Source organism: Syzygium oleosum, unplaced genomic scaffold, assembly GCF_021117445.2.
Source record: "Syzygium oleosum isolate NSW1041296 unplaced genomic scaffold, Sole_v2.1 Sole_v2.19, whole genome shotgun sequence".
Classification (NCBI taxonomy): domain Eukaryota; kingdom Viridiplantae; phylum Streptophyta; class Magnoliopsida; order Myrtales; family Myrtaceae; genus Syzygium; species Syzygium oleosum.
This window is the reverse complement of record NW_026607503.1, coordinates 1,105,484-1,216,289: the sequence shown is the minus strand read 5'-3', so window position 1 is coordinate 1,216,289 and position 110,806 is coordinate 1,105,484. Positions and strand designations below refer to the sequence as shown.

The following is a 110,806-nucleotide window of genomic DNA, read 5'->3' as shown; positions in this document are numbered from 1 at the left end:
CATTAATCACTTTTTTTTCATATCCAACAATCACCTCTTTTCATACTAACAAACTATTTTGACAAAAAATATAATTAGCCAAGGTCATTAAGGCCAATATGAGATCCTAACAATGTCCTAGAATACTCAATTTTCTCTTAACCTATTTATGTTAGGCTCTTTAACTGTTGTTGTAGCTCACCGCATGTATTCCATACCCTCTTATCCATATCTAAATACTGACTACGGTACACAATTGTCATTATTCACACTTAGCATGTGGATTGGCGGATTTCTCATAATTGGGTTTAATTTCCCCAAAAAACCCCTAACTGTAAGTCAAATCCCAATTTTGCTCCGAACTTTTTTTGTCTAAAAAAACTCAAACTTTCACTCTAATCCCAAGTGGGTATGCAGCTATTTTATGGTAAATGATTATGATCCAATTACTCGATACACGGATCTATTAGATCGTACTCTTAGGCATCACGATACAATCATATCACATTTCAAGTGGGTATGTATGTATGAGATCCGAACAAATATATGTTAAGGAGACACTGAATAAATATATGTTAGTGTCTCCTTGATCCCGAGTCGCTTTTTTTTTCTCTCTTTTCCTTTTGATCCCTTAGTGTGTCTATATAAACACACACATACATATTAGAAGTGCATTTTGAGTATATTTGTTATAGTGTTTATGACATTTCTTACGTCAGCTTAACTATCATATCATGCTACAAGGTTCAAAGAGAGGTGTAAGAAAGTTCAAAGAGCACCTCCAAAAAGTGTGGATTAGTGTATGACCAAAAAGAAGTGTGGATTGGTGCATAGTCCCTAGCTAAAAGCTCTCTTAAAATAGCTTATTTTTGGTGATGTAGCATCGCCAAACCGAAATGTGTGCCGCGTTTTGTTTCTGTTTAAGCATTTTTCACTCCATTCTTTATGAAAAAAAAGAAGAAAAAAAGTATTTCCCATGCCATTGACCCTTGACAAAGCTGAGGAGGCAAAGTCTGGAAAGATAGTGGCTTGTTGGAAATGATAGAGGTTCTCCACTGGCACCGTGACACATGGACATAGTAAATTACTTAATATAGTGTGCAATTAATTATACTTAAATTGGATTTGGCATCAATCTCAACTTGTTTCCATTTAAGGTAAGATTCCCACGAATTATTGTTGTTATATTCTATGCGTCCACTCCCAAATCCCTTCGTCTCTTTTTGTCTTTTGTAGGCCCTGAAGAATCATTGGTGGTTTAAGGAAAATAAATTGCAAAACTGGGGAGGGAAAAAAAGAAAGAAAGACAAAAGCAAGCTGGAGACATCATGTTTGGTGAGAATCAAACTTAGGATAATTTTCTTAAGGAAAAAAAAAATACAAAGCAAGCATGATTTCCCTAGATATTATGATATCACGAAAAAAATGAGCGGGATCGACTGAATGGAGAAATCATGAGATTTCCATATCATGAGTCGAAATTGTATTAAGTGGAGTCGAGTGAACCCGTGAAGTTCGACATCAAATGTGGAACAGGGGCAAGCATAATCCATAATCTTCTGGAAAGGGTTAGTAGAAGAAACTCAGCTCAAATCTCAATCAAATTTGGCAACTCTTTACTACCCTTTTCTTTTGGCTATGCACGAAAATAGTCCTTATGCTTTCGACACTCGACATTGAGAATACACCAATGAGAACTATCGCTCGATTGGGTATGATAAAGGGAACAGAATACGTCACTTGTTGCGAATAGCACGGAATGTATGGATTTAATTGGTTCGGTGGATCGGATTGCAACACGTTTTGATCTTTTGAATCACTTTTTGTTATGAAACTACGTAGACGTAAATTATTTTGGCTACAACTAGTCAAATTAGTAATAGAACTCCCGTTCAAAGTTATTTTCCTATATTTCACGAGCCTAAATTAGATTAGAAGTGTAAGTTTTGTATATGAAGTTTCAAGTTGATATCTTCAAGTTGCATATACCTAGAAGGTTTTGTTGATATCTTCAAGTTGATATCTTCAAGTTGATATCTTCAAATTAGTACGAAGGTTTTGGGCGAAAGTTATCTTCCTTTTTTGCTAGATGACCAAGACACCACAATTCGGCGCATTTGCCGAGGACCGAACCCAAACACCGACCCGACCCACCAGACCGAATGTCCGGCGACTCCGTGAACACTCACGATACCTTGATTTTGTTGACATTGAGAAAGTGGGCTCAGGCCCAAAAGAACCAAGAGCGACCACGTTTCTTCGAGGCCCAATTGGCCCAAATCAAATGCTAAAAACATTTGTTGGAAGACCAAACTCTCAGTAACATGCGACCCAAGTTTCTCTAGTCATCCCTTTTAATTTCCCAAGATAGAGTGCCACGACTACTCCTACTACATGATCGAATCTATGATATCAGTCCCTAATTTAGAGAGGTCCAAAAGGATGTATTGGCAAATATCGAAGAACATTCGAATCGCTCCTTATTAATACTTTCGGTAATCCCGACTATCAAGCGAACTACTTGAGCTATAAAGGGATCCAATGTATTGGACAAATTATAATTTGGTTGCCAATGTTTTTTTCACTGACCTATATATCAATCCAATTACAATGTGTCTAATTTGGTTCTGTCTTTCTTCTTTTCTTGTTTTTTGGGGATGTGACTTTTGGCTGTAGTATTCATTCACTCCTAGCTCGTTTCTTGTACTCAAAATCCCTTGTTGTCCCCACATCAGACCGTTTCAACACTTGGGGAGATCGCTCGGCGGCGGTAGGACGGACTGGTCGGGGCCTTCCCCATCGTCGACGACGAATGCCATCTTGAGTCCCCACGTCGTGTGCACTTCTAGGTGACAATGCATGAACCAAACCCCTGCAAAGAAGAAGAAGAAGAAGGTCATAGCATTAGGTAGATAAAAATGCATGACTGAGCCAAACGAAATCGAACCCTATTCTCTATATGAGTCATGAGTGTATATGATCTTGACGGACATGGATGTTCTACCCTTTGGATCTATCTTGATTAGTATCGCATGTCTCAACCACGATGCACTTGCGCTCCTAATGTTAATTTTTAATCGATCAATTTGTCATTTTACGTACGTCGTAAGAATGAATTAAGAACACTAACACTAATATGTTACCCGATGTATTAAGTAAGCCGGTAATATTCGATATTTTATGACAGCTTCTAAGATCACTTTTCTTTTTTGGTCGAAGCTTATAACATCACTTGATGTACCGATTTAATGGGTCGTTGAACATCTATATACGTATCAAGATTGCGAGATTACCTGGATTATCGGCCCTGAACCTTATGGCGGCCCACCCGCCGGACGGCACTCCGATGGTGTTCCGCTCCACCGGGTCGACGAGGTTGAACTTCCTCGGGTCCTCGAACCGGTCGAAGTTCCCCAGCCCTCTTCCCACCACGAAGAAATTGAACCCGTGGAGGTGGATCGGGTGGTTCTCCGGCGCGATCATCCCCGTGTCCTGCAGGACCAGCTGGACCGTCGAGTTGTACGGGAGCCTGTAAAGCCTCGTCCCGTTCATGGTGTTCACATTCGTCGGCTGCGTCCCCGTGTAGTTGAACTCTATTAACGGCTTCGCGGGGAAGTCGTCCGTGAAGACGCCGGTCGTGTTGTAGTAGTGCGCTGACAGAAGCGCAGTATGGGGCATGACGAAGCTGATGTTGTTGAAGTCGGCCGCGACCCGGAAGCCGCTCGTGCAGGTCGCGCAGGGATTGACCCCGAGACCGATGGTGAAGAACAGGGAGTGGTCGATCTCGAGCGGGACTCGGGCCGGGTAGGTGTTGGTGTTTAGGCTCCTCAGAGAGCCGACGAAGCTCTCGGCCACCCACGTGGCGTTCGGCGGCGGCGTGGCTGTGGGGACCGCTGGGGAAGCCTCCGGCGTGCCAACATAGTGCAGCGTCGCGGTGGCGGTGACGTTGTCAATTCTGATGGGGGAGTCCATGAAGGTGGAGGTGGTGATCAGGTACATGCCGGTGGTGTGGTTGGCCGTGAGGAGGGCGGTGGTGGTTTGGCCCGGGCCGACGACGATGGCGTTGGTGCGTAAAGGCTTGACGTAGGCCGCGTCAACCTCGACCACCGTGAGTTGGTGGCGGGCGATCTTGAAGAAGAGCTCTTCATTGAGCGCAGCGTTAATGATCCGCAGCATGTAAGTCTTGCCTGGTCGAACTGCTAATTTGTATCCACCTGCGCATGATCGAAGCCGGTCAGTTTTCCGCCGTCGGCGGCGACGGACTTTTAATTTTCGTGACCACAACGTTGTCCTTCTTTCTTAGTACCCTGGGGACAATTGGCGACGGGTCCTGGACGGCTGTTGATGGTGTGAGCATCGGAGACATTGGGCGCTCCTCCGGATTTCATGGCCTCGTCGATCACCGCTTCGACGTCTGACTTCCACCATTCAGCTGCCAAATGCAGTAAATCAAGTTCAAATCGTGCGCGTCTTTCGACTCGAATCTTCATCGATCTTCCGAAGTGCTTGGAAAATCTTTATCTTTGTCGCTAAAGACGGATCGAACCGGAAAATCTTTGGGACTCACCTAATACGATCACCTTTTCTTTGTGGGGTGTGGGAAATGGATAGGGAACTCCTAGCCTGGGCAAGATGATCAGGGCGCCGTGCACGGTGGCTCTCAGCCACAGGATGTGGGCGTGCCAGAGGAGCGTGCCCCGTTGGCCGGTGAGGGTGAAGTTGTACGTATAAACTTGTCCCGGCTGAATCGGGCACTGTGTTATGTACGCCGGTCCGTCCGCCCAGCCCGTCCTCAGTTGTCGGACCCCATGCCTATTGCATCAAAATGGATACACAGATTCGTAAAATAGCTTGTTTTAGATCTCTGCAGATTGTCCACCGGAAAACATGAAGTATTTTTCCCCATCTAATTCATATCGATCAAGATATCATTCACTTTCTATAATCACATAGCCTACATCTATTTTCTCGCCCTAACTCGAGAACCCACCTCCGGCGAATTCGGAATCAAATCACCCATCGGGTATTCGATACATAGCTTCGACCAAGCACTGATTTTCCTACCCGAGGTCGATTCCATTAGAAGATCGAGATACTCGAGCTCGACTCGGCTAATCACAATCAATCTATCAGTAAAACTTGAGCCTACCAGTGAATGCTAACGTTGTAGCTGACGTGGTTGACCACCTTCACCAGCACCGTGTCGTCTTCTCGGGCGTAGACAGTTGGACCCGGGAACCGCCCATTGACAGTCACGATGGGCTTCGTGCTGCACAGTCTGTTGGTCCTTTTCGCAACCACCTAAAATTTACCAAAACAGCCAACCGCACGTTATCGAAGTCCTTGGCCAATTTTTGGGATATAAACATTGACATCGGGTACAACAGCGTCGCACGAAAAAACACTCGAGAGAAATCTTCAACCTAATACGACGTGGACTTGTCACTGAAGTGCACTTTTTTTGCCATACGAAGATGTTAATTTTTCTCCTCAAGTAACGTAGCATTTCGTGGCGTGGAATTAACGAACGATTTTTCTTCCTAATTTGCTTTTGAAAAGTCGGATATAAAGCTGACTTGAACCTTTCGATCTCCACATAGGGTTCGAGAATCTGATATAGACATTTGATTTTTTATGCATGTAATTGAGAATCTGACTTGAAGTATTTGGAGAAAGTACGTTTGAATTTCCAATTTATAAGTTTCTAGATAGTAAATATGAGAGAGAGAGAGAGAGAGAGAGAGAGAGAGAGAGAGAGAGAGAGAGAGAGAGAGAGAGAGAGAGAGAGAGAGAGAGAGAGAGAGAGAGAGAGAGAAGCCACATCTTCGTGAGAGCTCCAAAATCATGGGTAAGACTTCATTGCACAAATAGATGAAAACTAACAAAAGTTCCACCAATTATGTTGGACCTATTGCTCAAAATATAATATATAATTCGTATCAGACTCTAACATCCCGACTTTTAGGTCAAACTTTCTAGTATGAAGTCGGAGCTAGATTGCATCTATTCATCAACAAGAGACAATTACTATGATTTTCTTCACGAGTCAATAGATTAATACCACATGTTGAGATCCGTTCTTATAACTGATCACGCACCCAATAGACGTCCGAGTTGTTAATTCTTCGATATGTTTAACAAAGAGGGTGGAAATATAATATAGTTGGCACCAGATCAGTACACGAAAACATGGGTGTGTGTGTGTGTGGCTAATCTGCACGATTCTCACACTTAGCTGTATTTAGCAACTTTTATATCTAATCATTGTTCACTGTCTCAAGCAACGAAACACATATGCAACTTTTAACGTTTATACGTCAACTTGCAACAAAATAATATATAGCACCGCACTTGGAAATTTTCTTTGCTTATCCTTCGCAATCAAAACTAATCAAAGCCATCATGCCATGCAAACCCTAGACAATCATATCCTTGAAAGCGAAATACCAACGCGCTTACTTGTTTTCGTCACGCTTGTACATAAATATTAGCTGTCTGATTTACATTGGATGCCTCAGCAGATTAGTATATAGTATTATTCAGAAGATGATCAGCATGTTGGCCGTTAATCCATCAGTTTCAGCCGGACCACATGCAAGGTTTTCGTGCAAAACTTGTTAGGAGGAAAGACCAAGGGCACAGAGTGAAGAGAGAATGCGATTCTCTACTAAATGAATTGCTCAAAGACAAAAGAAAAAGGTTTGGACATCCCGTGATATTCTAAGAAGAAATAAATAGAAATAAGCTCGCTCATTGATATGATCGAATACACCGGAGAAAATAGTTGCCCGCATGAAAGTTTACAGGCTTCCAGGCCCAACAATCTGGTTATAATGCGTGCATGTGTGCACGTGAGCCAAATTCATGTAAGTATCGTCGAATCCAAAGAGTCGCCTATCGGGCGACCTTATCGCAAGAGACTAGCTAGCTAGCTAGCTATATATGCAGGAAAATGGTTGCTGTCTGAAATAGTGGAGTCTCCTCATGTTTCAGCTCACTTTCAACAGCACCAAAATCCATGAGTACCCCTTTGTGCATTTATTTGGTTCCCTTGTAATTTACAAGTGACAGGGCTTAGAACAGGTTTTTCTGCATTAATGTCTATATTCGTAGTTGAAGAAGAGGAGGAGGAGGAGGAGGACGAAAGATGCATGAAAAAAAATGAAACGCACGGTACTATTCGTGGGTCATGCAGATATAATGATGAAAACAATGAGAAAATTTGCTCACATTGAACTTGTAGTGACGGACCATCCCCTCCACATGCGTCGCTAATAACCAAGCTGCGAGCAACACTCTCATCCATGGCATCATCATCATCTTCATCTCTCTCTCTCTCTCTCTCTATATGTGTGTGTGTGTTAGAGAGAGACACCCTCTTCCTCTTCTTCTTCTTCTTAGAGAGCAGGTTGTGACCGTCAAGCCAAGACTTTATAACCAAGCCCTCGTCCTCTCCTCTGTTGCCATGTCGTTTTTACTCACAATTTGAACCAAAAACAAATATATTATATGCTTGAATATTCGTGATATTCCTTTCCTTCGCATTAGAAGCCAGAACCTTCTTTGGTTCCTTTGACACGTACGACACGAATGAGTTTAGTTGTCCATCAAAACGAGGGCGACCTTTAGGGGGGCAAAAAACACACGAAAGAAGGGAACAAGAAAACAAAAAAGTTAACTGGTCTCCCTCTTTTCCAATTACACTGGTAACTAAGGGTGCGTTTGGCAATGTACCAAACAGTAAAAAATTTTATTCTTTTGTTTCCAGAAACAGTTTGGGAACAGAAATACATTTGGTAAATTTTTTATTTCCGGACACATTTTTGCAAAAATTTGTGCCCAGAAACAGTTTTGGAAGAGAAACAAGAAGCAAAAAAAAGTTGCTTCTTATTTCTCGGCACAATTTTGAGAATCAGTTTTTTTTCTTCTTTTTCTTCTTTTTGTGTTGCTCTTCTTGGGTTGTGGCCGGTCGCCAGCAGCCGGCAACCGGCCACAGCCCAGGGCCGGCGAGGGCGTCACGGCCCTCGCCGGCTGCCGACGGAGGCGAGGGTCCTCCTTGCCGGCGAGGGCGAGGGCTGGACCCTCGCTGCCTGGGCGAGGCGGCTCGCCGTCGGTCATGGCGAGGTCGGCCTCGCCCAGATCGAGCGAGGCCGAGCCTCGCCGTCGCAACCCACGGCGAGGTTGGCTTCACCGTGGGTCGCGACAGCGAGGCTCGGCCTTGCCAGATCTGGGTGAGGCCGAGCCTTGCCGTCCCGACCCACGGCGAGGCTCGGCCTCGCCCGATCTGGGCTAGGCCGACCTCGCCGTGGGTCGCGACGGCGAGGCAGGCGGTCAAGGCGGCGGCCAGGGCTGCGACGCCCTAGCTTGTGGCCGATCGCCGGCGACCGGCCATGGCCAAGGAAGAGAAGGGGTAGAAAGAAAAAAAAAAGAAGAAATATTAAACAATTCAAAATATTATTAAAATATTATTAATAAAAAGAAATTTTGTGTAGTTACCAAACGCATTTCTGTTCTTTTCTATTTCAGGAATAGAAATTTTGGACAGTTACCAAACGCCTTCAAATGCTCAGAAATTATTTCTGGACACAGAATGGTTGTCATGCGCACCCTAAAGCTATTTATGTTGAGCTACATTGACTTGGCAGTGAGGAAACCCTACTTGGGTTGGTCTACCCTTATTGGCTGAAGTACACCCGAACCCCATCTAACTTTTAACCACTCTTCAAACAGTTCTCTTCTTCCCTTTTCCCTACCAGCTCCATGGAACCAGCGTCACTTAGATTTTGCTAGATTTTGTTTCTATTGTTGCACAGTAGAACATGCGATTAGCCAATGGTGTTGTCACTAATTAGGTTGAGATTGAACTCAATCATGACGCCCTTGATTGATATCGCACAAGGACCAAACCGCGACGAGTATCAGAGGGGTTGGATTAAGTATTCGGATGATTGGCAAAGATTTCTTTAGGTGTGAATCGAATCTGAAGCTTACAGTGTCATATTATATGTGTCAATGGAAGATATTAGGGATATATACACTAGAAGTCCTAAAACTTATCACGAAAGTGCACTTGAGTCCTAAAATTTTCAAAAAGTGCAAATAAGTCCTAAAACTTGTCATGAAAGTCCTAAAACTTGTCACAAAAGTGCAAACAAGTCCTAAAACTTTCAAAAAGTACAATCAATGAAAAGACTTGATTGAACCAATTTGACAAGTTTTAGGACTTGTTTGCACTTCGTGACAAGTTTTAGGACTTGTTTACACTTTTTTAAAGTTTTAGGACTCAAGTGCACTTTCGTGATAAGTTTTAGGACTTGTTTGCACTTTTTGAAAGTTTTAGGACTCAATTGCACTTTCGTGATAAGTTTTAGGACTTTGAATGCACTTATCCCAAGATATTAAATTAATTAGTGACTAGCTGGCCGTTTATATGTTTGATATGTGACTCATGACCAAGTGCGAGACCTTAAGTGTTGTCATACTTATAAAATAGTCGACCAATCAGAATCGAAAGTTTAAGTAATAAAGGGAGACCTTTAAGAACCATGAAATCTAAAATTCGTAGAGAAACAACCTTTTTTTTTAGTTAGATGATCGTTTAGTTGGAAAGTTTGTAGAGGGGTGATGATATTAGATATGATTGTCGCTTTTCTTGATGACGAAAAGTCTACTTATAATTCAGAGAATCGCAAAGTCATGAGACATTTTTAAAACCTCACGAATTGGATTCAATATTAGAAGATCAAGATGAGCAATCCAAGTATGACGGCATTCGAATCCATCTCTAATCACCGAGTCGATGCGAGTGATTAAGGTAATGATCATAATTACGGCTTTTTCATGTTTACAAAATCACATACTTGTCACTTTACCCCACGGTAACTGTGCAAGTTAGCTATGTCGACCCTTGTACGATGAACCGAGCTTGGTTAAGTAAAATAGCAGATAGGAAAGAGAGATTAGATATTAGATGTTGACCCAACTCATGTGTAGTTGAGAAGTGCTTGTCATAGATCGTCTGATTTGATTTTTTCTTTTTTTCGATTTACATAGATTGTCTGATTGCACAAGTTGAGTTTGGGGTCAATTTTCATATACAGTAAAAGTATGAGATGAGAATGCGGGGAACAGCTTAGCTCATGCAATTCAGCCTCTAGCATTGGACAACTCCCAACTCCTCCTCTTGGGATTGGTCACAGACTGGCAGCAATTTAAAATAAGGTCCGATTTCTCCATCAGCAACGTAGTGATTTCGAATATTTATCTGGACAAAGAAGGGAGGGACAAGAAAGCCATGACGTGCGGTTTTCCCCTTTTTTCTTCTATGGATATATACGATGAGGGGATGAAAAAGAACCCTCCTGATGCGCCGGGCCCTCCTAGACAAAGGAGGGAGTTGAGGCTAGAGCTTAGGTGAGACGTTATGCTTTTTGCGACTCTAGATTAGACACGTCAAAATGAGTTATAAATCCACATCTTAACCCATATTGATTAGCAATGTTTATCAAATAGGTTTAGAATGATAAAACTCAAAGGTGTTTGTTTAGACCAAAAAATAGTCAAGTCATTGACATGAACAAGCACGTGCTTGATACGTGAGCATGGACATTACTACGCACCTGGTATTGCGTCGACGACCATAGGAGCTGATACACATCGATGATGCATATTTAGTTGTTGACATGTGTCGATGAGCAGTCAGTAGGCATGGGTATGGAGATGGGCGTGAGTACTGATAGGAGAAAGGTAGCATACCATCAAAGAGCTTTAAAAATACGAGAGGCATAAGGATGGTTACTAGCTCGAGACAAAGCGATGGACTAACTGTTGAGTATTCATTCACTCAAGGAACGTCGAAGGACGCATATGAAGTTCAAAATTAAAAAGCAACTGAAACCAAGGAGAAATGAGCGTGCATTTTGGAGGGGACTGTTACTTGAGTAAGAACACAATACAACTGTTCGCTCGTTTCACGACGACGAATACCTTTCACCGAAACTTTGATTTTCGGTTTTTATTAAGATAGGTTCCGTGGCTTGATTTCTAGGAGAGTTGTGGCGAAAAACAGAGTGTAGCACAGGATTATATGGAACGGATAGAAATCGAATGGATTGAAAATGGATCTGAGATCAATAAAGTTCCAAGCTACGTTACAATACTCCTACGAAAGTTGTAAAGGACTTGAAAGTTAACTAAAGTTTCAGGAAGTTGTAAATGCAGTAAGTAAAGGTACAAAGGAAACTAAAGTGCAGATAAGCTTGAGTGTTTTTGCATTGTTGTTCTTAAACCTCCTTCCTCCTTCTTTCTTCTGAGTACTTCTATCTCCCTATATCCTGTAACTGCTTGTCGGTTACTTCTTTGTTTTCAAACTTTGAATCTTGGCGCTTCCAATAACTGCCTTATCTAACCACGTTTTCCAATTTCATTGTCCGCCAAAACTTTATCTCAACCGCTGGGACGACTTCAAATTTGGACAAGTAACTCCCCACGATCTACTCGTGCTCACTATCTCCACTTTTTGCTCATAACTTCCTGCTATCATGATTCACGTGGCTGGACCGTGATTCATCTTTACCGATTTTCTGTAATTTCGGTATATTCCCGAAGTATAGACTTCCCGAATTTCGGGAAAAAGTCAACGTCCCGAGGCATAATGGCTCCATCACTCCTTTTTTTTACAAACTCCCGAACTATGACTTTCCATGTTTCGGTAAATATCCCGATCTTCACCAATTATCGAATTCGGGATATGATGCCATTCACGCTTGCTTCCCAGCATGTTTCCGAATTTTATCCAAACGTATTTCGGAAGATGGCTGATTTCCATTATACACCAGATTCGGCATTAAAGCCGACTCAGAGTCTATGCCGATTCTTATTTTGGTGTCAACAACAACAACCGTGCAAAGGCAGGATCATGGGACGGTTAACACCCCATTTGGAAAAATCAACTTCTTGGGAGCATAATCATAGCATCATGGACACGAAGTTTGCATAAATAGAGGAAATCGACGGAAATGCTCAAAAAAATGCTTCAGAATACAGTTACTACCAAACAATTATAAATACCACCAGCCGTCTACTAGAGGCCCTCCTCATAAATCAAACAAATTTACTATCTTTTCAGCATCTTTATTTTCCTGTACTGCACTTTATTTTCGTAGCTATAGTTTGTCGATTTGCTTCGTCGATTAAATTCTGACGTGTAATTTTTATCCCGGGTGCTGTGTCATTGATTAAATTCTGGCATAGTATCTTTATGTTCTCAAATTGTGTCATCAATTGAATTCCGGCATAGTTTGTTTACATCTAGTTACTTCATCGAGTCTATATCTTCTAGGCCTTGTTGTCAATTAAATTTTGGCACGGTTTACGTTTGTACAGTCATGTTCTAATTAAGGTTGTTGTTTCCTTTTGCCTCTGATACTTCCTATCCAGAGTTGGCGCAGAACCCTAGTTCCCTTTAATAAAAGCCAAAGACGACTTTCAGTGAAAAATATTTCGTCGCGAAAGCAATTCCGACGAAACAGTGTTAAATGGATGCACAATCTATCCAAACCCAACACACCTTTATGACTCTCTTTTCACCTTCTATGAGAAAATATGGACTTCTCATACTATTCCAAATTTAGATGAGTCATGGTGGGCTCGACTTCACCCTTATTAAAAATATCAAGATGGCTTCTTTTTTTCCTAATTATTTTTTTATTTCCATTAATCTTGTAAGTTTTGCCTGTTAGTTATTAGAGTATATTTTTCCTTGGTTGCATTTGACATTGTTAATTTTATGTAATATTCTAATCTTAGTTCTTGTCATTGCAATCCATGGGCAACATAAATCACCTTCTTCAATATCTTACATTTCATTTAAAATTTCAATTCCTCCACATTATTTGTTGCTCTTATTTTATAAATTCACTACCAAGTACTAACTTTCTCTTAGTCTTCATTGTGAATCAATACAAAAATTGAAAATTCTATGCAATGTTGAAAACCAATTCTTTAGCATCTTATAGTCGAAATAGCAATTTTATCCAAATAAAATATACACATGAATAGCTTAAAGTGGGTTAACTAGATGGATACGGATTTTCATTGGTTGGATTAAATGTGGAAGTATTTTAGTAAATGGGTTAGGTTGATGCAGGTACGAGTCACTGAATTTGTATTGAATATTAATGGGTCAAAACGGGTTAAATGAGTCAATTTAGATCGGACCATTTTCGACCCAAACCAAACCTAACCCAACCTATCCATTCGACAGCCCTACTCTTGATTGCGAGAAGCAGTCCTTTGTCATTGTTGCAAGGAATGGTCCTTTATCGCGATATTCATAATTTGTAATCTACTAATAAGAAAAAATTTCCTTGATCTTGTTTTTGATTAGTTGTTTACAAATTATGAACATCACTCACGGATTTAGGAGCCCTGTTTCCACACTCTATATCCATCAATTGTAACCACTTTTTTGAGTTATTGGAGATCCATGCCACGTGCCATCGAACACAAAATCACGAATCAAACCGTAATCTCTCTCTCTCTACACTCATGGTGCAGCACTCCGCCGCCGTCGCATGCTGCATTGCCATTGCAAATGGCCAACACTAACACTTCTGTTGCATGCTGCCACCCCCAAGTCTCTCTCTCTCTCTCTCTCTCTCTCTCTCTCTCTCTCTCTCTCTCTCTCGATCCTATCAATACCTATATTCAGAATAATAATCACAATTACAATTTTAGACCGATCCAATGTACAAACATTTTGCCAATTTTATATATGAGCTAATAGCCTAATACCACTAAAAACTTTAAACCGGTACATCCATGTCACATGAACCCAAAACTAATTTATGTGTTAAAAAAACTTCCAAACTAGCAGACCCGTGCCACATTTACACCAAACTAATTTTTGTGTTACAAAAAATCCTAAACCGGTACACTAGTACCACATTTTGTCCAAATTGTGGTGAATATGAGATTTATTTGGGGGTAAATGTGTTATGTGTACACAAGTTTGAGATTTTTTTGTGATTTGAAAATTAGTTTTTAGGTTCACCAGTTTGGGGTAAATCCGGTACGAGTATACCGGTTTGGAAGTTTTTGCAACATATAAATTAAAATATGGGATGGGTGTATGAATTTGGGTTTTTTGTGATATTAACTCTTTATATAATGTACTCTTAATTTTCGAATCAATTAAATATTATGAAAAATCAGTTTATGCATCTTATAGCTAGAATGAAAGCATAATTATCCATTCAATAATATAATGCTTATTTTAATTTGTGCGGGTGGAAAGGACGTTGGAGAATATCTTATCCGCAAGATTTACCCTACATCACCAAACAAAGTTGCATGTTTTGAAATCGATAAACATGCTATTCATATGCATCAAGATAAAAAATCACTATCGAAAAGTAATTGCCAAATTTTGCCATGTCAGCAATAAACAGGTAGCCGCCATATGAAATACCTTCTTGAGCTTTGCAATTTTTTCCACCAACTCCAGATGAATGAAGTAAGGACGAAGCGAGACGACGAATCATGCTCAATAAACAAAATTATCGACATACTAAGCAACTCGAAATTCGTCATTATAACGTTAAAAAAATTAGAAATAAGTTTCTCAAGCTTGATTAAACAACAAGAAAGTATTATGCGTACGCAGTCTTTCTAGACCCACGCTATCTTCTTCCCGCAGTCACTTCGTCCCTCTCTCCTTCATTGCATCATCGCTTGCATTGTAGGAAACTCTCAAGCAACTTCGACATGCACACTTTTGGCTCTTTGCGATTTCAATTTGCTCCTTCGTTCTGTTCATAGGAGTTGAACGTGCGGAATGATTTTTCTATGCAACAAAACCAATGTGTAAACCCAATAGAAACTACTAATTTATGACACTAAGAGCAAGGCCAACGAAAAGACACGTGTACCCTTGATTTTAATTAAATTAAATAACCTTGTTTTGGGAGACTTTTGATTCTCTGATAAGCAATATGGCACATCATTTATTTTCAAAAGGAGTTAAATAATTAATGGGTGTTTTTGAAACGCAAGCTAGGAGTTAAATAATTAATGGGTGTTTTTGAAACGCAAGCAAGCTTGCGATTGTGCATGAGTTGAATTGACAATCTCCATCTTGAACACTTGTGCATTTTATCAAGCAACGCAACTCGGAGTATAAATGTTTGAATTCGTAATGATTGGATAAAGTTTGACATTATTATAAATGAATGAATAAATTTAGGGAAAATTACAAAAAAAAGTCATAAACCTATTGTAATTGTGTCATTTCAGTCATAAATCTTTTTTTTTTGCCAATTCAGTCCATCCTGCCACTTTTGGCCGGCCAACGCTGATGTGGACGTCGGCCGGCCAACGAACGATGACATGGCGATTTTTAAAATATTTTTTTTTTATTTTTATTTTTTATTTTTTATTTATTTTTTCCTTCATCTTCTTCAACCTCTAGCTGGTCGCTGGATCGGCGACCGGCCAGAGGCTGGGGCCGGCGGGGATGGCCCCGCTGACCTCGCCGGCGGGGATGGCCCCGCCGACCTCGCCGGTTGCTTCGAGCGAGGCCGACCTCGCCAGTTGCCAGCGAGGTCGAGCCCTCAATAGCGACGGCGAGGACGGCCTCACCCGACCTTGCCAGTTGCGGGCGAGGACGAGCCTCGCCAGATCTGGTGAGGTCTCGTCCCCACCAACGACGATGAGGACGGCCTCGCCCGACCTTGCCAGTTGCGGGCAAGGACGAGCCTTGCCAGATCTGGTGAGGCTCGTCCTTGCTCGCAACTGGCGAGGCCGTCCTCGTCAGCAACTGGCGAGGACGAGGGCGAGGCCGACCTCGGCAGCGGCCGGCGGGGCAGACCCTGCCGGCCCTAGCCTCTGGCCGGTCGCCAGTCCGGCAACAGGCTAGAGGTTGAAGAAGATGAAGGAAAAAAAAAGAAAAAAAATTAATAAAAAAATTCGACAAAATAAAAAAAATATATATTTTTTAAAAATTACCACATCAACGTTCGCCGGTCAGCCGATGTCCACGTCAGCACCGGCCGGCCAAAAGTGGCCGAAAGAACTGAATTGGCACAATTACAAAAGGTTTAGGATTGAATTGACAAAAAAAAAAGTTTAAGACTGAAATGACATAATTGCAATAGGTTTAGGATTTTTTTGGTAATTTTTCCAATAGATTTATATATTATTATCTACTGAAAGTGAACTTTAGGGAACACGTCGTGCATCATAATTTACGAAAGCGAAAGGGACTGCAATTTTTAAGCCCGACCTACTCTGTGATTAGAATTTTATTCATTTCATAATAATTGAACAGATGATTGTTGAATGGATGAGTCAAAAATCAATGTGTTTTGTTTGTTTGGCATTTGAAAAATCCATCTCCGGCGGCTCATAATGGACGTCCCATCTTCATGGATTACGAAGTTCGAACGTTTGGTTGGGCCACACACAGTAGATGGGAAGCGTAATCTATAGAGATAGAAAAAAAATAGTCGCTAAAACCAGTATTCGGTCGTCAGTTGATTATTCACGTCTTATCTGGTCCGTACAATTACAAGATTGATCTCGCTTTCAACTCATCCGGTCGGTTTCAAGTCTTGTCTTGCATGGCCAATATAATTCATGTGATTATGGACTACTTGGTGAGGTGGGGGTTTGTTTATCTATTTAGGGGGTGAGCAAGATGGACCGCTCAAATCGAGACGGAACCGGATTGGACTGTACTGAATCAACCAGTTGGGTCCGGTTCTCAGGAATATCGGTTCGGTTCCCGGTTCTTAAAAATAAAATCAGTTTCCAGGCGGTCCTGTTCTAGGGTGGGAGCCGGACCGACCGGATCGAACCGATAAATATATATTTTTCTAATTTTTTCATATATATAATATTTAATATATATATAATATTTAATATTGATCCCATTGGAACCGATTGTTTAATTTTTTCATATATTATATATATTTTCAATTTTTTCCATGGCCTTATGGGATCAAATCAGAACTACAAAGGAAAGAACGGAACAATTGATTCCGATTCACAAATAATATTTAATATTGATCTCATTGGAATCGGACCGGACCACGGTCCCAAAACTAGCCGGTCCGGTCTCCGGTCCTCCCGGTCCGGTTTCCGGTTCTTGGGTTGGATCGGACCGGACCGGAAACCGCTCACCCCTAATTTAGGGTTCCACGTCATAACAAAGGAAAAGAGAGAATAATGAAAAAGACTCATAAATATAGATTTTTATTAGGTCCGCTTCCATTGCGAGAAATAATCTACATATTCACCATTCGATTTTCGCCGTAAGAAAGAACGCAGTTTATCTTTTCCTATGTCATTGGTTTTGTTTATGTAAATCTCTTAAAAAAAACCTGTTTATCTAGTTCTCTTTGGGGGTGACCAAAGTGAATTATCTTCGTTGGCAATCAGCCTATGATCAAACTTTCTAAGCTGCACTTTGATGTGTAGTTGTCCTGTAAAAGTATTTCATACAACGCTAACACGACTGATGTGATGGGATCGACTAATCACATTGCCAAGTGATATACTCGTGTTATCCTACGTGGCGCTCAGAATCTTAGAATCGCTCACTTTTGATTGACTTGTTACGTCACGTGTCGCTGTTACATAAATGTAACCGTCACATAAAATACCAAATTTTATATCGTGCGCAATAACATAAATTAAGACGCGTGTTGTATAAAGACAATCCCTCCCAGAATTTATCTATTTTCCTAAACAATTTTATTTGCTTTTTCTTTGTTGGGAAACATTAGTGGGAATCCGGATGAAATTTGTCTAATGCAATTGTGGGCCAGCCAATTTAGCAATGGGAAGAATCCAATTGAGGGAAGGTAGGGGTTTGTTTTTGGCAGCAAAATAGAATCCAGGTCCAGCCCAATCTCTCTACCAGATGAGGAGCAGCTCCGACCCGCAGTCCCACTTTCAAGTTCTCCTCGGCCAAACATTTAATAATGCATAAATCATAACCAACAACGTTCGGCTGTAGTAATGGCATTGGCTATTAAGGTATTTGCTTGCGGTAATAACTATTACACCGTAATTTTATTGCAGTCAAAACCGTAGTATCTGTTGTAGGAACCCTTGTAATAGTTATTACAGTCTGGCTGTAATAGCTATTCCAAAATATCCCACTCTTTTTTCTTTTTTTTTTCCCGCTCACTCTGCCGATGTCAGATTATTAATTATATAATGTGGATAATGTAGATAATGTTCATAACTTATAGGGTTAATACCACTAACAACCATAAACTGATACACTTATGATAAATTTATCCAAAACTAATTTTTTGACCACCAAAAACCCCAAATCGGTACACTTGTGACAAATTTAATCTCCGTTAGTTTCCGTTAAATTTTACCGTCAAATTTGCTGAGTTGAATGACACGTGACAGTTGACGGGTGTACCAGTTTAGGGTTTACAGGTTTATCAATTTATGATTTTTCATGGTATTAATCCAATTTAATGGATAGTAAATTTATCACAAATGTACCGGTTTTGGATTTTTGGTGGTCAAAAAATTAGTTCGGAATAAATTTATCACAGGTGTACCAGTTTGGGATTTTTCGTGGTATTAACCCTAACATATAACTCACTAAAGATTGGTTGGGAGGAAGTTTCCTCCGATCATAACTCTGATTGAAGGATTGAAAACGTGGATATTAGTCACAGATAAGTTTGTATATGGGTAATATTTTTATAACTTGTAGCCCATCAATTAAATACATGGGTGGAGGAAATTTCTTTCAATTAAGAACGGACGAAAATACAACCGTTTAAAAAGATACCCTTTCTCTCTCTTCCTATCTCTCCTTTTTCCAACAGAGAATTTAAATGGTGTGAACATTTATTTTGTCATGATTTTTCTCGCATATTATTTTTCTTGAGAAAAATCAATACCCCAACATTCAGAATAACATAACAAATATGATTTTAGACTCGTGCAATGTACAAATATCTTGCTAGTTATATATAATGTACTATTTGGGCATATATATATATATATACCTCAATTTTCGAATGGTTTAACATTTAAAAATATAGTTTACTCATTGTTGACACCTATTTTTAATGGCCCAATTAAATTGCACAAAATTTAGGAGTTAATTTTATAGGTTGAACGCAATGCAACTTCGAGCAACTTCAAGCAACTTTGGTTCTCTTTCATATTTATATCCTCTTCGTTTTTATCAAAGGAGATGAGCGTGGAAAATGATTTTTCTATGTAATAAATCCAACACGAGAGCCAAGAGAAACTACTGATTTAGAACACTAAGAACAAGGGTCACGAAAAGACAAGTGTACTTTGAATTTTAATTAAGCAAATATGGCACATCATCAACAGAGCACGCCATAAAATGCTTTTCGAAAAATTAAACAATTAATCGGTGTCTTTGAAATGCAATCAAGCTTTTAGAGAATTAAAAAAAGTCGGGGTATAAATGTTTGAATTCGTAATGATTGGATACATTTTATATATATATATACTGAAAGTGAACTTTAGGGAAGACGTCATGCATCATAATTTGCAAAAGCGAAAAGGACGGCAATTTTAAGCGTAATCTACTTTGTGATTATATTTTTTTTCATTTGATAATATCCAAATAGATGATTATCGAATGGATGGGTCCAAAACACAATGGCATTTGGAAAACGGACGTCCCGTCTTCAGGGTTAGGACGCTCGAATGTCGAGTTGGGCTGCAAACAGTAGCCTCAACCCGAGTCGATCTCTACTTCCGTCTTATCCAATTCATATAAATTCACGTGATTCATGGATTATCTTTAGGAAAATGGACGTCCCATCTTCAGGGTTAGGAAGCTCGAAAGTCGAGTTGGGTTGCAAACAGTAGCCTAAACTCAAGTCGATCTCTACTCCCGTCTTATCCCATTCATATAAATTCAAGTGATTCATGGATCATCTTTAGGAAAACGAACGTCCCATCTTCAGGGTTAGGAAGCTCGAACATCGGTCTATGTGATGTTCTCGCGTCGGCCTACACGATGCTCAAAACTAATGATAATTAAATTCCGTTTGATTGGCGAAAAATGGATAATTTAGAAAACATTTTCCTAAAGATGATCACTTCTATCGCTTACAAATATAGATGAATGAAAAATATTTTCATCGTCTATGAAGATATTTAGACATAAATTATTGTTGATAATGAAAATATTTTGTATTAATTAATTATTTCAAGCGATATAAGCGATTATTTTTTAAAAAATATTTTTCGAATCATTCATTTTCCGCGAAACAAACGGAATATTAATATGATTAAATTTGAACAATATGTATATTAGTATGATTAAATTTAAATCATAATCATAAATAAATGATAATTACATATTAAATATATATTACACTCAACATTGGTAATAAAAGTAATAAACATAATATTTATTTTAATATAATCACATGTTACGTGCTTACTTTTCATCGTAATCATATATAAATTCCGATAATATAAATAGATTCTCCGTACGATAGATTGCAATTGCATATCTAATAATCTATACGAATATCATTCCCATTAATCATGATTCATTATTAAAGCGGTAATTATTATATCCCCTCAAATTTTAATTTTAGGGATGTTTTGGAAATTTTTGTCGAATATCTAAATTCGATCCTATCAACGATGCAAGAAAGTAATGGAAATTCGCACAACACAAAAATTTACGTGGTTCAGCAGGGGAGATGTTCCGCCTACCTATTTCCACGGGGAGAAGAGATCTGTTTCACTAATAACATAGAAAAGTGTACAGCCACTCTTTCTCACCCCCTGTCTCTATTCTAGAGACTTATTTCGCCCTAAATATATATAGCGAAACCCTACATGGCACAAATTACAAAGTTGTCCACATAGCCTAAAATATTTAGCTTTTCCATATAAATCCTTCTATGACTGAACATAAAACGCCTCTGGCGGCCCGGGGGCTGCCCGGCGACCCCCGCCGGGGCGGCCCCCCCGGACCCTCACCCGCTCACCGGGGAGCGAGACCCCCGTGCTGTCCAATCGTCAGGGGGCCTTTCGGAACCGCCTCATAATCTCTTGGATAACAGAATACAAGACATCAACCTCAACAATTTTGATGTCATCATGTTCTTATGATACTTGTCGTTGATGAAGTCAAACAGTTGTACTCAAGCCAGACAACTTTATAGCTATTACCTTACAACCTTGTTCGATTATTGCAACCAAACGGACCGTGGAATCGAGAGGTGAAGTCATAGTCAAAGCTAAGCAATAGCCAAACCTAACCCCACAGGTAGAACGAGCTGGTCTCTGTCCGAGCCCTCGAAAAGTAATAGGCCTGCTGATGGCTGGAGTTTGAATAGAGCGAGGCACGATGCAGGTCTTAAATAGTCTTAAAAATGATTACATCCTTTTCTAATCCCTCTTTAACTCATGAGATAGTCCAAAACCACACACAAAAGCAAAACGCGCGCACCACATCAACGTCGTGGCCGCGACCTCAAATTCTGCCGATTTCCTTGGCCCTTTTGCTCAGTCGAGAGTACTCATCAAGAAAACTACGATCGGATCGGTCCAATCACGGATCTAGACATCGACCTAACGTGTGTACGAATAGATGCATTCAGTGTGGATAGCCGTTTAAACTGCGCCTAAAGGTGTTGAACTGGAAGATGATTGAGAGAGTTTCCGGCATCGTTTTCAAAGTTGTGGAGATATTCATTCGAGAGAGAGAGAGAGAGACCAGATGAGAGGTGGACAAGCCCCATGGAGACATCGTTTGCCGTTTTCCTCTGGTCTGAACGCGTCATTCTCGATCCTCCGACGGTCCAAGAGGAACGCCTCCGCTCCCTGCCCCACCCTCTTCGTCGTCTGGTCTGCCCTCGTCGTTTTCATGGACAATTCGAAGTTCCACCGAGGTTGGTTTGGTCCATGCTCGTTTTCAATGTCCTCTTTCGATACTTACCCAATCAACGAAAGGAGCTAAAGATCAAACAGACAAGGCCCAGCTCAATCCAACCATGCCATACAAACGCTTCTCCTCTTGCAAAGCTGGTAACTGCACTGATTTCACAATGACGTTCCTGGACTGCTCAACCGAGAAGGAAGAAACGTATGTAACAAAACCACCGTTCAACACGTTGTCTCTTGTCATGTACCGAACGAACGCGAATCATACATTCGCAGCAGCGCGACTTGATGCATAGATCTGAACAAAACGCGAACCGCACATCCGTGAGGAACGTGAATCAGTGTCGTACCGGTGTTCGAGCACAAAAACGTTCTCAAACCATCAGCTAGGTCAGCTAATGGGTGATTTCTTCTTTCTATTTTTCCATTTTTTTCCCCTCCGAAACATTAATTAATCCAAGGAATCGAACTGGGTACCATTTTTCTATGGGGGCTTGTTTAATGGCAAGAAAGTGACCTGGGTGATGGAATTGGAATCCGAAATGATGACAGTGACAAGAGCAAGCAGAATACATTGGTATCTTTGGCAGTCCCAAGTCTCGCGGCAAATCATTGTCATCATTATTGTCATTTTCTCATAACTTCTTGGGTTCACACGATGCAATATAACAATAGAAATAATAATGAACTTCTAAAATCAGTATCGGTCCAAAAGATTCATCCCTAAACAGCTGTTTTACAGGTCCATCCTAAGCTTCCCCGAAGTGCTGAGAAAATGGTCAGCGTCAAGGAACGCCACGGAGACGCAATGCGCGAGCGATTGGCTATATTGAACTTCTATTATAAAAATTTTATAACCCGCAAAAAAGAAATAATAAAAAAAAACGAGATGAAAAATGAGGAGATAAATGCTTGGCAAGCAAAGCTGACTGTCTGCGAGCACAAGTGAAACGGTGTGAGCTTATAAAAGCTCCCCTCGTTCCCTTCGATGGTGGCGATTCAAAATGACCACCGTCGTCCTCACTGTCTTCCTTGCAGGAGAATCTCCGATCGCTGATGTCACACCCCGAAACCTACCAGGATGGGGGATGACACGGCTGTCCTTCCAACCTAAGGACGCAGCCTCAAACCACCTAAAATTCCCCACGACATCGCTCTCGCTCTATATGCTACTAACCAAAGAACCTGAAAAGATTGGGGAAAGAGAGGGGTGAGCAACCACAGCTCAGTAAGCAGTACGTATCTCTTCTAAGCAGATCGAGCAACCACTATGCATGAATACATAAAGTCATACCAGAATTTCAAGAGCCAAACTCAAGATATAAAATACATATCGAGTCACAGAAGAGTTGTTTCATTTTAACAAGTTTTATACAATTCAGAAAATACTCATTTAAATCATCATAAACATCAATGGTCAAGTCCATTGATCAATCTTTATTAAAAAACCACGTTAATGGTCCATTCCATTGACTAATCTCAAATCACACATCAATGGTTTATTCCATTGATGAATCTCATATCACATCAAACGTCGATAGTCCATTCCATCGATCAATCTATTGCTCAATATCTAACCATGTTCACGACACAAAGTCTTGTGACAAGGCTACCATGATTCCCCCCTTGGCAAGGTCTTCACCTACAAAGCCGGTGGCTCGGCCCAGAAGGATATCTTAAACTCGGTATGCATATCCCCAAACCCCTCAATGGGTTCACGGTCATATTGAGCATCAAATAACCATCATCAAATATCAGAAATCAAATCCACAATACATTTCACAAACCAAACAAATAACTTTCTCGCAACACGGCTCAACCTCCAGAAATGCATTTCGGCATTTCTTGAATCATTTTCGAAGTCATTTCATAAACTAGTTCATAACGCAATATACATATGTATCCTTGCGCAATACATTTACAAAAACGATTCCCAAATCATTCTCAAATACTAAAAAGTAGTAAATGCTCGATCCCAATTTATGCAACAAAATGCTCTTTTAAGCTCAACATATATATTTATATCGAATCATAATTCCTTCAAGATATGATTTTTATAAAACCAAAGGAGAGATAGCACCACTCACCTGGAATCCCCAAAAATCAAACAACGACGCTCACTCGAACCGACGATCTCGTAATCCTAACAATTAAATGAGAATCGACGTCAAAACCAAGTAAAATACTACGATAACTACGAAATGGCTAAACGACGCTTAAACGCTAACAAGACAATTCAAAGGCGCCCACAAATCGCTTGTCCGAAGCGATTATCCAAAACCTTCCACAACGCGGAGCTTGAGCGCGAAGCTTGATCGCATTATAAATTCCTCCACCGAATCCCGTTTCAAGCGAGCTTATAGTCAATAGAAAGCCCATTTAGAGCACTACAAGAACCCCAACTTGGCTGTCCCAAAATCAAGCCGAAAACCGACGAAAATTGGCCTAAAAGCCGCTGGTCGCGCACTGTTCACCTTATGCGGCCAACTTCAAAAATTCACATCCGGCAAATCGTAAGTCCAAATCGAGTTCCATAAAATCCCACGGCCCCGCAACACCCTAAACTATCAATTCTATATATATTCATAGCTCAACGACTCAAAAATCGGACTTTGCCGTTCAAATATCACATAACTCCGAAATATGAGCACTAACCCGAAAAATACTCCTATTGAATGAACGAGAGATGCGAGCACTTATTGGGCGTTACGTTACGAAGTCGAATCGGCTTGGTGAGACCCTGTGACACCAAATCCTCTCTCTTCTTTTTTCTTCTTCTTCTTCTTTCTCTTTTCCTCTCTTTCTTTCTTTTCCTTTCTTTCTGTCTCAGCCGAGCAAGCTCTCGGCTCAGCCGAGCAAGCTCTCGGCTTAAATTAGAAAAACAGAGCATCACTGTAGCAACTTTTGACTTTCTGACTTTTTGATTTTTTTTTTTTGAACTGGGTCAAAACCCATATATTACAGCTGATGAGCATTCGTCCCTCTCGGAGCACCGAGCATCACAACGAAGCCGACGCCGCGGGTAAGCTTGAGGTCTCCATGGCCTGCTCTATCTTTGTTTCCCATTGACCTTGAGACGATGACCACCTCGCAGAGCGTTTCAGTTTTTTTTCTGTTTTGCTGTTCTCTTTTCGGCGAGCTGTTCAGGCGAGAGTTGCAGGTCCTGTAAGCAATGAGCTGCGCTGTTTGACGTCAGTCACGGTCAGTCAAAACTCGTGGGTTGAGTTCCCGGTTGTTGAGCTTTCAAGTTCTGTGAACACTCGTGTGTCGTTTCCAGCCACATCTTGAGCTGATCACTGTACTGTAATTGTGTTGAACCAGCGGGATGAGTTGTGTGGGCGCACTCTTGATTAGCCAACTTTCCCGATCATATGGAAGTTCCTTCACGCTGCAACTCTGAGAGAATATAGTAAAAGATCTTCATTAGTCCAATCCACTAATGTTTAGAAAGTCAAATTAGTGCGTATGATCTTCATCGTCCCTTTATGTGGCCATAAATGCTAGTCACAAGCATCGGGAGTAAGGGTGCTAATATCAAGCAATTCGAGCTCGCTTGCTCGCTGGCCAAAGTGTGATATTGGTAATGAAGATTCTCGCAGTATTATCTACTTTTACTCAGTCATTTATGCAGGCTCAACTCGTGACTATGTTGGCTTAGTTAGTTATTTACACTAGTCATGCTGGATTGTATTGGAATAACTATTGCATTTTTCCTGATCTGCTTCTGAAGTTGTTGAACTTTGCCGTTTGTTTCATGAGAGATGGTGCCGTTCGTGGGTCCGTTTGCAAGATTAGAATCGAGATTAAGAGATATATGAGCTGAATTTTCATTCACTTAGTGAAATTTGAATTGGCGAACCTGACCATATTTCTTGATTTGTGGCTCTTTCACAAATGGAACCTTAGTGATTTCGCCTTTGTAGAGAAATGAAGGCAGAAACGTTTTATGTGAATCGTGCTTCTCTGTTGCAGCCTGAAGACATTATAGCTTCCGCAACCATCTGTCGAGATTCCAAATTGACACAAATCAAAGCAGAGACGAGAATCGCCAAAACCCATGGGGGAAGAAGATGTTTACACGAAAGATGGAACGGTGGACTACAAAGGCAACCCTGCCAACAAAAAGAAAACTGGAACATGGAAGGCCTGCCCCTTTATTCTAGGTACTTCACACAACCACTTCCTTAAAAGAGCTTGATTGAACCTTATTCACAGAACGAAGATGCTTATGGTATCTATGTCTTATCATTAGGCAATGAATGTTGTGAGAGGCTGGCATACTATGGCATGAGCTCCAATCTGGTGCTTTACTTCAAGATCCGCTTACATCAACACAGTACAACCGCTTCTAACAATGTTACGAACTGGGGAGGAACGTGCTACATCACTCCTTTGATTGGAGCTTTTTTCGCCGATGCCTATCTAGGGAGATATTGGACTATAGCATGCTTCTCGATTATCTATGTTCTTGTAAGTCGCATTTACATTTTTTTCCTCATCTGAGTACTTGATAGTCAACCTGCGCAGTTTGTGCTGCACAAATGAGGGGTTCCGCATTCTTTGTTGAACATTCACAAATTCAGCTTACCGACCAGTACTGATAGCATACTCTAGCAATCGATCAAGATTCGGCAAGCCTTACTTATTATATCATTATACACAGGGGATGACACTGCTGACGCTCTCGGCATCAGTCACGGGACTAAAGCCAACCTGTACAGGGAAAGATAATTGCCACGCTACGAATATCCAAAGCACAGTGTGCTTTATAGCGCTCTATCTCATAGCCCTGGGGACTGGAGGGATCAAGCCTTGTGTCTCATCCTACGGAGCCGATCAATTTGATGATGCTGATGAGGCTGAAAAGAAACGCAAGGGTTCTTTCTTCAACTGGTTTTATTTCTCAATCAATATAGGCGCACTCATTGCGGGCTCTGTTTTGGTCTATATACAAGACAATGTGGGTTGGGGATTGGGTTTCGCCATTCCAGCAGCTGCTATGGCAATTGCAGTATGTACTTTCTTTTCGGGCACTCGCCTTTATCGTAACCAAAAGCCTGGAGGGAGCCCCCTCACGCGTCTCTGTCAAGTGGTGGTGGCATCCTTCAGAAAATATCGAGTGGAAGTACCGGCTGACAAGTCTCTCCTGTATGAGACTGCGGACGCTGAGTCTGTAATCAAAGGAAGCCGCAAGCTTGATCATACCCAAGATTTGAGGTTAGTGCTTCAAATTGCATCTGTGTGATTGCTCTGTTCAACCTTTCTTTGATCAGGATTCCTCAATTCATTCAGGTTAAATTAGTCAGTCACTTGAGTCGGTTGAAAGTGAGCAATCCCAATATATCTCTTAATCGTGCAGCACATATTGGATCAATTGCACGATTGTTAGTTCCAAGGTTATACTGCTGTTTATGTGAGACAGTTAGGATACAAATCCTAAGATCAACTCTGATCCTCAAGAGACTTGCTATCTTCATCAAATTTATAGTGGTGAAATTTTATTTCTGCATTTGCTCTACTTTATGAGTTGAACCATTTCATAATAATGTTAGGATGCTTTACATTTCAAGATATCCTTGAGCATACTCGCTTGTCCTAACATTAGTTTCTTTGCATTCTCTAAATCTGCAGTTTCTTTGACAAAGCTGCTGTGGAAACACAAACAAATCACATTAAGGAACCCGTGAATCCATGGAGGCTGTGCACCGTCACCCAAGTGGAGGAGCTAAAGGCGATCATACGGCTGCTTCCTGTATGGGCCACGGTAATCGTCTTTTCCACTGTGTCCAACCAGATGGGTACCTTGTTTGTTTTACAAGGCTATACTATGGACCCTCACGTTGGAAAATCTAGCTTCAAAATTCCAGCAGCCTCTCTCTCTATCTTCGATGTCCTCAGCGTCCTATTCTGGGTCCCTGTATACGACCGCATCATTGTTCCAGTGGCAAGGAGATTCACGGGTCACAAAAGCGGTTTGACCCAACTGCAGAGAATGGTGATCGGCCTCCTCATATCCATCTTCGCCATGATATCGGCTGCAATACTAGAGGTCGTTAGACTTAAGATGGTAAGGAGGCATGACTACTACAATTACAAGTACGTACCGATGTCGATATTCTGGCAGGTCCCCCAGTACTTCCTCATCGGTTGTGCAGAAGTGTTCACGTTCATTGGGCAATTGGAGTTTTTCTACGAGCAAGCGCCCGATGCCATGAGGAGCATGTGCTCCGCTCTCCAGCTCACGACAAATGCGCTCGGAAGCTACTTGAGCTCGCTCCTTGTGACTATCGTCACAGGTATTAGTACAAGACACGGGAAGCTGGGATGGATACCGGACAATTTGAACTACGGTCACCTCCATTACTTCTTTTGGCTCTTGGCGGTCCTCAGCGTGCTCAACTTGGGAGCTTTTCTCTTGGTAGCAAGGTGGTACACGTATAAGAGGGCGGTGGGGACGCTCCGCTGAAAGCGCTGAAAGTGCAGGTCTCTTCCAGCCTAAGAACTTGTTTCCACAATGATCTCGGTTTGTTTGCGACTTTAACAGATGTCTTGGCCGGCACCTGTTTCGCTAGTTCAAGCTAGAGAATAGCCTGCTTGAAGTACATAGTTTCAACTTCGACCAAAAAAAAAAAAAAAGTACATAGTTTCAACAGTCAATAGAATGGCAACATCAGATGGACACTGTGGCATGGTAATAGTATCCCACACCATCCTCCACATGCAAGCTTAATAATGTAGATGATGTTCATAATTTATAATTCACTAATTAGAGATTAGTGAAGGAAATTTCTTCCAATCATAGCTCTGATTGATGGATTAGAAATATGGATATCAGTCCTAAATTGTAACCCACCAATCCAACACATGTATGGAGAAAATTTCTTTCAATTAAGGATAGAGGGAAATACAGCCGTTTAAAAAGATACCCTTTCTCTCTCTTCCTCTCCTTTTTCCTAACGGAGAACTTAATTGGTGTGAAGATTTATTTTGATATGATTGTTCGCATATTATATTTCTTGGAAAAAATCGATAACCCAACATTCAAAATAGCGTAACAAAGGGAAAATAATCCAAAAATTCATAAACCTATTGTACATTTGCTAATTCATGGGAAAATTATCTAAAAAGTCCTAAACCCATTACACTTTGCCAATTCAGTCCTAAATCTTTTCACTTCTTACCAATTGAGGCTATCCGGCCAATTTTGATCGGCCAACGCTGACATGGCATTTTTTAAATATTTTTTTCGAATTTTTTAATCTTTTTTTCTTTTTTTTTTCTGTCTTTCTTCCCTCTGGCCGGCGAGGTCGTCCTCGCTGGCCTCTAGCAAAGCTCACCCCCGCCGACCACTGGCGAGGGCGAGGCTAGCCCGTAGTTGCCAGGCCGACCTCGCCGTCACCTTGCCCAGCGACGGCGAGGTCGGCCAACGCCGTCGCTGATCAACCTTGCCTAGCCATGGCGAGGCTAACCTCACCGTCGCTGGATTTCATCTCACCCAGCAACGGCGAGGTCAGCCTAATAGCGGTGGGCGAGGCTCGCCCTTGCCAGCTGCCAGCGGGGGAGAGCTTCGCTAGAGGCCGGCAAGGTCCTTGTCGACTCGCGTCTTTGGCCGGTCCCCAGTCCCCGGTTGCCAAACCGGCTAGAGTGAAGAAGGCAAAAAAAAATATTAACAAATTCGAAAAAAATATTTTAAAAATGCCATGTCAGCGTTGGCCGGACAGTCGACGGCCATGTCAGCGTTGGTCGGACTGCCGGCGGCCATGTCAGTGCCGGCCGGACAAAATTGGCCGGATGGACTTAATTGGCAAGAAGTGAAAAGGGTTAAGACTGAATTGGCAAACTTAAAAGGTTTAGGACTGAATTGGCAAAAGTGCAATAGGTTTAGGACTTTTTAGATAATTTTCCAGCTAATTCAGTCCTCAAATTTTTAATTATGCTAATTGAGTCATAAATATTTTCATGTTTTGCCAATTGAGTTTATCCAACCAATTTTAACCGAAAATTACTGACGTGGACACCAGTTGTTTTACGTGGAACGGACACCAGTTGTTCTACGTGGAACAGCCGGTGATGGTTTGGATGAGGCCAACCTCGCCGGCCGCGAGCGAGGCCACCTTGCCCAAATCTGGGCGAGGGCGTTGCAACCCTCACTAGCAGTGGCAAGGGCCCGACAACCCTCGTCGGCCACGATAAAAAAAAAAAACAAGAAAAGAAAGAAAAGAGAAGGAAAAAAAAAGGAAAAAGAAGATAAATAAATAATTCCAAAAAAATATTAAAATATTAAAAAATATATTGTTCATGTGAATGTCGGCTATACCACGTAGGATGGCCAATGTCTACATTAGTAATTTCTAGCCAAAATTAGCCGGATGAATTTTATTAGAAAAGCGTGAAAATATTTAGGGCTCAATTGATATAATTAAAATGGTCAAGAATATATATATAACTTTTTAAATTATTTTTCCGTGTAACAAATATAAGTTTATAACCGTGCAATGTACAAACATCTTGCTAGTTATATATACTGTACTCTCAATTTTCGAATGGTTTAACATCTAAATAAGAACAGTTTGCTCATCTTATAGCTACAACGCAATGTAAGTTTGAGCAACTTCGACATGCAACTTTGGCTCTGTCACTTTTATATGCTCTTCGTTTTTTTTCCAAAGGATATGATTATGAACGGGTAAAATGATTTTTCTGAGTGATAAAAACGACTTGTAAACCAATAGAAACACTAAGAACACGGGTCACGAAAAGACAAGTGTACTCCGAGTTTTAATTAAGCAAATATGGTACATCATCAACAAAGCACGTAATAAAATGAGTTTCGAAAAATGGAACAATCAATTGGTGTTATGGAGGGTTAATTCCAAAACAAAGCACCAATTTTAGGTCGAGGGACAATTCTGTCCTGAACTTTTTTTTGTCCCATAAAAAAACTACTAACTTTAGGTCGAGAGACAATAACTTTTTTTTGTTCCGTAAAAAGGCACAAACTTTAAGTCGAGTAACAATTCTGACCTCAACTTTTTTTTGGTCTCCTAAAAAAGCACAAACTTTCACCATGATCCCAAATTTGGCCTCCCGTTAATTTAAAACCATCGATTATCCAACTTGATTATTCCACCTTAGCAATAAATCCACGTGACTTGCTGATTGGATTTAAAGCACTATTCATTATCTTATTCTCTGAGCCACAGCTTGAAGAATAACGTTGAAACTGTTCGTCTTCTTCACTTCACTGACAAGTCAAAAATATCTCCATATTGAATCTCTCTGACCAGATTTCATCGTTTTGTCATAATCTGAAGCTGTAGATCACCGCCCATCGACAGACGCCATAAACAAGATTCTTCAAGCTCACCACCATAACCTTTTTGCTCAAACAAAGGTGAATTCAAACAGAAAGTCAATGGGGGGCCAAATTTGGGATCATAGTAAAAGTTAGTGATTTTTTACGAGACAAAAAAAAGTTCGGGCTAGAATTGTCACTCGACCTAAAGTTGATGCTTTTTTACAGGACAAAAAAAAGTTCGGATCAGAATTGTCCCTCGATGTAAAATTGATGCTCTTTTTTTTACATAACCCCTTTGAATTGTCAGCAAAAGCTTCGATTTAAGTTATAACGCACGGTCCCGCAGGAGAGAGTTGCTTGCAATTGTGTATAAAGCGAATTGACAACCACCCTCTTAAGGCTTGTACATTTCGTCAAGCAAGGCTAGTCGGGGGTATAAATGTTTGAATTCGCAATAATTGGATTAGTTTGACATTATATATATATACTGAAAGTGAACTTCAGGGAATACATCGTGCATTAATACGATTTACAAATGCGAAAAGGACGGCAATTTTAAGCATAATCTACTTTGTAATTAGATTTATTTTCATTGGTAATATCCGAATAGATGATTATGGACGGGTCTAAACACAACGTGTTTTCTCGCATTTGAAAATGGATGTAAAGGTACAATAGTCCAACATCCACATCATGTCAAGTTGAGATGAGACCACAACACCCCTTTAACATCATAACATCACAAACCACAAGTCTACCGTCGAAAAAATACAGGGAAGCCTAACCAAAGAGAATTATCCCCGTCAGCAGTTAGCATATGTCAAGGTGCACTAGCCTACATAGCACTTAAATCTTAGCTTCCGTTCGTTTGGCGGAAAATATTCTCCCGGAAAATATTTTCCGGATTTTCCGGTGTTCGGGGGGCGGAAAACGTTTTCCGTGGGAAAATATTTTCCTTCCCCCCCTCACAAAATAGCTTAAGTCTACGGAAAATGACTTCCGCTTCTTCAAAAGCGGAAATCATTTTCCGGAGCTTCTTCTTCTTCTTCTTCACTAAGGTCGCCGGCGCTGCCGCCGGCCGCCGGGTCGCGGCCTTTGCCGCCGCCGCGGCCGCCGCTGCCGATCACCGGCCGCCGCCGCTGGTCGCCCGCCGCCGCCGCTGCCGCCGCCGGTCGCCGGCGAAAAATATTGTCCGAAACTTTTTCATATTGGTCGCCGAACACCGGAAAATTATGTTCCGGGAAAACATTTTCCAGGAAAATGACTTCCAGGAAAATATTTTCCAAAAGGAGAATATTTTCCGCCAAATGAACGGAGCCTTAGAATCACTTACTTTCTATTGGCTTGTTACACCACGTAACACTGTTACATGATGTAACCATTACATGAAATACATTCTCCATAATTTGTAAGAAGTTAAGGTGCATCTTGTAAAAAAAAATATCCCTTTTGGAAGTATCAACTTTCATAAACAATCTCCGATCAAATCAACCTCGTCCCATTCCTTTTAAGGAGCATAATAATTCGAATCATTGCATATCAGGCCGACTACTCTATGAATATGCAAGCTAGAAAGATGTTCTTGCTTATGGGATAATTGTTCAAAAAATCCTAAACCTATTGTACCGTGGCCAATTCCGTCCTAAACCTTTCAATTGTGCCATTTTAATCCTAAGCCTTTTGACGATTTGCCAATTTAATCATAAACCTTTTAATTGTCCTACACCTTTTGAAGATTTGTCAATTTAGTCATAAACCTATTATTTGGATATTTGACGGGAATAATTACATTGAAAAATTATCAAAATATTTAAGACTAAGTTAGCACAATTAAAAGATTTATGACTGAATTGCCTCCGTACAATAGGTTCATGATTTTTTGGACAATTTTCCCTCCCGTTTACCCACAACAACTGAGCGCTTTTGACAACAAAATAGAATCTAGGCCCAGCCCAATCTCAACCACATGGGAGCAGCTTGAACTCGCAGTCCCACTTTCAAGTTATACTTGGCTAAACATTCAATAATGTATAAATCATCATCAAACAGAACGTTTGATTGCAGTAATGGTTATGATAGGTCTATGGCTCAATACCTGTTGTAATAGCTATTAGAGTAGTTTCTTGCAGTAATGTCTATTATTGGACATCCGAAAATTTCGTAATAATATGTATGTGACATTGAAAATTTTCCGTGTTCGATAATGATACTTAGATTATAAAGTTAAGTATTATTTAGCTTAGTTTTCGTGTGGACACGTAGAAATCATTGTTGGACCTTAAATTTGTGAGGCGCGGAGGATAATTTTCGAAAATGTAATCGTTCCGAGTTCGACGTATTTAAAATTTCTAAACGTTGATGTGTACGTTAATATTATGACGGTGTTAATTAATTTACCGTTGTCTTAGTAATTAATGGGTAATATTATTAATTTAAACTCTTGTTAATTAGTATTAATAATTAATTATTGTTATATGGTGTTAAAGGGAGAAAAAATTCTGATTTCTACATAATTTTTCACAAAAACCTCTCTTAAGACACCAAAGGCTCACGTGGCATATGGAGGATTTATGCATGGCCACATGCCATATTTAGAGATTCAAGCATGCCACATGTCACTCTTAAGCTAAGCTTCTTACACTAATAAGACACATAGCCATAAATTATCATTACCTTGGCTATTACTCATCCCTAATATGTCTTGACTTCTCACACTTAGTCGTAGATTAAGTGAAGATTTGCCACTTGTGACTTCATGCATTCTTCAACCTAAAATCTACTCCTGCGTTTTACTTTCATTTTGGTAACATCGAAGAGAATTTTTCATCTTGACCGTAATTCCCTTCTTCACCTTCAACTCTCAAAGATAATCTACTTTCACCACTACCCGATCCAAGATTTACAAGGTGGTTTTAACTTTGGATGTTCAGATTTTGTGCAAGTTAAGTGAAGACTCTAGAGTTAAGTTAGATCAATCTACTTGACACTTTTAACTTGGATGGTTGTGATATGCCATTTTGATGTGCTATAATATGGTAGAATTTGTGGTTGTTGGATTTGTTTTGCTGGCCTTGTACAAGTTCAAAATGTGTGTGAATTGTTTTCTTAAAGTGTAGTATTGTTGGCAAGTGCAATTGTTAAATCTGAACTTGGAAATATTATCCTTGAGGCAATTATTGAATTTTTCTTGCTGGTCTTATGCATGTTTAAAAGGTATTTAATCGTTTTACTTAAAGTGGAGTGTATTTGGTGAGTGAAAAATGATGAATCTGAATTTGGAAAGGTCATATTTGTAAGTTTATATTCAACCATTGTTCGAAAAATTTGTTGATTAGATTTTACTTTCAAAATCTGGATTTATTTATGAACTCGAGTAGACTCTACTCTTTAAATCTGGATATAAGTATTTCTGACCTCAAGTAGACTTTACTCTTTAAATCTGGGTATATATATATTTCTAAACTCGAGTAGACTTTACTCATTAAATTTGGATATATGTATTTTTTTAACCGAGTAAATTTTACTCTCAAAATCTAGATGTGTATTTTCTGAACCGAGTAGATTTTACTCTCAAAATCTGTATATATCTATTTTTCAACCCGAATAGATTTTACTCTTAAAATCTGTATATATCTATTTCTGAACCTAAGTAAATTTTACTCTCAAAATCTATATGTACCTATTTTTGAATCAAAGTAGATTTTACTCTCTAAATTTGGATATATCTATTTCTAAATCTGAATCTGGACATACTTATTTCTGAATCTGAACAGATTTTACTTTTAAACCAAAATATGTTTACTTCCTAAATTTGAGTATATTTACTTTCTAAATTTGAATAGATTTACCTTATGAATCGAGTAGATTTACTTTATGAACTTGAGTAAATTTTTAACCTTTTGAGTCTGATCACATATTATTTCGTACTTATTGCTTGAATAATGCATTTCATTGCTTTAAGGAATATATGATGTAAAAAAGATGGTGAGTATATGCATGCAAATACTTATTTATCATGGCTTGCATGAGAATAATATATTTTCCGTTATCCACAAATCAACAATGACGATGCCCCATGTGTCGGGATGCCCTATAGGTTGGATGCCTCGGAGGGTGTACCGAGATACCTCGGGAGTTGAGATGTCCCGTTGGTCGGGATGCCTTGGGAATGTTCGGGAAATTGTGTTTGTGCCTGAGTTTGAAGTACTATATACCACATGTAGTTCTACTATGTGGATCGACGTGGGTCTTATGGAGCAGGTTCCCTATCGATTCGTTGCATGGTACTACAAACTTGACGGCAAGTTAGTTGGTCCGTTGAGGGGCTTCGACATTGATGACGATGGTCACGCAACGGAGAATGAAGTTATTGATCCATGACATCATTAGTCCTTTGTACAGGCAGGCTTTTGAATAGTATGGAGATAGGCTACCTCGACCTACCTAGACTTTTGTTTTTGTGATGAAATGGAGTTGTAAATCAGATAAGTAATGTAAATAAAGAAGCACAAGTACTTTAACTATATTTGTGTGATTTTCATGGTTAAGAAATGATCATTTAACTTCCGCTTACCTCATTATTAATAAAGCTTAATAACCATAAGAGACACGTGTCGCGCATGACGTTCTGGAGTGTCACACATTACATCGTAATCCTTATTACAACTTATTTTCTACATGAACCTCCCTAAAGGAATAGCTATTCCTGCCAGACTGTAATAATTATTCCCATAATATCTTTGTCTTTTCTTTTCACTCACTTTAACAATGCAAGATTATTATTTATCATTGAAATTTTTATTGATAATATGATGACAACATCAATTATAGGTTTTTGACTTAATCAAATATCATACAGGTAATAAAAAAACATAATAGCTAAGTTATTGATGTAATAAACAATAATGTTCTCTAGATAGTTCCTAATTGTTATTATTTTATTAAACTATATTCATAAGATAATAATTAGCATAATATTAATTGCTCCCTATTAGGTACGATTATCTAAATTTTTAGTCATTCATAGTATAATGATTATGTTGATTATTAATTATACTAATAAATGCTCATATTGTTATATAATTATTATTCCAGACATACTATTAATTATATAATATTAAACAATATGTACTTTGATTTAATCGCATACCATATGTTTAGATTTAAATCTTATTCATAACTTAATTATCATATAATATATGATATACACATATTAAAGTTATGTATTATCCTCAAGATTGGTTATAAAGGTGATAATTACTGTAATATAATATTTACTTTAATGTAATCACATGATATGTGCTTACTTTTCATTATAATTACATACAAATTGCTATAATATAAATAGACATTTGGTATGATAAATCATATATCTACTAATTTATATGGGTATTAAACTCATGAATCATACACTCCCTCTGATTCTGATTTCAGAGACATTTTGGAAATTCTGATGCTATCCTCTCCTTATTATGTATGTTATTCAAGAAGCCAAATGATGTAATATGTATCACATTACTCAAACCAAACAATGTAAATTACAGCTTTCGACTTTATTACATTACGGCATAACAGCCATTACCTTACAACCTTATTCTATCATTGTAACCAAACGGGGTGTATAATCAAAAGATGAAGTTGCAGTGAAAGCCCAAGCCATAGCCAAACCTAATCAACAGGCAGATGTCAATGGCCAGCCGATTCATGGTTACGGAATAGCCGGTGCCTAGTGAGTCGAGAACACCAGACCAACCTTCCTTCTATAGTTGTTCCTAAAAATAGTATAGTGAATAACATTTTTGTATCGGATCGTACCATATCCAATTTAGCTCGGGCATCCAGTTTCTCGAGCTAGATACACGGAACAATTCGACACAACAACTTTTTTCGGCCTACCATAATCTCATTAGGAGAGCGGCATCAGTTCCCGATCAGTTTGTGCACGAGAAGCCAACCCCACCTCAAAGCTCCTCGGAGTTATAATCGTTTTGTCCTAAAACTCCTAACAAAAACGCATTGATGCTACTCCTATAAATTAGTTGTATCATCCCTTCCGCATTACTTACTCTTCACTCCAATGCCACGCAACTCCACTCACAAGGATATGTGAGTACGGGAGAATCCGGTCCGTGACACGGAGCTGAGCTAGGCTTTGTGTGAGCCTTCGAAAAGTAAGAGGCCTCAATGGTTCGAGCGAAGCCCCCACTAATTAAATCGCATTAATATTTAATTACATCTTTTTCTAACCACTCTTACCTTGCAAGATAGTCTAACCCACACGAGAAAAACACACCCCCACATCAACATCACGGCCGCGAGCTCCAATTCCGCCGACTCCCTTGGCCTTTTGCTCGGTTGAATATTCAAGAAAAATACGATTGGACTAGTCTAATCACACAAAATATCTACATTGATCGAATTTACGAATGAATCGATGTATTGCGACTAAGGTGTTAAGCCGAAAGATGATTCGGAGAATTTCCGACATCATTTTCCAAGTTACGAACATATTACTAAATTTGACAGAGACCAGATGAGAGAGGTGAACAAGCCCGTCGAGACATCGTTTTCGCCTGTCTGAACGCCATCATCCTCAATCCCCGGAGACAGTCCGAACGGAACGCCCCCCCACGCTCGCTGACCGCTCCTTCGTCGTCTGGTCTGCCCTCGTCGCTTTCATGGACGATTCGAAGCTCCACCGAGATTGGTTTGGTCCATGCCCGTTTTCACGCTCTACCCCCCGGATCAAGGCCTCGCTGCTGATATCGGCAGCTTTCAGTGTTCTCTGTCGATGATTACCCCAATCGACGAAAGGAGCCAAAAGAGAAAAAACCGGTAAGGCAAAGGGCACGACTCAGTCCAACCATGTCGTCGAAAAGCTCCTCCTCGCAAGCTGTGGTAATTATACTGATTTCACAATGATTTCCCTTGACTACTCAACCAAGGGAAAAAAAAAAAAAACCAACATATAACAGAGCAGCCATTTAAGTTATCGCCTCTCTCGTCGTACGCCGAACACACGAATTGTGCATGCATTCGTAGTGCGGCTCATATATAGATCTGAATGGAATGTGAACCTCACGTCCGTGATGAACATGAATTGTATCCTATCGTATCGTACTGGCGTTTGAGCACGAGTCGTTCTCAAACCATCGGCTAGATCAGCTGTTTTACTGGTCCATCCATAACATTAATAAATGATTCGAGGGAGTGGAACCGGGTTCCGTTTTTCTCGGGGCTTGTTTTTTGGCAAGAAAGCGAATTGGAATTGGAATTGGAATCGGAATCCGAAATGATGACAGTGACAAGGACGAGCATGATATTTTGGTACCTTTAGCCGTCCAAGTCTCGCGGCAAATCATCGTTCTCAGTTATCATCATTTGCTCATAACTTCTTGGGTTCACACGATGCAATATAATAATAATAATAATAATAATAAATTTATAAAATCAGTATCAGTCCAAAAGATTCATCCCTAAACAGCTGTTTTACAGGTCCATCCTAAGCTTCCCAAAGTCCTGAGAAGACGGTCGCCGTCAACGGTACCGAACCGTCACGGAGACGCGAGCGATTGGCTTAGATTGACCTTATATTACAAATTTTATAAACCCGCAGAAAAAGAAATGATAATAAAAAGAAGAGAAGATATGGAAAAATGGAAAGACAATTGCGAAAAGTGCCATTTGCTTGGGAAGCATAGCTGACTGCCTGAGTAACACGGTGCGAGCTTTATAAAGCTCCCCTCGTTCCGGATGCCGGTGGCGATTCGAGACGACCGCCGTCTTGTTCACTTCCTCCGTCGCAGGAGAGTCTCCGGTCGCCGCCGATGCGCATTCCTCCTCCCTCTCGGAGCACCCAGCATCGCGACGGAGCCGACGACCGCAGGTAAAGCTTGAGGTCTCCATGGGCCTGCTCCATTATCTATGTTTCGCTTTGAGCTGGAGACGATGACCACCTCGCCAGCAAAGCGTTTCAGGTTTTTTTTTCTGTTTCGCCGTTCTCTCTTTCCGGTGAGCTGTTCAGTCGAGAGTTGCTGGTCCCGTAAGCAATGAGCTGCGCTGTTTTGCGTCACTCGCGGTCGGTCAAAACTCGTGGGTTGACTTCCCGGTTTCTTGAGCTCTTGAGTTCTGTGGACGCTCGTGTGTCGTTTCCGACCACATCTTGAGCTGATCACTGTAATTGCGTTGAACCAGCGGGATGAACTGTGTGGGCGCACTCTTGATTAGCCGACTTTCGTGATCATACGGAAGTTCCTTCGCTCTGCAACTCTGAAAGAAAAGTAAAAGATCCACAATGCTTGTGCTGACCGGACTGTGCTTCATTAGTCCAATCCACCAATGTTTAGAAAGTCAAATTAGAGGGTATGACCTTCATCGTCCCTTTATGTGGCCATAGATGCTAGTCACAAGCATCGGGAGTTCGGCTGCTAATATCGAGCAATTCGAGCTCGCTCGCTCGCTCGCCGAAGTGTGATATTGATATTGAAGATTCTCGTGGTATTATTTACTTTTACTCTGATTTATGCAGGCCCAACTCATGACTATGTTTGGCTTAGTTAGTTATTTTGTTATGCTGAATTGGATTGGAATAACTATTGCATTCTTCCGGATCTGCCTCTGAAGTTGTAGAACTTTGCTGTTTGTTTCATGAGAGATGGTGCCGTTCGCGGGTCCATTTCCAAGATTAGAATCGAGATTAAGTGATATATGAGCTGGTGTGATAGACTGGAAAAGAAAAAAATTTGACTTCGCAAATCCACCTTAAAAAGAGCATGAATTTCCATTCACTTAGTGAAATTTGAAATGGCGAACCTGACCACAGTTCTCGATTTGTCGCTCTTTCACAAATGGAACCTTGGAGATTTCGCCTTTGTAGAGAAATGAAGGCAGAAACGATTTATGTGAATCGCGCTTCTCTATTGCAGCCTGAAGACATTATAGCTTCTGCAACCATTGTCGAGAATCCAAATTGAGACAAATCAAAGCAGAGACGAGAATTGCCAAAACCCATGGGGGAAGAAGATGTTTACACGAAAGATGGAACGGTGGACTACAAAGGCAACCCTGCCAACAAAAAGAAAACTGGAACATGGAAGGCCTGCCCCTTTATTCTAGGTACTTCACACAACCACTTCCTTAAAAGAGCTTTATTGAACCTTATTCACAGAAAGAAGATGCTTATGGTATCTATATCTTATCCGTAGGCAATGAATGTTGTGAAAGGCTGGCATACTATGGCATGAGCACCAATCTGGTGCTTTACTTCAAGAACCGCTTACATCAACACAGTACAACCGCTTCTAACAATGTTACGAACTGGGGAGGAACGTGCTACATCACTCCTTTGATTGGAGCTTTTTTCGCCGATGCCTATCTAGGGAGATATTGGACTATAGCATGCTTCTCGATTATCTATGTTCTTGTAAGTCGCATTTACATATTTTTCCTCATCTGAGTACTTGATAATCAACCTGCGCAGTTTGTGCTGCACAAATGAGGGGTTCCGCATTCTTTGTTGAACATTCACAAATTCAGCTTACCGACCAGTACTGATAGCATACTCTAACAATCGATCAAGATTCGGCAAGCCTTACTTATTATATCATTATACACAGGGGATGACACTGCTGACGCTCTCGGCATCAGTCACGGGACTAAAGCCAACCTGTACAGGGAAAGATAATTGCCACGCTACGAATATCCAAAGCGCAGTGTGCTTTATAGCACTCTATCTCATAGCCCTGGGGACTGGAGGGATCAAGCCTTGTGTCTCATCCTACGGAGCTGATCAATTTGATGATGCTGATGAGGCTGAAAAGAAACGCAAGGGTTCTTTCTTCAACTGGTTTTATTTCTCAATCAATATAGGCGCACTCATTGCGTCCTCTGTTTTGGTCTATATACAAGACAATGTGGGTTGGGGATTGGGTTTCGGCATTCCAGCAGCTGCTATGGCAATTGCAGTATGTACTTTCTTTTCGGGCACTCGCCTTTATCGTAACCAAAAGCCTGGAGGGAGCCCCCTCACGCGTCTCTGTCAAGTGGTGGTGGCATCCTTCAGAAAATATCGAGTGGAAGTACCAGCTGACAAGTCTCTCCTGTATGAGACTGCGGACGCCGAGTCTGTAATCAAAGGAAGCCGCAAGCTTGATCATACCCAAGATTTGAGGTTAGTGCTTCAAATTGCATCTGCGTGATTACTCTGTTCAACCTTTCTTAGATCAGGATTCCTCAATTCATTCAGGTTAAATTAGTCAGTCACTTGAGTTGGTTGAAAGTGAGCAATCCCAATATATCTCTTAATCGTGCAGCACATATTGGATCAATTGCATGATTGTTAGTTCCAAGGTTATACTGCTGTTTATGTGAGACAGTTAGGATACAAATCCTAAGATCAACTCTGATCCTCAAGAGATTTGCTATCTTCATCAAATTTATAGTGGTGAAATTTTTATTTCTGCATTTGCTCTACTTTATGAGTTGAACCATTTCATTTTAATAATGCTAGGATGCTTTACATTTCAAGATATCCCTGAGCACACTCGCTTGTCCTAACATTAGTTTCTTTTCATTCTCTAAATCTGCAGTTTCTTTGACAAAGCTGCTGTGGAAACACAAACCGATCACATTAAGGAACCCGTGAATCCATGGAGGCTGTGCACCATCACCCAAGTGGAGGAGCTAAAGGCGATCATACGGCTGCTTCCTGTATGGGCCACCGGAATCGTCTTTGCCACTGTGTACAACCAGATGGGTACCTTGTTTGTTTTACAAGGCTCTACTATGGACCCTTACGTTGGAAATTCTAGCTTCAAAATTCCAGCAGCCTCTCTCTCTATCTTTGACACCCTCAGCGTCCTATTCTGGGTCCCTGTATACGACCGCATCATTGTTCCAGTGGCAAGGAGATTCACGGGTCACAAAAGCGGTCTGACCCAACTGCAGAGAATGGGGATTGGCCTCTTCATATCCATCTTCGCCATGATATCGGCAGCAATACTAGAGGTCGTTAGACTCAAGATGGTAAGGAGGCATGGCTACTATGATTCCACGTACGTACCGATGTCAATATTCTGGCAGGTCCCCCAGTACTTCCTCATCGGTTGTGCAGAAGTGTTCACATTCATTGGGCAATTGGAGTTTTTCTACGAGCAAGCGCCCGATGCCATGAGGAGCATGTGCTCTGCTCTCCAGCTCACCACGAATGCACTCGGAAACTACTTGAGCTCGCTCCTTGTGACTATTGTCACAACTATTAGTACAAGACACGGGAAACTGGGATGGATTCCAGACAATCTGAACCGCGGTCACCTCCATTACTTCTTTTGGCTTTTGGCGGTCCTCAGCGTGATCAACTTGGGAGCTTTTCTCTTGGTAGCGAGGTGGTACACGTATAAGAGGGCGGTGGGGACGCTCCGCTGAAAGTGCAGGTCTCTTCCAGCCCAAAAACTTGTTTCCACAGCGACCTCAGTTTGGAGCGTGACTTAAACAGATGTCTTGATCGGCATCTGCTTCGCCGGTTCAAGCTAAAGAATGGCCTGCTTGAAGTGAAGTACATGTTTCTACTTTCTGTTGTGTGTATGAAAAAACAACTGGTTACCAATTGCTTCGTTGTGTCATTGTGTAATCTAAGAATCAAAATGGAAGTGAAAGTAAAAGTATAGCGCAATCTATTTTCTCGCGTTTGCTTTTCACGTCAGATTGCGCTGAAGTCCCGTGCAAAAATTGTTTTTCCTTCGGTCCTTGTTGCTCAGCTTTTTCTATGCTCAATGTAAGTTGGGTTCATTCAGTAACAATTATTCATTCAGTGGTGGGCAGTGTCACGTCGGATCAAATGTTTGAGGCAGGAGTCCTGGGGAGACCCGACAAACGGCGACACGAAACAAACGATCGCAATGTCTTTTATGTTGTTGCACGAGTAGACATTGTGCATGTTCAAGCCTTGAATCAGTTTAGAGGATATTTCCTCCTATCAGAAGCATCGTCTACTTCTCCCCAACGTGGGCCATTTTTGTCAGAAATGAACAACAGCTACTCGTTGGCTCTTGCTTTGAGGATGCAAGGCCCCCAATTCTAAAAACTGGCAAACCAAAAATACGTTCCACCCAAACAAAGAGCAGAAATAAACACTAGTGATAACAACAATAAGCGAATACTGGTGAACCGAATTTATTTCGACTGGGCTTGGGTGGGGTGCGCCAGGCATGGGCTGCAGTGCAATGCCCGAGCAACGCTTGAGAAGCCTAGTAGCAAGCTACCGTGGTGGCCTCTCCCCCGAGAGAAATTAATTTAATATCATGTGGACTGATGGCCCACGTATCAGATATTAAACTGATAAGAACAGATACTACACTTGATCTTAGCCAAAAGGCCGAGAAAGGTATGCTTGGAACGTTGCCTAGCCTCCTCCTTTGTGTCCTGCTCTGGTCCGTCATGCTTTTCGCATTCCCTGTGTGGGACAGTCTCACCGTTTCACGAAAACCTCCAGTGGAGTTTGAGATCGAGAGAGGATTGAAACAGAACAATCTCATGGGGTTGTATATGGCAGCGTACTGATTTTGGTTCAGAGTTCTAATCCAATCCTTACAAGAAAGATTTTTTTTTATTTTTTATTTTTTTTTGATAACCGAGGTGTCCGCGCAGCCGGCGAGCTAGGGCTCAAACCAGCGGTGATGCCCGACTAGTCCTCGAGGGGGGCTAGCGCAGCATCCCACCGCCACGACCCCCACTTAAATCACCGATGAGCGAGTTTGAACCCAGGACCTCTCGCGAAAGGAACTGAGCGCAAACCAACGCGGCCACCGATGGGTGGGACTTACAAGAAAGATTATGCAGTCACTTGGCTTAGAAAAGCAATCGATCTGTGTGTTGTCTGTTGGCGGCAATGGAACACCAATCCATTTACTTACGATGAGGCAGAGAACAGAGGGAAAACTCGAAAACTAGAAACGCAAGGCTTGGTGTGAAGCAAGAATCTATGGTCCTATTACTCCTGCTCTTTCGTTGTTACCCATGCGAGAGAGCCCAAGAGATGCTAAAATACTACTCTGTACATATGGCTATGCCGGCCGACTAAACTGAACTGGAGTTGGTTCATTTTTTCTTTAATTAGGACAGCAGATGCAAGAAACATTTGCTCCATATGTTCTGCATTTTGAAGCCTGAACTGGTCCATTGATAACGTTGGTTGGAAGCTAACAGTCCAGTTTTCGAATTTGAGAGTTACAAGGATTGCGAGCGCACGGTCACGATTCTTTAATGAACATATGGAGATAGTCACATACTTCTCTTCCTCTGAGCCCCGACATTGCCACAGGTGTTGGCTACTCTTCAGCAAGGGAAAACTCCATAAACAGGCTCTCTGTTCTAAGCTCCTACAACTCGAAGTGGTCACATATAGCCTGTTAGTCAAGAGGGTATGATTTGGCGATCAGCAGTGCAGTGTTCGGGTTCTGACGTCGGTCAAATGAGTATCGCTTGAAAAATGATTAGACTTGAGACTAATTCAATAGCGGGGCGGTGCTCTCAAGGAACTGATTCCATAAAACAGTAAAACTTGGAATGAATTGTGAGCATTATTGTTATCTCAGGGTGGAATCTTTTGCATAGCTAAGTTCAGCTAGTTTCTTTTGTATAGCTAAGTTCAGCTAGTTCAATATCTGAAGCTAATTGATTGTCGTTAGGAGACAGTTGCTAAGCGAGACATGTTTTAAGGGGCTAAGAAAAAATCAGTTGAGGAAGCCCCTTCAAAAACGGGCGTATGCCACTAGTTGTGACGAGCACACGGTATTCTTTAGTAAAGAGCGAAAGAATAGTTTGCTCTGTGCTCATCACATGGCTGCGTGATTTGCCCAATTTTACAACCTCGTCTTTTGTGACTGGCCTTGCTGCCCATGTTCTTGCCTTTCATCCAATGTGGTACGTTTCATAAGAAGAACTAGGGTGGGCTTTTTGACAAGGAGCCATGAATTTGTGGAACATTCACCATCATAAAAAGACTCCAATGCTCAGTGTATAATAGAACGGGACCACTTAGCACAGATAAACCCGAGAAACACTGACAGATCACCATTGTCTTTTGGATTCTTCGCTTCAGGAATGATGTTTGCTTGGCTTCCAACAGCTACAACCCAATAGTTTTTCAGCAACACAGAGAGGCAGAGAGTCGGAGACCGCACCCGAGAGCTTTGCGGACTAGTTAAGCAACACAAAAGCATCGTCTTCGCGTACCAAGTAGAAAACCAAAAAATATGTGTCAATTAAACAAAGTACAAAAATAAACGAAAGTGATTATGACACGCTAACACAATACTGGAGAAGCAAATTTACTTCGACTGGGCTTGGGTGGGGTGCGCCAGGCAAGGGCTGAAGTGCAACTCCCGAGCGACGCGCGAGAGGCCCAGTAGCAAGCCACTGTGGCGGCCTCTCCCCCTAGACAAATTAATTTAATATCATGTGGACCGATGGCCCACGTATCAGATATTAAACTGATAAGAACAGATACTACACTTGATCTTAGCCAAAAGGCCGAGAAAGGTATGCTTTGGAACGTTGCCTAGCCTCCTCCTTTGTGTCCTGTTCTGGTATGTGATTCTTTTCGAATTCCCCATGTGGGACTCCTTTTCATGGTTTCCCTTCGCAAAATGAAGAAGAACCATAGCTGACTTGGACGACTCATGAAAACCACCAGTGCCTGGCATTCTCCATATTGGACAAGTGACGAGAACTCGAAATGGGCAAAAAGATTTGGGTGAGGCAGTCCACGGTCTGGCGTGGACTGGTATGGCATTAAACGACGAAGAAGTAAGGATGCTCGAAGCATGAACTGGGTGCCAGGATAAGTTCGATTTAAAGCTAACCAGTCCCTAGTGCGCGCCCATAAGAGAGAGAGAGAGAGAGAGATGTGGAAGCCGGAAGGCATTACCGAAGTAGTTGAGGAGAACATACGTGTTGTTATCTCCACTTGTAAGAGCTTGAAGATTGGATGGAGGACGGTGATGGATGTCACATTTAACCAATTTTAGAGAAACTGATATTTGACAAGATGCTGGAGTTTGCATTACGTTGCATTCAAACTGCTTTTTGAGAACTAAATGTGAAGCATCTTTGTGATGAAGGAAGCTATCTGAAATTTTGCTCCAGCATTTGTGTTTTTTGCTTCTGTCTCTAGGAGAGTTCCCTAAGGTTAAGAGAGTCCCTCCAAAATAATCGAGGACGCCACTAACTTACAGTGAACACACGGAAACGGTACTCTCTCATCAAAGGCAAAAGAAAAGAACAGGTCACTCCGTGCTCACCACACGGCCGCCCGATTCTGGCAGATGACCTGATTGGGATTTTTTCGAGCAGATCCCTGTCAAACGTGTCTCTTCTCCTTTCAACTTAGGACTTCCTATTTCCTAGGATTCTGATTATTGGCATCAGGTGTTTGGCTACTTTTAGACGAAGGTACAAGTCCAAACAAAGTCTCTTATGTGGTTTATGCTCTTGCAACTCTCAGAGTCATCTGTGGGCTGATCCTTTTGTGCTCGGCGGTGCATTACCGGCATTTGCCACAGAGAAAGTTAAGATGATATCAGCCTTTCCATGGTCGAAGCTCAACAGAAATAGGTAACTTGAATATGTCAAAGCTTGCAGAATTAAGTGTTGAAATTGCTTTCACCGCTTGCAAAGTAAGGGTTCCATAAACTGTCAAACACAGTGCAGGTTTCAATGACTACAAAGAACAGTCATATTTTGAACTCTATTTTAGGAGCTCCCTCAGTTGAAGGAACCCCTCCAAAAATAGGTGTATGCCACTGATTGTGGCGAGCACACGGTATTCTTTAGTAAAAGGCGAGAGAATAGTTCGCTCTGTGCTCACCACATGGCTGCGTGACTCTTCCTTGTGGGCGACCTCCTATTTTTCTGACTGGTCTTGCTGCCGTGTTCTTGCCTCTTTTACTGTGTGGGACGTTAGAACTGTCCGTGCTGCTACCGCTGGTTGGAATATTGGAGTGGAGCATTTCATCCGTTTAACTTAATATCAGCACCTAATGGGTCCTTTTTGGTTTCTCAAATGAGAGCTAAGATCAGAAACCATGGTGGTGAATCGAAATGGTAGTCCCCATTTGCCATCTCGAGTGAGGTTTGCGCATGCAGAAAACACGACGTCTTACAGACCCAAGATGAGTCCTCAACCTTCAGAGAAGAGATGAGTGGCGTATGAAACTGTCAAATCTAATGGTGGGCCTTCAGGCGAGTATGCGCAGTCTTTAGATCAGCATAAGAAGACTCAGTTTCCAGTTGAACGGTTGAGATTTGTGAGAACCTTAAATAACTAGGAAATAGACTGAATCGTTGGGAAAAGTAAGAGGAGGACGACTTGTTGCTCTTATCCAGAACCTCCTCCAATAAATCCCAGACAAGAGTTTTGGGGAAGGCCTCCGAGAGTGGGTATGTAGTCAGATAGAATCAAATTCGCATGACGCCTGGTTAAAGAGCTGAACTTTTGTACGTCAGTGAGACACTTTCGCCGTCATACATCATCTGTACACGCCTTAGCTACTCCAATATGGGCACAAACCTGATGTTTATATGCTGAAGTTGGGATTGCTCACCCATTGCAGGCTTGCAGTGTAGTCTCCAAATTTTAATGTTTGGCAAATAAAAACTAAATACTCCTCTACATCCTCCCATGGACTTCACTGCTTGATATTCAGGGGCCATAAATAAGTTTGCTAAATTCCTGTTGAAGGTTTGTGCTCCGTCAACAAAAGAGTAGTCCAAAGACACTGCAGAACGTGGAGATGTCTGAAACTGGAAGCAAACTTGACGGCTCCAGTCCATTCACAAGTTTTTGTGATTTGTCCATATCCATGGTGTGTAGAGATAACCTAGCTAGCACATATCCAAACAAGATTTGCATCATTTGGAAGGTGAAACAACATCTGCAGTATCACAAACCACCGCAAGGAAAGCATGTGCGCTGCACTAGCGACGCGGCATTAAGGGCCTTATGGGACATTTGAATATTTACAGACATACAACTGATTTTACGTTGCTCACTGGCCTAGTTGTCCTCTAATCATCTTAGAATCTCCCTCAAGCAGTTTCCATTTCTATGAAATCATGAATATGAAGGTGTAGAGATCGTTCCCTGCCTTCTGTTGCAGTTTTTCCTTGTTGCACATTGACAGATTAAACATGTGGCTGAAATCTTCTGTTCCCCTTGATTAGGTTTCAACTCACACTTGATTCTCTGCCAAATACGTCGGACTTTGTTGGAAATTTTGACAATAGAGCATTTCAGCAGTTCTCTAGGCCCAGAACTCGACGATCTTACAAAATGCCAGCTCTAGCCAACACCGGAATTGAAGAGTCTGTATTAGACTTGTGTTATCTAAAGGATGATAGTGCAAGTGATACGAGTGACTACTCAAAATATGGCTCTGACTCTGAAAAGGAGCGTGAGGACATTGCTCCTGACCAAAGTATTGTTTCTAGTTGCTATGCTTCCAATGCTTTCGAGACGCAAGATGTCGGAGAAGTCCAGGTACTTCAGGCTCAATTCTGACAATGTTGATGACTATGTGGAGTCTTTGAAACATTTTCTTTCTCAGCATGATGAGAAGCTCATGCGTCAATTCCTTCGACTTATGCAAGTTCTGATTGGGCCGAGGAAATGTCTACTTATTGCAAGAAGCTTTTTTCCATTCTTGCCCTAGATTTCTCATACTTGCTGTCCTCAGAGAACCCGGAAGAGATATGTTTTCCGGTAGATAAGCTCACAAGTGATCCCATCGTGACTGTTGATAAACTGCTCAAGTAAATGTTGGTCGAAGAAATCCTGGATTGGTGAGCAGGCTCACATATTTTTTGGAGATCTTCAGGCCAAGAAGGACAAGTATTTGTCTGTTAAGAAAGAGTTGAGTGAGCTGAAGAGGAGAGGAGGGGATTTGCTGTCTCAGATAGATTCCAATTCGTCGGTTGTGCAACAAATTGATGAACAAATTCTCAGCTCCAATCTTGGTGAGCCAAAGTTGTTAGCAGACTTGAGTTGAAGAAGGTGGCAATTGATGGGATAATCGCTGAGCCAAAAATCATGGCAGACTCAATATTAACTGTGTCACGAGAGATTCAAATTGCCAGTGCTGAAATCCTGGGATTGGAACTGAAGAAGAAAACATAAGCCAAGCCAGTGGGCTGAAATCCTCGATTAGTGTGCACCCGTAAAAGGCTTTTCCTTTGAAAAATCTGTCTAAAGTTCAAATTTACGACGTGGACATGCATTCCAGTTTCTTCTGCACGGTTTCTACTGCCAGTTTCTACTATAACAATCAATCAAAGCTTCAGAAAGCTCTACTTGTATAATGTAAGAATCAAAATGGAAGTGAGTAAAAGCATAATGCAATCTATTCTCTCTCAATGCTTTTCACGTTGGATTGCTTTCCCAGCAGTCCTAGTTGCGCAGCCTTTTCTATGCTTTAATGTAAGTTGAGTTCATGTAGTAACAACTGTCAAGTGGCGGGCAGTGTCATGGTTGATCAAATGTTTGAGGCAGGAGTCCGACCCAACAAACGACTAGAATGTTTTTGTGTTCTTGCACGTCAAGAGGAGACTTCCAACTTCGACCCACTGGATCTTTCTCTTTCAAGCCTTCATCAGAGTATCAGAAGTGCAGAATAAACAGAAGTTATAGTACTAGGTGATAACTTGTTAAGCAAACATATTTATACTGGGCTTGGGTGGGGTGCGCCAGGCAAGGGCTGCAGTGCAACGCCCGAGCGACGCTTGAGAAGCCCAATAGCAAGCTACCGTGGTGGCCTCTCCCCCTAGAAAAATGAATTTAATATCATGTGGACCGATGGCCCACGTATCAGATATTAAACTGATAAGAACAGATACTACACTTGATCTTAGCCAAAAGGCCGAGAAAGGTATGCTTTCCACCATGGCATCGCCTCCTCCTTTGTGTCCTGCTCTGGTCCGTGATTCTTGTCCAACTCCCTGTGTGGGACTCCTTTCCATGGTTTCTCTTCGCCAAAAAGAAGAACCATAGCGGACTTGGAAGACTCATGAAAACCTCCAGTGGAGTTGAGATAAGAGAGCATCGAAACAGAACATGTCGGCGGTTCGGAGATGGCAGCATACTGATTTTGATACGGCACTGATATTTAATAGATAGTGGTGGCAAAAGAACGCCTTGCCTGCTTACTGCCTAGAACCTGGTATTCTCCATATTGGACAAGTGGCGAGAACTTGAAATGGGCAAAGGATTTGGGTGAGGCAGTCCACGGTCTGGCGCGGACCGGTATGGCTACGATGAAGAAGTAAGGATGCTCGAAGCCTGAATTGGGTGCCAGGATAAGTTCGATTTGAAGCTAACCAGGCCCTAGTGCACGCCCAAAATAGAGAGAGATGTGGAAGCCGGAAGGTATTACCGAAGTAGTTGACGAGAACATGCGTATGTTATCTCCACTTTAAGAGCTTGAAAATTGGATGGAGGACGGTGATGGATGTCACCTTTAACCAACTTTAGAGAAACTGATATTTGACAAGATGCTGGAGTTTGCATTACGTTGCATTCAAACTGCTTTTTGAGTACTAAATGTGAAGCATCTTTGTGATGAAGGAAGCTATCAGAAATTTTGCTCGGGCATTCGAGTTTTTCGCTTTTGTCTCTAGGAGAGTTCTCTAAGGTTAAGAGAGTCCCTCCAAAATATTGGAGGATGCTGCTCGCTTACGGTGAACACACGGAAGCGGTACTCTCTCATAAAGGGCAAAAGAAAAGAATAGTTCGCTCCATGCTCACCACACGGCTACCCGATTCTAGCAGATGACCCGATTGGGATTTTTTTTGAGTGGATCCCTGTTAAACGTGTCTCCTTTTTTCAACTTAGGACTTCCTATTTCCTAGGATTCTGGTTATTGGCATCAGGTGCTTTGCCACTTTTAGACGAAGGTATAAAAGTCCAAACAAAGTCTCCTGTGGTTTATACTCTTGCAACTCCAGAGTCATCTGTGGGCCGATCGTTTGGTGCTCGGCAGTGCACTATCGGCGTTTGCCACAGAGAAAGATAGATTATGTCAGCTCTAAGGTAAAATTATCCACGAGGTTACTTGAAATATGTCAAAGTTTGCAAGTGTAGGAAATTGCTATAGGGTTCCATAATCTGTCAAACATAGTGAAGTTTTAATGACAATCAAGAACAGCCAGTCATAATTTGAACTCTATTTTAGGAGCTCCCTCAGCTGAAGAAGCCCCTCCAAAAATAGGCGTATGCCACTGATTGTGGCGAGCACACGGTATTCTTTAGTAAAAGGCGAAAGAATAGTTCGCTCTGTGCTCACCACATGGCTGCGTAACTTTTCTTTCCGGTCGACCTCATGCTTTTGTGAGTAGCCCTGTTTCCATGTTCTTGCCTCTTTCCCTATGTGGGACTTAGAACTGTTCGTGCTGCTACCGCCGGTGGAATCATCTTCGAATGTTGGAGTGGAGCATTTCATCCATTTAACTTGTATCTGCACCTATCGGGTCCTTTTGGTTTCTCAAATGGGAGCTAAGATCAAAAACCATAATGGTGAATGGAAATTGTAGTCCCCATTCGCTGTTTCAAGTGAGGTTTGCACGTGCAGAAAACACGCCGTCTTACAGACCCAAGATGAGTCCTCAACCTTCGGAGAAGAGATGAGTGTAGTATGAAGCTGTCAAATCTAACGGTGGGCCTCCAGGTGAGTTTGCGCAGTCTTTAGATCGGCAGAAGGAAACTCAGTTTTTGGTTGAACGGTTGAGATCTGTGAGAAACTTAAAGAACTAGGAAATCAACTCAATTGTTGCAAAAGAAAGAGAAGGACGATTTGTTACTTTTATCCAGAACCTCCTCCAATAAATTCCAGACGAGAGCATTGGGGAAGCCCTTCCAAGAGTAGGTATGTAGTCAGATATCGCATGAAGCCTCGTTAAAGAGCTGAACTTTTGTATGTCAGTGAGACATTTTCGCCATCTTACATCATCCATGCACGCCTTAGCTACTCTCCAATATGGGGACAAACCAGATGTTTATACACTGAAGTTGGGCTCGCTCACTCGTAGCAGCGTACGGCTGAATACTCCATTACATCCTCTCATGGGCTTCACAAGGTTGCTGAATTTCTGTTGAAAGTTTGTGCTGCATAAAATAGTGGATATTGTGAAAGAACAAAAATTAGTCCAAAGGCAATGCGCGATGCGGAGATATCTGAAACTGAAAGCACGCTTGACGCCTCCAATCCATTCACAAGGTTTTGTGAAGTGTCCATATCTATGGTGAAAATATATAACAGAGCTAGCATCTATTCATACAAGATTTGCACCATTTGGAAGGTGAAATATCTGCTCAATTCTTCCTCCACAATGAGCAATTTTTCCCCGTAATATAATTATGTTAGGATGCTTTACATTTCAAGAAATCCTTCTGCTCACTTGTCCTAAAATTAGTTTCTTTGCATTTTCTAAATCTTCAGTTTCTTTGACAAAGCTGCTGTGGAAACACAAACCAATCACATTAAGGAACCCGTGAATCCCTGGAGGCTGTGCACCGTCACCCAAGTGGAGGAGCTAAAGGCGATCATACGGCTGCTTCCTGTATGGGCCACCGGAATCGTCTTTGCCACTGTGTACAACCAGATGGGTACCTTTTTTGTTTTACTAGGCAATACTATGGACCCTAAAGTTGGACACTCTAGCTTCATAATTCCAGCAGCCTCTCTCTCCATCTTTGGCACCCTCAGCGTTATATTCTGGGCCCCTACATACGACTACTCCATTGTTCCGGTGGCAAGGAGATTCACGGGTCACAAAAACGGCTGACCCAACTACAGAGAATAGGGATCGGCCTCTTCATATTAGTCTTCACCATGATATAAGCAGCAACACTAGAGGTCCTTAAACTGAAGATGGTAAGGAGGCATGACTACTATGCTTACGAGCACATACCGATGTCAATATTCTGGCAGGTCCCCCAGTACTTCCTAATCGGTTGTGCAGAAGTGTTCACGTTCTTTGGCCAATTGGAGTTTTTCTACGAGCAAGCGCCCGTTGCCATGAGGAGCACGTGCTCTGTTCTCCAGCTCACCACGAATGCACTAGGAAACTACTTGAGCTCTGTCCTGGTGACTATTGTCACGAGTATGAGTACAAGACACGGGAAGCCAGGATGAATACCGGACAATCTGAACTACGGTCACCTCCATTACTTCTTGTGGCTCTTGGCAGTCCTCAGCGCGATCAACTTGGGAGCTTTTCTCTTGTTAGCGAGGTGGTACACATATATAAGAGGGCAGTGGGGACGCTCCGCTGAAAGTGCAGGTCTCTTCCAGCCCAAAAACTTGTTTCCACAGTGATCTCAGTCTGTTTGCGATTTTGTCGGATGTCTTTGATTGCCATTTGCTTCGCTGGTTCAAGCTAAAGAATGGCCTGCTTGAAGTACATAGTTTCTACTTTCTGTTGCGTGCAAGAATAAACAATTCTGTGCAGGTAACAATCCCTTCTCGTCGCGTCATTGTATAATGTATGAATCAAAATGGAAGTGAGTAAAAGCATAATACAATCTGTTTTCTATTGTTTGCTTTTCACGTCGGATTGCTTTTCCAGCAGTCCTAGTTGCTCAGCATTTTCTATGCTCAACGTAAGTTGAGTTCATGTAGCAAGTAGTGACAACTGTCAAGTGGTGGGCAGTGTCATGGTAGATCAAATGTTTGGGGCAGGAGTCCAGGGGAGACCCGACAAACGACTAGAATGTTTTTGTGTTCTTGCACGACTAAAAAATCCAATGCATCTTCAAGCTTGAAATTAGTCAAGAGGAGATTTCCTCAATGAGCAACAGCTACTTGTTGCCTCTTGCATTGAGGATCCATGGCACCAATTCTATTTCTAACCTCCACGTTTGCTGATTGAGCTACCAACGAGAGCCATTTCCAACTTCTACCCAGAAGTGCAAAATAAACACTAGTAAAAGGCAAACTCTAGAGAAGCAAATTTATTTCAACTGGGCTTGGGTGGGGTGCGCCAGGCAAGGGCTGCAGTGCAACGCCCGAGCGACGCTTGAGAGGCCCAGTAGCAAGCTACTGTGGCGGCCTCTCCCCCTACAAAAATGAATTTAATATCGTGTGGACCGATGGCCCACGTATCAGATATTAAACTGATAAGAACAGATACTACACTTGATCTTAGCCAAAAGGCCGAGAAAGGTATGCTTTCCACCATGGCATCGCCTCCTCCTTTGTGTCCTGCTCTGGTCCGTGATTCTTGTCCAACTCCCTGTGTGGGACTCCTTTCCATGGTTTCTCTTCGCCAAAAAGAAGAACCATAGCGGACTTGGAAGACTCATGAAAACCTCCAGTGGAGTTGAGATAAGAGAGCATCGAAACAGAACATGTCGGCGGTTCGGAGATGGCAGCATACTGATTTTGATACGGCACTGATATTTAATAGATAGTGGTGGCAAAAGAACGCCTTGCCTGCTTACTGCCTAGAACCTGGTATTCTCCATATTGGACAAGTGGCGAGAACTTGAAATGGGCAAAGGATTTGGGTGAGGCAGTCCACGGTCTGGCGCGGACCGGTATGGCTACGATGAAGAAGTAAGGATGCTCGAAGCCTGAATTGGGTGCCAGGATAAGTTCGATTTGAAGCTAACCAGGCCCTAGTGCACGCCCAAAATAGAGAGAGATGTGGAAGCCGGAAGGTATTACCGAAGTAGTTGACGAGAACATGCGTATGTTATCTCCACTTTAAGAGCTTGAAAATTGGATGGAGGACAGTGATGGATGTCACCTTTAACCAACTTTAGAGAAACTGATATTTGACAAGATGCTGGAGTTTGCATTACGTTGCATTCAAACTGCTTTTTGAGTACTAAATGTGAAGCATCTTTGTGATGAAGGAAGCTATCTGAAATTTTGCTCGGGCATTTGAGTTTTTCGCTTTTGTCTCTAGGAGAGTTCTCTAAGGTTAAGAGAGTCCCTCCAAAATATTGGAGGATGCTGCTCGCTTACGGTGAACACACGGAAGCAGTACTCTCTCATAAAGGGCAAAAGAAAAGAATAGTTCGCTCCATGCTCACCACACGGCTACCCGATTCTAGCAGATGACCCGATTGGGATTTTTTTCGAGTGGATCCCTGTTAAACGTGTCCCCTCTTTTCAACTTAGGACTTCCTACTTCCTAGGATTCTGATTATTGGCATCAGGTGCTTTGCCACTTTTAGACGAAGGTATAAAAGTCCAAACAAAGTCTCTTCTGTGGTTTATACTCTTGCAACTCCAGAGTCATCTGTGGGCCGATCGTTTGGTGATCGGCAGTGCACTATCGGCGTTTGCCACAGAGAAAGATAGATTATGTCAGCTCTAAGGTAAAATTATCCACGAGGTTACTTGAAATATGTCAAAGTTTGCAAGTGTAGGAAATTGCTATAGGGTTCCATAATCTGTCAAACATAGCGAAGTTTCAATGACAATCAAGAACAGCCAGTCATAATTTGAACTCTATTTTAGGAGATCCTTCAGCTGAAGAAGCCCCTCCAAAAATAGGCGTATGCCACTGATTGTGGCGAGCACACGGTATTCTTTAGTAAAAGGCGAAAGAATAGTTCGCTCTGTGCTCACCACATGGCTGCGTAACTTTTCTTTCCGGTCGACCTCATGTTTTTGTGAGTGGCCCTGTTTCCATGTTCTTGCCTCTTTCCCAATGTGGGACTTAGAACTGTTCGTGCTGCTACCGCTGGTGGAATCATCTCCGAATGTTGGAGTGGAGCATTTCATCCATTTAACTTGTATCTGCACCTATCAGGTCCTTTTTGGTTTCTCAAATGGGAGCTAAGATCAAAAACCATAATGGCGAATGGAAATGGTAGTCCCCATTCGCTGTTTCAAGTGAGGTTTGCACGTGCAGAAAACACGCCGTCTTACAGACCCAAGATGAGTCCTCAACCTTCGGAGAAGAGATGAGTGTAGTATGAAGCTGTCAAATCTAACGGTGGGCCTCCAGGTGAGTTTGCGCAGTCTTTAGATCGGCAGAAGGAAACTCAGTTTTTGGTTGAACGGTTGAGATCTGTGAGAAACTTAAAGAACTAGGAAATCAACTCAATTGTTGCAAAAGAAAGAGGAGGACGACTTGTCACTTTTATCCAGAACCTCCTCCAATAAATTCCAGACGAGAGCATTGGGGAAGCCCTTCCAAGAGTAGGTATGGAGTCAGATATCGCATGAAGACTCGTTAAAGAGCTGAACTTTTGAATTTCAGTGAGACATTTTCGCCATCTTACATCATCCATGCACGCCTTAGCTACTCTCCAATATGGGGACAAACCAGATGTTTATACACTGAAGTTGGGCTCGCTCACTCGTAGCAGCGTACGGCTGAATACTCCATTACATCCTCTCATGGGCTTCACAAGGTTGCTGAATTTCTGTTGAAAGTTTGTGCTGCATAAAATAGTGGATATTGTGAAAGAACAAAAATTAGTCCAAAGGCAATGCGCGATGCGGAGATATCTGAAACTGAAAGCACGCTTGACGCCTCCAATCCATTCACAAGGTTTTGTGAAGTGTCCATATCTATGGTGAAAATATATAACAGAGCTAGCATCTATTCATACAAGATTTGCACCATTTGGAAGGTGAAATATCTGCTCAATTCTTCCTCCACAATGAGCAATTTTTCCCCGTAATATAATTATGTTAGGATGCTTTACATTTCAAGAAATCCTTCTGCACGCTCACTTGTCCTAAAATTAGTTTCTTTGCATTTTCTAAATCTTCAGTTTCTTTGACAAAGCTGCTGTGGAAACACAAACCAATCACATTAAGGAATCCGTGAATCCCTGGAGGCTGTGCACTGTCACCCAAGTGGAGGAGCTAAAGGCAATCATACGGCTGCTTCCTGTATGGGCCACCGGAATCGTCTTTGCCACTGTGTACAACCAGATGGGTACCTTGTTTATTTTACTAGGCAATACTATGGACCCTAAAGTTGGACACTCTAGCTTCATAATTCCAGCAGCCTCTCTCTCCATCTTTGGCACCGTCAGCGTTATATTCTGGGTCCCTACATACGACTACTCCATTGTTCCGGTGGCAAGGAGATTCACGGGTCACAAAAACGGCTGACCCAACTACAGAGAATAGGGATCGGCCTCTTCATATTAGTCTTCACCATGATATCAGCAGCAACACTAGAGGTCCTTAATCTGAAGATGGTAAGGAGGCATGACTGCTATGATTACGAGCACATACCGATGTCAATATTCTGGCAGGTCCCCCAGTACTTCCTAATCGGTTGTGCAGAAGTGTTCACGTTCTTTGGCCAATTGGAGTTTTTCTACGAGCAAGCGCCCGTTGCCATGAGGAGCACGTGCTCTGCTCTCCAGCTCACCACGAATCCACTCGGAAACTACTTGAGCTCTGTCCTGGTGACTATTGTCACGAGTATGAGTACAAGACACGGGAAGCCAGGATGAATACCGGACAATCTGAACTACGGTCACCTCCATTACTTCTTTTGGCTCTTGGCAGTCCTCAGCGCGATCAAATTGGGAGCTTTTCTCTTGTTAGCGAGGTGGTACACATATATAAGAGGGCAGTGGGGACGCTCCGCTGAAAGTGCAGGTCTCTTCCAGCCCAAAAACTTGTTTCCACAGTGATCTCGGTCTGTTTGCGATTTTGTCGGATGTCTTTGATTGCCATTTGCTTCGCTGGTTCAAGCTAAAGAATGGCCTGCTTGAAGTACATAGTTTCTACTTTCTGTTGCGTGCAAGAATAAACAATTCTGTGCAGGTAACAATCCCTTCTCGTCGCGTCATTGTATAATGTATGAATCAAAATGGAAGTGAGTAAAAGCATAATACAATCTGTTTTCTATTGTTTGCTTTTCACGTCGGATTGCTTTTCCAGCAGTCCTAGTTGCTCAGCATTTTCTATGCTCAACGTAAGTTGAGTTCATGTAGCAAGTAGTGACAACTGTCAAGTGGTGGGCAGTGTCATGGTAGATCAAATGTTTGGGGCAGGAGTCCAAGGGAGACCCGACAAACGACTAGAATGTTTTTGTGTTCTTGCACGACTAAAAAATCCAATGCATCTTCAAGCTTGAAATTAGTCAAGAGGAGATTTCCTCAATGAACAACAGCTACTTGTTGCCTCTTGCATTGAGGATCCATGGCACCAATTCTATTTCTAACCTCCACGTTTGCTGATTGAGCTACCAACGAGAGCCATTTCCAGCTTCTACCCAGAAGTGCAAAATAAACACAAGTAAAAGGCAAACTCTAGAGAAGCAAATTTATTTCAACTGGGCTTGGGTGGGGTGCGCCAGGCAAGGGCTGCAGTGCAACGCCCGAGCGACGCTTGAGAGGCCCAGTAGCAAGCTACTGTGGCGGCCTCTCCCCCTAGAAAAATTCATTTAATATCGTGTGGACCGATGGCCCACGTATCAGATATTAAACTGATAAGAACAGATACTACACTTGATCTTAGCCAAAAGGCCGAGAAAGGTATGCTTTCCACCATGGCATCGCCTCCTCCTTTGTGTCCTGCTCTGGTCCGTGATGCGTTTCGCATGCCCAATGTGGGACTCAGTTTCACTGTTTCACGTCCCAGAAAAGAAGAAGAACGCGTCGGCGGCTCGGACATGGCGGCTGATGATTTTGGTTCAGAGTTCGAATCCAGTCCTTACAAAGAAAAGTTTGTGCAGTCACTTGACTTGGCTTAGAGAAAGCAATCGATCCGTGTGTCGTTTTGTTTGTCGGTGGCGATTGAACGCCAATCCATTTACTCATGATGAGGCAGAGAACAAGTGAATGCTCAAAAACTAGAAACGCAAGGCTAGGTGTGAAGCAAAGAATCCACAGTCCTGTTACTCCCGCTCTTTCGTTGTTACCCATGCGAAAGAGCCCAAGAGATGATAAAGTACCGCTCTATTTATGAATAAGCAAAGCCGATTAAACTGAATCGGAGTTCATTCGTGTTTTTTTTTATTAACGAGGACAGCAGTTGCAAGAAACAATTGCTCCATAGGTTCAGCATTTTGAAGCACGAACCGATCCAGTAACAACGTTGATTTTGAAGCTAACAGTCCGGTTTTTGAGCCTGAAAGTTCCGAGGATTGCCAGCGCACGGGACACGGCGTTATTTATCGAAAGCCTCAATCATGCTCCTGTTCATCTTCCTCCGGATCCAACATTGCCACAGGTGTTGGACTACTTCTCAGCAAGGAAAGCCTCCATATGTGGTTTTAAAGCCCTTACAACTTGAAGGTAGTCACATACCCAGTTAAGTCAAGAGGGTATCATTTGTCGCACGACGGCGCCGTGCCGGGTTCTGACGTGATCGAACAAGGTCGCTTGAACAATGGCTAAGACTTGAGACTAATTCAACCTCAGGGCATTGCACCTCAAGGAACTGAATCCATAAACACTAAAACTTGAAAGGGTTAATACCGCAAAAAATCCCGAACTGGTACACCTGTAACAAATTTACCCCAAACTAATGTTTTTGACTACTAAAAACCCCAAACTAATACACCTGTGACAAATTTACTCTCCTTTAGTTTCCGTTAAATTTTATTGTCAAATTGCTTGTTAAATGACACACGGTAACTGACGGATGTACCGGTTTTGGATTTTATCATCTATTTATCACAGGTGTACCAGTTTGTAAATTTTTATGGAATTAATCTAATATAACGAAAACTAACAGAGAGTAAATTTGTTACAAATGTACCAGTTTGGAGTTTTTTGTGGTCAAAACATTAGTTTGGGGTAAATTTGTCACAGACATATCAGTTTGGGCTTTTAGTAATCAAAAAATTAGGTTTTGATAAATTTATCACAGGTGTATCGGTTCGGGATTTTTCGTGGTATTAACCAAACTTGAAATGACTTGTGAGTTGGGAGCATTGCTGGTATCTCAAAGTAGAGACAGATTGACATCATGAATCTTAAATTAAGTGGGTAATAAACTATAATACGTTAATAGGATATAGTGATGACATTTTATTGTACTGCTAGTAATTAATATATTTTTTATAAATGTTATGCTAAAGGGGCATATTAGCGGCGCCGGAACAATTTTTCATGGGCAAAAGAAATTGCCCCATTTGGAATGGGGCTTCGCAGGACGGAATTGAGTTCCGTGTCCGTCCCTAAAGTCTATGATCAGATCTTAGTATCAAGGATTCTATGTCATTGAAACATTTTTGCCATCTTATATAATTTCTACGTGCCTTTGGAGAGTAATTTCTACGTGCCTTTGCTACTCTCCACGAAGGTTGGTTTGTACCCACAAGGGAAGAAGCATGCCCTTGTGTTTTTAAGAACTGTCAAACGCGTCACTTCTCCGAACTCCAAACAAAAATGCCACATAAATCAAAATTTTAGTGTTGAGAGAAATTTGCAGAATGTGCCAGTGTTGAAACTGCTTCCGACGCTTTCCAAGAACAACATAGCTTTGTTATGCTATACATAAACAATTATTCAAACTCTATTTTAGGAGCTCCCTCGAATGAAGAAACCCCTTCAAAAATTGGCGTATGCCACTGAATATGGCGAGCACACGGTATTCTTTAGTAAAAGGCGAAAGAATAGTTCGCTTTGTGCTCACCACATGGCTGCGTGACTTTTTAACGAGGACGACCTCATGTATTTATCCCTGGCTTTGCTGCCATGTTCTTGCCTTCTATCCTATGTGGGACATTAAAGCTAGTTCGGCTGTGATGTTCTTGCCTTCTATGACGTTAAAGCTCTTCGTTTTAAAGTGGGATAATAACATAAACAGTCCCTGAACTTTAACCTAATATGCAATTTGGTCCCTAAACTTTTAATCTGTTCAATGTAACCCTTGAACTTTAGGCTAATGTTCAATGTGATCTCTGAACTTTTATTTTGTTCAATATCATCCAGGAACTTTTGATACATGTTCAATTCAGTCCCTGAACTATATGAAAATGTTCAATGTAGTAGTCCCTCAACTTGAATTAATGGAAAGGACTGCATTGAACATTTTCATATAGTTCACGGATTGAATTGAACATATACAAAATGTTCAGGGATGACATTGAACAAATTAATCCCTGAACTTTTAATTTGTTCAATACAGTCACTGTTTGTGTCATTTCCCTCTTAAAATTGTTCGTTTGGCTACTGCCAGTGGTATCATCTTGGAATATTGGAGAGGATCATTTCATCTATTTGAACTTATTATCAGCACCTATCGGATCCTTTTTAGTTTCTCAAATGGGAGTTAAGATCAGGAACGTGGCGGTGAATCGACAAGATCATATTGACAATGAGTATAGGAAACGAAATGGTAGTCCCACGGGTCGATTGCTTCGTGTCACGATTAGCATAACCGTGCTCACTCACAAGAATTTTAGAGAGAGAAACTCTAGAGAGAAGCTCTAGATTGTATTTCACTTGAAAATGAGATTACAAATGAGAAGAAGAGACCCCTTTATATATAAATACACAACTGATCGTATCCGTAGATCTCTCCTTAATCTAACGGTGGAGATTGCACCTCCCTATCTCCACTCAAAGGCCACCTCTCTATCGGCCAATAGAATTACAAGAATAAGGTACAATTACAAAAATGTCTGCCCCCAAGAGTATTCTAAAACACATTAAGAAAATCTTAGTACTTAAAATACTCGAGGTTCGCCTTCTCGAATCGGTCACGGTCCATCATTCAGAAAACTCGAGAATGATCCAATTCTCTAGGCAGTGACACTTGGAGTGAGGTTTGCACGTTCAGAAACGAGTCTTCAGACCCAAGATGAGTCCTCTACTTTCAGAGAAGACATTGAGTGTAGTATAAAGGTGTACAATCTAACGGCAGGCCTCCATGCGAGTTTGCGCAGTCTTTAGATCGGCAGAAGGAAACTCAGTTTCTTGTTGAACAGTCAAGATTCGCGAGAAACTTAAAGAACTAGGAAATCAACTGAATTGTTGCGAAAGAAAGAGGACGACTTGTCTGCTCTTATCCAGAACCTCCTCCTTCGATAAATTCCGGACAAGAGTTTTGCAGAAGCCCTTCCAAGAGTGGCATGGAGTCAGATACAATAAAAATCGCATGAAGCTTGGTTAAAGAGCTAAACTTTTGTAGGTCGGAGACGTTTTTGCCATCCTACATCATCTCTGCATGCCTTATCTACTCCAAAATGGGGACAAACCTGATGTTTACACACTGAAGTTGGGCTCACTCATCATCGCAGCGCAGTCTTCAAATTTTAATATTCGATGAATCATAACTAAATACTCCACATCCTCCCGTGGACTTTACTGCTTGAAATTCAGGGGCCATAGTTAAAGGTTTGCTAAATTTATGTTGAAGGTTTGTGCTGCATCAAATAGTAGAGTTTGTTGGAGAAAACAAAAAAGTAGTCCAGAGGCAATGCACAACGCGGAGATATCTAAACTGCAATCAAACTTGATGCCTCTAGTCCATTCACAAGTTTCTGCGTAGTGTCCGTATCCATGGTGAGAAGAGATAACAGAGCTAGCTCATATTCGAACAAGATTTGCATCATTTGGAAGGTGAAATAACATCTGCAGTTTCACGAACCACCGCAAGGAAAGCACGTGCGCCGCACCAACGGCACGGCATTATTGGCCTTATGGGACATTTGAATATCTGCAGACATACAACTGATTTTACCTTGCTCACTGGCCTAGTTGTCCTCTAATCATCTTAGAATCTCCCTCAAGCAGTTTCCATTTCCATGAGATCATAAATATCAATTTGGAAAGATCCTTCCCAGCCTTCTGTTGCAATTTTGCCTTGTTGCACATTGCCAGATCAAACATGTGGCTGAAATCTCCTGTTCCCCCTGATGAGATTTCGGTTCACACTTGACTCTCTGCTGAATACGTCGGACTTTGTTGGACATTTTGGCATTAGAACGTTTAGGCAGTGCCCTAGGCAAAGAACTTGAAAATCTTACAAAATGCCAGCTCGAGTCAACACCAGAAATGAAGAGTCAGTAATTGACTTGTCTAAAGGATGATAGTACAAGTGATACGACTGAATACTCCAAATATGGCTCTGACACTGAAAATGATCGAGGACATCTTTACTCACCAAAGTATCGTTTCTTGCTGCTATGCATCCGATTCTTTCAACGCACAAGATGAGGGAAAAGTCCAGGAACTTCAAGGCTCAATTCTGTGAAGATGTTGATGACTATTTGAAGTCTTTGAAACATCTTTCTCGGCACCATGATGAAGCTCACGCGCCAACTCCTTCGACTTATGTAAGTTCCAATTTGGCAGTGGAAATGCCTACTTATAGCAAGAAGCTTTCTTCCATTCTTGCCCTGGATTTCTCAGGCTTGCTGTCCTCAGAGAACCTGGAAGAGATGCATTTTTTGGTAGAGAAGCTCGCAATCAGTCCCATCTTAACTGTTGATCAACTGCTTAAGTTGAAATTGGTCGAAGAAATCCCAGATTGCTGAGCAGGCAAACAAAATTTTCAGAGATTTTCGGGCCAAGAAGGACTAGTATTTGTCTATTAAGGAAGAGTTGAGTGAGCTGAAGAAGAGAGGAGGGAATTTGCAGTCTTAGATAGATTCCAAGTCGTCGGTTGTGTGAGAAATCGACGAACAAATTCTCAGCTCCAATCTAGGTGAGCTGAAGTTGTTAGCCGCCTCAAGAAGGCAGCTATAGTTCGGATATTTACTGAGCAAATTGTAGCGGACACGATATCCACTGTGTCGCAAGAGATTTGAACTGTCAGTGTTGAACTCCTGGGATTGGAGCTGAGGAGGAAAACTTCCGACAAGCAAGTGGGCTGAAATCCTCAATAAGTATGCGCCGCTCAAAGGCTTTTCCTTTGAGAATCTGTCAAAAGTTCAAATTTTCGACGTTGACATGTATTCCAGTTTCTACTTCATGGTTTCAGCATGTCTGAATCTCTCACAAAAGCGTCGAAACCCAGCCAAATGTCTCATGCGCGTTGCTCATTAGATTCGCGGTATTGGGCAAAATACATAGCAGCATAGCAAAAACGCAGTTGACTGATGACAGTAGGAATGTTTCCTAGCAACAAAAAGAAAACTATGAACGACACGAACGGTATATCTAACTTTTTTTACTAACAGAACTCATGAGTGTAGTAGTAGTGACCATCATCCGAGCCTCTAGGTAAGTTGGGAACCAGTTACGAAGGAAAATGTTTCCTTCTACCTCTCCATAAGTTTTCTGGGTCATCACAGAGAAAATTCTTATCCGGCCATTTACTTCTGATAAATGCATCGAAGAAAGAGGGAGAGTGAGCCGGCAAATTCCACGGTAAGAAAATTCACAACGCAATCACACAGTCCATGGAGTCAACTTTATGCACATCAGATGTCAACAAAAACTTTGCTTCACCAGAAAGAACTTTTCTTGCTTCCTTCCACATGTTGATGGCCCTAAGTAAATCCGCCAGAATGATATCAAAATCATAGAAAGGAAAGGTCGCCAAAGAGTTGGCAATTGCATCTTTGCTATTTGAAGAAGGGAACTGATGACATACACCGTTCTTATAACTAACCAGGAAGAAGAAAGAAATACACAGATTTTGCATGTCTTTACAGTTTACAGCACAGAATTCTTTTTCGATGACAGATACAGCACATTACACAACGCCCTTTGCTAAAGTGTGTGCTTTCCGCAGCCTACTCTTGACAGATTTACTTCCATAGCTCCTTGATGGAGTCAAGTAAAATCTTAGCAGGCCGTTGTCAACATTGTTCGGAGAGTATTTCACGCTGCGATTCCTCGTCAACGGAGACTCCTCCCTAATCCTCAAACCGATCCCTCTGCTCTCAGCGACTCCTGCACCATTCAAAGATCCAGGCCCGTCAATCTTAGGGGAGTTCCGACCATAACTGCAGTTGATCCTCTGGCTCAGAGCACCATTTGCTTCTCCATTGGAGACTCGCGGCAGCTGCTCTTCCAAATTTTCAGTAGCATGACTTTCCTCAACAATGCATTTGCGCTCGCTCCTTTTCTGAATCAAACCCCAGACATTCCATGCTTTTCGCCAAGCAGGCAACTTCTTGAACTGTTTCTCATCAACCCCACCAGCAATAGAACCATCATCCTTTGATGCAGACTCGGTACTCTCCGTCCTATCATCGTTGCTGGACTTTGAGCTCGAACCCCTCAATTCTTCCTCCGCAATGAGCAATTTTGCCCCGTAAAATAATTCTGTGGAGGCAGGAGAGATCTTCATATTCGATACCAACTTCACATCATCAACATCCACTAAACTTCCCTTCCTAGTGGAATTCAACCGCTCGAAACTCCTCCTCCGCCTCTGTGAACAAAATGGCTCCTTGTAATAATCCCTCGTCTGAACAGACCCACCGGGGCTCCTCCCACCCTCCTCATTCACCACCTTCAACTTGTCTTCAACCAAAACCCTGTTCTTGAAACCAATATCGATCACCTTCACGTCCTCGAGAAACGACACCATCGGATTGAGCCGCGGGTACTGATAACTCCTCCCGACCAAATACCCATCCCAAGATGCCCTCGGCTCGTCGAAGGAGCACCTCACTTCATCGACCGAGACCCTACCAGCATCAACCGACAGTCTCGGATCCGTATCGCACGATCTTCTTCCCAATCTATACTCTCCGACCTCAGATTGTGCTTCCCTCAACTTCCTCAGACTGATCTTTCCTGTCGCATCCGCTGCAACCCCCAGATCGTCACCATTACCACCACATTGCTTCTTCATCTTCTCCTTCCGATGCCATTTCCCCAATCTCCGCCGAAACACAGATGCTGCCTCCAACAAGCCCCTGATGTTCTTCCTCGTCTGCTTCTTGCTCTGCCACTCGAGATCTATAAACTCCTTCATGGTCTTGAACTCCGCCTCATCATCAAAACCCTCGTCGACACTCCCATTATTGACAACATTCTCATTCGCTTGGACGCTTCTCACGCAAACCCTAATTTCCTCGTGCTCCTCCTCCTCCTCCTCCGGCTCCCGCTCATTCTCATCCTCTTCCCTCAACCCGAACAAGGCCTCGCCTCTCTCGCATTTCTCTCCGTCGTCGAGGGTGAAAAGATCGGAAAGCGTGCTCCGGGCCCGGACGTCGCAGGATTTGCGGCGGGGCTCGGCGGAGGCGCCGGAGAGCCCGTCGCGCCTGGCGGAGGAGGAGTAGGACTTGCAGCGGCGGAGGGGGTGGCTCGGGTGGCGGCCGGCGATCTCCTGGTGGGTGGAGGGGTCGATGCCGGCGAGGCGCTCCCGGAGGCAGGAGGCGCAGAAGCCGGTGACAGGGGTGGCGGTGGGGTGGCGGGGGCAGGTGGTGAGGCGGTGGCTCTGGGCTCGGCCTTGGTGGGTCATCGGCGGATCGACGGAGGGAGCGGCCGGCGCATATCAGGGAAAGGGAGGGGCGAGTGAGTGAGTGAACTCGGCGAGTGGAGATCGGTGCAGTTTCGGTTGGGAGTTTTTCAGGTTAGGTGAACATGCGAGTGAAGCGAAAACCTCGTATAAACCCTTTCTCCGAGTATTTATGTTTCCGTTTTGGAAGGTATTGATGTAACCGTATCCGTATGTAATTTTTGTGGTCGGTTGCTCTATACGATGGAGAAATACGTCTGGGGAAGATTGATCTTTTCTGTATTCACGCCCCAATTTGATCCTTTTTCCTATTCTTTTTTGCCCTCGAGATGATCTGAAATTGCAAATCGAAATGAATGTTTGACTTTCTTTTTTACTTTACTATGATGAGGATCGAACAATTTCTAGAGTAGTTTGATTAATCAACGGCATTTGAAGGACAGGCTTATAAATTTGTGGTCCTCGGAATTCATTGCTCGAACTTTTTTTATAGCAACTTTTATGAAATGTGATCTCCAATTCTTGATCCATTTAACATTGGTTTTGATGTTGAAGATTTGATTATGTCTTGTGATGTCTTGAGGCTAGGTTTTGATACTGTAAAGAATCGATAGTCTATTACCTTCAGAAGAATATCCAAAGGAAAATGAGCAATAAGATATAATCCATTTCGGTTCGATTTGAATTTAAAATGCATCGCCTTATTCAATTTGGTTTTCATCACGATATCAAATTCTTTTTTCAATTCAATTTGGTCATTAACTTTCCCATACAATAATTATTCAACTCAATTTGATAAGGCTTCCATACCAAATCAAACTGAATCGAAGAGTCCTCACCTTACGCCCTTGTTCCTAATTTATTGTTTTGGCACAAAAATTAAGTAAGTACCGAGTCAGTTTTTGAATTTCGGGTGATGACTTTGTGTTAGAAATCCTTATCTCTTTTTTATAAATGAAAAATGGTGAGAATGGATAACTAGCGCTAGTGATCATTAGCATTATAATAAAGGTCTCATGCCCGCCACCAAATGTTTGATCTGAGTTATAATTATTTCAGACTACTTACGACCCAAAGATTCGAGGTTGGCAAGCCTGTCGCAATAAGCCCACGAAGATTCTAGCATTTGGGAAATATCTTCACACGAAATATATATATATATATATATATATATATATATATATATATATATATATATTGTATATTCTACTTTAACTCTCCTCTCTCTCAAATTTTTATTATGTCTCTTTGCAAAGTATATGAGTCAAACCCACTTGAAACTAAATATTCTTACCCCCACCCAATTCCCTTGCCACTTGGCCGCATGCCCCGTGGGTCACGAAATGTGTCTTTAACTTGTCATTTTCTTGTTATCTTACCTTTATGCATTCTCTGTTTAGATATGTTTTGAAACCCGAGATTAGGGGTAACGACAAGTCTCCTTCTCTTGAGGTGCTATGTGCAGCACCTAAAATTTTGAAACGAGATGCCTTTTGCATTAATTTTAAATTTAATTCTTGTTTACTAACTTCCTTTTTAAACATCTGATGGTAAACTAGGAAATCTATATTATATCCGTAATATCAAAATATTATTTCGAGTAATTCACCATAAATGGACTTTCAATTGTATAGTTAATATAGACAAGTGTCTTATGTGTGCTAAATAAAGGAAAACGGTATTATTCAGAGGACTCCCGAGATACTCTCTGGCCATACTTACGAAGAAAATGTTTATTAAGAAAAATGTTCTCATTTTCGATATATTTATCGTACACAATACGAGAGAGGGGGAGGCCGTGGGGATCGAACACTTGCTATTAAAATCTTTGCTATAATTTTTTCTAGGGAAAATATCACAAAAAACCCAAAACTATGCCACTTGGGACAAATTTACCAAGAACTTTTTTTTGTGACACGAAAAACCCTAAACTATGCCACTTGTGATAAATTTACTCTAAACTTTTTTTGTGATACGAAAAATCCTAAGCTATGCCACTTGTGACACATTTACCCCACGATACTTTGGCTCATGGGCATTTTCGTCTTTTTCCTTCTTTTTTTTCTTTTCTTCTCTCTTCCCTCTGCCGATCATGGCGGAGGGAAGCCGGCAAGGGCTGCCTTCGCCGGATCCGGCAAGGGCAGCCCTCGCCAGATCCGGCGAGGGCAGCCCTCGCCTGAGTCAGGTGAAGTCGCCCTCGCCGGATCTGATGTCGGGCTCGCCCGCCCAGGCGAGAGCGATCCTCGCCCGACGCCTGCAAGGGTCGCACGACACCGAATCCGATGAAGGCAGCCCTCGCTGGCTTCCCTCCGCCATGGCCGGCGAAGGGAAAAGGGAAGAAAAGAAAAAGGAAAAAGACTAAAATGCCCATTGGCCAAAGTATTGTAGGGTAAATGTATCACAAGTGGCATAGTTTGGGGTTTTTCGCGTTACAAAAAAAATTTCAAGGTAAATTTGTCGCGAGTGACAATTTTTGATTTTTCGTGTCACAAAAAAAAGTTCAAGGTAAATTACTCACAAGTGACATAATTTGAGATTTTTTTATGGTATTTTCCCTTTTTTCTATAACAAGTTAAAAAAGATTAACTTTTTTCTTTTACCCCCTCGCTAACGTTTGATTGTACACGATAAAAAAAAACAACAAGGAAAAGAGAAATTTTTTGCAGCTCGTGCGTGGGGCCATCATCGATATCCGGTATTTTTTTCGCGGGTTACGATGGCACGAGACAAGAGCCCGCGGGGACAGCCCGATTCGCGAAATTAATTCTTTAATTTTGCCGCGTCCCAATATTGTTTTTTTTTTTCTTCTTTTTGAAGTCAACTCCACTAAAGACTTCGACCAAAAGAAGAAAAAAAAAAACCGCCGCTAAAGACCAAAACCATCTCTGGCCTCGAAACCGATGACGCACTTGATGCAACATCGTTGTTGGAATCTTTCTTAAATGCTGTTTTAGCAGAGGCACCGGTGAGCTATCTATCTCCTTTACTTCCCCCTCTTATTATTGCTCTTTCTTTTTTTCTTTTTTTTCCAAATCTCATTGGTTCGACCGGATGACTGCTATGTTCGACTGAATGGGCCAATCGAGATCGACTCGCCTAACTTTGAGTCGAGCTCAAATTCGAGCATCTCGTCAAGTTGGGCTTGGGCTTGTCAACACTCAGCTCGATAAGCTCCAACCGTAATGGAGCCTAATCAATCTTTCATTAGTACATGGAATAATTGTAAAGATAAACACTAAATACTTGAAATTATATAAAGTTTGAGCTCATAAAGCTTGAGCGCGAGCTCCAATTTTATTCATGAGTTAATTATGACGGAGTCGAGTCAAGCCTTTTGTAATCGAGTTGACCTCGAGTGGAAATTTTATACTGAGCTTGAGTCAAGTTTCGAGCATTGAGCGTGCGAGTCGAACTCGACCTTGATAGTATATTTGCTTTACCCGACTTGATTACACTCCTGCTTCGCTAACTTGATTTGTGGTACACGTTTTCTTAGTTATGATTAGACTCGATCATGGTCTTAGCGACCTACAGGCCGTTGGACTTGGCTCGAGCCACAAGAGTCCAAAAAATTTTTGTGCTGCTCTGGGTGAAGGCATTTAGTGAGAAAGTTCGATCCATCTCGATACAAAAAAATTGTACAAAAAAGGTAAGGAAATTACACAAAAACTCCCGTGAATCATTTTTCACTCTCGTGCCCCGGAACTTTTAATTATCACAGGATAATTCTTGAAATTTTATTTCATCACGACAGTTAACCCTTCGTTATTTTTTCTTTTAGCATCATAATGCGCGTGAATTTTAAGAGGCAAAAGTACACTTTCACCTTATTTTTACGAAGGAAATATCTTTTCTACCCTTAATTGCTGTAAATATTGGAAAAAATATATAGAAAATAAGATAAAACTAAATTAACTAAAATATCTTTGTTCTAACGCAAGGCAATAATAGAGTTTTCAGAAATTAAGGTAACAAGTCCTTTGTCTCGTGGCCCAATTTCGAATCCCGTTAGCGTTCCTCGGGGCCCACTGAGCCTCGTGCTTGCACGCAGTCGCATCAAAGCTCGAAACTCTAGCGTCTTCCACCGCCCGAGCCCCCGCCGTCGATGGAGAAGGCGAAGCAATACCTCGCCGTCAGCGACGAGGCGTCGGAGGCGGTGTCGCGCCTCGCCGTCCCTCCCCGTCGCGCCGGCGACAACCCCAGCTTCTACGAGAGCTTCTCCCTGAGGGGCCTCCGGGTCGACCGGGTCGAGCCGGGGCTCGTCGTCTGCTCCTTCAAGGTCCCCCCTCGCCTCGCCGTGAGTCCCTTGAGCCCTCGTTTTGCTTTTTCCCCCCGAGTCGCGCGCGCTAGTCGGCGGCAATCATCAGTTGCCGGCGATGTATGCTCGAGAGAACGAGCTCGATTGTGCTGGAAAGTGTGGATGAACTTGACATGTGCTGCTGCTGCTGCTGCTGCTGCTGCTGCTGCTGGCAGACAGTGGTTACGAGAACGATGCTTTGGAATCTGGCTATGTCTTTGCAATAGTAGTTGCGATCGCGCGATCGCCCTGCAGATTTGACTTTAGTTTTGTGATTCGTGCTTTGAAATGAATTGGTGACAGGATAGGAATGGGAACTTGGCTCAAGGCGCGATCGCGACCATGGTCGACGAAATCGGGTATGCGGTGGTGCACGTCGAGGGTATTCCCATCAGTGTGTCGGTTCACATGTCGATCTCGTACCTCTGCGCAGCCAAGGTCGATGTAAGCAAAGCCTTTGACTCAACCCTCTGAGGCTTAGTAGATGCTCTGAATATGTATATAATGCACCTCCTTATTCTCTGGAACGTGAAAGTAATACGCGGTCGGTAGTATCTTCTTTGCGTATCTGATGGGTTCTTTCAGGCCGGACGTATCTGATGGAATTAACTGAGGCTATTTAGCCACTGAACTGCTGCATCACAAAAGTGCCTACCCGCCGCATATTTACTGTTGATTTGTTGATTGATTTATGGGGCTTTTTCAAGCGCTCGACTTAGCTAATCATTTATGCACGGTCCGTTTCCACTCTGAGCTGATGTTGTTCGGGCTATTCCGTTTTAGGCTGGCTTTGATCTCCTCAAGCGGTTGTTTAGGCCTTTTCCCAAAGTTTCATCTTTGATAGATGGCCTGATAGTTAAAGATCACAGTTGTTGGCAGGAAGATGATTTTGTGCAATAAGATGTGGTTTCATGTTTATGACGTTGTCATTCATCTTTTCTTTTCTTGTACTTTCTTTTTTCTTTTGGCTATCGGATAGTCCTGCATTGTCTAAATGTGGTTTGGTAGCTGTAGCTCGCCTGTTAATGAGTTTTGGAATGATCAACCAGCATGCACCGCCTATTCAAAGGGAACATCTTGCTCCATCCACGCTACTAGGGCTCTTATTTGGCATATAGATGAAGTAATAAACCGAAATCTCGAGTAAGTATAGCCTAATACAGCTGCATTACTAGGTGAACTGGTTCTGCAACTTTTAGACACTGGGTTCGTATTGGTTGTAACACCAGGACTGCCCTTTGAATTCGATTTCATGCATGTTGGACAGTGATGGATTTCCAACTTGAATTGCAGGATGAGCTAGAGATTACTTCAAAGGTTTTAGGGCAAAAGGGGGGCTATTCTGCAACCATTGTACTCCTGAGGAACAAAGCGACCGGGGAGATAATTGCTGAAGGTCGTCACTCGTTGTTCAATGCACATGCGAGCAAAATGTGAGCACATTTTTAGAGTTGGACCCGAGGAATGTGGTCTAACATGCGGATGGCGACAGAACACTGTTCTCACGTATGCATTAACCTGAATCCTGGACGTGTGCCTTTACTATGGAATGTTAGTTGCATCATTGGATTGAACTCCTGGGACATCCTGTAGTTTTGAATGTCACGCGAGTGAAGTTATTTTCGGCATGTGCGGCTTATTTCGGGTTTCAGGATGTGAAAAAAAGGCTCAGATGGGGGGCATCATGTATGTGCTGTAAGTTGTATATACGGAAGCTTTGGATTGGTCATATCTGTATCCTTGGTTTTTCTCGATGTTAGTCTGTTCTCGTCTCCTTGTCAAAATTATCCTTGTATAGACTATCGACTGACTGTCGAGCGAAACTTGTGCATCGTCGTTTTCCAGGAATTATTTTGTTCGCATCGTTGCATGGATCTCATGACGTGCCATCGATTCGATTAGGCCATGACCTGAAAGTATCCCATCTCGAGCTGTCCGAAATTAGTATGTAATTTCTGTGACACCTCTGGAATCCTAGATATGCAGAAACATTCTTTTCCCTCCTGAACATTGACCAGTGAACAATACGCCTGTCGTTTCAAATTCGCTACTGGCTTTGACACTATTATATGTACGAAGATGATTCCCCTGTGTCCGATCGAGCAAGCCGAGCTTGGTCCGACTGTGATGAGACCCAACACACAAAAAGCCCCTGTTGTCGAGCTAAAAACCTTTCCTCCACCGGTTGAGTCTTGTCGGAGTCGAGCTTCGGAATCAACTTTCGGAGACACCATCGCCCCTTTTTCCATAAAGTAGAATTCAATAGTAAGAACAATGCGAAAGAAAAAGACAGACTAAAATTCATTTTTGCGAATTTTCTATAAGAAATTCAAAAGCAATCATTAGCTTTTGATTTCAAACTCTCAATTATTTATGCTGCACGGAAAGGAACGATTGGTATTTGGTGTCCATTCTTGGGAAACTACACATTCTTTTCACAATAGAATACTTTTGATAGATACCTCACCGCAAAAATTATTTGTCATTAAATTACAATATGATAAATTTTCGCGGAACAATCATCGACAAACTCGCAATTTGACACGCCTTAACGCGTGCATAATCAGGTATGTTAATAAAGGATATCGAAAAAATTATCCATGTTATGAATTGGCGATTGATTTGATAAAAGAATTATTGGGTTAAAATCAGATAAATGATCAATAATAAACCAATGAACTCGATATTTAAAATTTAGCTAGTTTGGTTATTGGTTCCTTGATTTTTTTAATAATCACCCTAACTAAGAAAGTATACTCTATGTATCACTTGCAAAAATTAAAATGTAATATGATTGATCAATCACATTGCTAGCTATGCGTCTCCATTGATTTTTATATTTAAATTCTAAAACTCTCATTCGTCTTATTGATCGGCTTCTCTATTTATTTATTTTAATTTCTTCCGATCAACAAATCAAATACTCAAACAATATTCTAACGTCTAATCAACAAAAGTATGAATTCGAACTAACATTCGAAATAGAAATCGACTTATTTAGATGCTATTATCTTATTTTATTAGTTAATAAATAGAGATAATAACATAAATGGTCCTTAAATTTTGTCCTAAAGTGCAATGCAGTCTCTGAATTTTTAATTTGTTCAATATGATCCATGAACTTTAGTTCAATGTACAATGTGATTCATGTACTTTCAATTTATTCAATATAATCCATAGACTTTTAGTACATGTTCAACTTAGTCCTTGAACCATATGAAAAAATGTTCAATGTTGTTCTCCAGTAATTCAAGTTCATGGACAATATTGAACATTTTCATATAGTTCAAGAACTAATTTAAACGTTTACCCAAGTTCATGAACTACACTGAACAAATTTAAAATTTAGGGACCACATTATATATTGGATTACAGTTCTTGGAGTACAATGAACAAATTGAAAGTTCGGGGACCACGTTACATATTGAATCAAAGTCCATAAATTATTTGTGTCATTTTCCCTTGATAGATACTAAAATAACAAACTTTACTAAGATATGAACAATCGAAAACCCAAATTAATTAAATAAAATATATTAATCTTTCATGGAGGGTAGACGTTCCCACCTAACCATAGTCAAGCTCTAAAAGATAAAGACGAACTGACATAATTCACTTTGGAGATTTTCGAGTTCTCTGCACAGTGACGCGACGAGACAATCTCTCCCTGCCAATTCGCTCCAGGAAGAAGAAGAAGACGGATTGAAAAAGAACCAAACACCACCACCGGCACACGCACTGAAACTCATCGGTTCGCCGCCATGGACTTCTCCTGAACTCCTCCTCCTTCCTCGTCGCCGCCGCCGCCGATTCCTCTCGGAATGACTTCACTCCACTCCCCTCTCCGGCGACCGCCGCTCCCCTCTCCCGCTTCTCCGAGCTGCTTCCGGAGGCCGCCGGCCAACTCCGCCGGATCAGCCGAGCTCAGAGTTCCGTCGCGCGTCAGCGCCGTCTCGAGGCGGATATGCTTCGGGCCCGAGCCTCCGCCGAATTCCCTGAGGGCCCGGCGCGGGCGCGAGTCGGCGGAGCCGAAGCCGGAGCTCGCGGCTCGGGTTAGGGTTTCCCCGAGCGGTGCTCCGTCCGGTCCGTTGTCCGATCGGGAAGCGGTGCAGGCTCCTGGTTTTTTTGAGTTCATCACTTCGGAGAGGGTCAAGGTGGTCGCCATGCTCGCCTTGGCATTGGCCCTCTGTAATGCGGACCGGGTGGTGATGTCCGTGGTCATTGTGCCCTTGTCGCTTTCTCACGGCTGGAGCCGATCGTTCGCCGGCATCGTTCAGGTTGGGTTTCTGCTTCTCTTTGTTAATGCTGCTTTCGACAAAAGCTTGCTTCAGTTGTTTTGTCGTGATCCGAATCAATTGCATCTGATACTTCACTTCGTTGACTGAATGCTACTTGGCTCAGTATTTGCGCTTAGCCGTTAGCCTGTTAGTTCCTTGTACCATCTAAAAAAAAGAAGATTGCGCCTGCAGTTGCAAAGTATTAAGCTAAATCTAAGTGTTGTATGATTGAATTTTGGATGGGAAAAGGTCGGCAATTGCTTGGATGACCAGAGGGTTTTGGCTTATCCATTTGGATTAAAATAAATATGAAATCTTTTTTTCTGCTTTTGGCGGGATTCAGAAACCTTTCTGTGAAGTTTCTCACTTTTCTGGGTCTGGTAGTACCAAGTGAATTCTCAACCATGAGTTATTATTGGTTGAAAAGTGGACTGCTAGTTAAGTACCAATGTGACTTATCAATGTGTATGCCCACATCTGATTACAACGGGTCTTTCTTTATCCGTTTGACATTCGATACATTCTTAATTCTTAAACTAAAATTGATTTGTCCGTCAACACTCGCCCCAGTCGTCTTTCCTTTGGGGATACTTGATATCACCAATCGCTGGAGGGGCTCTTGTGGACTACTATGGGGGTAAGGTTGTCATGGGATGGGGTGTGGCTTTGTGGTCCCTAGCAACATTTCTTACCCCATGGGCTGCTGAAGCTTCTTTATTGGCTCTCCTCGTGATGCGTGTTTTACTTGGCATAGCAGAAGGTGTGGCTCTTCCTTGCATGAACAAGATGGTCGCAAGGTAATAAATTACCAATCTGTTTATCGTCTATCTTAATAGAAAGTAATCTGTTGTTTGTTACTCGTGCTTTTTGATTGATGCTTGAATATGTTGTGACAATGAAGTGATGTTTGGATTTCTTAGATGGTTTCCAGCAGCAGAACGAGCCAGAGCTGTTAGTATTGCAATGGCTGGCTTTACACTAGGAAATGCCATAGGACTCACCCTTTCTCCAATTCTTATGTCACAAGGTGGAATATATGGGCCATTCGTTATTTTTGGATTGTCTGGGTTTCTCTGGGTTTTGGTATGGTTGTCTGCAATAACGAGCACTCCTGACCGGCATCCCCAGATATCAAAATATGAGCTAAATTACATAAGAAGTGGGAGGCATGAACCCTCGGTGCCGGATACTAAAAGCGAGACAAGTAGCATGATCCCTCCTTTTAAGCGCATGCTTTCCAAGATGCCTACATGGTCCCTAATTGTTGCTAATGCCATGCACAGCTGGGTAATGCACATTTTCACTCTATTTAGAGTATTACCACTAATGTCATGCGGATAATATCATCAGTATACCCCTTTTTTGGGGGGAAAATATAAGAAGATATTCTCATAGTGATACAGCAAATTCTTTATGCTAATTGTATGTTTTTTCCTCCTGTTGTTGCTGTAGGGTTTCTTTGTCATTCTCTCATGGATGCCAATCTACTTTTACTCGGTATGGGACCATTTTGTTTTTAGCTGTAGATGAATTGTATGCCGGTGCATAGAGTTACTTTCAAATGAATATTTTCCTGTGACAGGTCTATCACGTTGACCTTAGACAAGCGGCATGGTACAGTGCTGTTCCATGGAGTGTGATGGCATTTGTTGGGTACTTGGCTGGTATGTGGTCAGACTTGTTGATACAAGGAGGCACAAGCATCTCTTTGACTCGCAAGCTTATGCAGGTGGGTTCACCACTGAACTTATTTTTTCATGTGCATTTTTTCATAACTTGGCCAACTTTCCTTTGCTGTCATAATCAACATCTAAAGATTTGGGAAACTGCTTTTCATGCTCTCACTGCATACATGTCTCTTATTCATCAACTTGGGAATTTCATGGTGGTTGTGGCTTTGGCTCTGGACTTGTTTGGTGGAAATTGAAGAAAACTATCAAAGATATTTGTGGGTTCTTTTTTTTTTTTTTAAAGGTTCTTTTTCATGAAAGTCATAAGATTTGTTAGGTATTGCATGTTGAATTTATGCTTCATTGTTAAACACTGTTAGGAATTGGAAATAGTATCATAGTAGATGTGTATGTCGATTGTGTACTATTATGTAATGTTGGGTTTCCTTTGTTGTAACACTTAAATATATTATAAATACATGTGTGCGGTCTATATGCACACATGGTTTTTCTCTGTAATCCTTCCTCTCATTCTCACTAACATTTTGCGTTTATTATGTAATAACAATCTTCTGTATATTCGTTTTTCAGTCAATTGGATTCATTGGTCCTGGGATTGCTCTTATTGGCTTAACTACAGCCAAGCAACCATCTATTGCATCTGCCTGGCTTACCTTAGCAATCGGGCTGAAGTCCTTCAGTCACTCTGGCTTTCTAGTGAACTTACAGGTTGCTTTCCAAGTAAAATCTACAGTCATTACCTAAAATCTTTCTTTCTCGTGTGTAACCTTTTATTTTCACTTGCTATGAACAGGAGATCTCTCTAAAGTATTCAGGCGTTCTACATGGTATGTTTGCAATATCAACTCAATCGCTTCCATGCATCTTCTTCAGTAATTATCAATTGCCCGGTTATCAGGGGCTCTCTTGACTTGGCTTTACAAAAGTGAAAGTTTCCAAGGCTCATTCTATCACTCTCCTGTTGAAGGAAAAGCTCATGCTTTTTAATATGTAATGGTCCATGCGCTTCTCTCGCTGCTTCAGGGCTTCTATTGATAAGGGAGGAGGCAGTTCATGCATAGTTTTCATTGTTTTTTTAAATTGCAGTACTGCAATCTGTACATCCTCCAGGTCTGCGAATTTCATGCTTTGATAATATGCTCTTCTGCAGGCTCTTTAGTTGCACTGAATACCTCTAGAACTTATGGTTTCTTCTGAAAATAATACCTATTGCTGCTTCTAGGAATGTCGAATACAGCAGGAACCTTGGCAGCTATTGTGGGAACAGTTGGAGCTGGTTTCTTCGTTGAATTGGTCGGTTCATTCAGAGGATTTCTGTTGCTTACGTCAATATTATATATTCTTGCTGCCATTTTTTGGGATATCTTTTCTACTGGAGAGAGGATAAATTTTGATGAGACGGGTCAGTATTACCTATTCCTCTTTGTAACTTGACCCATTCTTTCCTACTAAATTTGTGCTTAGGTCGCTCTACCATCTTCCAGTTAAAAGTACCAGAAAATGAGCACATATATGGATAGATGATTTCTTCGGCAAATTTGATGAATTACCTAACCGTTCTAGTCAATGGAATGTGCTAGGTGTCCCTATCATCCTTTCTTTCCCTAGACGAGCAGTTGTATGATCTCACAGTTTTCCTAACAGATCTGTCACCGCATTCTGGGTCAACTGTTACATGAGAAGTGCCTTTGCAACTGCTGGTTACACAGCCCCAGGAAGCAGAGGTCAATTCTGCAGATCTTCATTGTGCAAGAATTGTAGATAACGCCTGTAAGTGAAATCTTCAATCATTCATATCGAGGAGGTATCAAGTATCAACATCTTCTTCATATCGAGATGGTATCAAGTATCAGCATCTCCTTCCCTCGTGAAGATTTTTCTTCCCTCCTGTAAATCCATGTAAAGATTCTGGCATCAAAGAAATATAGAGTATAGGCGTTTTCCTAACTGTTTTTATTTCTCAGGTTGATATATGTGAGATCAATTTGATTTTAGGGTTTTCCCTTAAAGCAGATATCTTAGTTCTTTGAGATAGTTAAGCAGTTGTCCAGTAAAGGTGGTTTTACTGCCATTCTGCTTACAATGCATATGCCATCGCAACCATACAGATGAATATGGTTTGTTCTTATCTTGGGTCAAACTGCTTGATGGCCATTGTCCTCTTTTATTTTGCAGTAACCATTGGAATAGCAATTTATCATTTGTAAGCGATGAAGCCACAGCTGTCAATTAGGCTGCCCTGCTATGAAAATGGATAGTAGTGGGAGAAATTGATGTACTCCATGGATGAGAAGGATTTTGTTTTCCCATCAATTCTAATCACGTCAATGACGAGATAAGTGTCTGTACTTTTCCTGTAATCAAGAGCATTGTGAAAGATGTGAACAGACAGTTGCTAACATTTTCCATTAGTTGAGGGTTTGTTTGCTGGGTGGGGAAGGCTTGTTTCATCCATCACTGCAATACTTGCAGAGCAGGTTCTACCGCGTTTTGTACTTCTGAGAATGATATCCCAGAGAGAGGTTAGTCCCCCATTATATCTAGCACGGAATTGGGGTTTTGTCAAAATGGGTATGTGCCATTCCATTCCTTACGATTAGATTCCAAGAGTTTTGGCGTATATATTGAAGTCAAAGTACGATGCCTTTGGATGTACGAGATCAGTTCATGCCAGCACACAGCCATGATATCAATAGGAGGCCGAAAATCATGGACGAGAAGAAAGGGAAGGAGCGAAGACCGAAAAGGGAAAATAACACAAATGTCGATAGGAGCGATGCAAGGACGGAAAGTGGCTTCCACCCTCATTGATGAGGCCACTGATCGAAGAGGGACCCGAATAGAACAAGGAAAGACAGCGAAGGCCATCGGCACCACCAAGTGGTAGAAGACTTTCTTGAGCATCTTGCAGATTGGAGGACCAGTCCGTATCACCTCCTGCATCCGGGAGTGATTGGCTTTTATGGAATGGCAACGCCAATCGCTTCACTTCTTTGACGACCGCACGATTCATTTCAAAACGCCCAAATATTCCCCTCCACAAATAAAGAAAACATTTTCGACGTGGGACGAACCTCGCCTTTTATATAACAAATAACGAATTTTCACGTCAGGAATAAAAAATAATGACCGTTAAAGCAAACTAGTTCCTTTGAAACGTATGTGACGCGCACATGTCTCGATTAACCGGAACTCGACGTCTTTGAAAAATATTTTTTTTTTATACACGTCAGCAATGTTAGCCATGTTTTTTCTGGGGGGGATTATTTGGAAAAGCGGTGTCATTTTTGTAGTCCGGATTTTTATTTATTTACTTTGGATTTGACCAAATTCGAGACCGCTCATTCCGGCGGTACTTCTTCGATCGGGGGAGTCGGACCATGTCAGAGACGGTACCGTTTCGGTTTGCCCCAGTAGAATATTCTCACGGTCAATCTCTCCCGCGCGGCGGTCCAACCAGACATCCTGGACTGCACGGTGCGAGTCGGTTCGTTGACTCGGTACATTTATCTCCGAAAAAAAAAAAAAAAACAAAAAAAAGGAAAAATGAAAATTGGGAAAACCAGTCACTAAAATTTTTGTCCCATCCAACCAGATAGCCAATAGCCATGATTCGTAGTTCGGCTCGCTTGAACCGGTCGTTGTCGTCCTCCTAACGAGACACCAACGTCGTTACATCGGCACGTGAATCCCCCAAACCTTCGACCTGCGATCGGAAGCTTGTCTCTCTCTCTCTCTCTCTATATGTCTATCCGGAAATGAAGAGCGAAGGAGACGAAGGCTCGAATCCGCCCCGCTGAAGGCCCCAAGGAAAGCCATGACCGGCGGCGACCGCAGGCGCCGCGGCTCCTTCGCGGACTACTTCAAAGCCGCGGCCAAGAGAGTCTCCGGAGCTCTCGCCGCCCTCCTCCTCCTCCGCAAGCGGAGGAGCTCCTCGAGGCCCGCCGTGTCCGGCGCTCCCGGAAACGGCGGCGGGCAAGTCAGCGCCGTCTCCTGTAAGTCAGCTCCGCTCTCGCACCTCCTCCCCAGTATATTTCATCCCCCTTAGCTTGCTTTGGTTTGTGATTGGCGTGTGTCCCCGAGACATACGATTGACGACGGTTCCGCAGCTTCTACAGATACCGCCAGGAGTTCGTCGAAGAGGAGGTCGTCTTCCTCGCGCGCCTCCTCTTCTGTTGCCACGATTTCCCCGAGCGGCCTGGCCGCGCCGACGGGTTTCACGATGGAAGAGATCGTCAAGGCCACGGGGAACTTCGCGGCGTCTAACGTGATCGGGGAAGGCGCGTTTGGGACGGTCTACAAGGGCAAGCTCAGGGACGGATCGCTGGTCGCCATTAAGCGTGCCAAGCAGGTAAGCTTTCATGAAAACCGTGAAAAGACGTGGCTCGAATTTATTTCCAGTGCTTCTAAAATCGGTGTCTTAAGAGGGGAGAAATAGGGAGAAAGTGTAAAAGCAGTGTATAAGAGATTATAGGACCTTGACCTTCTGTGGTGGATTGTGCTTACTCGGTTCGAAAGTCTTCAACAGAACGTGCTCAATCAGCGCGCGTCGTCCGAGTTCAAGAATGAAGTCCTTACCATGTCGAAGATTGAGCATCTTAATTTGGTAAGGTTGTACGGGTATTTGGAACACGGAGATGAGAAGATCATTGTGGAAGAGTACATCAGCGGTGGAACGATGCGGGAGCACCTCGATGGTAAGTTAGCCACCTCTTTCATTCCTGAAGCTTGCGATCAAGCATGCATTGAGGAAATGAAATCTGGACTCAGGAAGTTAGTAAGGGTATAAACCATGTAATTGGTGAGCTTTAAGTCGATATAGGTGAGTAAATGCATTGAAGTGTTGGGCGATGTTGTCGGTTACCTACCGCGGCTGTTCTTTTTATTTCCTGAACCAGAAGAATAAATTTATTTGTAACTCGATCCCGACGGAAAAGATATAGAAGGTGATAGTGAGACTCGAGTGTAACCAGCTCTTTGCTTCAAATTTCATATGATCACACAAGCCATCAAATTGGCCCTTCCCAGATGTTATTGTTTATTTCGTTTTGCTCGTTGATACTGCTAGTATTTGTTGGGTTGACATCTTCAACTAGAGAAAATCTGTTCTTATTCACGAAACACATGTTAGATGGTGATTTAATTTACTTTGGCGGGTTATAATCGTTAATTAGTTTTGGTTGTTCATTAGACATTGATTTTGTAGCATGATAGTGTTATGTGAGCAGGATTTGATCTTATTATTTTGGGTACTTCACCGGTTGTTTTTCATGGCATGCACAGGGGAAAATGGACTTGAGATGACTGAGCGTCTGGATATTGCAATTGATATTGCTCATGCAGTTGCCTATCTTCACACATACTCTGGTACGTGCTCTGATCCTATCGGGAATGGGATTAATACCAAAAAATTTAGCATTCAAATTGAGTAGGCCTTAATGCATCTCAAATGACATGGATGTGCCCTTTTGTGTTCTCATAATAGCAAAGAGAGCTGGTAGAGATAAAAATTCATCCTTTCAACTTTGATGCAGATTCTTTTCAATTGACAAATAGGAGTATCTTGAATTGTTGATCAATTACCGGATCATAATTTCGTGTGCCACCTTTATTATAAAGTGATGTGTCCTAACATGAGTGATTTTGTTGCAGATCCTCCAATTATACACAGAGATATTAAAGCATCAAATATACTGATCACAGAGAAACTAAGGGCCAAAGTGACGGACTTTGGATTTGCACGATTGGCTTCTGAAGACCCCGGTGCAACACATATCTCCACTCAAATTAGGGGATCAACAGGCTACTTGGATCCAGAGTATCTGAGGACATACCAGCTTACTGAAAAGAGTGATGTGTATTCATTCGGTGTATTGCTTGTGGAAATGATGACAGGAAGACACCCAATTGAATCGAAGAGACCACTCAGGGAGAGAGTAACCATAAAATGGGTATGCATTCTGAATCTAAAAAAAAGAAATCTATTATCTTGATTCTTGAAAGAGAGGGAGGCGAGGGATGGAAATATTTTGTTTTGTTTTATTTCTAACTTTTAGGTAGACAAGAGAATACTGGAGTCTGTTAGTGTAGGATTGGCAAATTAAACCCAAGTCATCGGATTGCCCGTAACCAAATAATTCTATGGCAGGAACCTTGGACAGAAAGGCGAGAGAGAGGTAGATAGAGAGAGTAGGGACCTCAAAATCGCAACTAGTAGAAATCTGCCCAATTGTCGGTCAGCACTTGAACATAATTGCATCCTGGATAAACAGATCCATAGGCATCTGGAATATGTTGATCAAGGAGCACTGATAGCTCAATTTGTTTCAGAAGACAGAATGATCTGGCCTTCTTGAGAAGTTGCATCAGGATATAGTAATCCATATGCAGTACGAAAACCATAACCAGTTCCTATGTTTTAATGCGAATGAAATCGACGCAAGTAAGTCATTTATGACTCATGAGTTTAGTAAGCGGAAAATATTATGATGAATCCTTCACTTTTATACCTTCATAAGACACAAGTAGAGACGCATTGTTTCATATCCTTCATCAATGAAGCGAAAACTGAACAATCACCTTTAAGGGAAGTCAAAGGACCATGACGTGTAAGCAGACTTTGGGTGAGCATTGCTCTGGTCATTCAAACTTCTGTTGGAAAGACGATCTAATTATGTGAGGAAGACCAAGTAAAGAGTCTATGACTTAATATTAATATAGGAGATGAACATCCGAGGAAAAAAAATGAGCCGTTTTATTCAGTTGCAAGAGAAGCTTCTACGCCTGATCTGGTCGCATCTGATGTACATATATATGCAGGCAATGCAGAAACTAAAAGGGGGAGATGCAGTTCTTGTCATGGACTGGCGAATGCGGAGAAGTCCGGCATCCATCATGGCTCTGGAGAACATCCTTAAACTGGCTCGACAGTGCCTTGCTTCCACAAAAGAGACAAGGCCATCCATGCGGAAGTGCGCTGAGGTGCTATGGGAAGTTCGAAAAGAGTACAGGGAAAGAGCTTCCTCCCCTTTGCCTTCTGCTGTACGTTATTCTGCAAATTATCCTGTTAGGGATGTGGAGAATCATCGCCGTACGTCATTCGGCATTGCAGAGGGTGAAAGCTATAAATTTGCATCTGCATAACCGAGCTTCCATATGTATAGTCTTTTGCTCAAATGTGTGAATATTGGTTTTTGCCCAACTTCCCTTCTTTTACCCCTATGAATGAGTAAACTTCATTACACAGAACTCGTAAAGCAGAGTGACCACTGGCCACTCCCTTCACACGTTTTGTTCAACTTCTTTTGAATCTTTGGATTTGTCTAAGAGGACTAGAGAGTTCTGGATTCTGGATTTGAAGAAGCTGAGTAAATCCCGAACACGGCAAGGATGGCAACTGCTGCTCTTGGTTTCATACAGCGGCTTTATCTAATAAATGTAGAGTGCAAAAAAGGCTGTTGCAATCCGCAGGATTAGTTCATTGGTAATGTGCACGATGTAGTCGTACATCGCCTTCAATCACTATGGAGCTCAGAAGTTAAACACACCAAATGATTTTGCATATCAATTCACTAGCAAAGAACCTTTCTATTACTTTTAAAATGCCGATGCGTTGAGGTTGGAGTAGCTTCCCTTCGGGTACGCTGGCAAAGAACCTCATCTTACTTTTTAAACCGCGAGTGAGTTGGACATTGAGATCGGACTTCTTTCCCTTTGGCGATGGAAAGTTCATCTGATTCCATCGATTTGGAAAGTTCATGCTCTTAATTACAACATCAACTAGCTAATGCGACAAGGTTCTATTTGATCATCGGGTTCAAACATGCGGTTCCGGCGAGACCCACTTGACCCTCGCATCATCACCAGGACAGGTCGATGTTGGACCATGCTGACAGGGCATGGAAAAGTGGTTTCTGCACTAGAACGACAAAGTCGACTAAGGCTGCGCATGACAACTTGCCAAACGGTGTTTGATTCTGTTCTTTTGTTCCCAGAATCAGTTTGGAAACAGAAATGCGTTTGTTTAATTTTTTGATTCTAGGCACAATTTTGTCAAAAATTGTTCCCAGAATCAGTTTTGGAGCAGAATCAAGAATAAAAAAAAAGTAGCTTCTTGATTCTGGGAACAATTTTGAGAATCAATTTTTTTTCTTCTTCCTTTTCTTGGTTTTTCATTTAGCTTCAAATGTCCGGCCCGAGGACCGCCACTCGCCGGATCTGACGAGAATAAAATATTTTAATAAAAAATATTTTACCGGCCATGGCCAGCGACCAGGCCATGGCCATAAAAAAATATATATATTTTTAATAAAAATATTTTAATAAAAAAAATATTTTACCTGTCATGGCCAGTGATCAGGCCATGGTAAAAAAAAGAAAAAATATATATTTTTAATAAAAATATTATTAATAAAAAAATATTTTACCAGCCATGGCTAGCGACCAGGCCATGGCAAAAAAAAATAAAAATGTATATTTTTAATAAAAATATTTTTTAAAAAAATTATTAATAAAAAAAATATTTTACAGGCCATGGCCGACGATCAGGCCATGGCCAAAAAAAATAAAAATATATATTTTTAATAAAAATATTTTAATAAAAAAAATATTTTACCAGCCATGGCCGGCGACCAGGCCATGGCCAAAAAAAATAAAAATATATATTTTTAATAAAAATATTATTAATAAAAAAAATATTTTACCAGCCATGGCCGGCGACCAAGCCATGGCCCAAAAAAATAAAAATGTATATTTTTAATAAAAAAATTATTTTACCGACCATGGCCGGCAACCAGGCCATGGCAAAAAAAAAATAAAAATATATATTTTTAATATTTTAATAAAAAATATTATTAATAAAAAAAATATTTTACCGGTAATGGCCGGCGATCAGGCCATGGCAAAAAAAAAGAAAAAATACTTTTAATAAAAATATTATTAATAAAAAAATATTTTATCAGTCATGGCCGGCGAGCAGGCTATGGCCAAGAAGGAGGAAAAGAAAAAAAAGAAAGAAATATTAAAATATTTAAAAATATTATTAATAAAAAGAAATTTTGTGGCGTTACCAAACGCATTTCTGTTCTTTTTCTATTCCAGGGATGGAATTTTGGGCCGTTAACAAATGCCTTAAAATGCTCAGAATTAATTCCGGGCATAGAATTAAAAAAAATTATTTCTGAGCAGAATCTGTTCCCGGGCACAGAATCGTTGTTCATGCGCAGCCTAAATCACAAAGATGGCTTAGAAAATATTGAATACAACTCTGATGCCACGTTATCATTACAAGAGTCCATTCATTAAGTGACATGTCACTCAATAACCCACCCATCATAAATGCAGAGTAAAAGTGGTCCTCTCTCTCTCCTTTCCCATTCACTCTGATATATTTTCTTTTAAAACACCCACGAACGCCGCCTCGTACATTTGCGACCAGCTCTCCTCCGTCGCCGGCCGCCTCTCTGACACCTCCTACGCCGTCGCAAAGGAAGTTGCTGTAGTCGACGGTGGGGGAGGGGGGACTTTCTTGAGGCCGATGAAGCCATTGGAGGGGGAGCCGAAGGCGAAGGCGAAGCCGAAGAGGTAGTAGAAGAGGCCGCCGACGGCGGCGTTGAGGACCTTGGTGAGCATGGTGTTCATGGTGTTCATGGCGCGGACGGAAACGGCGCAGATCATGGCGAAGCCGAGCTGCATGGAGCAGCCGAGGTAGGCGGAGAAGAGGAGGTACGTGGTGTCGACAGTGTAGGGGGTGTCGGAGAGGCGGCCGGCGAAGGAGGAGAGATGATCGCAAACGCAAGAGGCGACAGCCATGGCGTCAGTGGCGTTGGGGCCGAAGAGCGGCGCAAGCGGGGCGGTCGAGCAGCTCGCGTTGGAAGCCATGATTATGGTTGAGAAGGAGAGAGAGGAGTCGTGCTTGTGGTGAGAGAAAATCAGAGTCTGACTGCGGGGGAGAGAGACGGGTATTTATGATAGATGGGCCACAGTAACATGTGTCACTCAATGAATGAACTCTTGTAAAGATGACTAGGCATTAGAGTTGTATACAATATTTTCTTGGCTGCTTTCATCGGATTCATGTAAACAGTAAAAAAGTTTCAAAAAATATGACCTTGAAACAGGGGATTCAGTGGAGCAGAATTAATAGTAAACATCAACCAAAGAAGAGAGTTTGCCTCTCGTCGAGGAGAGCTACACAAAATCCGGAACTACCATATACCGGTTCGAAATGCCCAGCACTAGCCCAAGCATTGACAACCCAGACAACTTACAAGCAATCACAAATCCCCCTCCATAAAAACACTGGTTAAGCTGAAGGTGATGATGAACTTGGCGTATTAGACCTTGATACTGCTCTAGAACTTGCACCAACACTGTGGCTCCGAGACACACTCCCAGAAGAATAGCTATCCCTCGAATACCCGCGCCTGGATGAGTAGCTCCGCTTAGAACTCCTCATTGGGCTTCTTGAGGTGCTACGAGAGTAACTCTTCCTTGGCCTTCTCCTAGGTTTTGGAGATTCGCTAGGGGAGTATCTCCTCCTCCTCAGCCTCGGGGAATAGCTGCTCCTAGAGTTTCTTCCTCTTCCTGGTGAAACACTTCTAGAAATAGATCGATAACGGCTCCTTCTGAGATAGCGATCATCTGGTGAGTAGTCCCTCGAATCATATGGAGAGTAGGACCTATCACGCCGATACACTGGCAACCTGCTGTCAGGGGTACGGGATCTAGAGTATGATCTTCGTCGACTATAATCAGGAGAATAAGCCCTTCGCCGATCATAGTAAGGAGAGTAGGATCCGCGCCTCCTGTGGTGAGGGGAGTAGGACCTGCCCCTGCTGCAGTCAGATGAATAACGAGGAGACCTGCTCCTACTATAAGGAGAATAGCTTGGAGTCCGACGGGGGGAGTAACTGGTAGTGCGCTGGCGCACTAATAAACGTTAGAAGCAACAGTTAGTGGAAAATCGACAGGAAATAGTCTAAAATCGGAATAACAATAAAAACCATCTGACCTCGAACAGTCTTCAACCCCAGATACCTTCCGGGAGTAGGAGTTCTTCCCCTCCTCCTCCTAGCCTGTCATCACAAATCCAAATCGTCAGTTACCTAAACAAACAAGAAAACAAAGGCAAGAAAGTAAGTACACAGAGTTATGCGTTCATGATGTAGCCATAATTGAATGACACAAGCAAGATATCTAAATTCAATAGGCAGAAAGAAAAAGAGAAATGCAGGGCATACAACCCCAGCGATCTGATACTTCGTGTGTTTGATTTGTTTGTTTAGTTGTTTTTGGGATTTGATGAAGAGCTGCTACACACAGCTAACCTGCTGCCACAAAAACTTCAAGTGGAAAGAAGCAACTTTCAAAAAAACTTATAGCAATGTAATATATGCGCAATCTTAGCAACAAGACCTCCATCAGGGAAAAAAAAAAAAGATAACTTTCGAAAGAAAACAAGTGCTGAAAGCATACCTTTTCAACAGTAATTACACGACCTTCAAGCACAGATCGATCTAAATACTTGATGCACCGCTCAGCCTCCTCAACGGTTGACATAGTTACGAACCCAAAACCACGAGATTCCCTTGTCCACGGGTCAACCACGAGATGCACATCCACCACCTACACATCAATAACTAACGGTAAGAGAGGTTTACAGGAGCTCCAAAAAAAATTGATACAAGACACAGATCAAGATTCAACTTGGGTCCACCTTTCCCTCGCTCGCAAAATGCTTTTCCAGTTCCCTCTTTGTAATCCGGGGGGACAATCCCGTTACATACAAATTGTTGCCAGGGTTCTCAACATCACTTGAAGCACTCCTGTTATCCAATATGGGAGGCTTACATCAGCATTAAAAAACAACGCACCAAATGATATCAAAAACGAAGTATTATCATTTAAAGTTTACCTTGATCTGCTCCTTGACACCGACCTCGACCTAGAGAGTGACCTACCATACCTCCGGCGAGCAGGAGGAGAGCAAGAATAATCGGACCTTCTGGAGTAAGACATCTGGTAAGACTGAAAAGAAGACCCACATGGTAAATTTCATATCCACAATGCCATCAACCATGATATAAGTGTAAATATGTCATTACAATGCCCAAAAAAGACGAAGAAAAGCTAGAGAAAAACAGAGCAGATAACCAGTACAGCAATTTATCTCAAATGCCTTACAACAATGATTTTCGAGCAATTGACGTCCATTCTCAAGACGGTAGTCTGCAAATGGTTGATCACATAACAGATATGGTTTCATAAGTCGGTTCAACAAAGAGTAATCGCGTACCCCACAACAAAGCTGAAAACCATCCTTCTCAACATCAAGCACCTAAACCTTCCATCGAACATGAGCAATTCCACACTAGAAGCAAGCTACAAAGTCCCTTCCCTTAGATCCAAGCAACAACAGGAGATCCTCTCTCTCTCTCTCTCTCTCTCTCTCAATTTCACAAGGGCAGGCAACCTCTCATGCCCTTTAAATGAATATATTTATATGGTCCTTTCCCTCCCCATTTTTTAAGATACTTACCACGACAAAGAATCACAAGATGTTCTAACCCAAATCAATCAGAAGGTCGAACTAACCATCGTATGATTTTCCAGCTACTAGTGGCAAGGACACAGGAATCTCAAACCCACTACTCCAAATATCAAGCAACCAAAATCCGGCAAACTAGCTCAAAAACCGCACGGTCCAAGCAAATTTGGAGAACACGCTTCTCTCAATTAGGCCCAGCACATCAATCAACACACCCAGAAAACATTCAAACTGCATAACCCGCATTTCACTGCGCAAGTCACCCTACCCAAACACCGGGGGGAAAAAACCAGGGAAAAGAAAGCCAGAAAGAACCACGATCCATCGCGTCTCTTGCCCAGAATCCAACAACCAACGCTCAAACTCATCGAAACCGATCGTTTCCGCCTCGACGACGGACGTACGGATGGGAGATGCGCTACGGACGACCCCGAAATGAAGATGAAATTCAAACGCGAAATCGAGAGGCTCACCGTTTCGGCGGCGGCGGCGGCGGCGACACGACGGATCGGAGCTCCTCCGCGGCGAGTATATGATCGATCGAACAGGAAGATTGCGAATGCGGACACGGCAATGGCAATGGAACGTTCGCGAACCGCGCGGGCGGTTTTATATGCGGAAGGGTCGGACAGAAGTTTCTAGAGTTGCGGACGTGAAATCCCACTTTTAAATCCGCTTCAATTTTTCTCTTTTTTTCTTTTTTATTTTTTGCCCTTTTTTTCTCGTGTCCATTGTTTTTCTGAGATGTGCAAAATGGACTGTCCAAATCGAAAATCACCCAAACTGAACCAAACTAGCTTGTTCAGTCTGATTTTCAGGAGTGTTGGTCCGGTTTTCGGTTCATAAAAGCGCTCCAATTCTCGATTTCAAGGAGAACCCGACTGAACTGAACCGATTATATATATTTTTTATTTTTTCAAATATGAATTAAACCCTAAATAACTTGTTCCATCTAACAAGATCGGATCAGAATGGAAATCAATCACCCCTAGTTTTCCATGGTGTCATGTTCACTTGTGGGATTGTTAGGAACTTTTTTAGCATGCCTTTTTCACCATACAATAATAATAATGACAATAATAAAAATTGTTGTTGCTGTCATTGTTTGATATTTCTTAGTTTTATTGCTATTGCTATCATTAAATTATCTTATATGATGTGGGGTTGAATAAGAAGTAAAGAGGCAATAAGAAATGTAATTTGATGACAAGAGAAAAAAAAAAAAAGGTAGGTTTTTGTAAGGATAATTCTGTCCCGATAAAATAAAATCTATAAAAAAAATTAAAGCTACTAGAGGCGCCTATGTGGAAATCGTTGTGAAAGTACTTCAGCTGTAAGGGTGCCGCTATAAGATTTTTATAAAATGCCTCGAAAAGTCAAAGCACCATATTTCACAGCTGTAATAACTACAAGAAAAATCATACTAAACACACGCTCTATTTATTTATTTATTTATATGCATATTTATTTGAATATGTATGGGTACTTTCAAAATTGACGTTCATCCCCTAAATGACTATAATAGCCCTTCAATAAAGTAAAGATGTAATATATTGCCATGAGTTTTACGGTAAAAATACGTGTCAGTTGAAACCGTTCTTTCCACGGGTTAGCCCACTATAGGCGGTTACACTAACATCATTGCTGCACTACTTCCAAATTCCAAAATTGTACGTCTTTCCTTCTTTCTTTCTTTTTTTTGGCGAGTGCCCGAAAGAGAAAATTATTATAAATATTTTATTTCCCCCTTTTTACTAAAGCTATTCATCATATTAATAGTTCATTACTACGTTGCATAAAGAAATGAAATTCGTCAATGCATCTAGACATTGGCCAACTTCCTCTACCACCTCCACTCCTTTTCAATGCCACTTTCCTAAATCTCCCAATCTCAATCTCATATTTCCCTTCAAAGAAGATTGCGGACGAGACACCAATAACAAACACGTGTTGCCCGTAAAGGATGTTGGATTCCATTTTTAGGGCCAATTTGATTAAAGGTGATTCCGAAGAATAATTACTTCTCAAGCATTCTTCACCGTAGACTTGTCGTTCGCCACGGCGGCACCACCACCTCTGTCGATCCCCACCTTCTTCATAACTTGGACGCGTGGGCCAAAACGGAAGGGAACGAGATCCCCGAGTTTCCTATTCAGCATCTCACACTTTCATCCTCCCTCATTGCATCATACTCCACAGTTGACATGCTGGGGGAGTCCATCCTTGTCTGTTAAGTTGAGAAGAAGGATCATTACCCCCACTCATCCTATTTCGAGCGAACTCCCCTGGACCACGCCGTGGAGATTTGCCGAAAACGATAGGTTGCATCGGGACCATCCGCAAGAGACATCGAAGTACAAGAGGGTGAAATCTACGATAGTAGGACCTATCCTAAGCTATCCATGTACACCGAAACATCTAATGGAATTGGAAGCCAGAGACAAAAAAAAAGGGTTAAAATCGCGACAGCTCAACAGCTTTTCTTTGCCCTACATTACACAGTCCATTGCCATTAGCTTGCAATCGGACAAGAGAAATCGAGCACCGATCCGATCGAGTTGATTACTGCTAACTACAAATACATGGTCACAAAAAGCACTCAAATCAAGAAAACATCTCTTTTTGACCACATGTGCGAAAAATGCACTCGACACAAAGTTGGTGCACAAACGGCAATGTTCGATATACAATTTATACGCATGCCTATGTGGTCATATATGGTTTGATATGGTAACATGCTCCGATCAAGCGATCTTAAGAGATGGTCCGCGAATGTAGTCTAGACTTCTCCCGGAACCCAGTCACGTTCCGTCCACCCACCCAAGATAAATAGCAACAGATGAAGATATTTATTGCTCAGACGGTTACCTGAAGTGATTGATTCCACAATTCAAACGACACGGAGGATAACAAGCACAGCACGCACACAACGTCCTTAGCCGATCACACCACGTCATTTCTGTGACCGACACGTACAATAATTTTCCCCATAGAAGAGCCAAAACCCAAACCCAAAGGAAGCAAAGTAAATCCAGCCTCTGCTTCTTCTGCCTTCCTAAGAATCTCTCCCTCCCATCACTGTATTGACTAACCCAGCTTTGAAGAGCACTTCAAAGCAATTTATGACAAGAGTGCAGCCATGTAACATTCAAAGTTCAACTAGCTCTAAGTCACAAAATGAACCGGTCTTTATAATCGAAAAGCTCAAGAATTAGGCGCATTACAATTATTAGCCTTCTAAGGACCAGATTGCAAAAGGCCTTACAACCAAAACGACTGTCAACCATAACTTAGCAGAGGAGAAATGAAAAGCATGTTATACAATTCCAGCCGAAAATCAACAGTAAATTACTAAGAAGACGCTGGTGGAGCAGAACCCCCAGGTGTAGACCCCGAAGATGGCGGTGCTGGTGGTGGAACAGGTGCTGAACTCGAGGGTGCCGATCCAGATTGCACAGGATGCTGCTGATACTGCTGAGTTGCCGGAGAGGGATGCGGCGGAGGCACCGTCGATTGGTTCGGCGGTTGGTACTGTTGATAAGGAGGCGGGGGCATCATATAACCATAAGGAGGGTAATAATGGGAATAATATTGCCCATGAGGTGGGGCCACTGCGGGGTAAGCATAATGCTGCCCCTGTTGCTGCTGCTCCGAAGGTGGCCTGTTCTCACTGGACCCTGAGGGCCCACTGGAAGACCCATCCTGGGCAGGAACAATCGCACCCATCCTTTGGGGGTCCATGGAGGGATAGAAGGTTCTCTCCGGCTGAGGAGGCGGTAGCATGTTGTAGTAGTGCATTGCAGGGCCCTGGTCTTGAGAACCAGGCACTTGCATTTGGCTCTGTTGCTGAGATATAACTGCCCTTGGTAGCAGCCCACTATGAGTGACGGCTGCCTGCTGCCGTGCAACTTCCGAACCTTCAGTTTCTGGTTTTGGGGCTTGAGGTCTACCCCACATCAGCTTCAGCCTTAACCCCTTTATCACCAGTTTATTAGAGAGCTCCTCTGCAGCTTTTTCTGCACCTTCCCTGGTTGTATATGTCACAAAAGCGCATGCTCGTTGTAGCACCATCCTAATAGATTCAATTTCACCGTGAGCATAGAAATTATCCTTCAAATCCTGCTCGGATACCCTTGCATCGAGGCCACCCACGTACAGTGTTCTGATGCTCTCATCGTCAGGGGGCTCCAATGAGGGCATCTCCCCAGCCTTGTTGAGCAACTTTAGAGCCACTGGATCGTTTACTCTGGAAATATTTAAGCAAAAACCCATAAATATAAGCATCCAAATCCTGACATATATGCCTATGAAGCAAGTATAAGATGTTTTTAATGTGTACACGTTAACAATGTGAACGAAAAAAGAAAGACATTCGCAAAGAGAATCTACTGGATGGCGCTGACATTGACAGAGGAAGAGATAATAGATGTTATATACTTAACGACAATATTAACCAAATTGTGGTACTCCCTATTAAGGCCAATTAACAAAACACCTTCATTATTCCTATCAGCCTGTGGTTACGCTCATCAAGAGATTTGAGTAGACCACATAATCATCTAGCTGGTCAGGTCAAGCATTACCTCAAAATTACACGAAAATGCAGAGTAAATTCCTCTGATAAAATTCAACCTAACAGAGGATTCTAGCTGACATTATCAACAACGAAAAATGGAAGGGATGACAAGCTCCAGCCAGAGGTAACAAAACCTTGCCAATATTTCAATTCAAGCAGACCTAGCTAATGAGACTACACTAGGAATCAGTATACAGCCCCCTTGCATCCGTCATCATCTTAATTTGCTGCGTAAAACTTAAATCTTAAAGAGTAATACCCATAATATGACAGTAGAACATACTTGAGGACCATAAATCAACAAAATATTTCCAAAACCCTCCCAAAAAATAACATCACAATAAAAGAAGAGAAGAGAGAAAACTCTCCAATTAAGTCTCCAGAGAACGTAGAACTAATCAGACTTCGTAAAGCAAAAGATAAAACAATTTAAACGTAAACCATGAGATGAACTTGCCCAGTTTTCCTATAATGAGCTCATTCAAAAATGCAGAAGAGATGGAAAACTTTGGTGGACTAACATCTAAATTCTCAACTAACAGCTAGGTCAATACTTAAACCAAAATTAATCAGATTTTGCAAAAAAAAATGCATGAGTTATGTGGCTTTGGTAAGGGAGATAACACCATACCACACACCCAAGCAGATGAAAAGATGAATATCACGAAAAGAAGATCAAAGTAATATCGAACAATGAATGATTGCGAAAAACTGGATGTCTTCACCGGTTTTATGCTATGTTTGGGAGGAGCAAAAATGGGGAAGGGGATGAAAGTGTTCAAAATTTCCCCTCTTTCTTCTCACAGAAATTTTAAAATTCTCCCATTTTCTTCACCCACTACCCATATTCCTCACCTCTCCCTCCTTCCCAAACAAAACACTAAATTCTCAAATGCATGAGCATATTTTTGTAACATACTTCACTTGCAAAGAGGCTTTATATTGCACCCATACAACTTGAAATTAAGAAACCAGGAAATCATGAAAAGAGCTCGCCCAAGGGCAAGAACATGGATATGCATGGAGAGGGACTGATTAGAGAGGTTTTGCACAATAAATGCAATGCAAGACAGGAAACATACCCATAGTAACGATCTTTTATATTTTGCTGAGACAACTCCCCAGTTACTGGCATTTCATGCCTATATGGACATTCAGCACCTCTGGTACACTCCCCCCTAATGTAGAAGCTGCAAACATGTGCTCTGTTTCTTTTGTAATACGGCGTTGTTCTTTGAAGTTTCAGAATAGTATCATTAGGCCGAACCTTACCATATGAGGATTCATAATCCAATCCAGCCCTAGTCTGCACAGTAATGGTAACAAGTTTCGTGAGAATACTGAACTGCTGGGAAGACTTACCATGAATCTCCGTATCAAATTACTTCATGATTTAGCGTCTAATACAAAATTCCACCGCAAATGATCAAGAAGAATAATGAGCATATGGAACAAGTACACAGTGCAACCTACGTGATAAAGATGGGTATCATATCAGGGTTGTGTAATAATCATAGACACGTGCAACGACTAGCAAAACAAAATCATCCAAAGACCTCCTCAGTATCGGTTGAAGCCTATGAATGTAACGCTATCCATCCGACCCATCGGCTAGCACAATCCTTTCAATGAACAACGTGAAACATATCGTTTAACAGTGAAACTTCTCACACCTGCAACAGGATCATGCTTATCCTATGAAGCAACTCGGCATAGCTCTAACTAACTAAAGATGGACATGCTAATCAAGTTTCTATGCCAATCATAAACAACTGCGACGATCAGAGAAAAAATTCTTATCCAAATACTCCTGTATTGGTCAGAGCACGTAAATACTGCGCCATCCCTAATGCAACCATGTATCCATTTGATAAACAATATGACAAAATTCATTCAAGCATAAAATCTCTCACCAGCATCATCTTATATCAGGTACATTTGGCTTAAGAAACTCCCCTTAACTGAATATTTACACGAACCTATGAATGTCTGAAAGTAATCATCACATACTGTGATAAATTTGTAGCTATAGCTCTTAGCGGCCTCACTGCTTCCAGTATTCTCTAAAGTAATGAGATTGCATATGATGTACATGAAAACCTGAGGTGCGACTGTGCAAGCAAGGACCGATGTGGAATTAGAGAGAAAGAGAGTACCTTTCGATCGTGCTCCTCTGCAAAGTACTCCCTATTAACATCACTCTTGGGAATGGCGTCATGTGAGCTAATGGATAAAGCAGTATCTCGAACCTGAACTGGCAACCCATATTCAAGATCCAAAAGGCAGACTTGACAGACATTTTTCAACTTACAGCAAGTCTGGCAAATCTCAGTTTTCTTGTATCTTGCATCGCGACCTGGTCTCCACCTGAAAACAGTAAATGGACGCTGGCAGATTTTGCACTCCTTATCGTACTGTGCCTTTGTCTGCATTCAAGTACATATGCCCAACAGCACAAAGAGAAAGATAGGTCAGATGATAACAAATCATAGCATAACATTACAGACAAGTTAACCCGACAGCCAAGGAACCTTAAAAAGGGGAAATTGCAGGACGAGCTGCAATTAAGCGTCGACATGACGCGGGTAACAGACTGATGACAGATGGTTAATGAGCTAGAACATAAAGTACGTAGAAGCAAACTATGCAGCATACAAAGAACATGGCTGACAAGATTTTGAGCTCGCAAAGAGACGTTACAGGCCACGCGAGAGCGATGCATCCCGAATCAGTGATCCAAGCCATCATCGTCTCAAGAAAACCAGAACTAAAAGGGGGGCGAAACCTCGAATTGACAACTACAATCACAACCCATCGAACAAGAAACCCTCGTTCTCGAAAGAAACGGGTAAAATGAAAAAGAAAGAAAGGCAAAACCATTCCAGGCCACGCAATAACCGAGAGAACGGATCCATGGGGCGAGGAGAGAAGAAGGAGATCGTACCATGCGAACGTAAGGGTTGTCGCCGAGGCAGGACTCGCAGATGATGGGGAAATCGGAGCGTTCCCATCCGTCGGCCTCCGCATCCCTCAGCAACCGGTGCGCCATGGAAGCCTGAGAAGGTCTAGGGTTTCGTCTCCGAGCAAGCGCGGATTCGGCGGCGCTACTCCGTCTCCCTCCCTCTCTCTCTCTCTCCCCCTCTCTGGATTTCGGGATCGGCTGCTCTGGATTAGGGTTTGATCGGAAGCAGAACCCGCGCGGTGCAGGCTGCAATGACGAGAGGGAAGCGAGGGAAGAAGGGATATGATTGTGGAGTACGGATCGAACTCTGATACGTCGAGTTCGGTTTTAAAAACCAGGAACCGACCACCTAAGAACCGGACCGGTCCAGGTTCGGTTGGACCGGGTTGGACCGGGACCGGCTGTAATATTTTCTATTTGTTTCTCTTGGTACATGGCACAGGTTCTTGGCCTATGGCACTTGCACGTTGCGACTGATCTTACTTCCGTAGGAAATTTTTCGGTGGTATTGAAGAATTGCAGCATTAGCTACATTTCTTTGCTCTCGCTTCCTTCTTCTCCTCCAAACCCAACGACCCTAACCTTCGCAAGCCCTCCGATCCAGACAACAGCCCCAGCCTCAGCCCAGATAGTCCGTCCTCGGTTTAATTCAAACCCTAGAAGAAGAGATATGCCGGTGCAAGCAGAAACAAAAGGAAAGGATGAGCTCGATAAACTAAGAAATTTACCTTGTTTTTTCGTGTGCAAAGAACATGGGCTTCCTATGGTGATGAGCAAGGGAGACGATCGCGAGAACTAAGCATCGAGCACCAGCCTAAGTGTCGAGCATGAGATAGGGAGGTGAGAGCCCCAGACTAAGCGACGAGCGGCAAGCGTGAGAGAGGGAGGTGAGAGCTCGAGCTTGAGCTGCGAGCGAGATGGAGAATTGATGAGAGACTTGAGACTTGCTTGATGAAGAACTGAAGAGGAATCACTATATACTCGCTTAAGCCCAAAATATTCTTTTAGGGCAATTGATTCTGAATCTTGGGAATCAGAAACTCGACTAGACCTTGTGAGAATCGCTCAGAACCTATCGGTTCGATTCCCGAGTTGGACTGAGACCGGTGCTTGCCCCTACACACAATACACGTGTGACGTGAAGAATAACAGATCCAAAGTTAGAAAGTTTAAGTAGGTTGACATGCATGCATTTAACGGGAAAATTTAAATTAGGTAACTTATCGCGGTGCAATGGTGGATTTCATGGGGAATTTGCTCGCTCCAATCGATGTAACGAAAGATGATACAAGTCCTCTCCATATTTATCACAAAAAAAAATAATGTGGTTATATAATATAACCACGTTATTGCTCTATGTAACCACGTTGCTCATACCCATTTACTTAATCTAATTTCTTTGTTTTTCTATCTTAATAAATTGTATGGTAATGAATCTTAAAATTTATCTAATTTATTAAATGAGCTTACTTTTATTGCGATCAAGGGAGAAAGGAAAAAGAAAGATGAATAATTTAGTAAATAAGATTGTTGATTTTTTTAGTTAATGTTAAAATGTCTATTGATTTTATCCATAAAAAGATTTCTCTTTATTAACATAGGCTATTTAAAAATAAATTCTAACTCAAGGGAGATATTCTTACTAACGGGGTGAAATAACTCCTTTAAATTGTATAAGATAGACATTTGTGTCAAGTCATGTTGCATATTTAACGAAGGATCATGTTCTAGTCAACACTATACTTTTAATAAACTCGTGATTTTTTTCTTTCCATCAAATATATGTCATTCTCGATTTTAGCTGAAATCAAATAATTTTTCCATGGAAGTCATAAGCCCTCACCGGTCGCCCCACTCCCTAATGAATATTATTTTAATAGTTCGCGAAGCTTTAAATATAAAAATAAGTTTTCTTATTAGATGTATGATATGACGATTCGGTATAATAAATCATTTGCGACCATAGAATCTAGATCTATTATTATTATAAAGAAATGGTCATCCAGCAAACTACTCATACTTAAAATACGAACTCAGGGCGTTGTAATTTAGCGACATAAGTTTGCAAAAATCTAGGGACTCGAAACTTCAAATTCCAATGTCTCGTGCTACATGCTAAACATAAATTGTGCCTATGCTATTATTCCATATCTATATCTTATTTCTCATTCAAAAAATGAAAAAGGAAACTTTTTTTATCACTATTAATTATTTGTTTGCGTCGGATTGTTGATGCTTGCCTATTTCTTTGGCACCAATGGTTAATGTTTAGCATGTACCTCACATGTATATATAAGAGATAATGACAAAAACAGTCTCTGAACTTCGGTTAAATGTGCAATGTGGTCCCTAAACTTTTAAATTGTTCAATGTAATCTCTGAACTTTAGCCTAATGTTCAATTTGGTCCTTAAAATTTTAATTTATCGAATGTGATCCCTGAACTTTTGATACATGTTTAATGTAGTCTATGAATTATATGAAAATGTTTAATGTAGTCCCTAAACTTGAATTAATGGAAGGATAACATCGAGCATTTTCATACAGTCCAGGAATTTAGGGATGACATTAAATAAACTAAAAGTTCAGAGGCCACGTTGCACATTGAGTTAAAGTTCATGGACCGCATCGAACAAATTAAAAGTTCATGGATTACATTGCACATTGGGTCAAAGTTTAGGAACTGTTTGTATTTTCCCTAAGTATAAATAAGACGAAATACACTTTCATTTGTGACTTATTCTAGTTTCCTCCACGTTATTTCATATCCAAATAAAACACGGCCAAAACAATAAGAAGGAGGAAATTATAATGTCCAATTACTTTTTCATCTGCCGTTTTATTTCATTTCAGTTCTTCCTTTTCTATTCACTCTACTTTATTTCGCTAAAATAGTAAAGGAATCTAAAACGTCCAGTCACTTTTCTAATTTTCCCCTCCATTACTCGAGTAATTATTATATGTGCAGGACACACGCACGCTCAGCGCTCGCATGGCGCACGTCAGCCGTCCAACGATGCGGGTCCCGCACGGGGGTCATTCGATCCAACGGCTCTTGCGGAAGGAGCGCACAGTCTCGCACCGCAGGAAACCCCGCTCTACCGCCGGCGTCCCGTTCCTCCACGTGTAACTCGCTCGACGGCGGCGACCCGTCACTCGCGACTCCTTTTCGCGCCAGTAACCCCCCCCCCTCCTCTCTCTCTCTCTCTCTCTCTCTTCTTCTTCAGTCTCTGCGCTCGCCGTCGTCCTCTCGCGGCTGCAACAATGGCAGCGAGTCGCGCGCCCGCCTGCGGCTGACCAAATGCTTTCCACGTCGCAGCGAGACGGAGAGGAAGAAGGCGACAAGGTTTTCTTTCCGTTTCCTCCTCCTCCTCCGCGATTCCTACACCTGTCGGTCATTTCTGTTACGAACGAACGCCCCCCTGCAGGTTTCACGACGTTGCACTTGCAGGTTCATTTATTGGACTCCATCGCCTCCTCTTGGAGTTGGCGTTCGCCTTTTCCTCCGCCCCGCCCCCCCCCGCACGAGAATGCTCCGTGGCCTCCCGCATTGCGCGATCGATCTCCCCCTCCTCGCTCCGATTGTTCGGTTCCTCTCCCGCCGTGCATCTCGGCTGCCGCTCGGCGGTTCACGAATCCTTCGTCCGGCGAGCGCCATGAACGGTTGGGACAGCCGCGCGATGTGAGTTTCGGTTCGATCGTCTCGCTCTCTCGCTCGCGGTCGATCGGCCCGTGCTGTGTCTGGTTTTGCGATGTATCGGTGATTTCGAGCGTGTGCTGTCGAGTTTCTGACTTGGATTCTTTCTTCTCCTTCTTTCTTTTTCCGATTTCTTTTTTGTTTTTTTGTAGGCTTGATCGCTATATTTACGATTATATGATAAAGAAGAACATGCACGAAACGCCAGAGATTTTCAGAAGGGAGGCTGCTCTGGCTTCTGAGAACGCCCTTCCCGGAGGTAATATTTTTTTTTAAACGTTTTATGTATTATATAGTCTGCCCTTTGACCGGAGTCCTTTTTCACGTGTTGGCACTCGTCGGAGAAAATGAGCCGTTCGGATTATATTATATAGTCGGAGAAAAGGAACTTGGGGGTGTCGACTTAGCTGTAATACACATTCAAGTAGGCTTTAGAATTGTAGTGTGACCCTGCGATCGTTCCTGGTGGGGGGATAAGTATTCTGTAGATAGCAAGACCTCGCGATTCTGTCAAAATACCATACCTTTGCTTCTGTATAATTATTATCGACATTCTTTAGCCGAATTGTTCCTATGATGCCCGGTCATGTTTCTTTGTTGTTGCCCCTGTTGACGACTCCTTAGTGATTGGTGACTTGGTTCATAGCGAAGCTGTACAAAATAGTAACCTCTAGCTTGGAAACATCATTAGAATTTGTCGCTGAGTGAAGTAGAAATCTTGGTCTTAGTTTCCTGTTTGCCACCAAATCCATTATTTACTGCTTCATTGATGGTGATCATGAGTGGATTGGTATTTATATAATTCCCAGGGATAGATGTCCCAGAGGGTTTTCTGTATGAATGGTGGTTGATATTCTATGAGACGTTCATGGCAAGCCAGCTAGATAATGGGAGTTTCTCAGGAAGTTCTCCCACAATGGTAATGCTTCATCCAGTTTCTTAGCTTGGTCCGATAATTTGTATCCCACACGACATTTTCTTATTTGCGCCATTTGATTGTCTTCTGAAAATTTCTACAGATGATGACCTTTCCCCAAGAAACAACTGCTTCTCTGACCAGACAATCTGTGATGAATGAGGAAATGGAAATGACAAGGGACTTAGCAAATGATACTAATACCAGTATGCTTCTCGAACATCCTTCTATGACGGGGGTTTTAATAGAATTTAAGCAATGGATACTGCATAATCCTCTCATAGTTGGTAGTGACAGTTAAATTGTTCAGAAGTCATCTGCTCAATTCTGCACTACTCAGTAGATGGCCAATCTAAAAAATCATTGGATAATTGTTGATCTATTTATATAATTGACATAATCTCAGATGCACGAATTAGCCAATTTGATCTTAGAATTATATTCAGATTATATATAGAGGATTCTTTATAGGGTTGTCTATTTCTAGGGGAAAAAAGGGAAGAAAGAACGGTTTGTATCAATAAGTTTCAAAAGGATGATTCCTAACTCTCGCAAGAACATACTTCTAGTTGCTAATCTTTCATTTTAAATATGCTAAGGTTACAAGTAGTTTTGCGAACTAATGAAGCTTGTATATCTTTTGGAATTTTCTGATTTATATAATCAAATTCCAGTAAGAAACTTTGGCCTGCATTTGTGCATGCAGGATTGATCTTTGGTGACGATTTTATGTGGTTGAAAGAATGGCCTTCAACAGTAAGCAATATCATCAGATCCCTTTTCTCCAATTAATTAGGGCAATCGACTCTTGACGTTTGTACGTACTTCTTAGTTCTTACCATGATCTTCTTGCAGAAAGCTGATCATCTCCCCCAAAATCTCATGCCTTTGCCCTATCAACAGAATCCATCGACTTTTTCCTCAACTTTGAATCCTGTGGTTGTCACTGATGATTTAATCCCACAAGTAGTAAGTTCTTCGGCTCACGAGCACTAAGATTAGAAAATAGAAAATTGAATACTGGCCTTTGAGAGTGGGGTTTGGTAGAAGAAGTGGTTTCTTGAAGCAACTCTGCCTTGGTTCATTACTGGCAGGTGTCTCACATTAATATACTTAATATTTACTCACTAAACAGGGGGAGAGTTTCTAACACAAGCAATGGTGGCTTGAAAATCTCAATAAAACTAGCTTGCTGAAAGTGACATTTCTTCTTGCACCTGTAATATAGTTCCTATAGCTGGACCTGAACTGGTTGCTCTGTTGACAGGGAGCACATCTCATGCCTCCAGGATTGGAGAATCATATCTTAAGTTCTCGGAAAGTTGAAGATCATAAGAAAATCATCATACTTTCAGGATTAGCTGAGGTAACTATCTTTTGTTTGTCTTCGCAGGCAGTATTTGTATACGAATAGGCAAACTGTGGAGGGGACTTATCGCGATGACTTTTCAAATGTCATTGTCCTGGTGGTAGCAATACTTTTCCTATCTGGTGGCCTCTTATACTCTTAAGCTGCCGGGAAAGATATTCAACCTAGCACCGGAGCATGACTGATTACATCGAAAAGAATGTGCAAAATGTGGATTATGCTGGATGTGTTACTGTTTAGTGGTGTTTATCTTTCTGGTAAAAATCAAATGTGGAGGTTCCTTGGTTTACTACCTTTTCAAAGGCGTGCATGCAGAATTTATTCTAAATATGCAGAGTCAAACATCATGACCGAAGAATGCGTTTGTTGATGTGCTCCCAAAGTTATCTGTCTGACTATTTCTTCTGTACTTGTGCTAAAATAACTGAAAGGGATTCCAGTTTGGGCATGCAGCTCCATGCCTCCCTCCCATGTCAAATTTAGTTTTCTCAAAAGCTCTACTTTTCCAATGATCCACTGTGCCACTAGACCTTATTTCCTTACATGGCACATGCACACATTTCAGCCTATTATATTGGACTCTAGAAGTCTATTAATGATCAAGACAAAAATGATGAGCATTATTTTGTGTTTGCAAGAGCCTTTAACAATTTCTGATGCATGCATAGAATAGGGGCTGTCTTCTTCTTTTGGCAGAGAAGGAAGATACAGCACCAATTGCATGAGATCTTGTGCATTCCTGTGGCATGACTACTGCCTAGGCATCAGATTTATGGTGAAAAGTAATATAAAAAATTTCTGATCATTTGAATTATTTGAGTTTGATCACATTTCATGTTACCGATCAAATGCAGATGGTTATTGCACTGTTGCATACTTAGTTAGAGCAGATATAGTCACAGTATTTTCTGTAGAAACCATGATTTTGTTGAATTTCATCATTTCTTATGGAGCATTTGAGTTCCTTATAGTGACATCTTATATATAGAATGAGGTTACTTCAAGGAATGAGCCAAAACTCTTCTAATAATTATTTGGCTTTGTTTCACCAGTACCTCATAATTCTCAAGAATCTCAAATCTATGTGTAGTGATCATCACGAGCTGCTTAAAATAGGAACTAATTAGTGCTGTGAAGAAGGCATTGATTGATGTTTGGTAAAATGACATGAAGGTAATTTTTTCTTGTGAGCAGAGCAGCAAAAAGAGAAAGGCTTCATCAGAAGGAAACTCCGGCATGCCAGGGTTCTTTTTACTACATTCAGATGATACTGAAGACAATCCTTCTGATATGAGTGCTGAAGCAAATTCTTCTTATGTTAATGAAATGAATGGCGAAGCAAAGGTTTCTTCTAGCACCTCAAAAAAATGTTCTTCAGCTTCGGATGCATCCAAAGGTACATTCTATTCTAGGCTGCAAAAGGAAAGAGTTGTAGTTGGAAGCAACTGCTCTTGATATATGCGTGCGCACAGGCACGTGAGTCAATGTGTCTATAGATAAACCTCCTCTTGTGTATTAGTTGATTCTCCCTTCATTGTTCTCTTCTCTTCATTATGGCATAGTTTTTCTAACATTTATATCGTCTTTAGTAACTAGTTTCCTTAACTGGAATATGTCAGTAGCAATAAAGATTTCACATGAGTTGTTGCTGATTTAAATATGCTCTTTCTCAGTCACCCTCCTCTATTTATTTAGCTCGTGGGCCTCATCTCTTATGCACATGATAAATGAGTCATTTTTGTAACAAATGCTAAAGCAGTTATTTTTTGACTTATTCTAGGATAACAAATCAATAGGGCAGTCTAACACATAAGCTAATGCTCGAGTTTCACTTTTCTTATAGGAACTTACCAATTCTTGTAGTAACATGCATCTGCAGCAACATATTATTGTGTGTTTGAGGTTTGATTTTAGCAATCTGGTTGCAGATATCGTAAGTCCTTGAACCAAGATGGAACCAGTAGGACATACATGCAAGTTCATGGCTGGTTAATATTGTCCTTATATGCTGAAAGAGTTGCTTATGCTGCCATCTGAAGCTTGTGAAGTTACTCAAGCGGTGCTTGGTTTACCTTATATCATATAGACATTTTTTTTTTGCTTGGATGCACAGAGGCCTTTTCTGGAGGTTGTCCTTTAATTTGCTTTAATTTGTGATGTTATGACAAAAATAAGTTAAAGCAAGGCATAATTGGATATAAATTAAATCTCACTTCTTTCTGCCACTTAAGAAGGAAAAAAATCTTGACAGTGGAGGAGAGGCAATGGTGGGATTAAATGCTAATTCTAAGTACTTCTGCACTTCCTTTAGAAGTTGGCGGTTATGGGGATTCCAAGAAGTTGGAATGACCCATTTGTCTCCAGTCTAGAACTTTCATTTTGTGCATTCTTTCTCTCCAACCAGGAATATTGTGATTGAAGCAGATCACTCTTAAAAGAGGTGCTTCCCTATTCTAATTGGCTAGCATGTCGGAAGTTATGGAATTTGCTGCTATTTCTTCTCAACTTATTGCAGCATAAGTTTTTTCCTTCCTCGTTTCGCTCAGGTTTTTAGGTTTTTGGGGCCTCATACCATAATGAGGATCGATTGTCTGTTCTTTTTTTATCGGCACTATATCAAGGCAATTACTTGTGTTACTCTTTGCTATTTTCGTGGTTTGTGACACGTTTCTTTAAAGCAAATACTGGATAGAAGTTCAAAAAACCATTGGTTTAGAAATGTCATATGACAACTAATTTTGAAAACTTTTGTAGTTTGTTTGCTAAACCAATAAAGGTGGAAAAGCAAGTAAAATAATGTCAGTTTAGGCAAAATGCAGGAATTATAATCTATTTTCTCCTATAACTCCCTACCTGATCTTAGGACTTTAATTTTAAAATTTGAACTATGTAGCTTGTTCAATCACTCTCGATCTGAGCAAGCTATTCCGAAGCTTGAAAGAGAAAGGTGGAGAAGAGCTCAACAATTGTCTCATAGACTGTGATTCAAGATTCTTCTTTCATTGAAGAGGTCATTCGTATGCTTTCGTCTTATCCAAAAACCTTAATTAGAAGTTGCATTTCTCCTAAGAAAACTTTCTAGTTGAATTCGTCAAATTATTTGTGGAGGGAGGTTGCTCTCTGTATCTATAGTTTCTCGCAATTCAGTTTGGGCCATTATTGACATGCCAGCGGCATTTCTCTCTCTTTTCAAGAAGCTGGTCGATGTTCAATTTGTAGACGAAACTCTGAAGATTGCTAAATGTTCTAGCCAATCAAATTGTCTTGTTTTTTCATAGCAATTTGTCTTGCCGTCTGTTAAGAGGTCTGCTTTTGTTCACATCTATGAAATTCCATGAGGGGTGAGGGTCAATATTATCCTGCTTAATTGTTAGTGGGAAGGGTATTAGCAATCGAGAACTTTCATGTTTTTGAGTCAAGAGAGCCGATATTGAGAAGGAAATGGACCTAGCCGTGAACAAGGAACTTCTTTATTTCTTATCCATTCTAGGTGTTGTAGTGTTTCGTGCTATCAAGAATGCTGATAATATCTTAGTTGTTCAGTCGATGGATAGCTTATATGGTAATATGCATGTGGAGAAGGAATCTCCACGTAGAATGTGAATATTCAAAATTTCTGGTCTCTGTGTTTTGGCTTTTTGTTGTTTCCTTTTTCTGGAGTGGAGATTGCTTCTAATTACCGTAGGAAAGTGTTGAGACACTCTTGCTAGCTTGCATGCCGTGAAGCTTGCTTCTGGTTGAAATGCCTTGTTAATGTAAATAACTTTAACGGGATGCTGCACTCGTTTTCTCACAACTTTAATGCATGCTGCACTCGTTTTCTCGCGAAGTTGTCATTTTTAAATTCCTCAAAATTTTGCTTGTGCATGGATAGCAGTTACACGAGAGCTACGTTACAATTCCATTGTTTGAAAAAATTGTTTCCTGGAAAAAGGGAAGATTGTTTCATCTATAACGTCAGGTATAACTTATCTAATTGGCGTAGTGAACAGTTAAAACCCAGTTTCCGTCTGAAAATAGTTCTCTTGTTTGGTCATTCCCTCACCACTGATTGGGAATTACAACTTATACTCTTTTGCTGCCATCAAATTTTAACTATTTGCAGAATATAAATGGTTGGAAAGACTAACCAAAATAAAGATAAGAGAGATGGCATTTGAGAGGAAGATTATTTGATCCAGAAAGAGAGATTTTTATGCATGTACCCAGAGCATTCTTTCCAACTACAACACTCTTTTTTGCAGCTTAGTAAAGAATATACCTTTGGAAGCACTGGAAGCTGAGAATAATATCCGTTTCAAGTGCTAGAAGAAACACTTGCTTCAGCATTCTTGTTGTTAACATAAGAAGAAGATGCTTCAGCACGCATGTCAGAAGGCTTCTCTGTTTACAGAGTTTCCGAATGTCATACACGGAAACCTGGTATGCTGGAGCTTCCTTTTGACGAAGATTCTCCTTTAACGTATATTCTCATTTCTTATAATAATAAATACTTTTGTATCGTTTATTAACTCAACATTTTCTAAATGCATCAATATTTATTTTTATGTGTTTCACAGCAATCGTTTGTCTATTTTCATTTTTGGAATGTTCTTTGCCCGAAGATGATGAATCTTCAATTCTGCAGGAGCATGGGGTTGTATTTTTCAGTTGGGGCACTAACATTCATGGCTCCTTTGAAGTACTCGTTCCCTTTCCCTTTAATGACGCACACTATGGGAGGTCATCATTGGCAGGTATATCAGCCAAGTTCTGTCTGGATAATTGAGTGTTAACATTAACAGGGAGTAAAACATCGAAAAGTTAGCCACTGCAGTGTTTAACTCTTTGAAACTGGATTTTATTTAATTAATTAATTAATTTTTTTTGGGGGCGCGGGGGGGGTGTTCATGCAGCATAGTTTGCATAATTACCTTATTTGGCCCTGATTTGCCTATTATTGGTAGAAAGTTCATTAATACGTCTTGACACAAATGTGCCCAGCAGAAAAATTTTCTTGTGTGCGGAGGGGTCAATCAATACCTGTGACTCACACTTTTATATACCATAATGCAGAAACTTGTGTCAGGTCTTTGTAATTTGGAGAATTTATTTTCCAGTATGGAAAGAAAATCCGACCATGTCTATATGTGTCCGATTGGGTTACACTATACATTAATTGTTATATATTTGGACGTAAAGGTCGAATTATCATTTGCATATAGGAATTTCATAAACAATGTCAGGTTCCTTGTGGATATTTCCATAAAGTGACAGTCAGAAAAAAAGTGCATACTGTTCTACTGTCGAGGTACGCAATATCTTGTGCAGTTACCATGTGATGCTTCAGAAATTTGGCAAATTAAAGTTGGTAAACGAGACTTTTCCTTGGATGGTAGTAGGCAAGACGAGAGTTAAAATGTCTGTCATGGTAGTAGCAAAGAGCGAAAATTATTAAAATGGTCTTTTTATGGTCTATAATCTGTTTGTGTTAATGGATTTCAGTTTCTGCATTAAAATCAATGCTTTCTGTTAGTGATGTTATGAATTTCTTGAACTAGACAGTGTATACATAAGATATCTTGCTTCTGTAAAGAGTTGAAACTAACAGATTGTCATGATATTTGAAATTGAAATATGGTTGTTCATTGTGCTATATCGACCAAATTCCTTCTGTATGCTGGCTTTGAGAGTTCTCTCTCAAACCCTCAGGTGTCAGGAGTCTGGAAATTGGTAAAGAGAGAAATATAGGGCTCCACTTGGCTTCCACCAGTTTGAATTTTTAATATAAGACCTGGTATTTTTCTCCAATACACCAGAAATGATATACCGGAATCACAACTTGGAGTGTTACGGGAAGAGCCAATGACGCATTCCATTTGTAATAGTTTTCTACTATATATTGCTGGTCCTCTATATTAAAAGGAGAAACAAGCAACAGGATTAACTCTTCATTACACTTTTTAAGTGATGCATAACACTCAGAAACTTACATCTAAACACTGCAATACCTTGAAGAACATAATTTGTAGTACATTTTCAGAATAGTAAAAGCTCATAAGCAAGTTGAAATAACTGCATAAAGCACCGGGCTTGCTTGAGGGTCATAACAACATTGTTGCTCTCTTCTCAATTATCACTTCTTTTTGGTTTATCAGAGTGAACTGTCACCTGAAACAAAAGGCATGATGTGAGTCAGAGATAATGTCTAAAACTACGGTTGGTAACTATCAAATTTCATGCAGATATGCTCGCCTACAATGTCAGAAGCAACTGGAATCCACTCATTAGTTGCTGGGTTCCCCTTGCAAGAGGCGTGACGTATGGTGGAGGCTTCCGAGTCAAGATTGAAGCCCTCGCCTTTGGTGTTCTCCATCGTTATAAATCCTGTCCCAGTCTGGCATGTGCTCAGATAGTTAGAAGGTACTCACTAATCGCCTCGCACTACAAGTCTACTTCTCAATTTATACCCCAGAGAACCATTAAAAGTTATTTGCCAATCTATTAATTTGAGAAATAGCTTATTAGATCTAATTCTACAAGAGCTTGATTAATAGTGTCTTCAATTGCAGGCTTAGTGGAATATTGTTTTGACAAGGTAAATTTAAGGGCCTAAATTAGAATTTTACAGAGCACAATTTGACATTTGCTTTGAGAAATGTTCATACCCTGTGGTGCTGCTTGTCAACGCCGTTGAGATCCTTGTAATATTCAGTCTCTACGAAGTCCTCCTTCGCTTCGCATCCACCATAGACGAGTTTCTGTTTACGCAAGAAAGGCAAAAAGGGTTTATTTGTTGAAGGAGATCAAACCCAAGGAACATTTATAAAAGGTAATAGAGCGAATTTGTCAGGTGTGCTCTTTGATTTCTTTATTCTACCACATGAGCAAGAAGATATCATGAATTTTAAGAGCCTAATCTGTCACCTAATTGCCTTTATGAACGGATAATGAAGCACACGAATGCGGTTTTTGGCTTGTGTAGAACTTTTTTCCCTTTCTCTGAAGCATTCTTTCCTTGTTGGTACATTGAAAGTATTGAAGTTGGTTCGATCTTGACAGATTCGAAAAGGCAATCCAAGTGGACGGCCCTTGTACTATGATGCTGTAAATTCTGACGGTCTTATTTTTCTATGCTTTCACCGGAAGTCGTGGTTGTTTACCAAGGCAAAGGGTCGTGAAGTGAAACCATGGGCTCATTTTTCTTCTCATCAATCTTTTGGTCCTCTCAAGTACACAAAATCAGTTTGATCTCGACACACGAAATGAAGTCGGAGAAGGCAATCCGAGAGGCACAATCGATACGATCATTCAAGCACGGCACAAGTTTACTTTGTATTTTCCGCAGGAATAAGTCCGATACAAACGAAGCCAGACGGAGGAGAAACCGAAACCTGAGGATCATTCTCGAGGCGCTGGAACTCGACGAATTCCGGGATATCGCCGTCGGTGGACAGGACGTCGACATAATTGGAGGAGTACTCGCTTCGCTGGGGCTTCGCGTGCCGCTTGGGAGCAATGCCATCGAAGTACTCCTTGGTCTTCTCCTCGAGCATCGCCTCTTCCTCCTTGGACAAGTGAACGTCGCTCCTGTTAGGCCTACTGCAACGCTCCATCTCCTCTTTCCCCGCTTTGCCCAGAATCTCTCTAATCTCTCTCCCCCTATAGGTTCAAGAGAATAGGCCCGATCTGGTGAATTTATAGGCCTTCCGTTTTATGAGCAGATATTTCTGCCTTGCTGTTACGGGTCCAGGATGGAAAAGTTGCGTTAGTGTTGGGACCACCGGAGTTGGAAACTTTAGATAAAATATCTAGATGCATGCTGCATCTGTTTTGGATAAATATCGATAGGTGGCGGTGGGGCTCTTCTGCGATTAAATCGCGTGCTGGTCGACGCATGAGTTTTCTGACATTTCGGTGTAGACTTTTCAGACTACAGACCCAATTGGCAGAGC

The 110,806-nt window shown here is 41.7% G+C and overlaps 11 protein-coding genes, 1 long non-coding RNA gene and 10 other non-coding genes across 36 annotated transcripts; 6 read left to right on the top strand and 16 right to left on the bottom strand.

Annotated features, from left to right (window-relative positions):
- Positions 1 to 2,566: 2,566 nt before the first annotated feature.
- Positions 2,567 to 7,319, bottom strand: LOC115670446 (laccase-4-like). The gene is made up of 6 exons (XM_030591725.2): positions 7,210 to 7,319; positions 5,129 to 5,280; positions 4,547 to 4,791; positions 4,286 to 4,411; positions 3,273 to 4,193; positions 2,567 to 2,851 (listed from the first exon to the last, which is right to left on the bottom strand). Exons 1-6 carry the CDS (start codon positions 7,303 to 7,305, stop codon positions 2,721 to 2,723), a joined length of 1,671 nt encoding a protein of 556 aa, XP_030447585.1. The 5' UTR covers positions 7,306 to 7,319; the 3' UTR covers positions 2,567 to 2,720.
- A 17,451-nt stretch (positions 7,320 to 24,770) lies between these two features.
- Positions 24,771 to 28,821, top strand: LOC115670400 (protein NRT1/ PTR FAMILY 8.1-like). 2 transcript variants are annotated; one of them, XM_030591649.2, is made up of 5 exons: positions 24,771 to 24,922; positions 25,873 to 26,063; positions 26,153 to 26,370; positions 26,564 to 27,117; positions 27,532 to 28,821. In XM_030591649.2, exons 2-5 carry the CDS (start codon positions 25,958 to 25,960, stop codon positions 28,364 to 28,366), a joined length of 1,713 nt encoding a protein of 570 aa, XP_030447509.1. In that variant the 5' UTR covers positions 24,771 to 24,922; positions 25,873 to 25,957; the 3' UTR covers positions 28,367 to 28,821. The 2 variants fall into 2 exon arrangements, with proteins under 2 accessions (XP_030447509.1, XP_030447510.1); XM_030591650.2 differs by lacking the exon at positions 24,771 to 24,922 and adding an exon at positions 24,960 to 25,480.
- A 10,032-nt stretch (positions 28,822 to 38,853) lies between these two features.
- Positions 38,854 to 42,866, top strand: LOC115670399 (protein NRT1/ PTR FAMILY 8.1-like). 3 transcript variants are annotated; one of them, XM_056320079.1, is made up of 6 exons: positions 38,854 to 39,083; positions 39,392 to 39,477; positions 40,123 to 40,312; positions 40,402 to 40,619; positions 40,813 to 41,366; positions 41,785 to 42,866. In XM_056320079.1, exons 3-6 carry the CDS (start codon positions 40,207 to 40,209, stop codon positions 42,617 to 42,619), a joined length of 1,713 nt encoding a protein of 570 aa, XP_056176054.1. In that variant the 5' UTR covers positions 38,854 to 39,083; positions 39,392 to 39,477; positions 40,123 to 40,206; the 3' UTR covers positions 42,620 to 42,866. The 3 variants fall into 3 exon arrangements, with proteins under 3 accessions (XP_056176054.1, XP_030447506.1, XP_030447507.1); XM_030591646.2 differs by lacking the exon at positions 39,392 to 39,477 and having other exon boundaries at positions 38,855 to 39,083; XM_030591647.2 differs by lacking the exons at positions 38,854 to 39,083; positions 39,392 to 39,477 and adding an exon at positions 39,496 to 39,694.
- A 519-nt stretch (positions 42,867 to 43,385) lies between these two features.
- Positions 43,386 to 43,581, bottom strand: LOC115670577 (U2 spliceosomal RNA). Its single transcript, XR_004004521.1, has one exon. It is a non-coding gene; the product is annotated as a U2 spliceosomal RNA (small nuclear RNA).
- Positions 43,582 to 44,753: 1,172 nt separating this feature from the next.
- Positions 44,754 to 46,069, bottom strand: LOC130140514 (uncharacterized). The gene is made up of 2 exons (XR_008818503.1): positions 45,527 to 46,069; positions 44,754 to 45,417 (listed from the first exon to the last, which is right to left on the bottom strand). It is a non-coding gene; the product is annotated as an uncharacterized LOC130140514 (long non-coding RNA).
- Positions 44,923 to 45,037, bottom strand: LOC115670572 (U5 spliceosomal RNA). Its single transcript, XR_004004517.1, has one exon. It is a non-coding gene; the product is annotated as a U5 spliceosomal RNA (small nuclear RNA).
- Positions 45,542 to 45,737, bottom strand: LOC115670574 (U2 spliceosomal RNA). The gene has a single exon (XR_004004518.1). It is a non-coding gene; the product is annotated as a U2 spliceosomal RNA (small nuclear RNA).
- Positions 46,070 to 46,951: 882 nt separating the features above from the next.
- Positions 46,952 to 47,069, bottom strand: LOC115670571 (U5 spliceosomal RNA). Its single transcript, XR_004004516.1, has one exon. It is a non-coding gene; the product is annotated as a U5 spliceosomal RNA (small nuclear RNA).
- Positions 47,070 to 49,923: 2,854 nt separating this feature from the next.
- Positions 49,924 to 50,119, bottom strand: LOC115670564 (U2 spliceosomal RNA). The gene has a single exon (XR_008818529.1). It is a non-coding gene; the product is annotated as a U2 spliceosomal RNA (small nuclear RNA).
- A 1,301-nt stretch (positions 50,120 to 51,420) lies between these two features.
- Positions 51,421 to 51,538, bottom strand: LOC130140565 (U5 spliceosomal RNA). Its single transcript, XR_008818540.1, has one exon. It is a non-coding gene; the product is annotated as a U5 spliceosomal RNA (small nuclear RNA).
- A 2,676-nt stretch (positions 51,539 to 54,214) lies between these two features.
- LOC115667871 (U2 spliceosomal RNA) lies at positions 54,215 to 54,410 on the bottom strand. The gene has a single exon (XR_008818528.1). It is a non-coding gene; the product is annotated as a U2 spliceosomal RNA (small nuclear RNA).
- A 1,304-nt stretch (positions 54,411 to 55,714) lies between these two features.
- On the bottom strand, positions 55,715 to 55,831 carry LOC115667872 (U5 spliceosomal RNA). The gene has a single exon (XR_004004105.1). It is a non-coding gene; the product is annotated as a U5 spliceosomal RNA (small nuclear RNA).
- A 2,681-nt stretch (positions 55,832 to 58,512) lies between these two features.
- Positions 58,513 to 58,708, bottom strand: LOC130140561 (U2 spliceosomal RNA). Its single transcript, XR_008818536.1, has one exon. It is a non-coding gene; the product is annotated as a U2 spliceosomal RNA (small nuclear RNA).
- A 1,993-nt stretch (positions 58,709 to 60,701) lies between these two features.
- On the bottom strand, positions 60,702 to 60,820 carry LOC115670566 (U5 spliceosomal RNA). Its single transcript, XR_004004511.1, has one exon. It is a non-coding gene; the product is annotated as a U5 spliceosomal RNA (small nuclear RNA).
- Positions 60,821 to 64,660: 3,840 nt separating this feature from the next.
- Positions 64,661 to 66,682, bottom strand: LOC115670487 (protein OCTOPUS-like). Its single transcript, XM_030591788.2, has one exon. The coding sequence runs from the start codon at positions 66,542 to 66,544 to the stop codon at positions 64,823 to 64,825; it is 1,722 nt and encodes a 573-aa protein (XP_030447648.1). The 5' UTR covers positions 66,545 to 66,682; the 3' UTR covers positions 64,661 to 64,822.
- A 3,833-nt stretch (positions 66,683 to 70,515) lies between these two features.
- Positions 70,516 to 72,592, top strand: LOC115670149 (uncharacterized). Its single transcript, XM_030591346.2, has 3 exons — positions 70,516 to 70,838; positions 71,142 to 71,282; positions 72,132 to 72,592. The coding sequence occupies exons 1-3, from the start codon at positions 70,647 to 70,649 to the stop codon at positions 72,273 to 72,275; spliced, it is 477 nt and encodes a 158-aa protein (XP_030447206.1). The 5' UTR covers positions 70,516 to 70,646; the 3' UTR covers positions 72,276 to 72,592.
- A 1,869-nt stretch (positions 72,593 to 74,461) lies between these two features.
- On the top strand, positions 74,462 to 79,013 carry LOC115670419 (probable anion transporter 4, chloroplastic). Its single transcript, XM_030591685.2, has 9 exons — positions 74,462 to 75,115; positions 75,686 to 75,912; positions 76,036 to 76,402; positions 76,568 to 76,612; positions 76,698 to 76,844; positions 77,377 to 77,514; positions 77,600 to 77,633; positions 78,029 to 78,208; positions 78,451 to 79,013. The coding sequence occupies exons 1-9, from the start codon at positions 74,660 to 74,662 to the stop codon at positions 78,483 to 78,485; spliced, it is 1,629 nt and encodes a 542-aa protein (XP_030447545.1). The 5' UTR covers positions 74,462 to 74,659; the 3' UTR covers positions 78,486 to 79,013.
- A 1,515-nt stretch (positions 79,014 to 80,528) lies between these two features.
- Positions 80,529 to 84,054, top strand: LOC115670421 (calmodulin-binding receptor-like cytoplasmic kinase 1). 2 transcript variants are annotated; one of them, XM_056320080.1, is made up of 6 exons: positions 80,529 to 80,801; positions 80,925 to 81,157; positions 81,335 to 81,503; positions 82,090 to 82,173; positions 82,459 to 82,757; positions 83,626 to 84,054. In XM_056320080.1, exons 1-6 carry the CDS (start codon positions 80,624 to 80,626, stop codon positions 83,947 to 83,949), a joined length of 1,287 nt encoding a protein of 428 aa, XP_056176055.1. In that variant the 5' UTR covers positions 80,529 to 80,623; the 3' UTR covers positions 83,950 to 84,054. The 2 variants fall into 2 exon arrangements, with proteins under 2 accessions (XP_056176055.1, XP_030447548.1); XM_030591688.2 differs by having other exon boundaries at positions 80,531 to 80,801; positions 80,916 to 81,157.
- Positions 84,055 to 86,842: 2,788 nt separating this feature from the next.
- Positions 86,843 to 89,975, bottom strand: LOC115670422 (serine/arginine-rich splicing factor SR45a). Of its 9 annotated transcripts, none has more exons than XR_008818499.1 (7): positions 89,827 to 89,975; positions 88,721 to 88,833; positions 88,523 to 88,631; positions 88,282 to 88,431; positions 88,047 to 88,148; positions 87,818 to 87,881; positions 87,580 to 87,735 (listed from the first exon to the last, which is right to left on the bottom strand). XR_008818499.1 is itself a non-coding variant. In XM_056320082.1 (6 exons), the coding sequence occupies exons 2-6, from the start codon at positions 88,822 to 88,824 to the stop codon at positions 87,110 to 87,112; spliced, it is 1,053 nt and encodes a 350-aa protein (XP_056176057.1). In that variant the 5' UTR covers positions 88,825 to 88,833; positions 89,827 to 89,975; the 3' UTR covers positions 86,843 to 87,109. The 9 variants fall into 9 exon arrangements, 1 of the variants encoding a protein (XP_056176057.1); XR_008818498.1 differs by having other exon boundaries at positions 88,050 to 88,148; XR_008818502.1 differs by having other exon boundaries at positions 88,047 to 88,133.
- Positions 89,976 to 92,519: 2,544 nt separating this feature from the next.
- LOC115670420 (zinc finger CCCH domain-containing protein 49) lies at positions 92,520 to 97,199 on the bottom strand. Its single transcript, XM_030591687.2, has 4 exons — positions 96,874 to 97,199; positions 96,086 to 96,355; positions 95,012 to 95,235; positions 92,520 to 93,599 (listed from the first exon to the last, which is right to left on the bottom strand). Exons 1-4 carry the CDS (start codon positions 96,976 to 96,978, stop codon positions 92,705 to 92,707), a joined length of 1,494 nt encoding a protein of 497 aa, XP_030447547.1. The 5' UTR covers positions 96,979 to 97,199; the 3' UTR covers positions 92,520 to 92,704.
- Positions 97,200 to 100,077: 2,878 nt separating this feature from the next.
- Positions 100,078 to 108,439, top strand: LOC115670472 (uncharacterized). 2 transcript variants are annotated; one of them, XR_008818494.1, is made up of 11 exons: positions 100,078 to 100,236; positions 100,319 to 100,572; positions 100,740 to 100,846; positions 101,397 to 101,506; positions 101,607 to 101,709; positions 102,210 to 102,259; positions 102,359 to 102,472; positions 102,771 to 102,869; positions 104,067 to 104,268; positions 104,801 to 107,294; positions 107,500 to 108,439. XR_008818494.1 is itself a non-coding variant. In XM_056320081.1 (9 exons), the coding sequence occupies exons 1-9, from the start codon at positions 100,192 to 100,194 to the stop codon at positions 104,325 to 104,327; spliced, it is 1,143 nt and encodes a 380-aa protein (XP_056176056.1). In that variant the 5' UTR covers positions 100,078 to 100,191; the 3' UTR covers positions 104,328 to 104,766. The 2 variants fall into 2 exon arrangements, 1 of the variants encoding a protein (XP_056176056.1); XM_056320081.1 differs by lacking the exons at positions 104,801 to 107,294; positions 107,500 to 108,439 and having other exon boundaries at positions 104,067 to 104,766.
- Positions 108,440 to 108,729: 290 nt separating this feature from the next.
- Positions 108,730 to 110,467, bottom strand: LOC115670473 (uncharacterized). 2 transcript variants are annotated; one of them, XM_030591763.2, is made up of 4 exons: positions 110,246 to 110,467; positions 109,520 to 109,612; positions 109,107 to 109,248; positions 108,730 to 109,022 (listed from the first exon to the last, which is right to left on the bottom strand). In XM_030591763.2, the coding sequence occupies exons 1-4, from the start codon at positions 110,465 to 110,467 to the stop codon at positions 109,006 to 109,008; spliced, it is 474 nt and encodes a 157-aa protein (XP_030447623.1). In that variant the 3' UTR covers positions 108,730 to 109,005. The 2 variants fall into 2 exon arrangements, with proteins under 2 accessions (XP_030447623.1, XP_030447621.1); XM_030591761.2 differs by having other exon boundaries at positions 109,111 to 109,248.
- Between the last annotated feature and the right edge of the window lie 339 nt (positions 110,468 to 110,806).

Excerpts from the sequence above, each read along its gene's own strand:
- LOC115670446 (XM_030591725.2), bottom strand. The coding sequence starts at position 7,305 with ATGAAGATGATGATGATGCCATGGATGAGAGTGTTGCTCGCAGCTTGG. Across the intron at positions 5,281-7,209 it reads TCCGTCACTACAAGTTCAAT|GTGGTTGCGAAAAGGACCAA; the intron begins GTGAGCAAATTT and ends GGTAAATTTTAG. Across the intron at positions 4,792-5,128 it reads TACAACGTTAGCATTCACTG|GCATGGGGTCCGACAACTGA; the intron begins GTAGGCTCAAGT and ends TTGATGCAATAG.
- LOC115670400 (XM_030591649.2), top strand. The coding sequence starts at position 25,958 with ATGGGGGAAGAAGATGTTTACACGAAAGATGGAACGGTGGACTACAAA. Across the intron at positions 26,371-26,563 it reads TCTCGATTATCTATGTTCTT|GGGATGACACTGCTGACGCT; the intron begins GTAAGTCGCATT and ends CATTATACACAG. Across the intron at positions 27,118-27,531 it reads GATCATACCCAAGATTTGAG|TTTCTTTGACAAAGCTGCTG; the intron begins GTTAGTGCTTCA and ends CTAAATCTGCAG.
- LOC115670399 (XM_056320079.1), top strand. The coding sequence starts at position 40,207 with ATGGGGGAAGAAGATGTTTACACGAAAGATGGAACGGTGGACTACAAA. Across the intron at positions 40,620-40,812 it reads TCTCGATTATCTATGTTCTT|GGGATGACACTGCTGACGCT; the intron begins GTAAGTCGCATT and ends CATTATACACAG. Across the intron at positions 41,367-41,784 it reads GATCATACCCAAGATTTGAG|TTTCTTTGACAAAGCTGCTG; the intron begins GTTAGTGCTTCA and ends CTAAATCTGCAG.
- LOC115670487 (XM_030591788.2), bottom strand. The coding sequence starts at position 66,544 with ATGACCCACCAAGGCCGAGCCCAGAGCCACCGCCTCACCACCTGCCCC.
- LOC115670149 (XM_030591346.2), top strand. The coding sequence starts at position 70,647 with ATGGAGAAGGCGAAGCAATACCTCGCCGTCAGCGACGAGGCGTCGGAG. Across the intron at positions 70,839-71,141 it reads AGGTCCCCCCTCGCCTCGCC|GATAGGAATGGGAACTTGGC; the intron begins GTGAGTCCCTTG and ends AATTGGTGACAG. Across the intron at positions 71,283-72,131 it reads TCTGCGCAGCCAAGGTCGAT|GATGAGCTAGAGATTACTTC; the intron begins GTAAGCAAAGCC and ends CTTGAATTGCAG.
- LOC115670419 (XM_030591685.2), top strand. The coding sequence starts at position 74,660 with ATGACTTCACTCCACTCCCCTCTCCGGCGACCGCCGCTCCCCTCTCCC. Across the intron at positions 76,403-76,567 it reads CTAATGCCATGCACAGCTGG|GGTTTCTTTGTCATTCTCTC; the intron begins GTAATGCACATT and ends TTGTTGCTGTAG. Across the intron at positions 78,209-78,450 it reads GATAAATTTTGATGAGACGG|ATCTGTCACCGCATTCTGGG; the intron begins GTCAGTATTACC and ends TTTTCCTAACAG.
- LOC115670421 (XM_030591688.2), top strand. The coding sequence starts at position 80,624 with ATGACCGGCGGCGACCGCAGGCGCCGCGGCTCCTTCGCGGACTACTTC. Across the intron at positions 82,174-82,458 it reads CTATCTTCACACATACTCTG|ATCCTCCAATTATACACAGA; the intron begins GTACGTGCTCTG and ends ATTTTGTTGCAG. Across the intron at positions 82,758-83,625 it reads AGAGAGTAACCATAAAATGG|GCAATGCAGAAACTAAAAGG; the intron begins GTATGCATTCTG and ends ATATATATGCAG.
- LOC115670422 (XM_056320082.1), bottom strand. The coding sequence starts at position 88,824 with ATGTCTTACTCCAGAAGGTCCGATTATTCTTGCTCTCCTCCTGCTCGC. Across the intron at positions 88,432-88,522 it reads ATTTTGCGAGCGAGGGAAAG|GTGGTGGATGTGCATCTCGT; the intron begins GTGGACCCAAGT and ends ATTGATGTGTAG. Across the intron at positions 87,736-87,817 it reads GGGGTTGAAGACTGTTCGAG|TGCGCCAGCGCACTACCAGT; the intron begins GTCAGATGGTTT and ends AACGTTTATTAG.
- LOC115670420 (XM_030591687.2), bottom strand. The coding sequence starts at position 96,978 with ATGGCGCACCGGTTGCTGAGGGATGCGGAGGCCGACGGATGGGAACGC. Across the intron at positions 96,356-96,873 it reads ACAACCCTTACGTTCGCATG|ACAAAGGCACAGTACGATAA; the intron begins GTACGATCTCCT and ends ACTTGAATGCAG. Across the intron at positions 93,600-95,011 it reads ATAAAAGATCGTTACTATGG|AGTAAACGATCCAGTGGCTC; the intron begins GTATGTTTCCTG and ends AAATATTTCCAG.
- LOC115670472 (XM_056320081.1), top strand. The coding sequence starts at position 100,192 with ATGCTTTCCACGTCGCAGCGAGACGGAGAGGAAGAAGGCGACAAG. Across the intron at positions 101,710-102,209 it reads AGCAAATGATACTAATACCA|GATTGATCTTTGGTGACGAT; the intron begins GTATGCTTCTCG and ends TTGTGCATGCAG. Across the intron at positions 102,473-102,770 it reads ATGATTTAATCCCACAAGTA|GGAGCACATCTCATGCCTCC; the intron begins GTAAGTTCTTCG and ends CTCTGTTGACAG.
- LOC115670473 (XM_030591761.2), bottom strand. The coding sequence starts at position 110,467 with ATGGAGCGTTGCAGTAGGCCTAACAGGAGCGACGTTCACTTGTCCAAG. Across the intron at positions 109,613-110,245 it reads GCCTCGAGAATGATCCTCAG|AAACTCGTCTATGGTGGATG; the intron begins GTTTCGGTTTCT and ends TTGCGTAAACAG. Across the intron at positions 109,023-109,110 it reads TTCCAGTTGCTTCTGACATT|GTGACAGTTCACTCTGATAA; the intron begins GTAGGCGAGCAT and ends CTTTTGTTTCAG.